Source organism: Equus caballus, chromosome 23, assembly GCF_041296265.1.
Source record: "Equus caballus isolate H_3958 breed thoroughbred chromosome 23, TB-T2T, whole genome shotgun sequence".
Taxonomy (NCBI): Eukaryota; Metazoa; Chordata; class Mammalia; order Perissodactyla; family Equidae; genus Equus; species Equus caballus.
In genome coordinates this window covers 20,070,439-20,192,380 of record NC_091706.1, presented here as the reverse complement: position 1 = coordinate 20,192,380, position 121,942 = coordinate 20,070,439, and the positions used below count along the sequence as shown (strand labels likewise).

The 121,942-nt window shown below is 42.4% G+C and overlaps 1 protein-coding gene and 3 long non-coding RNA genes across 17 annotated transcripts; 2 read left to right on the top strand and 2 right to left on the bottom strand.

Moving 5' to 3' along the window:
- Nucleotides 1–4,477: 4,477 nt before the first annotated feature.
- Nucleotides 4,478–80,996, bottom strand: LOC138920321 (uncharacterized). Of its 11 annotated transcripts, none has more exons than XR_011431304.1 (7): nt 80,747–80,863; nt 78,645–78,700; nt 73,823–73,947; nt 56,609–56,786; nt 55,856–56,049; nt 55,455–55,723; nt 4,478–4,713 (listed from the first exon to the last, which is right to left on the bottom strand). It is a non-coding gene; the product is annotated as an uncharacterized lncRNA (long non-coding RNA). The 11 variants fall into 11 exon arrangements; XR_011431302.1 differs by lacking the exon at nt 4,478–4,713 and adding an exon at nt 41,934–42,090; XR_011431300.1 differs by lacking the exon at nt 4,478–4,713 and adding an exon at nt 47,373–51,547.
- LOC138920319 (spermatogenesis-associated protein 31D4-like) lies at nt 32,820–39,803 on the top strand. The gene is made up of 4 exons (XM_070248374.1): nt 32,820–33,788; nt 34,522–34,567; nt 35,153–35,213; nt 35,496–39,803. Exons 1-4 carry the CDS (start codon nt 33,591–33,593, stop codon nt 39,748–39,750), a joined length of 4,560 nt encoding a protein of 1,519 aa, XP_070104475.1. The 5' UTR covers nt 32,820–33,590; the 3' UTR covers nt 39,751–39,803.
- Nucleotides 80,997–85,646: 4,650 nt separating the features above from the next.
- LOC138920318 (uncharacterized) lies at nt 85,647–87,307 on the bottom strand. Its single transcript, XR_011431297.1, has 2 exons — nt 86,921–87,307; nt 85,647–86,593 (listed from the first exon to the last, which is right to left on the bottom strand). It is a non-coding gene; the product is annotated as an uncharacterized lncRNA (long non-coding RNA).
- Nucleotides 87,308–87,506: 199 nt separating this feature from the next.
- Nucleotides 87,507–101,199, top strand: LOC138920317 (uncharacterized). 4 transcript variants are annotated; one of them, XR_011431294.1, is made up of 5 exons: nt 87,507–87,857; nt 91,632–92,272; nt 92,819–92,845; nt 93,847–94,004; nt 99,972–101,199. It is a non-coding gene; the product is annotated as an uncharacterized lncRNA (long non-coding RNA). The 4 variants fall into 4 exon arrangements; XR_011431296.1 differs by lacking the exon at nt 92,819–92,845 and having other exon boundaries at nt 99,972–100,614; nt 100,855–101,198; XR_011431293.1 differs by lacking the exon at nt 92,819–92,845 and having other exon boundaries at nt 99,972–101,198.
- Nucleotides 101,200–121,942: the final 20,743 nt, after the last annotated feature.

Genomic DNA, 121,942 nt, shown 5'->3' with positions numbered 1-121,942 from the left:
TTCTCAGGTTACCTCAGCGGCCTCAGAAACTCCTGGCCCCGCTCGATAGTGGGCTTGAGGGCTGCTCAGAACTCCTGCGTCCAGCGGAGACTGATGCTCGGGGCCCGGAGCATCCACAGCGCCAGGGACTGGGGAGAGCAGAGCCCGGAAAGTGAGTCTGACCAGTCACAACTGGCATTTTTGGGGGGAGAGGGAGGGAGAATGAGTAAATCTATAATAGTTGTGTCAAATTTATGCTTAATAAAAGCAAAGACTATTATGAGAATTTAGGAGAGAAGGAATAAGATATGCAAATAGATGGTACTTGGGTTTTCAATGTTGTGGTTGGATTTTCTTTCTTTCTAAGCATCCACTCACGTTTCTGGAAACATGTCTACACACCTATGTGGTTATCAGTTGTGGGAGGTGGTCTGCACAGTAAAGTTGAAGCAGTTAGAGTCTGTCAGGATGTCAACCCACCATATCCCCTGTTTCTACTCAGAGCTTGTAATTGATACAGTGGAAGAATCAGGACTTCAATCCAGTGAGGGCCGGTGGTCAGGTATCACTTAGCTCCTTGTCTGCCTTCTCATTCCCAGGGAAGAGCCTTGAGCAAGTTCTAGATTCCAGTGATTTTGTTGGACATGCTGGTAGTTCTTGCAAGCGTGATCTTGTGGAACGTGATAGATCCTCAGCAAATTTCAGCAGTTTGCCATAGTCATGTCGCTGCAGCGAAGCATCTAGCTGGGCATCCAAACCAACTTCAGCCCTCCTTTGGGTTTATCTTCAGTGACCCTTTCACGTAACTCAGTAGTGTCTATTATTGCCTTGCCCTGAAGCATGTGCCTCCCTAGATTGAAAAATGACAATTGTTCTTGTTGGAAACATGAAGGCTAATGAGGGATTTGGCTATGTATATAAAGGCCTGAAAAGGGCAGCAAGGACTGCCTAAAACCTGTGTTGTTCCAGAGAGTGGACTGTTCTCCATTGCCTGCGGAAACACTAGTGGTTTCAGGAATGCTCTGACTCTGAACCAGAAATCCTCTTTCAAAACTGAAGATGAAGGGTAAAGAAGCCCCTGAATCAATAAGCCAAACAACACAGAATGCATATTGTCCATTCAAAGTTCAGATTCCAAGTGACCAGATTTGAACTTGCGCTTGATTATCCTTCTCTGAATTGTTTCGGCCACCATCCTCACTATCTGTTTTCTTGTTTCTACGTTTCATAGTTAAGCTTTGATTCCCTCTGGTAGACTAATGACTTCCCTCATAGCAAAACTGACCTGACTTCTCTCAGCAACTTTGTTTCCAGATCCCAAATCAAAACATGGCCTCTGAAGGGGGCCTACAAACTAGAAATGTTCTGACCTCCCGAGTAGACCTGCACACATCAGTAACACACTGGAACAATGCATTTTGTTAGGCTTTGCATAACCACATAAAAACAACGCATGTTTTGAAAACATAGATCTATCAAGTAAAATTTCACTGAAGTTACAGTGATTCTAACCAGCTGTTTGACTAAACTATCCTCTTAAGGTATAAAATACCAAACTGTTGTCCCATGGTTCTACGATTTCATGTCTTTAGATTACACACTGAAATAATCTGTATTACATAGAAAGGCTCATAAAACTGTTCATCTGAAACTGAAAGCCTTTTGATGTTATTTGGGCACTAAAAGTAGCCACAATATTTGATTCAGTAACCTATGAAGAAAGAATTTGGGAATTATTTTTGATCCTACAATGGTTTGCTGTCTTTGTTTCCAAGGAAGACACTATTGACCCATTTTTAGTAAAGAATGAACTTTGAAGTATTTCTCTAGGAAAGGTGATGGATATATATGAATCCCCTGTAAACGTAAAGGTAGATGGTACAGCAAACTGATGTTTTTTTTCCCTCCATGTTCAGAAGCCTGTGTGTTATGTTTTGTGAATAGATTATTGAAATTTCAATATAAAAGCAAAGCCGTACACTTCACCAGGTCCGGATTGTTTGGGGATGAAGACGCGAGATTGTAGTAATTGATACTGAGTCTAGAAATGTTTAGGGACTTGTAGCAGTGCCAGCAGGTTTAACCATTTGACTTCTTTCGTTATAAAAGATCAATATGGAGCCTCCTGATTGCATCGACTTGTAAAGTAGTCCACCTTGGTGGTTCAGATTGCTTCTAAAGACCTGACAACTCACCCTGCAGTCTGGTCATTTGCACTGCTAGATCTAACCACAGCGAGTTTTCTAGAGCTTTATTTCTATTACTACAGAACTGCTACCATGAACATTTTGTTCATTTTAGCTGAATGCCAGGAGAAGTGTTTAAATATTTAATTGAGCCTGAAAATAAGGCATATAGTTGAAACCCTAATCCAGTCAGAATGTTTCACGAGTATGAGGGGAAAATTGGTAGTTGGGCTTTTCTCGTGGAAGGCCAGAATATTGTGTCTGATTTCAGTTCACGAGTTATTTTCACGCTATCGCACATCGTAGCCCAGCTCCATCAATAATATATGCAGTGAGTCACCACCCCATAGATATTCTCCAGCATGAACTGGAGTATTTGCTGCAGTTTACAGCTGCAAACGGTATTCCTAGCAATCGCCATATTTCGGTAGTTGAGTTGATCTTCCTTTAGGACCAGGATGACATTTCCTTTCAGCAGCCCTCCTACATGGACTAATTAGCTTTTAAGAAAATAGTTCAGGGCCAGCCCATGGCCGAGTGGTTAAGTTCACGCACTCCGCTTAGGCGCCCCAGGATTTTGCTGGTTTGGATCCTGGGCGCAGACACGGCACTGCTAGTCAGGCCACACTGAAGCGGCGTCCCACATGCCACAACTAGAAGGACTGACAACTAAAATATACAGCTATATACTGGGGGGATTTGGGGAGAAAAAGAAAAAAAAAGAAATATTGGCAACAGTTGTTAGCTCAGGTGCCAATCTTTAAAAAAAAGAAAGAAAATAGGTATATTGCAGAATAGAATTTTCCTCTCTGAAGCCCAAACTTATTATCAGGATATTAAATTGGAGCTTATTACTCATTGTTATTCCTCCTCTTTGTTGGTATGTATAATTGTGGCAAGATTCCCTGGGAGGACCAAATTAAAATTCAGAATCTGGTTGACTCTGAAGAACCAGCATCCTCCTCCTGCCAAGTGTCCATCTGTGTGAGTTGATATGTATGGGATGAAGGGGCTTCTTAAGAGGAATTTTGTGCACAGATCCTCAGAGGCAGAATAGGAATGACAGGGAGATGGAGGGGTGGAGAGAAGGGAAAGGAAAATGATCAAAAGATGAAGGAACATCCCTAGATTAAAAATGAAGATTCTTCTTGTTGGAAACTTGAATACTGTAGATATAAAGGCCTACAGAGGGTCGCAAGGGCTCCTTAAACACTATATCTTTTTCCAGAGAATGGACTTATACTTCAATGCTTAAAGAAACGCTAATGGCTCCAGAATTTCTCCTACACTCTGAACCAGAAACTGCCCTCTTAATGCTGAAGATGAAGGGCAGAGAAGCCCATGAACTAAGCTAAATGAAGGGCAATAAGGGCAGACTTTGGGGGAATTTCACACTGGAAGTTGTCCTTACTCCCTTTTCTCATTTGGATGAGGAAAGTGGGGGGAACAGATTCTCCCTTCCCAGAAGTTTTGACCTTTGTTTTCTTTCTACATATTGGTAGATAGCTTGATGAAGATAAGTCCTAGGGGCAACAGTGGGGAGTCATCTAAGAGAAGAAAGTGGGCAAAGCTGGCGCATGAGCCAGAAAAGACTTGGTCAGTAACAGGCTGATGGATGTAGGTCGTCTGTGCTCTACCGAGGAACTGAGGGCTTGGTGTATTTCTCTAGTCCAGATCTGGAAATTTGGAGGATGCCTTAAAAGGGAGCAGGGGGTTGTAAAAAGACAAGATTGACACTTGCTTCACATTTATCACCTTTCTTCCCAACCAGCACATTTCCTGAATTACAGCAATTCCAACAAAGACATAGACTGCTGCTAAAATGTCTGCAGGGGACCCAGATTACTTGACCCTTAACTCAGCATGAAGATTTAGCAAGAAATTACATCTGGAGGATGCACAGATTTTTAGTACCAGGAGATACACTGGGAACAGAGAGGTCATCTGCAGAAAGGACAGAGCTGAAGCAAATGGAAGGGCTGGCCCTGAGCATAGAGGATTCCCAGAAGTCACTGGGGAGACCTGGGGTGGGGGGCTGAAGTCTTGAAGCTTCGGCACTGAGGGTTTAGAACCAGCAAAATGTGGGGCCCAAGCAGTTTGACTTACTTGTATCCACAGGCTTCAGAGGCTTGGGGGCAATGAAGCTATTAATAGAAAACTCATGATCTTTTAAGGTTATGACCATCATGGTGGCTTTGCTAAGGCCTGGCCTCTACTCCCTAGTTGCTTACCTATTCTTGTCTTAAAACTGTCATGTCTGCTATGGCAGCAGCATAATTACTTTATTTCCTCGATTCTGGGACACAATCAAGTTTAAGACATATCTTTGTTTTAATAAGATGTTTCTAGGAGGTAAAACCTCCTATATTAAATTGTACATTGATTAGAAGATGCAATCCCAATTTTAGAAACATTACAATGCCACAAAATGTGCATCTTAGAATTGAAGAAATACAATAGTAATGCAGCTATGAACACTAAAGCCTCTGCCCGATTCTTCTGCTGGAATTCAGAATGGACCTTGATTGTACTGGTTCCTCTTCCCTTTCTGAAAGAAAGGACAGAAGGGAAATTAGCACTTATTAAATATCTGCTATAATAATAAAAATAAGGGAGACCTCTAATATCTATTAACTGCTTATTATGTGCCAGGAATTGTTCTACGTGCTTTCACATATGTTATTTCATTTAATGCTCATAATAATCTTGAGAGGTAGGTGTTAGGAATACAGTTAATCTCTGTGAGACTCAGTTTCTCCATCTTTGCAGATCAGGGAACCAAGGTGCACAGAGAATAACTTGTCTGAGGTAACATAGTTTATTTTGGGATATTAATCTATAAACTTAGGGCTGCTTAGATTTTTTTTTTAACTTTTTCTTCTCTTTCTTAAAAATTCTGAAATATATCATGCATATAAAAGTATGTATACTATATATACCTTTAAAAAATTATAAATAGTGCTGGCCTGGTGGCGCAGTAGTTAAATGCACACGTTCTGCTTCGGAGGCCCGGGGTTCGCTGGTTCGGATCCCGGGTGTGGACATGGCACTGCTTGGCATGCCATCCTGTGGTAGGCGTCCCACGTATAAAGTAGAGGGAGATGGGCACGGATGTTAGCTCAGGACCAGGCTTCCTCAGAGAAATGAGGAGGATTAGCAGCAGTTAGCTCAGGGCTAATCTTCCTCAAAAAAAAAATTATCAATATAAGTAACTATGTACTCACCACTCAACTAAGAAATAGTTTTATGTTCCCAGTATTTTTGAAGCTCACTGCATGTCCTTGTCATTCTCTTTCCTTACCGTCAGTTGGCCTGTACTCCAAACTTTGGGGTGATCATTCCTTTTTTTCCTGATAAGTTTTTACCACCTATGTATGTATCTATAAATAATGTATTATTTAGTTTTGCGTGTTTTTTACCTTTATTTATTTATTTTTACTCAGGTATAATTGACGTATAACATTATATTAATTTCAGGTGTACAACATAATGATTTGATGATCACCATAAGTCTAGTTAACATGGCACCATTTTGGAACTTTATATAAATGGAATCGTACCTTATGTATTCTTCTGTAGCTTGCTCATTGATTTTAGATTCTTCCATGTTGATGGTGTTGCTATAGTTTATTCATTTTCACTGCTGTATAGTAGTCCATGGTATGCATATAGCACAACATATGAATACATTTCATCTATGTAAATTGTTTACTGAGACATTGAGTGACTTGAAGGTCACTTTCTTTGGCGTATCACCCCTGGCTTCAGGCCTGTCTGAAGTCTATTCCTCCATATACAGTTAATGTTTTTTGTGCGTGTGACTTCATATTTGTCCATAATAGACTTTTTCTTCCTGAAATATATCCTGAAACATATTTGAAGGGTTATCTCTCCAGCTGCCTTTCTTCTACCTCCCATCATACACTTTATAGTCAGCATATTTATTACTGCAGTTCTGAAAACTGCAAGTTCACCGTGCTCTCTTGCCTCTAGGCCTTTGTCCATGTTGCTCTTTCTGACTAGAATGCTTATTTCCTGGCTAACTCTTGCCCACCGATCAGGTTTGTCTGGTTACAAAAGCCTTCCTCCCCTACATTCTAGTGTGGGCCTTCTCCTTGAGCTAACACCAGGGCTTCCTGCCATCTCCTCAGGGTTTAGTCAGAGTTGGTTTTCCAAAGGATCCGACATATTATGGAATAAAACCTCATAGTTATACTTGGTGCCTGGAAAGACTGTATAAAAGGTCTGTTTGTATAGTAGTAACTGTGAGAGGAAACATGGAAATACCACTTAGAATTGTCAGTACTCAATTTTAAAATACACTTAGGTTGAGTGTAGGGCACAAATCACATCCTTGTTGGTAAAAAAGAGATGGATAAATACATATTATTTTATTTTGCCTTCAGGACTTTTGGCTAGATTCCCTAGGACTTTCTCTAAGAACAAGATAAGTCAGACAGAGAAAGCCAAATACCGTATGATTTTCACTCATATGTGGAAGATAAAATAACACCAATAACCACAAACAGACACACAGACGTAGAGAATAGATTGGTGGTTACCAGAGGGGAAAGTGGGAGCGGGGAGAGCAAAGGGGTAAAAGGCCCCATTTATTGGGTGATGGAGGGCAATTAGACTTCGGGTGCTGCACACAATGTAGTCTACACATAAATCTAAACATAATGATGTACACCTGAAATTTATATAGTGTAATAAGCCAATGTTACCTCAATCAAAAAATTTAATTGTAAAAGAAGACCTGACCCTCTTTGCCTGGAGTTAGCTCCCTGGCATGGGAAAGAAAACTCTCATTTGGTTCCTTCTTTGTGTTTTTCTGACACCAGCTGCTTATCTATTCAACATCTCACAAAGAAATACCTCAAGGGATGGTTGGAGATGGGAAGTAAACACCAAATTAGTTGCTTATATACTTAAAAAAATAAGCTTTTGATGTTTAAGTAGTTTTAGATTTATGTACAAGTTGCAAAGATTATACAAAGAGTTCCTATATCCCCTCACCCAGTTTCCTGTTTTATTGGCATCTTACATTACGGTGCTAGATTTGTCACATCTAAGGAACCAACGTTGGTATATTACTATTACCTAAATCCCAGGATTTAGATTTTCTAGTTATTCCCTAATGTCCTTTTTCTATTCCAGGATTCCATCCACAATGCCACATTGCATTTAATCCTACTGTCTTCTTAGCCTACTCTGGTCTGTGACAGCGTTTTGGACTTAGCTTGCTTTTGATGAGCTTGACAGTTTTGAGTAGGGTTGGTCAAGTATTCTGTAGAATGCCTATCAATTTGAGGTGGTCTCATGTTTTTCTTACGGTTAGACAGGGGTTATGGATTTGGGGGAGGATGACCACAGAGAAGACTGCCATTCTCATCACATTATATCAAGAATACATGCTATCAACATGACTTATCACTGAGCTTACATACTTTTTAATACCTTTAGTTAAATGGTTGGATGGTGAGAGAGTAGATGTTGAAGTTGGAAGACTGAATTCAGATCATAGCTGTGTCATTCATTAGTGTGTGACTTGGGAAAGTTAGTTAATCTCTCTATTCCTTAGTTTCCTCATCTGTAAAGTAAGGATAATAACAGTATCTACCTCATTAAATTAGTAAATATATGAAAAGTACATAGAGCCGAGCCTGGCACGGGGGAAGTAGGATATAAGTTTTGACTATTATTAATATTATTGAGTAACACAAGAGTTGTTTGTTTCTATTGTATATGTCTTCTGGACTCTCTTTGCCTCAGAAAATTAAACTAATGGTTTTTAGTGATAAAAAAAATCCCATCGACCTGGGTTTTAAATTTTGAACATGGGAAGATGTTTGTCTTATTGTCTCTTGGAGTTTTAAATTATCCCTAAAATATCACACTTTCCCTTAAAATTTGCATTGTCTGCCGATGAGAATCTTTTTCAGGAGACTCCTTTGAGTATTTTCATTATCATTCAAATCTTACAATTAGAATATTCTCTTCAGAGTGCTGGCTCTTTTAGCCATTGATCCACTGATATATTTCTGGTTCCCCAGGCCCAGATGTACAATTCAAATTAATAATCTATGAAAAAGAGTTATTACTGTTTTCTTCCCTTTGGACCAAGCAAAAGATTCCCAAGGTGTGTTTCAGCTTTTATTAATATTACAAATGAACGTCTAATATTCTTCACTGCCTACTTAATGGTTGATCTTAACACCTCCAAATAGGGAAGACAATTGCGTTTATAAATCTGTATGTCAGTTTTCTGATGTGTTTTCCAGTTTTCTATTTGTAATCTAAGCGATAATTTTGAATACTCATTCTGAATATTAAAATACATTCTTTTGCTGTTAGGATTTCTGAAAATTTCATTTGAAACTTCGCAGAATGTTTTATACAAATCCAAATATGCATATTTTGATATATTTTTGTCTAATGCCTTATTCTTTTCCTGAAATGTTATCACCCTGGCTCGTTCGTTTTGCTTTGTTTCATGGCAGTTTTGGGCAGTAGGATAGAAACATTTGTAGAGAATCTGTGTGTATGTGTCTGTGTGTGTGCATGCGTGTGCAAGTGGGAGCCATGCACAGGCATGTCATGTGTTGGATCAACAAAGAGAACTTCTACATTTACCTTTAGCAGCAGAAGAAATTTTTCCTGAATAATTACTGTGACACACATACTCTTTTAAGCACTTCACATACAGTATCTCATTTGATTCTTACAATAATCCTGTGAGGTTGGTACTTTCATTGTTCCCATTTTTACGGATGAGGAAATTGAAACAGGGAGAGGCTAATTAAGTACTTGCCTGAATTCACAGGGCTAATAAGTGGTAGAACTGGAATTCAAACCTAGGTCTATCTGACTCCAAAGTCCATCCTCTTTCTCTACCATTCATTGCATGTTCCCTGGAACATCCCTATTCCGCTATTTTTCTCTTGAGATATGGCATATATAACTCATAATATCTTTGTGTGTATGTGTTCAGGAATATATCCTTCTAGACTTAATTTTTAAAGTGAGATATAACATACATAAAGGGGCCAAATCTTGAGTGTATAACTCATGGTACTTGCACATATGTGCACGCCGGTGTAACCACCCCGCAGATCAAGACATGGGGTATTTCTTATGCTCCAGAAGACTATCGCATACCCCCTCCAGTCATAGCCATTCTCCCCACACAGGTAGTTGCTAATCTGGCCTTGATCAACATAAATTTTGCCTGTTCTTGAAAACCTATAAATAGAATAATATAATAAGCACTCTTTTTTTGTGTGTGGCTTCTTTTATTTAAAATTATGTCTGAGATTTATTTACGTCGTATGAGTTTATGTCTTTATTATTGCTGCATATAATATCCTTTTAAAGCTAACATTTCCTTCTAGCTGCAAAAGTCATACATTTTCAAAGCAGAGAATTTGGGTAAATAGGAAAGAACACAGAAAGGAAAATAAAAATGACTAGTAACTCCACTATCCAGAGATAATTATTGTTAAAGCGTTTGACTATATCCTTCCAGGCTTTTTTTTCTGTGCATATATGATTACTAGATTTGGATTGTATATACATTTCTGTTTTATAATTTGTTACTTTTTCTTAACACTTACCATGAAAATTTTTCATGTCATTAAAAAGATCTTTTTACAATGATTGAAAAATATTTTTAAAACATTTATATTCAAAAAACTTTTTTTGGTGGTGGTAGGGGAATATGTAAAGAATTCACAAGACACAAATTTCAAAAGGTACAAAAACATATGAAAAGACTCTCTCCTATCCTTGCCCTAGCCACCCCTCCAACTCCTCCCCCACCCCAGGATCCAACGTTACCAGTTTCCAGTGTATTCTTCTAGAGCTATTGTGGGCACATATGAACAAATATGTATATATATTATTTTTCCCCTTCTTATGCACAAATGTTAGCGTACTATGCTATTTTGCCCCTTGCTTTCTTTACTTAATAAGGCTTCTTGGAGATATTTCCACATCAGTATCAAGAGCTTCCTGGTTTTTAACACACAATGGAATGCTTATTTCATGCATATTAAGTGAAATACAAATTACAGCTATACTGAGAAACCATTTTTCATCTGAGTGGCAAAAATATAATGGCATTTGATGTTGTCAAGGGTATAAGGAAATAATAATAGTCAAGCACCATTCTAAACAGTTAACTTATTTTTTTGCTGAGGAGGATTCACCCTGAGCTAACGTCTGTTGCCAATCCTCCTCTTTTTGCTTGAGGAATATTTGCCCTCAGCTAACATCTGTGCCATTCTATTTTGTATGTAGGTCACTGCCACAGCACGGCCACTGACGATTGGTGTAGGTCTGCACCTGGGAACTGAATCCAGGCTGCCAAAGCAGAGTGTGCCCAACTTAACCACTAGGCCATGGGGTTGGCCTCCCCTTTCTTAAATTGAGGTAGCATTGGTTTATAACATTATATAAATTTCAGGTGTACATCATTATATTTTAGTTTCTGTGTAGATTACATCATGATCACCACCCAAAGACTAATTACCATCCATCACCATACATATGTTCCCAGTCACCCCTGTTGCCCTCCTCCAACCCCCGCTTTCCCATCTGGTGACCAGCAATCCAATCTCTGTCTCTATGTGTTTGTTTGTTGTTGTTTTTATCTTCTGTTTATGAGTTAGATCATACGCTATTTGACTTTTCCCCTCTGACTTATTTTGCTTAGCATAATACCCTCAAGGTCCATTCATGTTGTCAAAGATGGTGAGAATTCATATTTTTTATGGCTGAGTAGTATTCCATTGTGTATATATACCAAATCTTCTTTATTCTTCCCTTGATGGGCACCTAGGTTGCTTCCAAGTCTTGGCTGTTGTGCATAATGCTGCAGTGAACATAGGGGTGCATATATCTTTATATGTTTGTGTTTTCATAGTCTTTGGCTAAATACCTGGCAGTGGAATAGCTGAACTGTATGGTAGTTCTATTCTTAATTTTCTGAGGCATCTCCATACTGTTTTCCACAGTGGCTGTACCAGTTTTAATTCCCACCAGCAGTGTATGAGAGTTCTCTTTTCTCCACATCCTCTCTAACACTTATTATTTCTTGTCTTGTTAATTATAGCCATTCTGATGGGCATGAGGTGATATCTCATTGTAGTTTTGATTTCCATTTCCCTAATAATGAGTGATGTTGAACATCTTTTCATGTGCCTGTTGGCCATCTGTATATCTTCTCTGGAAAAATGTCCATTCAGATCTTTTGCCCATTTTTTAATTGGGTGGTTAGTTTTTTTATTGTTGAGATGTATTAGTTCTTTATATATTTTGGATATGAACCCCTTATCAGATATATGGTGTGCAAATATCTTCTCCCACTTGTTGTGTTGCTTTCTTGTCCTATTGATGGTTTCCTTTGCCTTGCAGAAGCTTTTTACTTCAATGTAGTTCCATTTGTTTAATTTTTCTATTGTTTCCCTTGCCTCGTCAGACATGGTACTTGAAAATATGCTGCTAAGACTGATGTCCAAGAGTGTACTGCCTATATTTTCTTCTAGAATTTTTATGGTTTCAGGTCTTACATTCAAGTCTTTAATCCATCTTTGAGTTAATTTTTGTGTATGGTATAAGATAATGGTCTACTTTCATTCTTTTGCATGTGGCTATCCTGTTTTCCTAATGCCAGTCATTGAAGAGACTTTCCTTTCTTCATTGTATGTTCCTGGCTCTGTTGTCAAAAATTAGCTTTCCGTAGATTTGTGCGTTTATTTCTGGGCTCTCAATAGTGTTCCACTGACCTGTGTGATCTGTTTTTGTGCCAGTACCATGTTGTTTTAATTACTATAGCTTTGTAGTACATGTTGAAATCAGGGAGTGTGATGCCTCCAGCTTTGTTCTTCTTTTCTGAGGACTCCTTTGGCTATTTGGGACGTTTCGTTCCATATAAATTTTAAAATTATTTGTTCTATCTCTGTGAAAAACGTCATTGGAACTTTGATAGGGATTGCATTGAATCTGTAGATTGCTTTACGAAGTATGGACCTTTTAACTATGTTAATTCTTCCAATCCAAGAGCACAGAATACCATTCCATTTCTTTGTGTCTTTTTCAATTTCTTTCAACAATGTTTTATAGTTTTCAGTGTACAGGTATTTCACTTCTTTGGTTAAATTTATTCCTAGGTATTTTCTTCTTTTTTGCTACAATTGTAAATGAGATTTTATTCTTAATTTCTCTTTCTTCTACTTCATTGTTAATGTATAGAAATGTAACTGATTTTTGCACGTTGATTTTGTATCCTACGACTTTACCATATTCATTTATTATTACTAAAAGCTTTTTGGTGGGTTTGTTAGCATTTTCTACATATAAAATCATGTCATCTTAAATGGTAACAGTTTCACTTCTTCCATTCCGATTTGGATCCCGTCTATTTCTTTTTCTTGCCTGATTGCTGTGACTAGGTCTTCGAATACTATGTTAAATAAGAGTGGTCAAAGTGGGTAAACAGTTAACTTGTAATAACTAATTCAATCCTCACAGCAACCATATTAAGTAGGTTCTATTTTTATGCCCATTTTACGGAGGAGGAAACTATTTCACAGACAGTGTAAATAAGTTACCCAGGGCACTCTTATACAATGCTGGGGGAGAGTAAACTGATACAATTTCTATGAAGACAAATTAGTCAGTAGGTATCAAAATCATGCATTTACTCTTTGACCAGAATTGCACTTCTCGGAATTTATTTTATCATATACTCCCACATGACACATTATACACACATAAGGTTATTTTCTGTAGCGGTCTTTATAGTAGGAAAGTGTCAAGAGCTGAGCTGTAGAGAGCTGAGCTGTCAAAATGAAATTAACAGTCAAGCCTTTCATTATTTACCTCTCTAGTATAAGCAAGAGGCTGACCAAGAGAAAGCGTGGGCTCCCCATGAGTTCCATTCTTCCCCATGGAACAGCACCCAGCAAGGGTCAGTGCAGATGTGAGGATGTGAGGGCGTGAGGATCTTCTCACTGCCAAGGGAGGCCCTAAGGAAAAGGCTTCTGCCATTTTATGGTCCCAGGAGTTGGGGGTAGGGAGAAGGGAAGGGAGTGAGATGGAAAGATAGTACTCATTGAGTACTGAGCCAGAGTGAGGAAAACGTCTTCAAGATTCCTCTCCCCCCCCCCAACATAAGAAGGTCTCAGCAGAGGTGTCTGTGAAAGGCTCCTGATAAAGAGGCCTCCAAATAGAGGTGCCTGGGCTAGGAATGCAGATATATGTAAGAGCATGGTTGGTTAGGGGCCTGAATCCTTGACTATACCTCCCTTCCGAGACTGCAGGGCACTGGCTGTGCACCAAGTCTGGTGTGGGAGGGCAGCCCTTCCCAAGAGACTTGCCAGGTAAAGCCTTTATAATTGCCTGCGGTTAGGCCTGAGAGATCAAACATAGAGTTCTGGCCAGGAGTCAGACTCCTCACTAAGATTAGAAACAGTTTAAAGATTCTTCAGTAGGGTGTTGGTTGAACAAATTGTGGTAAGCCCATACAATGTCTTACCATCTAGAAGTGAAACATTATATTCAGTGGCAGCAAAGTCAGGATCCCATCTGGAAATAGATGCTTTACTTAAAATGGATAATTTAAGAGAGTTTAGGAAGGGTTGAAGTATACTGCAACAGCCAGGGCTAGCAACAGGGAAGCCATTATTCTCCCTAGGCCTGAATGGTTGCAGGAGGGAATGGTTACAGCAGCCCCTTGAGAACCTGTGGTCCTCAGTAGAGGCACATCACCACTGCCAAAATATGGCCCAGCAGGGAGGGAGAAGGAGGAATAAGTACCCTGACCTCTCTCCTTCCATTTTTGATCAGAACATCCATCTTTGGCTGATGCTTTCCATCTGCCAAACCTAACCTGAAACCAGATGGTAAGGGACCTGTTAGATGCAGTCTATAAAGATTAACCTTAGAAGACACTGAGGAAGAGGAAAAGAGTGGAGAAAGTGGAGAAGGGTGGAGATTGAAGCTGTACCCAGCAAGTGTTGGGTGGATCAGTGCAGATGTGAGGCAAACAAAATATCTAGCTCAGTGATTTCATTGTATAAATATATAATTATTTAGTCTACTGTGTGTTGTTGAGCATTTAGATTGCTTCCAGATTTTCTTTTTGCTTATTATAAACATTCTTTTATTTAAATATTTTCATGCCTATTCTTACTTCTGCAAGATACATACTTAGTTGAGTGGCTGGGTCCCACTTTTAAGATTTTTGATATATATAACCTTCAGAAAAATTTTACAATTTACCCTCTTCCAGCAAATTGTGAGAGAGTTTGTTTGCCTACATTCTCATTAACACCAGGTATTATCATTAGTCTTTGCTGATTTACTAGGGGAAAAATTACATCTTGCTGTTTTAATTTATATTTCTTTGGTTACTAGTTGAACTTAAAAATTAAAAAAATCTTCACTGGACATCTTTGTTTTGTTAAATTATCTTCTTGTTTTACTATAAAATCCTCACTTTAATTTGTGGCTAGTGCCCTTCAAACCATAGATCCTCTGTTTTACCCTCTCTAGAGAATAAACCTTCAATATTTTGTGATGGTCTTTGCCATGGTTACTTGACTAGAGTTGGGGCAGAGTTGTAGGATTGTCTAACTCCTGAACTGGATTTTCAACCAAGCTTCATGTTCTTAGTCCCATTTTCATGCCACCACCCTCTTCTTCCTACTTCTAGAGACGCCTCATGCTGCCAATTCCCAAGCCTTTTGGTGGCAATGCAATGTAGTTTGCTTTGATTGTTGACTTTCTCCTCTGCCAGCTCAAATTCAAACTTCTCAGGTCTTCCAAGTAAGTTACCACTCTTCTCTTTGCTTTCCGTCTTCCTCATTTTTGTGGTGGTGATCTCTTCTCCTGATCTCTTTGTCCTTATATGTTATACCTTACAAGTATATAATTCCCTTTCCTGTCATTTTAATGAGTTCATTGGAGGGTGCAGTGTTTTCACAGAAAGTCCCAACCTGAATTTGTATCTTAAATTTGAAAGTGTTTTACTGGACCTTGTTAGGTTGGAAAATCCTAGAGATGTCTCATAGACTCAGAAAGGATAGCTGTTAAGACCAGAGAGCTTTCAAGTTGCCTTGGATCAGTGTGAGGAAGGCTCCTCTATTGATGAAAATTGTTTCCATGACCTCTTAGAATATCTTTGCACTGACATTCATAAAGGTTTTAAACAGTTGGGTTGTTCATGCAACAGTTTGTGAACTTGTTCATTGGCATGCAATCCAATGAATCAGACAGGTACACATTTATTATATTCACAATTTAGGTTAAGCCACCCAGGAACATAGCAAAATGGTTCATAACTGATGTTGCATGAGCACTGACTATCAGAAAAGATGGTGGCTAGAGCAGGGTTCAGGGGACCTGCTGCTGGGTCATTTATATGCTGGATCATGAGGTGGTCTGGGCCACTGAGGAGGTCTAGGAGGGGCTGGGGTGAGGGGAAGGGGACACTTTGAGGGCTCAGTGCAGCTGCTGTTTGCCAACTAGTGTGGAAGCATTTTCATATTTTATAGTAGGTATGGTCATAATGGTACATATAACTAATTATCAGTCCTGAGTCTTTGTCTTTTGCTCCAACCATGTTGTTTTTTTTTTTTTAAAGATTTTATTTTTTCCTTTTTCTCCCCAAAGCCCCCCGGTACATAGTTGCGTATTCTTCGTTGTGGGCTCCTCTAGTTGTGGCATGTGGGACGCTGCCTCAGCATGGTTTGATGAGCAGTGCCATGTCCGCGCCCAGGATTCGAACCGACGAAACACTGGGCCGCCTGCAGCGGAGCGCGTGAACGTAACCACTCGGCCACGGGGCCAGCCCCCCATGTTGTTTTTATGTGAATTATTTACCCTCTCTAGGATGCTCTAGATGTTACTTTAATCTATGTTTTACCTATGTTGTCTGTCACTGCCTTAGTTCCTCTTCTCAATATCTTTCCTAGCTTTCTACAGATAAGGGATCCCCTGTATTAGATTCAGGCCTTCACCAGTTCCTGAGCCAGTCCTGAAGGTGGTGGCCATCTAATCAATAACATCAGCAACCTAGTGCTTGCTTTCCAACAAGCGTCCTGACTGTGTAGGTAATCCCTGAGTTGTAGCTTTCCCTTAAATCCCCAAACTTGGCTTTCTTTGTAGGGTGGACTTGTGTCTCAGTTTCCCTCCCCACTGTGCTTGGTACCTGATACCTTTTGGTACATCCTACATCTTTCGATTCGCCCTCTCCCTGGTCACTTTCTGTAGTCTTGCTGCAAATGGACAGATATAGCCTGGAATCATGATATAGCTACCTATGTGGCTTTGAGCCCATCTGCCATCTCTGCTCTGCTCTGTAACCCTGGATTGTACTCCTTTGGTATTGATGCTTGCCCAACCCACGACCAAGTATTGCTGTGCCCTTTGGATGCTATATTATAGACTGTGCAGGTTCTCCCACAAGACCATGTTTCATACCTTAGATTGGGCAAATTTACCACCCTAAAAAAAAAAAAATCAATGTTCTGTTAGCAAGGATGGAGAGAAGAATGGCTGACAGGTCAGATACCAAACAGCTTTTGGCACACCATATCACATACTGGCGTTGGAAGTTCCCAACTAAACAGGCCCTGCAAAATATCTAATGATGAAGCTTATGGTGGGCAAGTGCCATGCAGGTACTCAGAGCTTGCAGTTAGCTTTTTAATCTCCCTCTCTTAACTGTGAGAAGACAACCAAATATTATCAGACATTTGAGGAAATATGTATACACAAGAAAGATCAACTTAAAAAATAACTTGGAGAAAACAGAGGCAAAGCAAAAAAGGAGGTAGGAGCAAAAAAGTTTTAATATTATCATTAATATTCTCAGGTAGGAGAAGGTCGTGTAATAATGAAACAAGAAGAGAACAGTATAAAAGGAATATTTAAGGAATAAAAGAGAATTCTTGGAAACTAAAAATGTCACAAAAATGATAAACTCAATAGAAAGGTTGGGCCGTGAAATTGAACACACCTTTGAATATAGAACAAAAAATAAAGAAAATGAAAAATGAGAGAAAAGAACGTTAGAATGTCATTCTAATAGTTCTAACAGCTGAAGGTTAGAGTTTCCAAAAAAGAGAACTAAGAAAATGGAGGGGAGAAATTTGTAAATTAAGTCAAGAAAATTCCCCAGAGCTAAAGAAATCAGTTTCAATCCTATTTAATTAGGTATGTCATTGTGAATTTTCAGAACTCAAGAGACAAAGAGAAGATCCTATAAACAGAGAGAGACAGAGAGAGAGAAAGAGAGAGAATAGGAATCAGAATGGCTTCAGATTTTTCAAAAGCAATACTGGAATCTAGAAGGCAATGAAGCAATGCTTTCAAGGTTTAACCTCAAATTCTGTACCCAGACAAATTATCAGTCAATTCTGAAGGTAGAATAAAGACATTTATTACTTGCAAATTTAATACTTACAAGGCGTCATGTTTTATCTACCATGAACCCTTTCCCAGAAGGTTACTGGAAGATATGCTCCACCAAAACAAGGAAGAGGAAGAGATAGGTGATGCAGATGAGACCAAGGGCACCCTCAGGATTGATGATGAAGAAAGGTCCCAGGATGAGAGTTAGGCACCAAGGCATTGAGGGCAACTAGTCCAGATTGGAGCATTTCAGAAAGCTCTGGAAGAGGCTTCTTTCTTTAAGAAGATGTAATTGATAGATTGCCTGATACATGTGAATGTCTCAAGTCAGATTCACACTCCTGGCAAACAGTTGAAGGTTAATTCAAACTAGGGGAACAAAATCAAGCGAAGGAGAGAGCCAAAAGTGGATTCAGACCTGGCAGGTAGTTTGAGCAGGGCAGGAGCTATCAGCATAGGAGAGATACCACCTAATAATAGGAAGGGGATTGTCTTGCTCCCAGAGCCGGATGGAATATATGGTCTGACTGGGCATTTGTTGACATTTGATTCCTATATGGCTCATTTCATCCACACTTCTTAACAAATAAGTGGCCTCTGATATCAAAGATATTCCAATTATGACTTTATTATCACTTTCCATTTGGACCAAAAATATCAAGCCCTTAGTTCTTAAGCCTTAAAATTGTGTCCTTCTGTCTAGGTAGTTCTCCCAAACAGATACAGCTTTTCTAAAATATTGTGACAGCAGCTATCGGGTTTATATAACGTGTGAACATCCAGACAACAATAATACCTGCTTTGATGACTCTAGATAATGGACTCTCTCCTCCAATGGTCATTAGAGAAATGCTGCTATAGTCTTGTTCTAGCATCTTACTGGTTTATGTTGGCCTTGAGCTTTTTCTGTGTCTGATTCTCCTGGAGTTGATTTGCTCGATTCCTTGTACTGGGGACTTCACACTGATAGCAGCCATTTCTCAGTCTCTCCACCTGCAGCTACTTCATTTAGTGCAGAACCTTCAATAATTGCATGATGATTTGTGTTCCTCTCTAAAAATTCTCTCTTACTCTCTGTCCCTCTGCCTCTCCCCTGTGTGTTGCTCTGAGATTTCCTACACAGGCAGGATGAGTCTTAGGCCCTCCACTTTTTGAAAAGAAGAAGAGCTCTCAGGTTAAAAAAGAGTGTTTAGTGCTCGTCTTAGTTAGCTTGAGCTGCCATCACAAAATACCATAGACTAGGTGGCTTCAACGACAGCCATTTATTTCTCACAGTTCTAGAGGCTGCTGGGAAGTCCAAGATCATGGTGCCAGCAGATTCGATTCTTGGCATGAGCTCTCTCCCTGGCTTGCAGATGGCTGCCTTCTCACTGTATCCTCACATGATGGGGAGTGAAAGCTCTGGTGTCTCTTCTTATAAGGCCACTAATCCCATCACGGGGGCCCCACCCTCATGACCTCATCTAAACCTCATTACCTCTCAAAGGCCCCACCTCCAAATACCATCACATTAGGGATCGAGGCTTCCACATACGAGTTTGGAGGGGACACACATTCAGTCCATAGAATGCACAGAAGCTATTCCTTTGTTTTTTCCTGTGAGCTTCATCAGAAATCCTGGCCATAGCCATTTGTGCATTTACTGATTGACTGTTTTCCATCCACTGTTCATTGAACAGTGCTTCTTAAACTGTAGTGTACATACTGGTCACCTGGGGGATTTTTGTTAAAATGCAGATGATTCAGATTCTGATGTAGAGTTTGAGAGTTTATTTCTAACAATCTCCCAGGCAATGCTGATGTTGCTCGTATAATGACCACACTTTGAGTAGTAAGGATAGATACAACCACAAATACTCAGAAGTATTTATTTTGAAATTTGGGAGAGAAAGGATTTGGGTTTTGTTTAAAAGTGTGAAGCATGATCCTATGCAAATGAACCACTGCTGTCTAATATCTGTTCAGTATAGCTTAATATATTGAAAACCCTATTTGGTCTCAGGTTGTATGTTAGATATTACAGATTTTATACCTGGAAATTACTGCTGCTTCCATTATCCTAATTCTCTGTAGATAGTAGAGATCTGTCCTCCAGAGATGGGAATGAGCAGGATCCTTTCCTTTTGGGAGGTGTACATGGAAGAAAGGACAGAGAGAGCACAGATAGAGGATGTTGGGATGGACAGGGACCAACAAAATTACTTGCTAAGAGCTCTCTTCTCAAAAATGTCACTGCAGATTAAACTACGATTTCTCAAACCTGAGGGCGCATAAGAATCACCTGGGGTACTTGAGGACGGTGCAGATTACTCTATGCCCTGAGGTTCTGATTCAGTAGGTCTGGCAGTGAGACAGGGGAGGCAAAAATTTCCATTTTATACACACAGCTCAGGTGAATCAGGCAGTTGGGCCTTGGACCATTAGTGTGAGAAACACCGCATTAGCAAGATTGGTAGTAGTCTCTGGAAAAAGAAAACAAAACACAAACAAAACTGGGCAAATGTTTCTATCTGTTTTGATTGGCGTCTTTTGGAGTTACTGTAAGAGAGAAAGGAAGACGTCCCGCTGCTCAGCAGACAGGGCTTTCAGACATCTGACTATACATTAAGCAGGCTCAAACCGTGTCAGTTCTCTGAAGCAGGACGGATGGCCATAATTCACAGGAATGTGTAGTTTATAGCTGATAGGAATTTTTGAGGCTTTCCAACTTTTTTGGCTGTGACCTATAGCAACAGATACATTTTATATTGTGTTCCAGGAAACACACACATGCACAGACACACTCACACAACACATATGTGTACATTTATTGACTTCATCAAGCAATACTCTTACAACCTGTGATGCTCTGATATACTTTTTGTTATGTTTAAATTTTAAAAAATTCTCGTCATGACCCATGAGGTTGATTGTATGGCTATTGTGTTATAACTTGCCACTTGAGAAACACCAATCTAGTGCAGTCATGTTATTTTAGAAATGAGAAACAAGCTTGGAGAGGTAACGCTTGTCCAAAATCACACAGCTATAAATAGAAGAACTCAGAGCTAGAGCTTTCAAGCCGGTCATCCATCCACCATGGCCTACAGTATACCTAAGTGTTTGTTTTATTGCTCTCAGCCTATTTTCTCTCAGAACAAAATAGTCCATTTTTATTTACTAGATTGCCTATCTAGTTGAAACACTTTGAAGGGTATAAATGTTTTTTCTCTAAATGAACCACTAGATGGTAGTGTCAACTCTTCTGATGGTGAACTATTCGGCTGAGCCAAGGTGGATTCAGATTTGTATGTTTGCACCCTTATCTTACAATGCTTTATAGACTGGTATTTCTCTGTAGGTAAGCTGAGCTTTATGCCCATCCTGAAGAAACTGTTTTACATGATTTTACAAGCAGGATCCATTTTTTTATTTGGCATTTGGGTTTTTAAAATCTGTTTGGAAGAGATATTTAGAAAAACAAACACACATGTGCTGCCAATATCCCCAAAAGGGCCCTCTTGTTTTGTATTCACTATATTTTTATTTTCCATATTCTTATTTTAAAGGACTTTAAATAATCATTTTCTGTTATTTCTATTATTCCAGATTGAAAACTAAATTTCTTTTAGTGTGGAAAGTCCTATGTGGGCCCTTTTGGGTTTGTAATAAGGGAGCAAAACTCCCAAACAACTTTATATTTATCATCTCCTAAGAAGGAAAAGTCATATTCTGCTGTAGAAGACTTTTCTTTCTTAGTTGCAGCAAGGTTGGCAGAGTGATCTGTGCGTGTAAGAGGAGCTTCTGAGGAAGGTGAGTGTGAAGACTATGCTGTTTGTTGGGGTTTCAGCGTTAAACAGGCTGAACAGTTGAGTCCTTCCTCAACCATACCGTCCTCACAGTTTGAGCTGGAGGAAAAAGAGAGAATCAGATGGCTATCCTTGACCCTTATTCTTTCTAGCCCTCTTTCCAGCCTCCTACACAAGTTCTCCTCTTTAAAAAAAAAAAGTGAATTCAAGGATGTAGGAAAGATAGGAAGGATAAGAAGTGTGATGGTTAATTTGATTTGTTAACTTGGCTGAGCCCTTGTGCCCAGATATTTGGTCAAACATTGTTCTGGATGTTTTTGTGAGAGTACTTTTTAGATGAGATTAACATTTAAATTGGTGGACTTTGAGTAAAGCAGATTGCCCTCCATAATGTGGGTGGTGGGCCTTGTCTGATCAGTTGAAAGCCTTAGTGGAGCAAAGACTGACCTTTCTCCCCCACCCTCCCCCAAGTAAGAAGGAATTCTTACAGCAGACTGACTGCCTTTGGACTCAAACTGCGATGCTTCCCTGAGTCTCCAACATGCTGGCCTAGTCATCGTATTTTGGACTTGCCGAGCCTCCACAGTCACATGGGCCTGTTCCTTAAAATAAATATCTCTCTCTCTGTATACATCTGTATGTATACATGCATGTATACAAGTATACACTTATATCTATTCGTCCTCCTATTGGTTCTGTTTCTCTGGAGAACTCTGACTAATACAAGAAGTAAAGGGATAGGGAAGATAGGGGACTTCAGGATGATTAACCCAGCTTACCAATTAAAAGCTCAATTAAAGCATATGGAAAGACAATTAGAACACTGCTGTTCTCTCCTCTATTTCTCTCCTGCAGCTTCCTCTTCTCTGAAGCCTTGAAAAATGCAGGGACTTACTCTGTTTTCTGTATCATGGTATCCTCAGTGCTTACCACAACTTTTGCCACATTCTAGACTCTTGCTAAGTATTTGTTGGTTGAGTGAATGAATGGTTAGGAGTCTTAATTGTACAACATAGGGAAGGACTGAATGCTCAGTGTCACAGGAGCATGAAAATGTACAACAAGTTTGGGGAATGATGAATAGTGCAGAGGTGAAGGTGTTCTGGGACAGAGTGGCTATTTATAAATCTGGAAGTGTATCCTGCTGAGAATTGGGACTTTATCCTTGTGAGCAGCAGAGAGCCATCAGGCAATTTTAAGGAAGGATTATATCTATATTTGCCCCTCAGAAGCTGATTACCAGGATTTTCTGAAGGATTAGCAAAGCTCAAAGGCTTTTATTTTTATTTACTGCACTTTAGAGTGTCTTAAATCCAAATGTATTCCCTTGCCTCTGCCTGTTTCAAGTCTCCCTGGTTAACCTTTTTGTGCACTGACACAATTGAGAAAAGAACATGGGTCTTGGATTGATGTTGAAGCCTGGGTTTATCCCTTAGAGGCCTCATGATCTTGAGCAGCTGCTTTACTTCTCAGCAGCATGGTTTCTTCACTTTAAATATTGGTATAACCCAATGTTGAAAAGTTGAAGGCATTTTCTTAAGATCCGGAACAAAAGGAGAGTCTATTATCTGCTTTCTTTCAACATTGGACTGAAGTTTCTAGCAAGTGTCATATGGCAAGAGAAAAAAGAGTAAAATGTATAACGATTGGAAAATTAGTTAATGGATAAATTATTAGAATTAATAATAAAGTTTTGTAAGCCTATTGGGTGAAATATACTAAAAAGTCACTATATTTCTATACGATAGCAACAGAAAGTGTAATTCAATAAAATTTACAATGGCATTAGGAAATATTAAGTTCTAGGGTGAAATGCAATAAGTGTCCAAGTACTTTACGACAGAAATTACAAAACTTTATCGAAAGATATTACAGAAGACCTACATAGAGAAATATACCATGTTCATGGGTTAGAAGGCTTATTTTGTGAAGATTTTACTTATCTGAAGTGATCTACAGATTTGATGCAATTCCAGTCAAAATCCCAATTTATATTTAAACCCAGTGAGCCAATTCTAAAATCCATGTGGAAATGCAAAGGACTAAGAATAGATAAGCCATTTCTAAAGAAGTATCAGATTGGAGGACTTGCTTTACCAGAATACTAGATATCAATATTTATAAACGTGTTAGTTGAAAGATTGACAAATAGACCAATGGAACAGAATAGAGAGCTAAGAAATAGATCCATGTATATACGGAAACTTAAAGCAAATCAGTCGGGAAAAGAATGAACGTTTGAATAAATCATGCTGGGAAAATTGATTATCCATGTGATAAAAATAAACTCTAGATGCATTAAGATTTAAACATGAAAATCAAAATTATGAAATTATTAGAAGCAATATAGAAAAATATCTTAAGTACTTGGAATAGGGAAAGATTTCTTAAATAAGACACAAAAAGCATAAACCATAAAGGAAAGGATTTATAACTCCCACTATACTAAAATTAAGAATTTCTCTGGGGCCGGCCCAGTGGCGCAGTGGTTAAGTTTGCATGCTCTGCTTCTCGGCGGCCTGGAGTTCGCCAGTTCCGATCCCGGGTGCAGACAGGGCACCCTTTGGCAAGCCATGCTGTGGTAGGCGTCCCACGTATAAAGTAGAGGAAGATGGGCACGATGTTAGCTCAGGGCCAGGCTTCCTCAGCAAAAAAGAGGAGGACTGGCAGTAGTTAGCTCAGGGCTAATCTTCCTCAAAAGAAACCCAAAAGAATTTCTCTTTACCAAAAGACAGCACAAAGAGTGAAAATACAAGGCACAAACCAGGAGAAGACATTTGCAATTGATAAAACTGACAAAAGGTCAGTATCCAGGATATGTGCATAACTTCTACACATCAGTGAGAACAGAAAATCCATAGAAAAATGGGTGAAAACTTGGAACAGACATTTCACAGTAAAAGAAAGCAAAATAGCCAATTTACCTATTAAAAGATGTTCTACCTCATTCGTAGTTAAGGAAATGTAAATGAAAACCATAACATACTACCATGTCCTCCACCCATGAGACTGGCAAAAATGAAAAACTCTAACATATTGTTGGTGAGAAAATGAAGCAAGAGGAACACATACACTGTGGGTGGGAATGTAAATTGGTATAACCACTTCAGAATAAAAAACACCTATAAAAATACCCCATGATTGATCAGTCCCACTTCAGAGAAATTTTTGCACATTTGCACTGGGAGACGTGGGAAGGCAGTAGAGGAATGTTCATAGCAGTGCAGTTTGTGACAGCAAAACACAGAAAACCACTCAGGTGTCCCTTGAGAGCTGTCAGCCTCACTGCTCATGATCAAGGAGGAAGGACGCTATGACTATCCTCGTGCCGTATAGTTCATGAACAGTGTCTGCCATACCATCTAACAGGAAGGCTCAAAGGAACTCAAATTATTTCTTAAACCGGAGAAATGATAACATAGTCCATTTTGTTCTTTCCTTTAACCTGTCACTTTAAAAATAATTCACAGGCCTTTAGGGATAAAGAGTACGATGTCAACAATTGACTATAAGAGAGGAATAGGTTGCTGAATTGAACCTCTGAATTCTGGAAAGTTTAGAGAGGGTGTGGTATATCAGAAAAAGACTTTAAAAAACAATTTAAAGTCCAACCTTGAAATCAATGTGTCAGTGTCTAACTTGTACACCTACTTTGTATTAATTTTGAAGCTGACTTACACCCTAACAAAATCAGACCACGAAGCCCGTGCAGAGGGTGTGGTCAGTTGTTTTTGCAATGGTAACAGGCTGACTACCTGAGCAGACTCCTTTTTCCTCATAGCTAAGCCTACTTGAGCAGTTAATGATGCAGCAGCTGCCGTAGGAGTTGTTCATTCCCCATCCATCAAATCACAATGCTTTTCTAGTGAAGGCAGTAGTGCCAGGGCGAATGTTTCCTTTCTGTAGCTCACAGTTATGCACGTATTTAACAGTGCCTTAAGAAAGCCTAATTTTGTCAGCATCATTGGAATATTTGAGTCTTGCTCATCTTTCCTCATCCATGATTTATGGAGGAGCTACTTTTTTTTTTCTAAGAGAAATAAAGAAAGGAAACCCTGTGGAGCAAAGGGATACGTGGGGTGTGGGAGGGGAGTTGTATTTCCTATTCTAGGAAAGAAAATACTCCTGACATTTTAGGTCATCATGTTAGGCAAAACAATAATCCCAAGAAAGCAGTGAAATTTGAAGGGGTCAGACACACTTGGCTTCCCGTGTGTCACTTCTAACACTTACTTCCGGGCTGTCACTTTACTAACTGAGCTGTGATGCTACATAGCACTGAGAAAGCTGGTTAATCTTGCTAAGCCTTGGTTTCTTCATTTGTAAACTAGATGGAGTAGTAAAGCCACCTTGCAGGATTGCTATGAGAATATGACGATGCATGTAAAGCATGTAGCCCAGCATGTGGTAGGTGCCCAATAAACCTCAGGTTGGGAGCCCAGGGTCCTGAGCTCAGTGATCCATTTCATTTATCAAAGGTTGCTCTGAAAGTGTTTTCATAATGGAGTCTTTAAAAAGAGCCTCCCTACTTCCAAGTTTATGCTAGAATTTAAGCTGCAACTTTGGTTACTGGCTCTGGAAGGTACAGTGATGAAATTGGTCTCTCGCTGAAAATGGGATTAGGTAAGAGCAAACAATTATGGTGCAGATTTTATCTCTGTGAATAATGCCTCTGAGCTCCTGAGCCCTATATGTAGGAAATTGTTTAATATCTGCTTGTAAATGTGTCAGGCATCTCAAACTCAACTTATCCAAAATGGAGCACTTGCTCATCCATCCATGAATCTCTTCCTCTTCAGGCTTCCTCATCTCAGTAAACAGTGCTTTTGTGCATCCAGCTGCTCAAGCCAGAAACCTGAGTCATTCTCAAATCCCTTCATCGCTCACTTCTCAGTCTGATTCATCTCCAAGTGCTGTTTAAAGCTCCTCTAAGTATGTCTTCAATTGGTCTACTCACTCTCATCTCTACTGCCATCACCCTAAATCCAAACAAGCATTTTTAAAACCTGGATTACTGGAATAGCTCTCCAGGTAGTCTCTCTACTTCTACTCTTATTCCCCCTCAATCCACTGGATCTTGTCTTCTTCCTGCTCCAAAGCTTTGGTGGATTCCCTTTGCACATAATATAAATCCAAAACCGTTAACATGACTTATAAAGCCCTGAATGATATGTCCCATGTCCAGCTTTTCTGCCTTATCCATCACTATTCCCTCCATTACTCCGGTAGATTAGTAGGAAACTCAGTTCTCCAGTGTGAGAATTTAGCATCAGTAATGTGCTATGCTTGAAAAGACTTCACCAGGATTTTCTATAGGAGAGCTGAGGTGAGTCTGGGAGTGCCCCTCCTCTGTCCAGATTAGGTCCCATGATTATAGTGGACATTTGTTTTTGCCCCCTCTCATGGCGAGAGGGAAGGAGCTCCCCGAAGTCTCCCTGTGTGCTTCCAGAATGCTGACTTGCCCCCAGGCTTCACAGCGGAGCATGGACATTAGACCACAGTTCCTCAAACTGTCTGTGGTGAAGGCCCAGTTTGCTTTCTCTCCCACATCCCCATCCACTGTGAACTGATACTTGTGAAAAATACAATGCAAATGAAGTACTGGAAAAATGACACACAAAATAAAGATACAATATAAGCCTCAATTTTTTTATAATTAGATTTAATTACTCTTGTCAAATTGCAGTACAAATTTCTAACCATCCTTAATTTTTATACTTAACATGTGGCAGGTGATAACAAAAATGTGGGAACAGGTACTGGTCCATGGACCACACTTTGAGTAGGACTGACTTAGATTAGGCCGATAGTATTCTCTGTCTCCCAGTAATTATTTCAGAGGTGCTCTTATGACCTGAGCTGATCCCATTCACTTGAATGTTGGCACTTTAATTGGGAACACTGAGACAACAATTCTTTGTTTTTCCTGGCTCGATGCCATCATGGGAACCCAACAGAAGTTGTTTGAGAACTAGTTAATGCTAAGAGATCAGAACCAAGGGATGGTGAGACAGAAGCTGAATCTACTCCTGTATTATGGAGAAATATAAGCCAATAAATTAAAAATTTTGAATAAGCCAGAATTCATCTGGTTTTCTGTCATCTGCAAGAGAAAGAGTCCTATGAGATACAGTGACTAATGTGCACATTTCCCTTGAGCTCTCAGCCAGCTTCTCTTTTGCCAGTCATCTTTCCAAAACACAGATCTGAGTATGCCATGCTTCTGGTTATGAAAACCTTAGCTTCCCACTGCCCTCAGCACAAGTTCAAGCTGCTTAAACTGTCATTCAAAGTCTTTCACAATTGAGTCTTCTAGTTTTTCAGTCTAAGTGCTTTCTACTCTCGTTCTCAGGCACGTACCCTGTGCTTTAGCGTGACCAGACATGTACTTTCATATATGTTACAAGTTTGCTCCCGTTCCCTCTGGCTGGATTGCAGTTCCTCTTCCCACACTCTTTTCTGACTTTCTAGAACTCAAGAATAGAACCTTGAGATCATAAGGTGTTCATTATTTTCAAATGTTAAGCATTAGGCATCACCATCATTCCTGCTGATTCAAGGGCTAATTTTGAGAGGGTTGGTAGGAGGGCAAATTGATGCCCCCAGAAATTTGAATAAAAACTGCATTTAGACCCCAAAGATCTCATTTCATAGGGAATCTCACATGGTTATACTACCAACATCTCAGAAAGCAAGAAGCTTAGATGAAGGACACAGAGGAACCTTAAATGCATATCACTAAGTGAAAGGAGCAAATCTGAAAAAGCTACACACTGTCTGATTCCAACTATGTGAGTAACATTCTGGAAAAGGCAAAACTCTGGAGATGGTAAAATAGATCAGTGGTTGCCAGGCGTTAGTGGGGAGGATGGGATGAAGAGGTGGAGCACGGAGTATTTTTAGGGCAGTGAAACTACTCTGTATAATGCTACAATGATGGATACATGGCATTGTACATTTGCCCAAAGCCATAGAATGTATGACACCAAGAGTAAACTCTCATGTAAACTATAGATTTTGAGCAATAATGATGTATCAGTGTAGGTTTATCAATTGTAACAAATGTCCCACTCTGGTGCTGGATGTTGATAATGGGAGATTTTGTGTGTTTGTGTGTGGGGAGCCATAGAGGAACACCGTATCTTCTTCTCAATTTTGCTGTGAACCTTAAACTGCTCTAAAAAATAAAGTCTAAAGAAAGGAAGAGGGGAAGGAAGAGGAAGAAAGGGAAGAGGAGAAGGGGACGAGTGACCTCAAGGCCTATTTCACTTGGCACGAACTCTAAAGTTTTCCTTGACTCCTCTCCTCTCTCCCTCTGGCCAGGAGAATTAATTGCTCCTTTATCAGTGTTTTCACTGTGTTCTTATTCCTACTTCTTTTACAGTTTCTATCACTTTATCATAGTTGTTACAGGTCTCACTTGCTGAACTGTGACCTGCCCGAGGGCAGAGGCACTGCCTTATTTTGTTGATATTTCTACTAGAAATACTACATAGTAGAGTTCAGTAAAAGTTTATTCTGTGAATGAATGAAGGACATGGTACAGCTGTCGTTTTAAATGTAGTTTTAAAGGATATTTCCCCAGAATCTGTTCTTCTTCATGCTTTTCGGTATCCTGAAAACAGCTGCCCCCATGTGGCTCATGCCCGGGACAGTGGTCAGGATGTGAGAGGACTGTCCCTAGAAAATTGAGAATGTATGAGAATCCCAAACTAATGACTTAGCCCTATTGAGTCTCCTCCAATGGCAGCACGTTATTCTACTAGAGCTTGTGGCAAACACAATCCTGGGAGACAGAAGCAAGTGCCATCTGAAATCCAGGACCAGACTTCTGTGGTCACGTCGGTCCACTGGGAAGATGTCATGGGGCTGTGGGGAGAAGATCTCACGCTGCCAAAAGCCATCTCTGCCACCTCTGCATGTCTGCCTGAAATGGTCTGGTGAGAGCTTTGTTACAGGGCTTAGGGTGAGAGAGATGTAAAATGTGTGAGGTGTATTCCTGGAGGGGTGACGTTTCAAATGTTATTATTCATTTACGCCTTACTGAGAGTCAGGTGTAATACAGTTCTTGGAGGCAGGTTTTAAGAGGGGAGTAGAGAAAAGCTATAAAGACATTGCTGCTGAGAGGGCAAAGGAAAATGTACCTAAGAGGGGACAGAATAACAACAATAGCTTTATTTGTTTTTGATGAAGAAGACTGGCCCTGAGCTAACGTCTGTGGTGATCTTCATCTATTTTTTGTATGTGGGACACTGCCACAGCGTGGCTTGATGAGTGGTGTGTAGGTCTGCGCCTGGGATCTGAACCTGTGAACCCTGGGCCGCCAAATCAGAGTATGGGAACCCAACCGCTATGCTGCTTGGAATGGTCCCAAATTTCTCAGCATTTAATGGAGACAATGAACATTCTTAGCCACACAACTGCTTTAATTTTAGGACTCTGGCATTCTTTGTATTTCAAGAAGTCTCCTACTAATATTGTTGAAAATAGACACATTGAGGATGTAGGGGATTTAGTAGTCAGGGTTCTGCTACTCACTTGCTGAATGATCTGGGGAAGTCACTCACCCTCTCTGAACTTCAGTTTTACTCATTGATAAAAGGGGCACAATAATACCTGTCCTGCTTGCGTCCCAGGGTGGTTGTGAAAATCCACTGAGATCGCAGAAAGTAAAGTGCTTTAGAAATTAGACACGTAAGTTTCTTATTACTGTTGATGTTAGTGTGGGAGGGGCAAGTGCTATGGACTTCTCCCATTAAGCATTGATGGGGTTTCTTTCTGGTGGTACAAAAAGAACAAACAAAAAACATTGTACCTTTAGAATCTTGTTCCTTGTTTAGAAAAGGAATCGTACCAGCATTTGGGGAAAAGCCTTTTTATTGAAACTTCTGGTAGGTGTTAACTGAAGGCACTCGGTGTATGTTAAGGATATCTAGCCAACATGTGCCCTTGTAAAGGAGGCAAGCTGCTCTTTGACCATCTTTGTTGATTTGTATCAGAAACTGGAGAGGGGAGAGCTGCAGGGACACCCTCCTGAGGAGCCCGGTGTGTTTGAGCAGTTGTCACCCACAGTGTCTGTCCCTTCTCTGATGTCTTCCTGAGATCGCTTGGCTGTTCCCAGATGTGCCGGGGCCTCTCCTGTGCAGTCACTCTTGACCTGTGCAGGGCTTTTCCCTAAACCCGCAGCTCATGGTTCAAGGACAGAGACATGACTTACAGGTACTTGTGTCTCCTGGTTTCCAGCAGTAAATTTTTATTAAATGAAACTTGGCTCAGGCTGCCTATCAAGGCAAGGAGGAAATGGCGCCTCCTGGCAGGTTTTGTCCTCCAGGAAGGGTACCTGTTCCTGTGTAATTGAAAGGAGACCCCACCAGAGTGAAGGCTGTCTCACCCTTTCACAGAGATCAGGTGACAGTGCTGGGCTGTGGGCGTCAGAGCAAGGGCATCACAGCTTAAGAAAGACGTGAGAAATTAGGAGACCCGTCAGAGGACAGCTGTCATGAAGATAAGGAGTTTGGAAAAGAATATGTAGGAGGAGGGGAGGGAAGTACTGGGATTATTTAAATCTGACAAAAGGAGCCTGAAAAAATGTGACAGGTAGTTGATTTTTGAACATACATGGGGTGATCATACAGAGCAGAGCTTTTCAGCCTTTTTCGTGGCAGGCGCTCTTAGGAAGAGATCATATTTACAGGGCCCACAAGGACACTCGGATGAGGCTGCACAAGACGAGATTTTGTCCTGGGCTTTGACACTCCTGGGTCCCACCTGCCACCTGAGGGCTGAGGGGATCAACAGCTTAGCACAGTACAACCTATCCCAGCCTTTGGGGAGTATATGGACTGAATGTTTGTGTCCCCCCAGTTGACATGTTGGAACCTAATCCCAATGTGATGGCATTAGGAGATGGGGCCTTTGGGAGGTGGTTCGGTGATGAGGGTGGAGCCCTCATGAAGAGGATTAGTGTCCTCATACAAGAGACCTCACAGAGCTCCCTCACCCTCTTTTTCCACCACGTGAGGTTGCAGGGAGAAGGCAAGTGTCTGTGAACCTGGAAGTGAGGCTGGCCAGACACTGAATCTGCTGGTGCCTTGATCTTGGACTTCCAAGCCTCCAGAACTGTGAGAAATCAATGTTTGTGGTTTAAGCCTCCCAGTCTGTGGTGTTTTGTCACAGCAGCCTGCACTGACTAAGGGATGTGTCCACCTGTAGAGGGCGGGGACTGTCTGTATTTTAGGTAGAGTAAGAAAAAGTGGGCTCAAAATAAAAAAGAAAAGATTGAAATAAAGGGAGAAAATGCTTTATTGTTGGATTTGAAAATACTGGATTATGTCGATGCAAAATAACCAATAACTGTTTTATAAATAAGAGAAATAAGGTAAGTTTAACTTGAGCCAGACTGAGGATTATAACCCAGGAAGGCCTTTCCCAGAAAGGAAGAAAGCATTCCACAGAAGCATGATTTTCAGTACAGACTTATATCTTTTTAGAACAAAGAACATACATTAAACATGCCCAGGATATATTTTCATCAAAGTTTCAGAGGTATTCAGTTGCAAACTAGCAGGTCAACATGATCCTGAAGTCAGGAAAGGGAACTTATTTTAGCAGTTCCAACGAGGGCGTTACCAATAGCGCATAAGGCGGGGAAGTGTGCATTCTTATCTTAAGAGCTTGCACTCTTCACTTTAATGGTTAAAGCATATGTACAGTGCATGTTTGAGAGGCCATAAGGTAGGCTTCTTGAGTTCAAGTCAAATCAATTTTGAACACAAATAGTTACCCCATATACCTCAACGTGAAAGTCTCTTGTCATTTGGTTTGTCAAAAGATGTGTGAGTGTGTGTGTGTAGTGTGTCTGAAAGTCTTTATGCAGCTTAAGCTTCACTAACTTCAGAAAAATAAGTGCTGCAGACTTACCCCCAAGATCACTTGAAGGTATAATTATTCACATTTATATTATATTTTATTTATCTAGTTTTGTGAATGTTGAATAATGAATAATGCATTTAATTATTTGAGTCATCCTCTCTGAAGATGCTAAAGGCTGACTGAAAAAACCTCTAAAATTTGCTATTCAGTATTCACAAAACTAAAATGTAGAACTGTAAGTTGTGTTTCTGGGTTCATGTAAGGAAAAAACATTCTATAGAAAGGATAGATTTGGGGATGATTACGATCCTGAGTGTAAATGTCTGGGTACAAGCAAAACTTCTGGGCAGTATCTCAGACTTGCAAGGCATTAGAATTGGTGAGACCCAAGTCCAGTTCTCCAAAGAGTAAAGGTGGACCCAGGTGATATGTGGGGTACAGATGGAACAAGCAGAAAATCCCATTAAGTACATATATTATCTGATGAAAAGGTGGAGTTGGAAAATAGGACTACAGGCAGTGTCACCCCGGGCCCTCCGGGACTAGTTCAACTGACTCCATCTCTTATCAACAGAGTGACTAAGAATTATCCTTCAGACAATCTTCAGAGTCATGTAGCCAGAGCATGCACAAAAGACGTCTTGACCAGAAATGACTGCAGAACCACGGATCCCCCTTCCCATGGAACCCAAGGACTGGGACACGACGGAAACTTAGAAGTCAGACTCTTATCAGAAGCAAGGGGTCCCTCATTCAGGAAGATTTGGTGTTAAAATTCCTTCCCCATCTCATCATGAATGTTTACAACCCTATCATAAAAGTGTAGAACCTCATCATAAACGTTCAGAACCCAATCATAAATGTGTAAAACCTTACCATAAATGCTTGAAGCCCACCAATCAAAACCCGTGACCCCAGTGTTTCAAGTTGCCACACTGTTCTCCCTAACCTCTTAAATTTCCCCAAATTCTGAATCAAGGAGACAGATCTAAGGGCACATGCCGCCTGTTCTCCCTGCAGATGGATCTTTCAGAATAAAGCTGATCTCTTTTCCCAGAGGCTGATGCCATAATTAATTGGCTATTTCGGTGCATTGGGCAGAAGAACCCCAATTTTGTGTGGTAACATTAGCAGGGCAGAGGGACCTAGAGGGCCCAGGAGGAGTGGAGAGATGTGCCAGTCTGGTGGGTGGGGGAGGGGCTGTGGGCACACCTCTTCATGTCCCCTCCCCCACCCTCAGAAACCTTTGTGACTCTTCTGTGCTCTGTGATGCAGGCCTGGGACTATAGGCAAGCGCTGGCACTCTCAGAGCTCAGTTGCTTCAGGCAGCCTCGCGATTCAGACAATGGAGTTCAGCCATTGGAATGTTCTCTCATTTCTGAATAGCCCTATTGAGTTGTGTCTGAGCATCTGCTCAGCATTCTTAGATACTGACCCCAACCTCACCTTCCTGTGTGGGTTGTGGTTGCTCCTTCTGTTCCTGTGCTACCTGGTGGGGATTCCATCTTTATCAACCTTCTGGAAAACCAAAGCTTTCCAAAAGGTAAGGAATGCTGGGGAAGCCTGTAACAGTGATTCTTTACTGTTGTTTCTATCTTTATCCCCATATTTTAAAAGGAGTTTGGTTGGCTCAGAGAGACACCTAAGATGGGAAGTCTGAGTAGAGGATGGAGTAGCATCCTTCTAGGAGCATAGGCCGGGCAGGGCTAGGGGTTCAGCAGGGAATGTTTCCCTTTGAAGCTCACAGACCATCTGGGTGTGGTGGAGGATTCTGGGATAAAATCCCCAACAGTGATTTCATGGCCCCAGATTGGGTTATTTAGAGAGTTTGGGATCTCTGCAGGAGAACAGAGTTCCCAGCGCTGGATCATGAGTCACATTCGCATGTCAGGCGTCATTTGTATCGGGCAGATCAGAAGAGCAGGGCTGAGCCTCTGGGCAGAGGCTGAAGTCTGAGCTCTGTCCAGGACACAGGGTCTATCTGAGGGAGCACAGACGTGTCTGTCGGCCTCAGAGTCTATGCCCTCCTTGAGCAGAGGACTTCTGACTCAGAATACCAAGTGTAGACCTCATAGACAAAAGCTTTCTTCAAGTCTTTCCAAGAAGGAAAAATTGAAATACTTTATCATTTAAAAAAATTAATAACAGGAAGGAACACAAAGTTCTATTAATTAAAATAGTCATATTATTCATGGGATAATGAGTATCTGAGTTTCCTAGAGAGAGAAGGCAGAGAAATGAGTCCCAGCTTCTGATTCTTTTCTTTTTGTTCTCAGCGTAAGGGCACAGCCAAGAGGAGAAGGAAAGGTGGAACATCGGGAGGTAAGGTCCTGCTTATTCCACCTGAGCTCTCCAAGGGTGACTCTCCCTGTCCTTTCCATGAGGTCCCAGGTCCATGACCTCTGAGGATGTCAGGTGCTAGCCACAGTCCCTGTCAGAAAACAGAGCCCTCAGAGGAGAGGCTCATGGGAAGGCAGTCAGAACCTGAAACGCTTCTCAGACTCCTGCTCTGCCCACCTCTGGGCATGAAGCAGTGATGGACCTGAACAATGGGTATTGCCCAATAGGTGGCCATGTTAGATGTCATGAGTCAGAGCTTCTGTCTCCTGACCTTGTGAAAGTACTTTGACTTCGTGGATGATCAGATTCGTCTTTGAGGTAACCATTGACCTGTGCTCCCCACATGGTTGTTTCGAGCATCACATGAGATAATGTATGTGAAAGTACTTTACAAATGAAGCAACATACACATATGAACCTTGTTAATATCATTGACCATTTGACCTTATCTGCTGATTCTTAGGGCTTTCAGAGTTTAATGTCCCAAAGGTCTCCCATAAAGGGACTCCTGTCTAACATCTATGCTTCTACCCACTCCCTCCATAACCCACTCTCCTGGTTGCCCAGGTTGGAGACGTTACAAGAAGGAAACAGAGGACATAAGGAAGCTGATTTCCATTCTGAAAAGGTAACCAGTCTTTCCACTTCTTTCTTGATCCCTCTTTAGCACGTTCTATGCAATTCCAGGGATTCAGTGCGGCCTGCCCTAGTCATCCCAGGGGGTTGCCCTAGGAATGGGTATGTGAATGAAGGCCTTGGGGTGAGGGCTGTTGAGTGTATTGTGAAGTCATAGATGTGGGGCAATGTGAAGGGGCAGCAGGCTTCAGGTGGCCCCACCCCCCACCCCAGGCCAGCAGGTCCTCCTTTCTTCTGGTCCTGGCTGCAGCTTTGTATCTCCTGTCTCCCACAGCCCCTCGGGCCAGCATCACGATACCACCCGCGTTCGTCAACTGTTATGTCCAGACCCCTCCTGTGAGGTGTGTAATAGCATAACTGCGGAGGTCAATCGGCTGCTGTTCCTGGAGGACCTGGAAGATGATACTCTCTCTGTGTCCTCTTTGGCTTCCACAGCTTCTGTGACTGAGTCCTCATTCACTCTGTCCTCTGCCTTCTCAGAAGTCCCTCCAGGAGGCCTAACACCAGCCCCTCCACCTGAGCCTTCCCCACCGCCCCCCTCCATTCTTTCACCTAACCCAATGACACCCTTAGCTGAGTTTCACTCACCCTCACCAATGGGTCACTCTATGTCATCAGAGCCTTTTCCTTCCTCGGATTCCGAATTCCCAGTGGACCATTCCCCACCCCAACCCCTTGCCTTTCCCCCTCTGCCACCACATGGCACTCAGACAGTGGATCCTGTTCTCCAACCAGAGGCCACTTTGTCTGTGCATACCATCTTCTCTCTTGACTCAACCCTTTCCCAAGATGTCAACCTCTTACCAAATGTGTCCCAGACAATGGATCCCACTGATTCATTGACTTGTCATCACACACCACCAACCCTGTCTGTTTCACCACCACGAGACAGTGCTTTAGCTGTGACTCAATCTGATTCACTTTCCACCTTATTGAAGCCCGTGCTGGAGAACTCATCTCCAGATAGCCCTGGTGGGTTGTCTACTTGTGTCCCACCAATCAAAGGCACTGACCCTTCAAGCCTCTCGGTTTCAGAATTCTCCTCGTGGAAAGCTCATGCCAAAGACTTGTTCCCTTCCACTTTGGCACAATGTGATTTCAAACAAGAGTTTCTTGCCCTCCACTCTTCAGAGGGCTTTTTGAGGGGAGACCCTGCCAACAACCTTGTGGAACCTGGTAACCTCCCATTTCTCAGCCCTGATGTCCTGGCACTCTTGGAGAGACAAGTCCAAAAGAGGACTGATTTTCTGATGAGGGGTTCTTTTCCAAAAGAACTTAGGCCAGACTACCAATTAAATTCTTCAGAGAAAATGTTGGAGTCAATTGCTGATAAGCATGACTCAGCATTCTCCCTGCCTTTATGGAACAGCAAAGGGAAACCAAAGGAGCTGCTTGTGCACCAGCAGCCCCCATATCCTAAGGCCTCAGAGGACCATTTACAACAAAAACATGTCCAGCTCTTCTGGGGTCTCCCATCTATGCACAGCGAGTCCTTGGCCCCTGCTGACCATGTCTCAGGTGACTGTTCCTCTATATTCATTTTCACTACAATATTTAATGCCTCCACAGCTGAAGAATCCCCAGTACTTTCCCATCCTCTACCTTTGTCCTTGCCTGAGATGCAGCCTCAAGCCTTGCCTCAAACCCTGCCCCAATCCCAGCCCCTACCTCTCACTCAGGTCCAACCCCAGGCCCACCTTCTGTCCCCACTCCCCATCCTACCATCTGGTCCTCTACCTGAGACCCAGATCTCTGGAGTATGTTTCCATAGACCCCAGAATGAATCAGAGTCTGTCATCTCATCTGAAATTCAACAACTGGAGCGGAATGTGTTGCAGAAGCAACAGGAAAGTTTGTGGGGTTTACCCTCCGTTGTCCAAAGATCTAGGGAAGACTTTCGTCCTTCAGCTCCCAGTTCTCCTTACCTCCAGGCCTCCCAGGCCCATGTTTCAACCTCTATCTTTCCTGGAGAGTTTCCTCTCAGTGATGAGCTTCGGAAGAAACTAGACCACCACCTTCGAAAGAGGCTCATCCAACACCGCTGGGGCCTGCCCCGCAGGATCCATGAGTCTCTGTCACTGATGATGCCTCTAAGAGATTTTTCAGAGATTCCTGAGTCAGAGCACAATCATGGACACTCATGTGTCTCTCTGAACAAAAATCTAAATGGTGGACTGAGCCATCCTGGAAGCTTCTGTGAGAGGGGCTCAGAAATGCTTCAGCTAGAGAAGGATGTGGGGAAGGATCAGGGACATAGCTCAGAGAACGGCCCAAAAGCTCATCTGTTGAGTGACCCAGAGAGCTCTTCAGATAATGATCTGGACTGTGACTCTGAGAAAGACCTAACTAGTCACATGGCGAGTCTGTCAGGGAAAAATTCAAGGGCCTCAAGTGCGAGTCTAGATCAGAAACAATTTAAAAATGTCCTAGAAGTACAGTTGAGCAAGAAGTTTGAGGAAATCAATGAGGGTCAGCTCCCTGGGACTGTGCATAGTTCATGGCATGCTATCAAGCAATCACTGCAGATTCCTGTGAAATCCCACACCCAAATAACACAGAGGATTTTGCCACCATCAGTGGGTGGGGACTACTACCTGAATACCTTCCAGGAACTTCCCTTCATTGATTCCAGTGCACGACAGACGCTGGAAGCTCATATTAGAAGCTTTCGTATGAGGATGCTGTGGGGCCTTCCCCGCAGGGTCCTTGAATCCATAGAGATCTTTACTTTGAAAGGTGCAGCATCCGAGGCCTTGTCCCATTCCTACCTTCCCTCCTCAGCCAACCTGATTTCTGAGGTGGACTCCAAATCTGGGGGCCTTGAGCCCCTTAGAGGAAGCTCTAAACCTGTTCATCAAGACAAATCAAGACCAACAAATTCAGCTCCTGTCCTGGATTGTTCTTACCCTGCCACCTCACCTATGGGCAGGGAAGGACAGGGGACCTTTAGACAATCACCCTCTGGTATGAACAAAGAGCTTGCAGAGGATGTTCAGCGAATTAAGGGTGCCAGACAGACTCTTCTGCCTGTCACACACAGCATCACAGGGAAAGCCAGTCAGAGACTTTCTCCCCTATGGAACAGATACCCCCCAAATCTGCCTGCAAGGCAAGCTGAGGCCAGACATGAGCCAAAGGGGAAGAGTGTGAGTACCAGGGGTGGAGTAGAAACAAGACAGGGCAAAAAGACAGATAAGTCTGAACCTTCAGCTGCATCCAGGGAGATATTCAGGGCCAAGGAGCTCAATGCTCTTCAGTCAAAAACTGGCAACATCTTGACAACCAGCAAGCCAGGAAACTCCCAAATGATGACTAAAGTAGAAACTACCGGGACCACTGAAAGGCCTCCACCAAAAAGACCAGTTCCACAAGATCCCAAATCATCAGGCCTTAAAGAACAGCTGTTTGGTGAATTAAAGTTTAAACTAGAGAAGAGGAATCAGAGCCAGGTCCAAGGCCAACCCACTGATAGGTCCCTTGCCTCAGAGAGCTTGACTTACAAGGCGCCACTGACTCATGCCCAGGGTGTCTCCACTGGGGACATGAGAGCTTCCCAGGTACCGCGTGCCCATTTGGAGGACAGAGTCATCAGCGTGGAGCAGCAGCAGGAGCCTTGGGTCCCTAAGGAAGTTTTAAGGAGGGGCCAGGATAAGGATTTCCCACCAGCTGCAAAGACAGCGAGCCCTCTGGGTCCCAAGGCAGAAGAGCTTGGTGGAGGGGACGCAGGGCTGGGGACATCCCAACATAGAAGGAAGATCTTCTTTACTCAGAACAAGGCATTAGAGGAGATGGTCGGGAACAAGTCTTCCCAGACCCCATCACAGAAGGGACAGCCTCCTCCTGAAAGCCTCTTCAGCAAAAAGATGAACCGCATTTTGCAATGGCTTCATCCTGGGACAAAAGGCAAAAGCCAAGAAAATTCCCAGGAAAAGGGCAGCCCCGTGTCATCGGCACAGAGCAGGGGCCCAGTTAAAAAGAGAGCTGCCCTTACTAGGACGACCACAGCTCAGAAGACCATGATGGTTCCTGGGAAGTTCCCAGAGGAGAAACCGGGGCGTTGGCATGCAACAGATGTCACCTGCCCTCAAGAGCCCCTTCCTTCCCCAAGGAAGTTTGGGAAAACTCAGCGGAAGGCAGAAGTGCTGGCTCGGGCAGATCCCATCCAGGGACATCCTTCCAACTACAGGGCTCCCACCTGTAAAGTCACAAAAAAGCCCTGTCACCAAGAAGCTGTCTTTGCTGGCCAGAGTGATCCTGCAAATAGTAGACGGATCCGAGATGAGGACGGACACCCCCAGAAAGCTGTGGCCTTTAGGAACCAGCTAGCAGATCAGTGGTATCCCTCATCTGTGCCCCGCAGGGAACATGGGCCCCATCCAAGCCCCACCTGCAGGAGCCAAGCCAGCCAGGGCCCTGCAGCCACTCTCACCACTGCTCAAGGCACGGTGTTCAGAGACCTGTCTCTGCTATGTCACCAGAAGATGCTTCTCCAGCATTTCCAGAGAGGAAAACTTCCTGCCCCCAAATAATTCCTTCTCATGGAGAACACTGATTCTCCCAAATAAATGATTCTCTAAGAATAGTGAAGTCTTTTCTGTGTACTGTGTTGGGGGCATGGGTTTCAGGTAACTCAGGGCTTGTGCTTTGGGAAAGGAAGAGTTAGTCCAGCTCTTACTGTTCTCTTCCTTTGGTTTCTAACAGGTGACCAGTCCCCTGGAGCTCTTGTTGACAGAGAGATGACATGCCCCCCAAAGCCCATTTCCTCCCTGATGAGTTTGAGATGGGCTCTGTCTCCTGCCTCTTAGCTTAGCCTTAACGAAAATGTAGAGCAGCCCACACCTTCCCTTCACTGGATGTTTCATATCCTGCAGAGAAGTAGGGAAGACAGGTCTTCTATATCTGAAGAGGGTCAAGGACAGGTACATTTTTCAGACAATAACAGTGAAGAAGAAACAGTGGCTTCATCATGATTTATAAGTCAGTGACCGGAGGACCCCACAGGTGGGTGAATCCTGGAGACAAGTGTTTGGGGGTTACTGCTGCAGTGAATTCTGTGCTGGTGGGGGAGGGGCTAGGAACAGCACAGATGCTACTTAAGAATCTGTCATGTGGGTCATCTTAATGTGTTGGGGAAGCATACCTTAGACTTTACACTGACGTTTCCTTACTGGAAAGACAAGCTGGGGGTATTTCTTCAGATTGCTGATTGATGACATTTTGTTGCAGAGCAAAAGCATCACTTGGCTGTCAGTGGTAGCAATGTTGACCAGGCAGCCACCTACCTCCCAGGGTAAAATAAAGCCAAGAGTAAGGAAAAGATGCCTTAGAGGGAGTGGGAAGGTAAGAAAAACTGAACAGGGGAAGGAATGACCTTGCTGGTGGAACAAAGGTTTATGCCTCATCATCCATATTGTCACCCTGTACTGTTCCCCCTGCCCCTTCCTCAATCTGATCCAGGCACCACTTCCTTGAAGCTTATCAGAGCACTGCACAGCACACTGATGCCTTATTCTGAAAAGGCATGGGGCTGCTCTTTGAGCACTAAAACAATATCTGCAGGGAGGTCATCAGGCATGACATCCCCTTCCTGGGGAAGGTGATCTTGGTGCCTTTCTTCCATCCATGCTTGATGGAAATACATAAGATCTTGCCCTTACTGTATAAAGTTCACGTTCAGGATGGAGGTGCCTCCTTTGATATTCATGGCCTTGGTGGAGCCATGGTTGGTCTCCCCAAGAACACCTGCAGCTCATGAACCAGAGGCGAGTCCCAGACTATGCACCAGGTTACAGATGTTTGGGGGACTCACCATGGACTGCACACATACCCACCCTTACCATAGGGCCTGGAGGGAAGGCAACTCCACTTGTATAGACTGGGACTCAAACATGGCGTGAGTGCCCTAGAGGGCACTTGAGGTAGTTCTTGCAGAAAGACTTGTGAATGCTAGGTCTTAAAAGAAAAAACAAAACAAAACCGATGTCCACCACAGCCCTCGCTCACTCCACACTTGTATTTTCTTGTCCAGAGTTATGCCATTGACCCTCCAATGTCTGAAGCTTAGGGTCAAAAAATAATGCAGATTCTGTGGAGGCCCTAGGAGGGACAAAAGGTGGGACAGGGCCCAGGGCAGAGAACCGAAGAGGTGAGGAGGCCGTGGAGGGCTCGAACATCCATGTGGATGGACCAGCCAATAGCCCGACCCCTCAGATCCTACATCATCTCATCTTAGGGTCCTTTACTTCCATTCCAGGACAGTTACTGCCACACTCCAGGGCTTATCACCAGGAACACTTCTGACATCTGGATTAACACAGTTTGACATTCCACCCTTTGGCCTCATCCCTGATCCTTCTGGTGTACAGGCCCCTTAGTAATTTTTAACTCTAGGCCATTCATCTTCCCACTTACCCTTCATCTATCCACCTAGCTCCTGTCTTCGTTTCCTCCCTCTCCAAGGTAAATTTGATGGTCTGTCAGGTAACCAACATTTAAAAAGGTCCATTAAAAATGGGCCCCAACTAATCCCCTTTAATCCTTCCTGTCTGGCAAAATCTCATCTCTCTGCCTTTTCCAGAAACGCCTTCCTATGAGTAACTGATCGCTATTGGATTAAATCCCACAATGGAATCTGCTGGTGCCACGATAAATTCAGCCCCAGCACTAGCTGGAAAACCTTGGCTCATTCCACAAATAATGACCCCATGCTTACCAACACGTGAGGAAAACAAATGGGGCTCAGGTCACTGTTTCCTTAGTCCATTCTCTCTGCTGCCTCTCTACTTTATTTCAAATCTCCTTCACTTTCCTCAAACTTAGGCCGTCTCCACTTGCTCAGTAGATGTACTGGACCACCATTCACAGAGGAGCTAGAAGCCGTGAGATAGGAACTTTCCGTCAAAACACCTTCACAAAAACCCTTTCCCATTCCTCCTTTCCTTCTTTCCTGGTATATGAAAAGAGGTTTCCTTCCTAACCTCAATGGAATTACACTTCCTGAAATGTCCTTATTGCGAGAGCTAAACCCTCGTCTTCACAGACTGAGCCCCCTTGCCAGGGATCCTCTCGTCCCCTCCATCTCCTTATGAGGCACCCAACTTTCACTGTTTTAAGCTTTCCATTACAGAAATGTTTAAACGTGCATGAGAGCAGTGTATCTTCCCATGTACCCCTCACCCCGCTCTCAGAGTTGTCATCTGGCACGTGTGATACGGCCCGTCTCCTACACTATGGTTAAAGGGCAAAAGCCCATCAGAACATCCTGCCATCCGTCTCTCAGACGTATGCTTTGTGCCTGTGTCACAGTTCTCAAAATTTTTTGACAGTTACTCCTGTGGGGCACACTGACCCACAACAGATGGACACAGCCGTGGGTGGGGACCAAAAGCACTGAGCTTTAGAGGCTTTGGCCATCAGTTCTGCTCAGCCCTGCAGTCAAGCCTGAGGAGTCACCCAAGTGAACTCCTCCCTCAACCCCTCATAGAAAGGAATCTTCCTGAGCAAATGCAGTGCACAGTGTTGCAGTCCCTTAATAACACAGTGACTACAGCATGCAGAGAGTACAGAAGGAGAAAGCTGTACATGTGATAAGGACTTGACATCACTATGTGTTTTCAAATATTCAGAATAAAATTTTTCCTGTCATATATTTACAATGAGCTATTGTGTTTTGAGTTAAACATAGCAGCTCAAACACTTAACTCCTCTCCTTCCCAAAACACTGTTAAAAAGATTAGATGGAAAGATGCTCAACATTAATAGTCATCAGGGGAATGCAAATCAAAACCACTATGAGATAGCACTTCACAAACAGGATGGCTAGGATAAAAAAGTCAGATAATAATGAGTGTTGGTGAGAATGTGGAGAAATGGGAACCCTCATACACTGCTGGTGGGAATGAAAAATGGTGCAGGTGTTTTGGAAAACAATCTGACGGTTCCTCAGAAGTTAAACACACAGTTACCATATGACCTAGCAATTTCACTTCTAGGTACATACTCAAGAGAAATGAAAACGTGGGCACACAAAAACTTGTACACAAATGTTCACAGTACTATTCATAACAGTCAAATAATGGAAACAACCTAAACGTCCATCAACCGATGACTGGGTAAATAAAATGTGGTATATCCAGACAACGTAGTAGTTTTTGGCAATAAAAGTACTGATACATGTTACAACATGGATGAACCATGCGAAGAGGCCAGTCGCAGCCACATACTATTCCATTCGTATGAAATGTCCAGAATATGGAAATCTAGAGAGATGGAAAGTAGATTAGTGGTTGCTTAGGGCTGGGGGGATGAGGGGAGGGAGAGATGGCGGCTAAAGGTCACAAGGTTTGTTTTTGAAGCCATGAAAATGTTTTCAAACTGACTGTAGTGATGGTTACACATGTCTGTGAATATACTAAAAACCATGGAATTATACACTTTAAACAGGTGAATTGTAAGGCATGTGAACTATATTTCAATAAAGCTGTTAAAACAAGGCAAGGACACAAAAAGAATAAGCACTTGAGGATGACAAGGAGAGGACAGGACAAAAGATGTCAACACATTTTTGGAAGGTGGAAATCCAGTGGGGGTGTGGTAACTAGCAGACTAGCGGAGCAGACGAAATGCCAGCAAACCAACTCACATCTCAAAATGCCAGAAGACCGAAGACCTGGTGACACCAAATAGGAAAGAAATTAAGGGTTCCATGCTGTACACGTTGAATTTTTTGTTCTTTTTCTGTTTTTTTGTATTGTGTATAATTTTTAAAAATCTTTTTTTTGGGGGGGGGGGGTGCTCTTTTCCAGTATTTTGTAACCCTGTTGAAATGTTAGCATGCTTGAAATAGGCAAAGAAGATCCTGGGTTTGTTGCCTGGGACAGAACCTAAGTTAACTGTTTTAAAGTCACCATTGTGCACTTCTGGGGTCTAGGTATGCTGGTGCTGGCAGCTGCTGGAATCAAAGCCACAAATCTCAAAGGTTAGGTAAAATTCAGGACAACAGTCAATGGCTCATTTTTAAAACATATTTATTTGGAAATAAACTTGTGGAAAAGTTGCATGGATGGTAAACAACCACACACCCTTTATCCAGATTTACCTGTTAATATTTGACCCATTTTCCATCTCTCTCCTCTGTCTTGGTCTGTTTCTGTCTCCTTCCCTCCCTCCCCTTCTCTCTCTATATGAACACACACACATATGAAAAACATGCATACATTCCTGAATATTTGGGAATACATTTCATGCATCATGCACTTTCTCCTTGAATATTTCATTATTTATTTCTTAAGAAAAAGATATTCTTACATACGGCAGGTTATCCCCTTCAGCAAATTTAACATTGGCATAAAACTTTTAACTAATCTCCCATTCATATTCCACTTTTGACAATTTATTGAGTAATGTCCTTTGTGGCTTTTTTTCTCTTTTTTTGAGCCTCCTTTACAGGATTCAGGCTACAATCACAAACTGCATTACTTGTCATGTGTCTTCGGCCTCCTTTAATCTGGATCAGTTTCTCAGCCTGCCTAACAACAGGGCCACTTTTGAAGACCACGCTCAATGTGCCATTCTTATAATCCCCTCTCACCTGGAAATTTTTTCGGTGGAATTAACTTGCTCAGACTTTAAAGCATGTTTTCACAATTGCAAGTCCTGGGGACCTTAGGGGAAGTTAGGACCAGATGTGCTACTAAAAAACAATGCTAGAGGGGCTGGCCCGGTGGCTTGGTGGTTAAGTTCGGTGTGTTCTGCTTCACTGGCCTGGGTTCAGTTCCTGGGTCTGGACCTACACCACTTGTTGGCCATGCTGTGGTGACGACCCACACACAAAATAGAGGGAAACTGGCTGCTAATGTTAGCTCAGGGTAAATATTCCTCAAGTAAAAAGAAGATGATTGGTCACAGATGTTACCTCAGGGAGAATCTTTCTCAGCAAAAAAAAAAAAGCCAGAGATGCAAAGATATGTGGAGGGATTTTACTGAACAGAGATGCCTCCTGCAGTACAGGTAGGGTATGTGAGAGTGGTGAGCTTGAAGTGTACCTTTCTTTTGGGAGGAGACGATGGTGAAGCTGTGGATGCAGGAGAAGACAAGTCAAAAAACAAGCTGTCGTTACTGGTAAACCCTCTCACATGGGATGGAAAGGACTGTCTACAGCCCAGACTGATTCTTCAGACTCAGCGAGGCAATGCAGGCAGGCAGAGGGAGGACATGACACAGGGCTTCATTTCAGCAGTTTAGCACTAAATAATGAAGCTGTAAAATTTATAACTATTAAATGACTAGCTAGCATGGGGAGATGAAATAAATACATGTACACCATCAATAAAAATGACACTATTGTTTAAAAAGGTATAGAGATACCAATGGGAATTTTGGTGAAAAGACAGAAAGTAGAAGCGAAAAAAACCATAAAATCTTTAATGGAAGAAGTAACCATAGGTGTGATTAAGACACAGGAGCCAGCCCAGTGGACTACTGGTTAAGTTCTGCGTGCTCTGCTTCGGCAGCCTGAGCTCAGTTCTTGGGCGCAGATCTACACCAGTTGTCAGTGGCCATGCTGTGGTAGTGTCCCACATACAAAATAGAAGAAAACTGGCACAGGTGTTAGCTCAGGGAGAACCTTTCTCAGCAAAAACAAACAAACAAAAACCAACAAGTATTGTTAAATATAATGACATTTATGCTCACTAGAATTTATGCTAAAGAGAAGCCCACTCCCTAAATTAAGATGAGTTTGGTCCTGTGGGTCATGGTCCAGCACAACTGCTCTGTAAAATTAAGTAAAAATTAAAAATGTTTCAGGGAAAGAGGGGATTTGGCAGAGAGAAGAGAGAGGGAGCAGCGGGGTGAGACACTGTTTGGGTGGAGGGGGCTAGATTTGAGAACCCTTAGGGGCTGAACAGCCTAAGAGGGATTTGGGGGAAAAAAGTACTACTAAAGATTTTCAAGTTGTTTGCCGTGGGTCCACGGGTGAGCCATGCCCTTGTCTCCCTCTTTGTCATGTTTTCTAATCATTGGTACAGGCTACTCTGCTCTCTCATGCTTCTTGGTGAGAGTGGATTCTTTTGAGGAGATATTGGGGGTGGGGCTGCTGCTGAGTATATTTCTGGTTCCTACAGGTAAAAACACATTAAGTATCAGGGGAAGCTGTAGGTGAGGGCAGAGTAGATCTTGGGGGTGTAAATTCCTGGGCAAAGCAGACTTTCAAAGATGATGTGGGGTCCAAAGGGAGATAATCAAGCAGTAAACGGTCTTAGGTAATAGCTGGGTAACAGGTAGAATAAATAGAAAATTTCACCAAGGTAAATATATGGTATGGTGAACGGGTGGAGTTGAAAGGTAGGTTGCAGGTATCTAAGGGGCCCTGGAGGTATGGACAGATCTGCTGGGCTGGATGGTGGGGAAAGGGTTGTGGGTTCATCTCTCTTGTGTTGTCCCCTCCCCTCCCCTCAAGAACCTTTGGTGTCTGTGCTAAAGCTCTGTGATGTGGGCCTGGAACTCTAGTCTAGAATGTGCACTCTTAATGCCCAGCTGCCTGAGGCAGCAATGCATTTCCCATGACCTGGACCACCTTCCCTGTCTGAGGAGCCTTACTGCACCATGGCTGAGCTCCAGCCCATCTTCCTAGGTATTCCCATCCTTGCCTTCATGGGTGAGATGGTGCTCATTCTTCTGTCATTGTGCTACCTAAAGAGAAATCCATGTTTCCCAATATTTTGGAAACAGAGATGTCAATCAGGAAAGTGAACCAGAGTCCCTCAGAGATATTAAATCTTTCTTTTCAAACAGGTGTGTTCAATGCTATTAATTCCCCCCTAAGTTCTGCTTCTGCTGCATCTCACAAATTTTGATGTCATATTTTAATTTTCATTTAGTTTAAAATATTTTTTTTTCCTCTTGAGACTTCTTCCTTCACCTGCGTGTTATTAGTGTATTTAATCTCCAAACATTTTGGGATTTCCAGCTATCTTTCTGTAATTGATTTCTACTTTAATTCCACTATGGTCTGAAAACATACTTTGTATGATTCCTATTTCATATGTGTTGAAGTGTGTTTTGTGGCCCAGAATGTGCTCTATCTTGGTGAATGTTCCATGTGAGTTTGAGAAGAATGTGTATTCTGTTGCTGGAGGAAGTATTACACAAATGTCAATTAGATCAAGTTTATTGATGCCGCTGTTCAGGTCAACTATATCCACACTGATTTTCTGTCTGCTGAATCTGTCCATTTCTGAAAAAGAGGTGTTGAAGTCTCCAACGGTAACAGTGGAGTCACCTATTTCTCCTTGAAGTTCTACCAGTTCTTACCTCACATATTTTGAGACTCTGTTGTTAGATGTATATATGTTAAAGACTCTGTGTCTTCTTGGAGCACTGACCCTTTTGTTGTTATGTAATGCTCCTCTTTATCCCTGATAATTTTCCTTGTTCAGAAGTCTTTGTTTGAAATTAACACAGTTACTCCTATTTTCTTTTGGTTAGTGTTAGCATGGTACATTTTCCTCTGTCCTTTTACTTTTAATGTATCTGTATTTGTATATGTAAAGTGGGTGTTTTGTAGACAACATATAATTGAACCTTGTTTTTTAATCCAGTCTGATAGTCTCTGTCTTTTAATTGGTGAACGTAGACCATTTACATTTAGTGACGTTTTAAAAAAATAGTTAGATTAATATCTACAATGTCTGTAACCATTTACTATTCATTTTATTCTTTTTCCTTCCCATTTTTTCTACCTTTTCTGGTTTTAAACAAGCATTTTATATGATTCCATTTTGTCTGTTCTCTTAGCATACTGATTATCCTTCTTTAAAAAAAATATTTCAGTGGTTGCCCTAGAGCTTGTAATATACATTTACAACTAATCTAAGTCCCATGAACATTGTTTTCATTCATTTCACTTATCCATACACTATAAACATGTAATACATCATCATCATCATTATTTTTATTAGGTCAATTGAGAATGAGAAAAATAAAGGTCCTATTTTACCTTCATTTATTCCCTTTTTCTCTTTCTTTCCTTTATGTAGATCCGAGTTATCATTTTCCTTCTTGCTGAAGAATTGTTTTTAACATTTATTGCAGGGCAGGTCTGCTACTGACAAATTCCCTCAATTTTTGTTTGTCTAAGAAAGTTTTTATTTCTCTTTCACTTTTGAAGTATAATTTCACTAGATAAAAAATTATAGGTTGATGGGTGTTTTTTCTTTCAGCTCTACATATTTCCCTCCACTCTCTTCTTGCTTGCATGGTTTATGATGAGAAGACCACAATTCTTATCCTTGTTCTTCTAGATCTAGAGTTGTTTATTTTCCTCTGGATTCTTTCACGATTTTATCTTGTGATTTCTTACAGTTTGAATATGATATGTCTAGGTATACAGTTTTTTAGTATTTATCTTGTTTTCTTCTGAGCTTCCACAATCTATGGCTAAACTATCATTAATTTCGGAAAATCCTTGGCCACTATTACTCCAAATATTTCTTCTGCTCTGATCTTTTTTCTCCTTCTGGTATTCCAATTACATGTACGTGAAACATTCTGAAATTGTCTCACAGTTCCTGGATATTCTGGGTTTTAAAATTTTTAACAACTCTTTTCCTCTTTGCATTTCAATTTGCAAAGTTTCTGTTGATATATATTCAAACTCATGTGTTCTTTCCTTGGCTATATGTAACCTACAGATGAGTCAATCAAAGGCATTCTTCATTTCTCTTACAGTGTTTTTGGTTTTTAACATTTCCTTTTGATTCATGCTTAAGAGTTTCCCTCTCTCTGCTTACATTCCTCATCTGTTCTTGTGTGCTGTCTACTTTTCTACTAGAGCCCCTAACATATTAATCATCGTTATTTTAGATTCAATGTATGATAATTGCAAAAGCTGTGTCACATCTAAATGTAGATCTGGTGCTTGCTTTGTCTCTTCAGACCGATTTTTCTTGCATTTTACCATGCCTTGTAATATTTCGTTGAAAGCAGACATGATGTATTGGGTAATGGGAACTGAAGTAAATAGACCTTTAGTGTGAAGTTTTGTTCATCTGCCTAGGTGTTAGGGTGTGTTTAATATTTCCTGTAGCTGTACACGTCAGAGGCTTCGATTTCCTCTAGTGTCCTTGTTTCTGTCTTTCCTGGTGTCTTTAGGTTTCCCTAAATCTCATCCTTAAAGAGAGCCTATGCCTTGTAGCTCCTTCAGCCATGATCCTTTCACTTCACTGGTGTGCTGTGGATGTGGTGATAAGGTGTTGGAGGTGGGGATATGATTAAATCTCAGCCTTTTAGTAGGCCTGTGTCTCTGGGTTGTGATGTTCACAAGGGCTTCTGTTTTATTCTTCTTTCCACTCTTTATATGAGACAGCAAGGCTGGAGGGGGTTGTAGTTAGGTAATTCCTTTCTCCCATGTGGGATAAGGCTTGGTAGTTTTTGCCCTGCTAAGTAGGCTTCTGTTATGGAGAACATTCAAGGGATATTTCAACATGTTTTCGAAATGGTAACTTTCTCTCTCCCAACCCTCCCCCACCAGAAACATCAGAGTTTCTTCATGGCTCTTCACTGTGAGAACATGGTGGAGCTCCCAGTGGTAAAATCTGTGAATAAGCTGGGGGCCCCAATAAGAGAGTGACCCCAGGAGTTTCTCACTCTCATGCTAGCCCACACACATCCTTGAGGATTTGTCAAAGTGTCCCTTTAAGTGTTTCTACCACTTTATGACTCTAGTATTTCTGCTCCACATGAGCTGATCTCGACTGCAATTCACCCCGTCTGAAGATTCTGGGTAGTCGTTTGCCCTGTGACATCAATTCTCTGAAGGCTCCAAGAAAAGTAACTGATTTACAGTTTGTTCAGCTTTTTGCTTCTTCTAAAGACTGGAGAGACGACTCCAAAGCTCTTTAAAATGTCAGAGCTGGAACCGGAAGCCACCTCTCAAAAAATGATTATTTACTTTCCCATTCCTCTTCCCACATTGCTAAATGAGTTTGGTTTGGTCAGAGAGACAACTAAAGAGGGAAGTCTGAGGACAGGATAGAATGTCATTCTTTTAGGGGAAGAGACTGGGCAGAACTAGGGGTTAGGGAGGACTAAGGTTTCCAACTGAAGCTCACAGACCATCTGGGTGTGGTGGAGGATTCCAGAATAAAACTCCATACAGTGATTTCATGGCCATGGATTGGGTTATTTAGAGAGTTTGGGATCTATGCAGGAGGACAGAGTTCCCAGCACTTGATCAGGAGTCACATTCCCATGTCAGGCATCACTCAACCAAGCCTCCCTTCATGTTGAGCAGGTCAGGAGAGCAGGGCTGAGCCTCTGAGTAGAGGCTGGAGTCTGAGCTCTGTCCAGGACACAGGGTCTATCTGAGGGAGCACAGTCGTGACTGTTGGCCTCAGAGTCTATGCCTTCCTTGAGCAGAGGACTTCTGACTCAGAATATCAAGTGTCAACCTCATAGACAAAAATCCTTCTTTGAGTTTTTCAAATAAAGAAAAATTGAAAATATTTTAACACCTTTAAAAATTACTTGAAGGAAGGAACACAAAGTTCTGTTAATTAAGGTAGAGAGTCATGTTTTTCTTGGATAATGGATATCTGAGTTTCCTAGAGAGAGAAGGGAAAGAAATGAGCCCTAGCCCCCAATGCTTTTCTTTTTGTTCTCAGCGTAAGGGCAGAGCCAAGAGAAGGAAAGGTGGAACATCGAGAGGTAAGGTTCTGCTTATTCCACCGGAGCTCTCCAAGGGTGACCCTTCCCATCCTTTCCATGAGGTCTCAGGTCCATGATCTCTGAGGATGTCAGTTGCTAGATACAGTCCCTCTCAGGAAACACAGCCCTCAGAGGAGAGGCTCATAGGAAAGCAGTAAGAACCAGAAACACTTCTCAGATTCCTGCTCAGCCCATCCCCGGGCATGAAGCAGTGATGGACCTGGGCAATGGGTGTTGACCAACAGGTGGCCTTGTGAGATGTCGAGAGTCAGAACTTCTGTCTCCTGACCTTGTGAAAGTACTTTGACTTCTTGGATGACCAGATTCCTCTGTGAGGTAACCACTGACCTATGTTCCTCACAGGGTGGTTTTGAGCACCTCTTGGCATTATATATACACACACACATATATACACATACATGAAAACCCTTTGTGAATGATAAAGCAACATACATATGTGAGCCTTGTTATTAACATTAACCATGTGATCTTGAATCCTAATTCTTGGGGATCTCCAAGTCCAATCTACCAAGGGTACCATAAAGGACATTCTACTCTGCCTCCTGAAAGAGCCCTTTTCTTCTATCTTCATCCTTCTCCTGGTTTCCCAGGTTGGAGAGACTGCCAGAGCAAAGCAGAGGAGGCAAGTAAGGTGCTTTCTCTTCTGCAAAGGTGACTAAACATAACCCTTCTTTCCTGCATCCCTCTTTCTAGCAGAGTCTGTGAATTTCTAGGACCTCAGTGAAGCCTGGGATTGTCACGGGAGGGAAAATCCTGAGTCAGAATGTGAAAGCCTTTGGGAGAAGGAAGCAAGTTACATTGTGAGATCAAGCAAGTGAGGAAATGTGAAAGGACAGTATACACTGGGCGCCCTGACGTCTGCCAGACCTGCCAGGTCCCATACATTTGTTCTGGTTCTGGCTGCAGCTTTGTACCTCCTGTCTCCTGCAGTCCCCTGGGCCAGCATCATGATATCTTCTGCCTTCATCAACTGTTATGTCTAGACTCATTCCGTGAGTTGTGTAATACTGCAACTGCTGAGTCAATTGGCTGAAGTGCCTGGAGGCCCTGGAAGATACTCCTCCCTCTATGTCCCCTTTGGCTTCCACAGTTTCTGTGACTGAGTCATTTTCACTCTGTCCTCTGCCTTCTCAGCAGTCCCTCTAGGAGACCTAACACTAGCCCCTCTACCTGAGCCTTCCTCACCCACCCGCATTCTCTAACCTAACCTAATGACACCCTTAGCTGACTTTCTTTCACCCTCACCATCAGGTCTCTCTATGCCACCAGAGCCTTTTCCTCCCTTGGATTCCAAATTCCCAGACTATTCCCCACCCCAGCCCCTGCCTTTCCTCCTCTCCTACCACATGACACTCAGACAGTGGATCCTGTTCTCCAATTAAAGCCACTTTATCTCTGCATACCATCTTCTCTCTTGATCACACCCTTCCCCGAGATATCAACCCTTTACCAGATTTGTCCCAGACAAGGAATCCCACTGACTGATTGGCCTGTCATCACACACCACCAATCCTGTTTCACGACCACCACACTGCCCATTAACTGTAACTCAATCTAAATTGACTTCCATCCTATTGAGGCCTGTTCCAGAGAAGTCATCTCCAGATAGCCCTGGTAGGTTGTCCACTTGTCCCAACTATCAGAGGTCCTGACCACTCAAGCCTGTCAATTTCAGAATCCAGTTGCTGGCAGGCTCACGTTAAGAATATGTTGTTTCCCACATTATCACACTGAATGTCCCTCACCGAAAATATCAGTTCCCCAAGATTCTAAACCATCATACCTTAAAAAACAGCTCCTAAGTGAGATAAAGTTTCAACTGGAGAGTGAGGAGCATAGCCAGGCTCAAGACATGTCCTTTATTTCAGATAGCTTGCCTTCTCAGTCCTCCCTGACTCAGTCCCAGAGCATTTCCAGTGGGGACACGGGAGTTTCCCAGGTGCTGCACGTCCACCTGGAGAACACCGGGATCAGCATGGAGCAGCAGCAGGAGCCCTGGGTTTCTAAGTGTGTGTCACGGAAGTTCCCGAATAAGAACTTCTCATCAGCTGCAAAGAGAGTGAGGCCTCTGAAAGCTCCAAAGCAGGAGAATGTGGAAGTGAGGACTCAGGAGTAGGGACATCTAAAGCCAGAAAGAAGAGCCACTCTATCGAGGACAGAGAATTAGAGGGCACTTCCCCATCTCTGTCACAGAATGAACAGTTTCCTCCTGAAGGTTACCTCAGAAAAAAGAGGAGGCAATTTCTTTTCAATGGATCAATTCCAAGAGAAAAATCATAGGGCAGCAAAGTCCCCAGCAAAAACCCAAGTTCATGTCAACCTTTGTGCAACATGAACACCCAGCTGAAAGCACAGCTCTCTCTGTGAGCTGTGGGCCTCCTGAAGCTCATGAACTCATGGCAACCAAGGGGAAGATCCTAGAAGAGAAACTGGCATGTGGGTACAAACCTGAGGCCATGGGGTTAAGTCAGCAGAAGGAGGAACTGCAGACCCAGTAGAGCCTGACAAGGGACATCCCGCCAACTACGGGGCTCTCTCTGACTCCCAGCCAGGGGAATGGGCAAGGACCACATCCTACAGCCAAGACCCCGCCTCTGCTGACCAGAGTAGTTTATAAGTGTTAGCCAGAACAGAGACAGGATCGGACATCCCTGGAAAGTTGGAGCCTTCAAGGATCAGTATTTATGCCACAGTCAACCTCCTTCCCCGCCTTCCAGGGAGTCTATGCCCCATCCAAGCCCCAGCTGCATGCATCAGGTATGCCAGGTCCCTCCGGTCACCGCCACCCCTGAGGAAGGCACTGGGTTCAGGGATTTGACTCTTCTATTCAAACAGAAAACGCTTCTCCAACACTTTCAGGGAGGAAAAATGTCCCCAAAGAAATCATTCAGTCCTTGTTGAGAAAGCCTCACAGTTTTCATGAGAACACATCCTCTGATGAGAACAATGGTTAGCCACAATCAAGAAAACTGATCCTCAATTTTTTCTGCTAACAGAGAGTGGTGTTCTCTGCATCATGCACTGGGCATGTAGGTTTGGGGTACTCTGGGGCTTGTGCTCAGGGAAAGGAACGAGGAGGTCAGCTCTAACTGATTGCCTCTTTTGGTTTCTAAAAGATGACCAGTCCCTTGTAGGGGACCTGACAGTGGCCGTCTCACTTTTATCCTGGGTCCTTTATTTGACCCAGCTCAGATGTCCTCTATTTAAAACACTTTATTCTTTCATAAAAAGTACAAAAAGTTTACTCTAAAAACTTTAGTCCTTTTCAAAGTGGGCAAAACCCTTCAAAGTCCAGAACTTGGCACTTGGCTCAACCTGTCTTTCCATCTGCTCCCTCACTATCCTGAACTATACACAGCGGCAGGGTGGGATGCTTTCCTCTGGAATAATACAGCCAGAATTCCCCCTTGTGGCTTCAGAAAGTTTTGGAATTGGAAGTGTGAGGTGGTTGGGCCCTGAGGTGAGTGGTAGGGGGAAATGTTGCTCTTGGATCTCTTGGTGAGGAATAAATGTCACCTGTTCCTAAGAGTCCTTCTCTCCCTCAGGAAATCTGGGGTGTGGGCCATGTCTCTACTCCTCACCTGACCCTGATGAAAATGCGGAGCAGTTCACCTTTCTCCTTCCTCTACCATTCCCAGAACAGTAGGGAGAATGGAACTTGTAGCTCTGAAAAGGATCAGAGATACGAATATTTTCCTGAAAACAGCGGCTTATTTTCATTTAGAAAAAGTTGCTGACTCCAGAGACTCTCACAGGTGGGCAGTCAATGGGGGGCTGTGTATGGATGGGTTTTGCGATTGTGGACACTGGAGTGGCCAGGGCAGAGTCTAGGAACTGGGTGAGTCCTGCTGAAGAGTCTGTTATACGTAGGGTGTTAATCTGTCTAGAAGGTATATTTTGAGATCTACAAAGAGGTCTCCTAGCTTGTGAGGGACGCTGAAGATCAGGAAGAGCCGCCCCTCAGGTAAACCTCTTCAGGAGGCCTAGCTTGATAGCAGTATTGCAAGACCAAGAGGGCAGCTGGCCATCTCTGAAGGAATGGTCATCGGGCAGCCACCCAGGATATGGGGGGAAAAGAAACAGAGAGTAAAGAAAATGCAACGGTGGAGTGAATGTGAAAGGAAGAAAAAAAAGGAGAAGGGGAAGAATGAGCTCATCATCACTCTTCATGACCCCATCCTGGCCATGCACTCCACCCAACACTACCTAGGCCTCGCCTCCTGGAGACTGATCTGGGCTTAGTGGAGCAGAATGCTACCACTGCAGCATAAGAGGATGTGGGATAGTCTTTGAGCATGAAGACAGTTTCTCCAGGGAGACTGTCAGAGAGGGTGTCCTCCTATTTGCTGCCCGCCTTCCCAGCCATGCTATATCTTACACCAAGGTTACAGTAACTTAGGGGTGTATCTATTTCTATGTAATGGATACCCCAAAATTTTGTGTCTTAAAAAAACACATATTTATTAACTCATAGTTTTTCTGGGTCAGGAGTCCAGGCAAGGCTTACCTGGGTTCCCTGCTCCAGGGTCTCTCACAAGGCTGCAATTAAGGTATCAGCTGGGGCTGGGGTCTCATCTGAAGGCTCAACTGGAGAAGGACATAGTTCTGAGCTTGCTTATATAGCTGTTGGCAGGATGCAGCTCCTCAAGGCCTGTTGGACTGAGATCCTCAATTCCTGGTGGCTGTGGGCTGGAGTTGGCTGGAGGCAACCCTCAGTTCCTTGTCCTGTGGGCCTCTCCAACACGGAAGCTTGCTTCACCAAAGCCAGGAGAGAGTCTGACAGCAAGACAGAAGTCACAATCTTTTGTAAACTAATAATGGAAATGACATCCCATCACCTTTCCCTTATTCTATTAGTCAGAAGCAAATCACTAAGTCCAGCCTACTCTCAAGGGGAGGGGTAATTACCCAAAGGTGTGAATATCAGGAGGCGGGGATCATTGGAACATTCTCAGACGTCTTCCTAACACCAGGGTTTCTTCTCAGACACCCCACTCAGTTCACTGAAGCAAAAGTGGCCAAAGGTGCCAAGTGGATCCTTGTTCTCATCCATATCCATGTCTTCAAGGTCAAAGCTGCTTAAGAGCTGAGTGGAGTGGTGGCTGAAAAACGTCAAAGAGGTTGGAGCATCCAAAGAAGGAGAAAAAGGTGGCATGGAGGTAGAGGTGGTGTGGGGTCATCATGAATGCTAAAGTGAAAGGAGCCCTTAGAACCACCTGACTCATCACTGCCAGTATTCAGACTTAGAGCGGAGGAAAAGCTAGGTGCAATATGGCTCACCCTGGCTCCATCTCAGTCTCTCCACTCTGCTCTAGCTCCCAGACAACAAGCCTAAAGAAGCAACCTTCAGCTCCTGCAGAGACAGCCAGGCTTATAGAGGAAGCAAACCCTACAGGTTGCATTTAAACCCAACAGGTTTAATTTCTGCTCTTATTAATATATTTAATATAACATATCCATCATTTCAAATTTGATCCTCACAGTTTGAACATCAGAATGACTCACACAATCGATGGCAAAGCCAGTACTAGGGAACTCAGAGCATGTCACTCCCATTCTGGGATGCTTTCCATCTACCCACAGCCCAAGGACTTCTAACCAAGGGGAGGTGGTGGCCCAAAGGGGCTGATGTACTGGCTAGGATCACATAACAAGTCACACCTGGTGCCCAGATACTTGCTTCCATTCAGAGAAACACTGGATGAGACGAGACAGAATTTGCACACTCAGCACATCTAGGAAGTGACCTGTCCAAATGAGATGGTAGCACTCTCCATGAGTGATCCCATACTCTTGTTCTGCTTCCAGGACTGTTTTCCTTGTTCCCAGACTCCTGTTCCTGTGGAAAAGCAGGACTGTAATCAAAAGAAGGAAAGTTTATCAGCTGAACAGTAATTGGAGAGATGAGGATCAATTTCTCTAGAAAAAGGTTTCATGTGCTTGGTTCCCACATCCAGGGATCACAGCATTGTGCAATTTCAGGGGGGTCTCATTTACATATTTCGTGGTGCCTGAAGAATTATCACTGACATAGAATGCAATGGTAATAGGCTACCTGAATTTTTACAGCCTCAAGCCCACACTCCAAATCTAACGTCAGGACAAACAAAATGCATGAATTGACTGGTAACTTAACATGGGTTGGGCAGGAACCCCAGATCCCAGGTTCAGGCATTGTGAATTTCTCCTGTGCCAGGTGTTGCCTAAGGGAATCAGCTTCCTTGAGGCAGCTTTAGTGGGGATTAACACTGAGAACTGTGCCCCCATTTGCAGTCACAATGAAGGGGCCCAGACTATGAGAAGGGGCTCTTCTCTTGAGCGCTTTCTTCTAGAACTTCCATTAGCTCTGGATCAGAGCCTTAAATTAGGCTATTTTCCTGGGGTTACAAGGACATATTCAGTTTTCATTAAGGAGGCCAAGTAGCAGCTCAGAGACTTCTGGAGGCTGCCTTCTTATCTCCCATGAGAGTGAGGGTCTCTTCCTTCCTTCTAGGGGCAGCAGGGGGCAGGGAAGGAACTGACTATTATGCAAGTTTAACAATGCTTCACTGTGGGAGGGCGTTGGGCTGACAATGACAAGAGGGGGCAATATTCCTCTAGTGATTCTTGCCCAGCTTGAGGCAACTTTCATTTGAAACAGGATAATTTACCAAGCTATTGATTGCTGTTTCTACTCCCTGCCAGAGTGGCTCCAGAAGGAATAAATGTTATCTTTCCCCTTTTGTCTTACAGGAAGTTCTGGGCTTCTGGTCTCAGGGGTTATTAATGGCTTTCATGTTTCCTGACCCCGAAAAGAAGTTGTGATGCACCTGTTCTACAGTCCTGTCCAGGCCGTCATGTGGGAGGAGGAGTTAGCTGGGTGTCCCCAGGAAAGAGGAGATAGGGGTTGACACAAGTGTTGGGTGAAAGGAGAGTAGCCTAAAGGTAACAGCGGCTCCAATGCCTTGAGAGTAAAAATGCAGAGATGAGTCCCTTAAGTGGGTGGGTTCTGTGTGGAAGCCCTCTAGGAGACAGCACAGGTTTAACAGGATCAAGTGATGTTGCTGAGATGACTAATCATCAAGCACCATCACCCCGAGAGTTGCAACAGACACTGCATCGCTCACACTTGGCACAGAGGCTGTGCAGCCACTGGCCTGTTAATTGGCCAGATGGGCTTAGACAATGAACATCCCAGGGGCAACCCAGATGGACCCAATATCACAGGCTCTTTCCTACATATTTGTTTCACAGTGAATATTAAACTAAATAGGCAAAAGGCTCCCAGTAAGGACCAATAATGGCTATCTTCTTACTCCTTAGAATGGGGCTTTGAGCCAGATTTAATTTAATTTAGATTAAGTACTGCTTGTTGCACTTCAATGTTGCGGAACAATGTTATGCTGTTTTTTGTGAGGAAGATTGCCCCTGAGCTAACATCTGTGCCAATCTTCCTCTATTTGATGTGGGATGCCACCACAGCATGGCTTGATGAGTGGTGCTAGGTCCACACCTGGGATCCGAACCTGTGAATCCTGGGCTGCTGAAGGAGAGCACTCGAATTTAACCACTAAGCCCCTGGGCCGGCCCAAAGTTATGCTTTTATGTATATTATGCCGTCTAATCTTTACAACCCTTTGAAACAGGTTTCTTTATCATTTTTTACAGAAGGGCATGACCTGAACGACAGGCAAGGTAATATATATTTAATGTGCTAGCACACGAGAGGGAGACAGGGATGGAGAGCCCCCTTATACTGTGAGGGATTCTTTGGATATAAATGACAGCAAATACAAAGAGGATCTGTTGATTCAGGCACCTGAAAAAGTCTGGAAGTAAGGCTGCCCTCAGGCAGGAGGATTCATGCTGGGGCTCAGTTGACGCCATCAAGATTCAGTTTCTATCCATTTCTTGGCTCTATATTCTGGACTGGCTTCACTGCAAGACTTGCTGTCTGGCAAGTTAGTAGCTACATCTTCCAAGTTAAAGTGCAGCTTAAAATGGGTTGTCTCTCTCACTACTCCCTTCAAAAATCCCACTGTGTCTTATTGTCTCTGGTTAGGACACATGCCCATCCCTGACCAATCACTGTTGCCAAAAGCATGGACCAATCTTTTTGGCCAAGCCTGAGTTAAATACCCACCCTTAAAGTAAGAGTGTCACGACAGACAACTCCATGTGCACTTGAACTGAGACTTAGAACTGAGTTAGTTCCCCAAAGGGCAATAGAAGGACTATTTCCAGAAGATGAGTGAATGCTGGGTGTCCAACAACAACAACAAAAAAAACAAAACAGATGTCTACTACAGCCCTCTTTCTCACTGCCCCACTTCTGCCTTCTTGTCCAGAGTCATGCCATGGACTGAAGCTTACAGCTGCAGGAAATGCCAATTCTGTGGAGATCTCGGGACAGGAAAGGGGCCCAGGATAGGAACTCAAAGTGGGAGGAAGCAGTTAGAGGCCCCAACATCCATGTGGATAGACCATCCAAAATCTGGTCTCTCACTGAATACCCCTCCTCATCTCAGAGCCCTTTATCTTCATTCCAGGTCAGTTGCGGCCATATCCTAGAACTTATCACCAGGAATGCTTCCACATTATGAAAGAAGATAGTCTGACATTCCACCCTTTATCCTCTCAGCTTATGCCCTCGGTATACCAATTCCTCAACCTATTCAGGAACTACAAGCCACTTTATACTTTCCCCTGTCCATCTGACAACTGCTGTCTCCATTTCCTCCCTCTTCAAGGAAAATTTTATGGTCCACCACTTAACCCCAGGCCTTAACAGCGCTACTCTAAACTGCCTACCCCTTTCTCCTTTCAGCTGTCCTGCCTGGCAAAATCCACGTCTGCCTTTTTTAGACCTGCCTTTGAATAAGCAGCTGATTCCTCTTGGATGAAATCACACGAGTGAGTTTTGGGTCCCCATAAATGTCTGTTCTACAGCTACTGGTCAGCTCCACCACTGCATGAGAATCTGCAGTCACTCCTCCTGTGTTACCATGTGCACTCTTCTAACCACGTGGAACACCCAGTGGAGGCAACAAACAGAGTCCCTGCCTCGGTGGAGCTTCTGTGCCTGTTTTCTCAGCCAATTCTCTTGCCTAAGTTCTCACAACGATTTCACTTTCCTACAATGTGTCCACACTTCTCACTCCAGCACACATGCTGGACCACCACAGGGGAATGAGAAGTCATCACATGGGAAATTTTCATCATAAAAACTTGAAAATAATAACAAAACAAAAATACAATCCCCATCCCCTCTTCCCTTCCCATTATACAGACAGTTTTCCCTCAATGCTTTCCTTGATCATCCCTAGCTGGGATCTGCCCTTGCTTTCCAATTCACAACACTTTTACCACGTGTGGAGTATGTGGCTTAATTATCTACCTTCTCAGAGGAGCAAGACCATGTTTCCCTGATCACAGCCAGGGACACCTAGCAGACATCAGAATCCTCTGGAGGAACATATAGGCAAAGGGAGGGATTCCTAAGGGGAGGCCCGGCCCAGAGTGCTCTGGGGGTAGGGCTACATCCGGTGGCAGGGCCTGAAAGGCTGTTTGAGAGGTCTGTTCGGCTTAATGATGGCAGCACAGGCCAGCTGGATCCTGTTTCCATTGCTTCTCGAAGACAAAAGTTGAGATTTAACTCAAAGACAGGTTCTCACAAAGGTTTCTGGATGCCCAAGTGACCTTACCCCCTGCCCTGCCCAAAGGGTCCTTCCCTCCCTCTGCCATTTCCATCCAGGCCAGCCAGGCCTCGTGCCTTCTCAGCCTGAACCCAGACTCAGGGCCCGGCCTCAAAAGATGCTTGGAGGTCTGGAGGCGGGGCTGCATCTGCCAGACACTGCTCCTTTCCGGAGGGAACTTGAGGGAACTCCACCGAGGTGATCACAGTAATAAATAGAGTAACAATATTGATGACTGTTAAGTCTTCACCTTGTACTGGCTACCTGGCCTTGCACAAGTAACCTAAGTCTCAGATCTCATCTATTAAGTATGGAGATACTAATACGTGCTAACAGGGTTGGCCCCGAGAACTGGAATGAGCAAGTAAAGAGCTCTGAACAGTTAGAACAGTTAAATTTCTAACCTCAGAAGTTTAACAGGTGTCACCTATGATTACCATTCCCTTAAAATGCTAGACCTCCTCTTTATCATTTTAGAACTATCAATTTTCCACTACGTCCTTCCTTCCTTCCTAACAAATACATTTATTTAGTACCCACTATGTGCCAGACACTGTGCTAGACTCTGGAATACAAGGAAAAGCAAAAAGAGGTAGAGTTCCTGCCTTCCTGGATCTTACAGTCTAGTGAGCAGACCAAGCAGAAATTAGATAATCACACAAGTTCATGTAAATGTCCTGTATTACATTCTATGAGGGGTTCATGAGCTGGTTGATGGTGCCAAGGGAGTTTAAAACATGGGGATCTGGCTTAACCAGGGAGGAGAGGGTCTTCCTCAAGCGTCTCTCAGGAGCTGATAAAGGTTAAGAGGTAAAAGGGGAGTAGGAGACAACTAGGCAAAGCAGGGAGGGAGGAGTGCTCCGGGCAGGGGACTCTGGGTGATGGGAGCAGACAGTGTGGAGGGAGGAATGTGATGCAACAAGAGGGAAAAGCACAGAGGGCACAGATTATGCCGATCTCTCTGGGGCAAATCAACTAGTTAAGTCTTTGGAGCAATGGGAAGGCCAGGGGAAAATTTTAAGTTAGGATTTATGTGTGTGTGTAGGGTATTCCAATTTTAGTAGTATTATTTGAGTTTCCAAAAGATTACCGTGAGTGAATTACCATGAATAAATACCGTGAATTAATGAGTTACTGTGATTTAAGGTGAAGAATGGTTTGGAGGGGGATAAACAGGATGGGAGAGGCCAGTGAGAAGGCTACTGCAGTGATCTACGAGAGATGACGTCAGCATAGAATATGCTGGTCGGGGCCAAGGTGGAGTGATGAGGATGGATGGGAGTGGTATTTAACAAAATTCCTAAGATTTGGAGATGGATGAGGTTGAGGTTGGGGCAGGGAGAGCTGGGTGCATTGGATGATTTCATTAATTCTGAGATGGAAAATTTTTTCTTTTGTTTCCCTCCAGTGCCCAGGAGGTCTAGGTTCATACAACATATGGGGTCTTTTATAGAGTTGCAAGAGTCAGCAGACCCGAAACATTTGAGAAAGGCCACTTGGGCTGCTGATTAGCCAAAATTAAAGAGGAAGTTGATCTTTAACCCTTGTCTTTGTTTTTTCCAGCTGCAGAAGTCAATTTTGGTTGCTCTCTGACTCAAGTAAACACCACTCCCTGTCACCTTATCCCTTTGAGGGTCAGTTCCACTTCTATAGTTTCAGTGGGACATGATTCTCACTGACAGTAGAAAGTTTGGCACCCAGAGCTGCAGCTGTGAAAATACTTTCTCCTCTCCAGAATTATTAGTACTTCTAGGAAACACGTCCTAGTGCCAACCACTCACTGGTCCTGAAGTGACCCTGTTATTGGAGGAGGTAGTAAAGGAAATGGTATTTCCAAAACCCCAGGTTGCACCCTCTGGCATCAAAAGGTGTAAGCGATAAAATGCTCACTAGACTTAAAGACCGGGGAGTAAACAGGGGCTGGATGCTCCCCAGACTGTCTGTGTGTGTCAGCTCAGTGAAATAATCCAGGAGCAAGTGTTCTCCTCAGTGGAATAATTAGACGACAGAGGTGGTCAATTTAGAAAAGCTAACTATCTTCTTCTGGCCTGCTTTGGAATTTCTGTTATGAACAAAATCCAAGGCAGATTTAAGAGAACAGGACAAAGACTGCTAGATGTTGAACTGGAATGGACCCATGTTTTATTCATCTTTGTATCCAAGCACATCCACGGTGCTCTTCAGGTGATAGATGCTCAGTGAATGTTGGTTGGTTCAAGGATTCCTCTATGTTTTCATGGAGTATTTCTATGGTATAGAGAGTTAATCATTTTTTGCCCCACTTGGTAGAGATGGATGCTTCCTGTACTCTGTATTTATTTTAAACAGTATTTAGCTATGAGGATGTAATAAAATGAAATAATAAGGAAATCAGTTTTAGCATGATTTTACATATACAGATAGATATACTTTCTGACAAGGTGCACATATGGATGCTCTCCCTGGAAGATGCCTTTGCCACCTAAATTGCACCAGACTGAGGTTAGTGATGTGAGAGGAAGGGAAAGTAAGATAAAACTCACAGCTTAATTTCTAGACAGGATTGTGATTTAAAAAATGAATTTTGGGTGCTTCTCGTGTACCTGGCACAGACACTGGGGATTTAGTGGTGGTTTCTGATTTGACATGACCCAGAACAATGGTTCTACGGTCCCCTGTCCTTTAAGCAGTTGGTCTGTTCTCTTGATCACTATTCTGTACTTTCCCACCAGCTCCCCATCAGGGCCCCATTCCTTCTGCTCTGTCCTGGTGGAACAGTCCCTTGACCTCCATTCTTGCACTATTCTAGTCTCAACTTCTCCTTGTTGCTAGATTACTCTGTTACCAGTTGTCAAGTTGTGGTTCCCAGACCAACAGCATTAGTATTGCCTGGAACTCATCAGAAATGGAAATCCTTGGCCCTCACCCTGGACCTACTCAGGAAGGAACTCTGGCTGTGGGGTGGGGCCCAGTAATTTTGTTTCAACAAGCAGGTAACCTCCAAGGCGAGAACCACTGCTGTACATAGAGCTCAGTGCTGAACATATCACCCCTTCGCCCAGCACCCTTGACCGCCTTCCTGCCAACAACCACGTGAGTGTGTGTGCATGTCCTTCTATCCAAGCCCCTCTGCAGTCGAGCACCAGCTCATGTGTCCCTATCCCTGGAGGTGTGTTCCACACTGTCATCCTCATGGGTTACCTGCTCCTCCCTCTGCTCTCCTGCTTCTTCTGTGTTAACGTTGGGTCCTCTGCTAGGAATGCCCCCTCTCCTCCCTCTCCTTGTAGAAACCTTACTCATTCTTTAAAGCCCACTTAATAATGTAGGTGAGGAAGACATTTCCTCTACCCGCTCTGGGTTCTTCTGGCTGGAGAAAGAATTAAATTCACATGAGACAGAATAACAGGAGAAAATTAAACAAAGCTTTATAACATGTATACACGGGAGAGGCTCAGGCAACCTGAGCAACTCGCCAAAATGGCTGAAGCCACCACCTTAAATATCATCTTCAGCTAAAGACAAAGGAGGATGTTGGGGGTGGGGGGAGTTGATCATGGGAGATTACCACACAAGTACAGTAAACAAGAGTCAGGTTATTATGCAGACTTGAGTCCTTGCCTTCCACATTGCTAAGTTTCTAGAGATAAGATCGTCCCTCCTTACTGGTACAGAGAAGGAGACACCTTTACAGATGGAGATTTCCTTTACAATGTAAATGTCTCTTAACAAAAGGTAAGTAAATTCTACTTTTCAGAGTTTCTTTCCTGTCTCCAGTTTTTAAAAGTAACCAGGCCAAAATAATCCTCACGCCAAGAGAAATATCTTGGGGTGGCCAATTCCAGTCCGCCATAATAATATTTATCTAAGTAATTCATACCTGTGCCTTTAAAATCAAATAGTACTGAAGGGTTTACAAAGAGCCACAACAGGCCCTCTCCTACCTCACAACCCCAATCCTTCCTATCCCCCCAGTTCCTTTCCCCACTGAAACCACATTAGCCATTTCTAGTGTAGTTCTTCTTGCATTTACTTCTACTTATATAACTAACAGGTGAATACTTCTACTTAAAAGTAATTTTAAAACATTATCTACTAACTGCTTGCCACGGTAGATAAAATTTGAACACTAAAATTGTAGGTGGATAAAATTTGATTGACACTCCATTCCCCTCGACTCTTCTCAGTCTCACCTCAGTTAAATCTTATTCATGCCAAGTCCATCTTGTATCTCTCAATGCATGTCCGACCTCCCTACCCTTGTGTTACAGCCACATTTGTATGTGTGTGTCTCCCACACCCACTGGGTGGTAAGAGCCAGGGAAGTCTAAGTCTTTTACTTTCTCTGAATTCTCCCAGGGCAAAGCACAGGGCCCAGAATGTAGGTACACATGGAGTAAATGTGACCAATTTAACCATAAAGTAAAATATCTGCCTGACTTCTGAAGCTTGGTGGTGTGACAACAGTACTAGGAATGAGTCTTTCCTTCCCAAAGCGGTTCTCCAACATTATTGTGGGGAATAGTAAACTGGAGTCAGGAGACTTGAGCCAGACCATCTTCTTGCTGACTTCTTCTAAGACCTTGGGAAAGGCACTTAACAGCTTTGCTTCCATTCTTCCATCTATAAATTGGCAACAATAATAGCCATGGGCAGAGTTGTAGGGAGGACCAAAGGCAACAGCACATGTTATCAAATATAAGTCATTGATTCCTTATGTTTAAAACAAAAAGGCAACCCCATTATCTGGTTGCACACAGGGCTCTAAGGAACATTAAAAACAACTTTTAAATAGAAAACTTCATTTTTAGATTATCCAGAGGGTCTTTCTTCCAAAATAAGTCTAAGATTTTGCAGGGGAAATTGTATTTTAATCATCCAAAATTTGAAGCAAGAAAATTCAAATGCTTAGGGCCACTTGACTATTCTTACTTTAACTTCTGTGTATTCTTACTTCAACCATTTTTTAATATGATTATTTTATTGACACCATGTTGCTTTATAACATTGTGTAATTTCAGGTGTACATTAGGATTTGAAGGGCCTTCAAGCCTAATCTTGGTTTGATGGTTGAAAAAGAAAATCAACCAAAGGCACATTTTCTAAGCCCTTATCTGGCCCTATCCATTACAGCAACGTGAGCTACTGTTCTATGAAAACTAATTAAACCTTAAATGTATAACCAGCTCTCAATCACCAAGCTTAATGGGACTACATGCACACATAATTATATCTTACATTTATACAGTGATTTTAACTTCTTCAATGCACTTTTCACTGTATTGTGTATAAAAAACATGAATTTTTTGAAATCCACAAAGTTAAAAAGAAATCTTAGAAATCAATTAATTTCAACTTTGTACCTTTCTAAAGTTATTAGAAATAGTAAAACTGTCTAATAGTACTTTCATCTCCCTACTCTTTTCTTGACCCCACTCAACTAAAGGCAGAAATGACTGAAAGATCTGGAGAAATCTCCAGAGACGAAGCCAAGGAGGGAAGGAAGCCAAGGACCCGGGCCATCCACAAATTAAATCATTAGCTCCAGGATAACTGAGAATAACTGACTGTGTGACTATGGCCAGAAAGTCCAGAAAGAGATGAAAAGACAAAGGAAATGACATGTGAGTAACAGTATTTATAGGGCCTGTCACTGTCATTCTCTCAACAAACATCATTGAGCACCTACTGTATGCCAGGTACTTTCAACAAAGAGGATGGCTACAGCAATGAACAACCCAGGCAAGACTGCTACTCTCATGTAGATGACCTTCCTGAACAGTGCAGACAAACAACAAACAAGAACACAAACACATAAACAAGATAACTTCAGGTAGCACTAAGCTCTGTGAAGTCCATAAACACAGGAATGTGATAGAGCCCTGGGGAGAGGATGCTGCTGTAGATAAGGTCGCCCAGAAAGGCATCTCAGAGTATCTGAGCTGCAACCTGCAAGAGGAGCCCACCCTGTGGAGGTCTGCTAACCAGAGAATGGAATGAGTGAACTCACCAAGTATGCTAGAGGGAGGGGGCTCCAGGCCAGCCACAGGGGGGTCCAGGCCAGGCACAGTTCTGTGGCTACTCACGTTGTGTTCTTTAGAGATATTGCTAAAACCTCTCTAGGACCACTGAATTACTGCCTCTACAATGGGGGTTGCTCATACTGATCACTGTGACAGGTACTGTGAGGAATAATGGGTTGTCATGAGGAGCTACATAAATGCTGACTAATGATCACAATAAGAACCTTTCATTCAAGTCAGCACCGTGATAGGCAGATCACACTTAGATGCCTCAGCAAGTGTGGAAATTAACATGACTGCTCACTGTGCACACCAGCACCATCCTTTGAAACAGAAAAAATAAATGAGCCGATGGTCCTGATATTCAAAGTGGTTAGTGATCAACTAACTGGAGAGAAAGCTGGTGTGTGAAGTGTAAAATGGGAGCAGGAAGATAATGGCACATCACAGCCCAGCACAGGCAGAGGGTAACTAGTGAATCAACTGGATGCTTGCTGCTGCACGTGTCCTCTGCTACAGAGTGGTAATTCTAACCTCATCAGGAAGAGGTGCTGTCAAGAAAAGCCTGGCAGAGGGGAAGCGGGGTGAGAAGGAGCCGGATCAGCAGCATCTCTGGCAGCAGCCCCTTCTGGCCCACTTGGCCTTGGTAAGCCTCCCTGGGGGAAGGACTGAGCAGCCCCACCTCAGAAGGGCACCAAGGAAGTGGGGAGGGAGAAAGGGGGGATGAGCATTGCATTGTCTCCTTTCTGGAATGAAACATCCCAATGCCGTCAGAGACTTCAGTTGTCTTCACAGCTGAGCCTCCCAACACAGAGATATGAATCCAACCCATAATTTCAGAGGAGTGTTTTTCAAACTGCAGGTCCTGACCCATGACTGGATTGTGACAAGCACTTAATAAACAATGAAATAAAATGGAATAAATAATATTAGAGTACATCACATGTAATAAAGGGAAGTAAAGTTTCATAAAACTTTTGTGTTAGCTTCGTGCAGGTGTGTGTGTATACTGCTTTATATAAAAATTACTTCATATTTTTTTTGTGAGTTGCTGTCAAAAGAGTTTGAAAGCCCCTGCCTTGGATTTAAAGCTATCTGAAACAGTTTTACAGTATACCAGTTTGAAATGAAGCCCCAACAGTATATTTAAAACATAAAAGTGTAGATAGCTTTTAGTTACATATTTTAAGGGGAATGGCAAGTTACTTTTCCTTCGAAGTCTAGCCCTGGGATGACTGGGCATTTTCCAAAGGGCCAGGCACCAGTTAGCCCAAGAAATGGTAGGAGCCCAAACGCTCTCTCCTTGGGAGGCCCTGAGGTACAGGATCCTCATCTGATCTGTGATGCTGCTGTTGCCCTGCTGCAGTGGCTTGGAAGTACTGTCTCTTCCCTAACCAGATCAGAAGGACCCAGTTTGCCCAAGGTCTCAGGCTGCCAGCAAGATGGTGGGGCCTGCCCGGTGGCACAGCCGTTAAGTGCACACCTTCTGCTTCGGCAGCCTAGGGTTCTCCGGTTCACATCCCAGGTGCGGACATGGCACTGCTCAGCAAACCATGCTGTGGCAGGCGTCCCACATATAAAGTAGAGGAAGATGGGCAGATGTTAGCTCAGAGCCAGTCTTCCTCAGCAAAAAGAGGAGGATTGGCGGCAGATGTTAGCTCAGGGTTAATGTTCCTCAAAAAAAACAAAAAACAAAAAAAAGATGGCATTGCACTTCTCCCCTATTCGTGGGACCTGCACCCAGCTTGGAGAGCTGGAAAACTCCACCCTTACCTCCACTCTTGGCTAGAGAACCTCCCTTTTCCTTCCCACTGGGTCCTGGGAAGATGGGAGGCAGCAGTAATGGGTACCTGTGTTTTATCCACACCAGGTGAGTCTGTGTTTTTGTGTGAAAGCCGAATCAAGTAGAGGAGAGTTCTATCCCTGGAATCAGAAAATGAATTCTTAATTAGAGTAATGACCAATCTGCTAATGAGCTTTGGGGACAGACGGCACATCTTCCTGCAGCTGATGGATGCCCCTTTTAGAGCATCTATTATATCCTCCCCAGGTCTTCACTCAGCTGGGCTCACACACTTCAGAACCAAAAGAATTCTCAGGGCAGGAAGGGACCCCCTCACTTTTCTGGCTCTTGCCTCCTTGACATTTTCCAACTTCTCACTTTGCATTCTACTCTCTCTGCCATTAAAATGGCCGTCTATTAAACTGATTAGTGGAATCTGCCATATTGTATTGCAACTTTTTCCATCTGCTTATGGTTTTTAATTTTTTTCATAGAAAGCTCTGACCTAAATCTTTTACTCTTCTTTTATTATGCTTTTATTTTGACCTTACTACTGCTGAAAAACAACCAAACTCCATCATCACTGCCCCTCATCCTAATCTCCATCAACACTCTCCTGTTATGCAGGCTTTTTTATATACTCTCAAGAGGGAGTGAACAAAGATGGACTAAATTTTTACACAGGACTTTTTTGTTCCACATGTGACATTTATTTTCAACAGGAGCTTTCAGACAAATTAACAAAGCAAGGTAAAGCTGTTACCAACATTAGAATCTGATTTCAAAATATTTTCTAGAGTCCAAAACGTGGCATAAAGCAGATTCCTATTTAAGAAAAAGAGCCTCATTATAAGTTGTCATGAAGACCCTGAGACTCTCCTATAAAGCAGTGCTATGGGAGGATATGAGGCACAGTCTCGGTCACCCCAAGAGTTAATTTAAATGGAGAAAGTGTGGGGCTGGCCCAACAGCTGAGTAGTTAAGTTTGTATGCTCTGAGACAGAGGGAGGGATTAAGGAAGCAAGGAAGAAAGGATACAAAAATTAATGAATAAATAAATGGAGAAAGTGAGATCGTCTCCCAAAGCACTGGAATTGGTTTTGCCCTGAGCCTCTCCTTAGCTTTAAATTCTTATAATCACAGAATATAGAGAAGGAAGAAACTTGGTGTTCATTCTAACTGCCCCATTTTAGGAAGCTGGATATCGAGGCTCAGAAGCCTGAGGTCATTAAGATAATTCAGTTATTTGGCTGGTTACTAGGACGAGGGTGGTTTCAGAAAGGATGCAGAAAAGTGAAACTACTTGAGAGCTGTTTAGAGACTGTAATAATCAGCACTGACTGGTTGGTGGTGGGATGAGAGATTGGATACTAAGGGAGAGGGAAGATTCAAAGATGTTGCTTGAGTCTTTAGCTTTAGCATCCATGCAAATTGGAGGCATTCATTTTGAAGGAGGACATAGGAGAAAAAGTATCTGCAGAGAAAGACTGCGAGTTTAGTTGAGGAGTGCTGAGTTTTGGGCACCTTTGTAAAATCCAAGACAATGTACTACAACTGAACATACACAGGAGAAAAACCAGGAGACTACTGAGTTCTCAAAGTTTAGTAGAGTGTCTCTAAGAGGATGTTATCATCATCCACAGCTGCTGTGAGGTCAAGTGAGACAAAGATGGAAAGGTGTCTATCAGGTTTAGCTGTAAGGAAGTCATTGTTGACTTTGGCAACTCCTAGAAGAAAACAGAGGGAAAAACCTCCTTGATATCAGTCTTGGGAATGGTTTTTGGATATGACACTAAAAGTACAGGCAATAAAAGCCAAAATAAACAAGTGAGATTGCATCAAAGTAAAACGTTTCTGTACAGCCAAGGAAATAATCAACGGAGTGAAAAGGCAACTTAGACACCGGGAGAAAATATGTGCAAATTATAATAATAATTATAAGGGTTAATATCCAAAATACATAAGGAAATCATACAACTCAATAGCTAAAAAGCAAATAACCAGATTAAAAAAGGAGGCAAAGGATCTAGGTTGACATTTCTCAAAAGCTATACAAATGGCCAACAAGTTTATGAAAATATGCTCAACATCACTAATCCTCAGAGAAATGCAAATCAAAACCAGAGTGAGATATCACCTCACACCTTAGACAATGGTGATTACCAAAAGACAAAAGACAACAAGTATTGCTGAGGATGTGGAGAAAACAGAATCCTTGGACACTGTTGATGGGAATCTCCATTGGTAGAGCCATCTGGAAGACAGTATGAAGGTTCTTCAAAAAACTAAAAGTAAGGGGCTGGCCCCGTGGCCGAGAGGTTAAGTTCACGCACTCCGCTGCAGGAGGCCCAGTGTTTCGTTGGTTCCAATCCTGGGCGCGGACAAGGCACTGCTCATCAAACCACGCTGAGGCAGCGTCCCACATGCCACAACTAGAAGGACCCACAATGAAGAATATACAACTATGTACTGGGGGGCTTTGGGGAGAAAAAGGAAAAAATAAAATAAAAACAAAAAACACCTAAAAATAAAACTACCCTATGATCCACCAATTCCACTTGTGGGTATATATCCAAAGGGAAAAAAAAATCAAGATCTCAAAGAGATATCTGCACTCCCACGTTCATTGTAGCATTAATCACAACAGCCAAGATACGGTAATAATCTAAATGTCTGCTGATGGATGAATGAGTAAAGAAGATGTGGTATATATATCCACAATGGAATATTATTCAGCCAAAAAGAAAAGACAGAAATCCTGACATTTGCACCAACATGGATAAACTTTGAGGCCATTACACTAAGGGAAATAAGCCAGTCACAGAAAGATAAATACTGTGGGATCTCAGTGCAATCTAAAACAGTCAAACTCACAGAAACAGAAAGTAGAACGCTGGTTTCCAGGGGCTGCAGACATGGGAAATGGGACACAAAGTTCAGTTATGCAAGATGAGTAAGCTATGAAGATCTCATGTACAGCAATGTGACTATAGCTAACAGTACTGTACTATATTCCTGACATTTACCAAGAGGATAGATCTTAAGTATTCTCACCACAAAGAAATAAAGGTAACTATGTCAGGTGATGGATATGTTAATTAGCTTGATGGTGGCAATTAATTCATAATGTATACCTATATCAAAAGATCAAGTTGTACACTTGAAATATATACAATTTTTATTTGTCATTATGTGTCAATAAAGATGGAAAAAAAGCACAAAAGCCATGAACAGACATCTTACTGTCTAAGGATATATAGATGGCATATGAACACATGAAAAGATATTTAACACCAGTAGCCATTAAGGAAATGCAAATTAAGACCATGAGGAGATATCACTATACACCTATTACAACCACAAATACAAAAAATAGTGGCAGTACCAAGTACTAGGAAGGACAGGAAATAACTGGATTTCTCATACAATGCTGGTGGAAATGCAAAATGGTACTGCCACTCTGAAAAATAGTTTGGCAGTTTCTTAAAGAACAAAATATATACTTGCCATACAACACCAATCACACTCCTGGGCATTTATCCCAGAGAAACAATAATTTATGTTCACCTAAAAACCTGAACATGAACGTTCACAGCAGCTTTATTCACTAAAGCCCAAGACAAGAAAGAACCAAGAAGTTCAACAGATGAATGGCTAAACAAACTACAACACATTCACACAGTGAAACACTATGTAGTAATAAAAGAAATAAACAAGTGATACACACTACAACTTGGATTGATCTCAATCTCACATCAAATACTCTATGATTCCATTTATATAACGTCCTTGAAAGGGAAAAATTATAGAGATGAAGACCTAATAAGTAGTGGGCAGGATCAGCGAAGGTGTGGGAAAAGGACAGGTATGATTATAAGGAGGCAGCACGAGAGAACCCTTTGTGGTGATAGAAGAATTCTGTATCTTGATTGTGGTGGTGGTTACACCCATCTCCACATGTGATAAAATGGCACTAAGCTATTCACACACATTGTACCAGTGTCTGTTTACTGCTGTTGAGACTATATTATGGTTATCTAAGACATCAGTGGGGGAAACTTGTGAAGGATACAACTGTGCTAATTCCTGTGAATCAATTATGTCACATAAAAAGTTATTTAAAGAGTATATGTAAAAGCCAAAAGCAACCTGAAAACTTTTTCTTCTTAAAGGCAAGCTAGAGATGGAGAAAAAGGTTTGCAAAAATATATTTGATAAAGGCCTGAACTTCTTCAACTCAACAGTAAGACCAAAACAAAGTAAACACAGTAAAAAATGGGCTAAATATTTGATCAAACACTTAATTAAAGGAGATTATAAATGGTTAAAAAGCAAATGAAAAGAAGTTCAACACATTCACCAAGGAAACACAAATTAAAACTCAGTAAGATACAACCAGACACTAACCAGAATGGTTAAAAATATTAAGACTTACCAAAGCATCTGTTGGTAATGAGAGAGCAATGAGAACTCTCAGACATTACTTATAGGCATGAAAAACAGTAGAGCCAGCTTGGACACATTCGTAGAGTCTCACACAGTTACATATAAACTTACCAGAAGACCCAGCAAGCCCACTCCTAGGTGCTTATACAAGCAATGAAAACGTGTCAACACAAAAAACTGTATGTAAATATTCATTGAAGTTTTATTCATAATCGCCCCAAATGGAAAAAATCCCATGTGTCCATCAACTGAAAGGAAAACAAACTGTGGTTCATGCACACAAGGGAACACTACTCAGAACAGAAAGAAGAAACTAGTGATTCACACACATACATGAGTCTCAAAAGCATTCTGCTGAATAAAAGAAGCCAGACAAAAGACAGTCTATACTCGGTGCTGGCCCAGTGGCATAGTGGTTAAGTTTGCTCTGCTTTGGTGGCCTGGGGTTCATGGGTTCGGATACCAGGCATGGACCTAGCACCACTCATCAAGCCACGCTGTGGTGGCATCCCACATAAAATAGAGGAAGATTGGCACAGATGTTAGCTCAACTAAAATCTTCCTCAAGTAAAAAGAGGAGGATTGGCAACAGATGTTAGCTCAGAGCCAATCTTTCTCATGTACAAAAAGAGTCTGTGATTCCACTGATATGAAAGTGGAGAAAAGGCAAAACTACCGCAATAGAAAACAGACCAGTGATTGCTCTCAGGCATCTGAGAGGTAGGGGTGGAGGGAGGGGACTTACCGCAAAGTAGTACAAGAATGTTTTTGGCATGATGGAAATATTCCAAATCATGATTTTGATGATGGTCATCTACTATATCATTTTTGAAAACGCACTCACTTGTACACTGAAAAGTGCTGAGTTTTATTTTTTCTTATACACACCTCGACAAAATTGGTTAATAGTTAAAAAAGAAAACACAAAATCTGCAGACTAAAGGGAGTCACATGGTAAGGTCTGCTCACCCACCGAGACAAGGCCACTGTAGTTCTCCAGCATCACCACGTCTCTGTACAGGGTCCTCTGTGCAGACTCCACCTGCGGCCACTCCTCCTGGGGAACTCCATAGGCACGTCCTTGAATGACACTGACACCTGCAACAGCACATTTCTAATCAATGTGAGGGTCCAGAAGCAGTGACATAGAGAAGACTTTTAGAAACTAAGTCTTACTATGTTTACTGTTCACAATTTAAAACAAAATGCTATAAAGGATGACAATCACGGGGCCCTAATTCTGTCTTATACTTTGAGGAGATGTACATCATCAGTAAAAAAAAATTATTCTCATGCCGATTTATTTACATTTATTTTTATTTTATACACATATATTGTCGCTTAATAGAATAATGAGAAACCTTAATGCCTTACTTTTTTAGGTAAAGTTATTATAAATAGGATTCTTGTATATATTTCCCATACACCAATGGATTATGCTGAGCACTCTGCAGAGTATACACACTCCAGACCGGAGATCTCTGCTGGGGAAATAGGAAACCAATAAGAGACCCATGTAAGCCCAGGGAGACATTACACATCACCAGATTTTTATTTCAGGAGTAATGCTCTAGAACAGGATTTCTTCAACATGGCATTACCAACACTGTGGACCAGACGATGCTATTTTTGTGGAAGACTGTGCTGTATATTTTACGATCTTTTTCAGTATCCTTGTCTTCTACTGATTGGTTGCCAGCAGCATCCCCAGTTGTAACAATTAAAACTATCTCCAAACATTGCCAAATGTCTCCTGGGGAGCAAAACTGACTGCAGCTAGCAACCACTGCTCTACATGAATAGTGGACAAGGTCTTAAGCAGCAAAACAAAAGATCTAATTTAAGAAATTACGATATTAAGGCAAAGCAACAAAGATAAAGAATGGGAAACTAATTCTTGGAGAAAACAAAACCTGGTCATTATTTTCTTGTGCAACTACACAGAGATGCTCCACAAGCAAATGGGTGGATGCTGATGCCATACACAGAGACCAGAAGAATAAATAAGAGTCAGCGGTTGGGTCACTAGAATTTAGGAGACTTTAGTCATTTAGATGGTAACTGAAGTCATCAGAGAAAAAGGGCTGGGTCAGAAAGGACATAGAAACTGAGGAGAGAAAAGGCACCAAATACAGAATTCAGGGAAATAGTAAAATTGAAGACGCAAGCAGAAATTGAATAAGCCTTGAAGGCTGAGAAAAAAATTCTAAATGGTGGAATGAGAAAGTAGAAAGATTAAAGTACTGGACATTAAGAGAAGAGAGAATTAGAAGGATAAATGACGCTTCTAGTTCAAGGGAATAGCCTGAGCACACACATTTACAAGCCCTGCCTCCAAAAACGCACTCAGATAAAATACAAAACCTACTATAAAAGTACAACAAAAGAGGATTGCAGAGAAACATCCCAGAAGAAGGCCCAAAAATATGAACAAATTTTGGAAGACAGAGGGTAAGGTCGTATTAGATGAGAAAGACAGGACAATGTAGCCCACAATCTAATGTAAACAGAGAAGTGGGCAGAAAGAGCAAGGCACTGAAGAGAGCCCAGAAAGACGTCCAAGCTTCAAGCAAGCAAGACCTGAACAACGTGTGTGGTGGGAAGAATGATTAACAGAGTAAACTTCCTCTTTGAATACAGGTGACATCATTCAAATAAGTGAGGAAAGGCTGGACAATAATGTCACAGGGATAGCTGGAGGCCACCTGGGAAAAGATAGTTAGATCTCTCTCTCATACCACAGAGCAGGATAAAATAAAATGCATTCAAGATCAAAATGCAAGAAACAAAATCACATTCTAGAAGACTACACAGAACAATGATTTTACAACTTTAGAATGGGAAATGCCCAGCTATGACTGAAAATCCAGGAATCAGAAAAGAAAAAGATGCTAAATTTGACAACATAAAAATCAAATGCCAGGGCAGGCCCAGCTGTGTAATGGTTAAGTTCGTGCGCTCCACTTCAGTGGCCTGGGGTTCACGGTTTCAGATCCCAGGCACAGACCTACACACCGCTCATCAAGCCACACTGTGGTGGCATCCCATATAAAATAGAGGAAGATTGGCACCGGTGTTAGTTTAGGGACAATCTTTGTCAAGCAAAAGGAGGAAGAACGGCAACAGATGTTAGCTCAGGGCCAATTTTCCTCACCGAAAAAATAATAATAAAAAAAAATTTTGTTAAATCGTGAGCAAGGCAAAAATACAAGAAACTAGGAAAACTGTGCAATTTATTTCACAGAAAAAGGGCTATAAGGGTATACTGGATACAGTCATTAAAATCGGCACGTAAATACGAGAACAGATAAGGGATAAAGAGTTCAAAAACAAAGAACTATAGTGAACTATTAACAAAATACGATGCCCTACCTATTCATGAGAAAAGCAAAGCTTACAGAACTAAACTGAGATCAGTTGTAAGTCACACTGGTAAAAATCCAAAGTTTGATGCACACTCTATTTGCAAGGTTGTGGAGAGGAAACACACTCTCCCAGACTCGTGGCTCTACCCTCAATCACACCTACAACCTGACTACTTCAAAGTAACTAACAGCCTTATGATCATCATTTCTTGCCAGGATTACAGAAATGGCCTCCTACATTGTACCTGCTTGCACCACTGCCCCACTAGAGTCTATTTTCAAACAGCAGACAGAGTTATTCTTTTAAACTGTAAGTCTAAACTCTCGTTTTGACGCAGAAAGATAAAAATCTAAACCCTCCGTATTACCGAACTAAATGGAGAGACATACCGTGTTCACGAACTGGAAGACTCATGATCAAGATGTAATTTCTCCCCAAATTGATCTACACTACAAATTCTCCAAGTCTGTGCAATGAAAACCAAAATCTCAGCCGACTTTTGAGATAAGAAAGCTGATTTTTAAAACATTCTGTAAAGAAGCAAAGGACCTAGAATATCCAAAACAATTTTTAAAAAGAACAAAGTTGGAAGACTTGTATTACCTGATTTCAAGACTTACTGAAGAGACACTCATCAAGACAGTGTGGTATTACAAAAAGGATTGCCACACGCCATCAGAAGTGAACAGGGGCCAGCCCTGTGGCTGAGTGGTTAAGTTCGTGCACTCAGCTTTGGCAGCCCAGGGTTTTGCTGGTTTGGATGCTGGGCGTTCATCAGGCCATGCTGAGGCAGGGTCCCACATAGCAAACCCAGAGGGACCTACAACTGGAATATACAACTATGTACTGGGGGGATTTAGGGAGAAGAAGAAGAAAAAAAAAAAGAAGAAGAAGATTGGCAACAGTTGTTAGCTCAGATGCCAATTTAAAAAAAAAAAAGACCAGTCTACCAGCCTAGGATGCCCTCTACAACAGAAGTACCAAAGGTACCATCAGGGATGGCAAAATTAAAAAAAAAAAGAAGTGAACAGAGTCTGAAACAGACCATACATACATTGCTGGCTGACTTCCCACAGAGGTGCCAAGGTAATTCAATGGAGAAAGGATAGTCTTGTCAGCAAATGGTGCTGACTGGGGGCTGTGCAGAGCCAGAGAACACAAACATGGCAAGGGCACATTCCTCTACTCCCGATGTTTAGAGTTTGCTGCCAGCATAAAATATGAAGACCCTCTGAAGCTGAAATTCTAGGTTTCAGATTGGGCCAACTAGAACACATTTTGTCCTTTTCTGATTAGCAGCTTTATACTAAAACACAATTTAAAAGCTGATCAAAAAAGAAAATTATGGATAAAAGACTGAAATCTTTTTTTTTTTTTTTTAAAGATTGGCACCTGAGCTAACAACTGTTGCCAATCTTTTTTTTTTTTTCTGCTGCTTTATCTCCCCAAATCCCCCCGGTATGTAGTTGTATATCTTAGTTGCAGGTCCTTCTAGTTGTGGCATGTGGGATACCACCTCAATGTGGCCTGACGAGCGGTGCAATGCCCGCACCCAGGATCCAAACCACCAAAACCCTAAGCTACCGCAGCAGAGCGTGTGACCTTAACCACTTGGGCATGGGACTGGTCCCAAAAGACTGAAATCTTAAGAGAATTCTATCAATCAATTCATGAAAATACACTGAAAAACACACATAAAAATGAACAGTTTTCTATGAAAATGTAATGACCAAAGTCATACCAAGAAAAGAATACAAATCTAGTATAGACTTATGATGAATAAATTGATAATCAAACTCTTCAAGCAAAAAGTCTTCATAAGGCTCAAACTCACAGACGAGTTTCACAAAAGCTACACATAACAATTTTCTTATCTAAATTATTAGAAAAGAAAAGGAGCATGACCATTTTCTTTTATGAGACTATGACCTTGATACCATAATTGGACAGAGAAACTAGAAAGTACAGTCTAATCTGACCTGTGGATACAGAAACAAAAATTCTAAATATAGTATTAGCAAAAAGCCGTAGGAAAATATGTAAGAAGCAACTTAGCAACTACCGTCTACACAGGAATTCAAGTTCATATTAGAAAACCCATTGTACCATTTACAGTATTTATAGATGGAAGGAAATAAAACTATAGGTTTATTCCAATAGCTGCACAAAGGGAATCAATATAATGCATTGCACAGTCATGACTAATATGAAATCTCAGCAAACTGGTATCTGGAGGAAACCTACTTACCCTGACAAGGTCACCTACAAAAGCTGACAACAAATATCACAGTTAACAGTCAAACAGGGTATATTTTCCCTCAAGATTGACTTGATCTATTTCTATTTGTCCTTTTTCCATATCATGCATGGATCCTTCTAAACCTATAAATCCCTTACAATACAAAGTGGGGAACGGAGAAAGCGCTCACCTGAGGGATGTTCACTTTCTGTGGCTCCTGGGCGAGTGTAGACAACTGTGGCTCAGCTGAGGGGACAGAAAGAAGACAGGGGTCCTGAGATTTGACCTGCCACAGCTCCTTGAGTCACCTCCTCACATCAGCACCCCAGCTGGGGATCATCCTCCCCCAGACATAGGGCCCTCTGGGCCTTGAAAAGGCACGAAGTGGATCACAGACAGGCGGCACCACCTGTCTTTGTGTGACTCTGCAATGATCATCTGCAGTTTTTTACTGAGTGAACATAAACTTTTCTTGATTGATTTAATAATAACACGTGTCCTTCTAACAGAAAGGAAGAAAAACAACAGATGAGTTGAATTAAACTACACCAAAGGAAAAGACACTATTCTTTCATTAAAATTAACGTGGAAGAAAAATAGTATACATCATATATCTATTTTTCTCAGTAATATTATTTACGTTTTGGTACAGAAAATACACAGAAAACAGACGGGATGCTTGAAGGCAGGAATTTTTAATTGTTCATTTCAGCTGGGATGTATTCCTCAGAAGGTCCCTTTGATAAGATGCTTTTGGTGACTATCTGAGAGAGAACTGCAGTTTTCCTTCTGACTCTGTCACAAACCGGGTTTCCCTGGACAAGTCACTGAAACTTTCAGGCCAATGTCTTTAAAGTTTTCAACAGAGTTGCAAGTAGATGACTTTGGAAAATCCTTCAAGCATCATTATTCTGGGATCCTGCTAGATCAGGATGATGTCATTAATGTCACATGTGGTGATGGACACGTCTGACAGCAGCGCAGCCTCTGTAAAGAGCAGGGGCCATTTAAGGGGACCAGAGCCAGAACCTCCTCCCTCTGCCTGGTTGTCCCTGTCCCCCGGACCTTGCCCTCAGAAGCTCCCCAACAAAGCAGCCTTTCCTGAGCAGCCTGCCCCTGGGCCACCCCAGCTCACCTGCTCTACTCAGGGACAAACAAACCCCCCACTGTCACATGGTGTGGTGGCTCCTGAAGGTGGCATCATCACCAAGTCTGGCTCATTCTGGGCAAGGGGATCAGAACGGCTTCTGACCTTGCAAATCTAGGACCTGCTCTTTCTGGGCTCTTCTGTCTCTGCTCTGAAGCTCTGGAGAGAGGTCTAAGGTCAGAGGGGTGCTCTCCTCCAGGTAAGACTCCTGCACAGAGGCCCCTCCTTCCTGCCTCACAAGGGTTGATTTGTTCAAGGAAACTGGGACGTGGATCTGGGAAATAAATTCACTTTAGGGGACAAAATCTGACTCTTGAAATTCACTACAATATCAGACTTGAAGGACATCCCGTCAGTGCAGAAGGGGCCAGGCCCCTCTGTCTGATCCAAGGGACCTGAAGAGACACTAGAAACCCCAGGGTACATGTGACACACGGTGGGATTCCATCCACATCCCTTCCCTTACATCCTTGGGGATGTGGGGACAGGCCACGGTCCTAAGAGCTGGGAAGGCCGCAGTGCCAGTCTTGGGCAGGTGTGACATCAGACAAAGCCTGAGACTGAAGGGAAGCCACCTGCCCTTGAACCCAAATCCTGCGCTGCGACCTCCTGACCCAGCACATCGGGCCACCGACCTGAGCCTCAGCTGCTGGGGAAGCGGTCGTGAGGGCACATCAGGCCATCCAGCGACACCAACAAACTGACTTCCAACTACGGCAGCAGCTGTCCCTTACCCAGGGCTTCCTACCCGGCCCTCGCCTAAATACTGTACAACGATGACTCGGACCTCAAAACCCCGCCGTGAGACGGCGCTATCAATCTCACGTCCACATGAGCACGCTGACCCAGGCCCTTCTGTCGCCCCTGCTTGGAGGTGACAGAGCCGGGACTGACTGGGCCTTTCGGGCTCCAGAGCTCGGCTGCCCCGCAGACCCGGGCCCCGTCCGCGTTTCAACCGGCCTCCCGCCGCCGACGTGGGCTTTTCCTGGGTCGGGCTGCTGACGGGCTGCGCCGCACCTGCGCCCCGGGAGCCCGAGGTCCCCCACCGGCCGCCCCCCGCCGAGGTCCCGCCCGGGCGCACACACGACGCTGGGGACGGCGGGGACCCGAGAACTCCCGCCCCCAGCGCTCCCCGTCACTCTCACCCCGGGCGCGCCCTCTACTTTCTCAGGAGACTCTGGGCACCTAACGGCTCCCGCGGAGTCCGGAGAAGACGAGAGAAGAGGCGGGGCTACGGCTGCACATGCGCAGTGAGGGCCGGGAATCCCCTTCCCAGAGCGCCGCGCGGTGAACCAGAAGGAGTCAAGACTACGTTTCCCGTAGGCCTCGGCGGCCACTGCTGAGGTCCCTGTTTCAGCGCCCCCGCTTGTCAGGAACCTGGGGAGTGATGTTCTCTCCGAGCCCGAGCCCGAGCCCGAGCCCGAGCCGGAAAAGGTTAAGGGTTAAACCTGAGCTCTGCCGCCAAATGCGAGGGGTGGTCCTCTATTGGCTCACTATTGAAATAGCATTTTTTTTGGTAAGTCAGTTGTAGACAAATTGAGGAAACTTGAATATGGATGGGATATTGAAAATATTAAAATTACCGTTACTTAGATGAAGTGTGAAAAAATTTTGGAGTTACGTAGTAAATTTTATTTTGGAAAAAAAAGCCATGACGACTGAAGTATTTAGGATTGAAATTATATAGCTGTAAAATTAGAACTTCTCCCCTTTACAGCCCCGGTTTCACCAACACCTGAGCCAGGTCTCAGCGCCCCTGGAGCCCAGGGTGGAGGTTCTACTGGGGGTGGAGAGAGAGGATCTAGGCATACCTTTATAGGAAAGCTGTTTTTGTTTTTTATTTTTAATGAGGAAGATTAGCCCTGAGCTAACTACTGCCAGTCCTCCTCTTTTTGCTGAGGAAGCCTGGCCCTGAGCTAACATTGTGCCCATCTTTCTCTACTGTATACGTGGGATGCCTACCACAGCATGATGTGCCAAGCGGTGCCATATCTGCACCCAGGATCTGAAACAGCAAACCCCGGCCTGAGAACTGAAACGTGCGAACTTAACCGCTGGGCCACTGGCCGGCCCCAAGCTGTTGGTTTTTAAATGTTGACACTGTTTCTTGCTGAATTCTCTGATTGTTTCAACAAATTTTTATGTTAATCATCTTGGATTTCCGTGCCCATAACAAGTTTGCTTGCTTTGTCCTGACATTTATTATTCTTTGTCATTCTTTAATGAGTTACAGATAAAAGCACAAAAATTCTGGTCAAACTGTATTGAATCAATCATAATAGACTTTAACATAAAGGTCACTAATGGCGAGAAAGTGGTTACGATGTATGTCAATTTAACAAACATTTCTGGAAAACCTGCGGTGCAATAGACATCATTCTAGATCCTGGGATAGCACCATCAAATAAGAGAGATTAAATTCCCTACCCCCATGGAGTTTATGATCAGGGTTGTTGTGGGGACCTATTAGGGTCCCCTCAAGAAACAGATGTCAATTGTCAAGAAACAGTAGGACACTTGAGGAGAGTCTACTAACAAGACTATAAAAACATGGGTAGGGTGAGTGAGGCATCCTGTAACCAGTGATGGTAGGGAATCACTATCAGTCCAGGCCTATAATGAGGGTAGGTGATATTACCAGAGCCTGGCAGAAAAGGCCACCCTGATGAGACCTGTGGCCTTAGGAAGAGAAACGCTGTAATGGCCGTTACGTGGCTCAGCACAGACAGGCAAAGGAATAAATACCCAAATCTCACTTGTCATCTCTCTAATGTCCTGTCCTCCGTTGAGCATTTGTAAACTCCATTCACTACCTATTCCTACAATTCCATCCCCCTGCATCTCCTCCAGACCTTTTTGTCACCAATTTTCCAGTCTTATTCTTTTCTAGCTCCCTACTACTGGTCAATTCATTGAGCTACTGGACATGAATCAAGACAAATCTAAACTCAGGACGTGTCTCTTCTTCACAAAGTCAACACCTAAATATACCTCCTTAGACTCTGCCCACTGGGGAGATTTCTTTTCACCACATCTTTCGGAACCACCCCTAAGTGAGACTGTAGTTGCAGCAGCCTTATCTTCCGATGATGCCACCACACACGGTGGACTCAGTTTGAAGGAGATTCGACTGGTTTGTGGCCACAGATCTCCCTTGGGGACTTCTGGGGAATGATTAATTGTATATACTTGTGACTAAGTTGTGAGGAATTTTGTCAAAGAGACTCAGCCTCCGCTTCAGTGGAAGCCTCCTGTCTATAAAGTAGGATATATCAAGGACTGGGAAAGAGGATCTGAATCCCTGTTATGATGACTTGTGTTAGTTTTCTGCCCGAGAGACCCAGAATTTCATATATATATAGATAAATATCTTAAGAAGTATCTTAGTAGGGTGCCCATCTATTTCATTTCAATAGACTTCATGATCAAAGAGCCACCACCACAGATTCCTTCAGGTCACCACAAAAGATGAGTGCACAACAGAAATATGGAGAGTTTTAAAACATATTTGTCAGGATTCCATTAAAGAAATATTCATTGGTATGAAATGCTACTTGGGGTGCTCCTGAGTCCACAGGGAGCATACTCATATTGATAAATTTGGCCCTATCCAGCTCCTTTTGTGTGTTGTGTTTTTATTTCTGGGTTAGACCTTGCAATATTTGCCCCGGGAATAGCTGGGTTTTCATTCCCATGCTGGGCCTGGTGTCAGTAAAGGTAGTGGGACAGGCAGGCCCTGAGGAGAGTGTGCATCCCCTCTCAGGGGTGAGTTATACTAGGATCACCCCTTAGGATTTGGAGAGAGAGAGAAGAGAGAGAGCCACTGTCAGAAGTCAGTTAATCTTCACTTCTTTTTCTCAGCTTCTCACAAGCAGTGGCTTTTAGTAAACATTAAAGGCCTTAAAAATCACACACACAACATTTTTTTATCTGTTCATCCATAGATGGACACTTAGGTTGTTTCCATCTTTTGGCTTTTGTGAAAAATGCTGCAATGAACATGGGAGTGCAGATACATCTCAAGATACTGATTTCATCTCCTTTGGATATTTACCCAGAGGTAGGAGTATTGGATTATATGTTAGTTCTATTTTTAATTTTTTGAGGAACCTCCATACTGTTCTCTATAGTGGCTGCACCAATTTACACCCCCACAAACAGTGCTCCAGAGTTCCCTCTTCTCCACGTCCTTGCCAGCATTTGTTAGCGCTTCTTTTTTTGATAATGGCCATTCTAACAGATCTGAGGGTACGTCTCATTGTGGGTTTGATTTGCATTTCCCTGATGATAAATGATTCTGAGCACCTTTCCATGTACTTGTTGGCTATTTGTAGCTCTTATTTGGACAAATGTTTATTCAGTTACTATGCCTATTTCTTAATCAGATTGGTTTTTTTTGCTATTGAGTTGCATGAGTTCTTTATATATTTTGGATATTAACCCCTTATCAGATATATGCTTTGCAAATATTTTCTCTCATTCCATAGGTTGCCTTTTCTCTCTGTTCATAGTTTCTTTTTTTGTGCAGAGCTTTTCAGTTTGATGTAGTCCCACTTGTTGATTTTTGCTTTTGTTGCTTGTCCTTTTGGTGTCATATCCAAAAAATCATTGCCAAGACTGCTGTCAAGGAGCTTCCCACTATGTTTTAAATAGAAGTTTTATGGTTTTAGGTCTTACGTTTTTAATCAATTTCAAGTTAATTTCCGTTATATATATATCATATATTTATGTATAAAATAGAATATTATTCAGCCATAAAAAAGCAGGAAATCCTACCATTTGTGACAATATGGTTGGGCCTTGAGGGCTTTATGCCAAGTGAAATGTCATACAGAGAAAGACAAATACTGTATGATGTCAGTTATATGTGAAAGCTAAAGACATTGAACTCATAGAAACGGAGCGTAGATGGTGGTTGTCAGGCCCTGAGAGGTGGGGGAAATGGGAAAACGCTGGTCAAAGGGTACAAACTTTCAGTTATAAGATGAATAAATTCTGGAGATCTATCGTACACATGGTAGCTGTAGTTAACAATGCTGTGTTGTATGCTTGAAAGCTGCTATGAGAGTAGAGCTTTAATGGTCTCACCATAATAACAACAACAAAATGGAAATTATGTCAGGTGAAGGAGTGTTCGCATCCATGCACATGGGAGGCATTCGTTTTGAAGGAGGACAGCAGGAAGAAAAGCATCTGCAGAGAAAGACTGCAAGTTCAGTCTGGGGCTACTGAGTTTGGGTGCCTTTGTGAAATCTAAGACAATGTCTTACAATTGAATACACACAGGAGGAAAACCATGAGACTACTGACTTATGAAAGTTTAGTAACAAGAGTATTTCTATGAGGAAGTCATCATCATCCATAGCCACTGTGAGGCCAAGTGAGACAAAGACGGAAAAGTATGCATTAGGTTTAGCTGTAAGGAAGTCACTGGTGACCCTGGCAAGCGATGTTTCAGTGGAGGGGTGCAGTGAGTAGCCAGACTGCAGTGGACTGAGAAGTGAGCGGGAGGTGAGGAAGTAGAAAAAGTGAATATAAACCAGTATGAAGAACAGTCAAGAGGAGGGAGGAGTAGGGCGGCACCTGCAGGAGAAGATGGGGAGGGAGCGTTTTGTGTGGTGTGGGAGAGAGCTGGGCAAGTTTCAGTGCTGATGGCAGGAGGGCTATTTTCCTACTGAAGAAATTTTTCTCTTCTCTGGCTCCTGCCTTCTGTCTAAAGGTCTGTGTAGTTCCTGCAAATCTCAGAGCAGATCTCTTAGAGGCATCAGAATTCTCTCTCACTACTCCATTATCAACTAACTCTCAACAGCCAGCTTTTGCTATCAACTCACAAGCCCACATTCCCCTCTGATGACTTTCTGGATACTCACACTCACAGTAGATCAAAATGTCTCTCAAATTTGATAATGGGGGTAAAAAGAGCAAAACTAATCTTCCCACATCTCAAAATGGCCTGTATATGAGCTCAAACTGAGAAATTAATGTTTTAGACCAATTTTTAAAGATTTGAAGAAATCATTATTTATGACTAATATTCATCACACATTTAGGTACTGACTATATTTACTTCACTATTATTTATTGAGTACTTACTATATGGCAAGTGTTTGGCATGAAATACCTAAAGATGACCTAAAAGTTTTGATTTTTAAGTATTTTACATTTTGAAGAGAAATTTCTGGGGTCTATGATGATTTTCTACATTTTTGATACAATGTTCCTTGTTATATCAAAACAGTGTTCTTTAAGGCATAGCTGAACCTTTTTTTGGATACATCCAAATCCCTCTCTACTTCTAAAATAGGCCCTGCTGTGTGAATCTTACTAGGAAAAAGGGCCCCGCTTCTTACTCAGGAAGTTGAAGAGGCCAAATACCTTCTCCCTATGACCACTGAAAGCTGAGATCTGGACGACTGACCTGAATCAGCCAGTGGGTCCTCTCACCCAGGGTATTCCATCCTGAGGGCATGGTAGAAAATCCAAAGACACTGAGAGTCACTCCTGGTGTTGGCAGCGGTGCTGAGTGTCCAGTGGTGTCCACGGCTTTGACCTGACCAGACTGCTCCTGGGAGCTGGCCCTGGCATGTCCTCAGCTGCCCGGCCTCTCTTGGTTCCCATCTCTACTCTGAGCCGGCTCCCTGTGGAGTCGCTGAGCTCTGTGAGTCCCTTCTATGAACCTTCTCTTCTGCTTAGGTTAGCCAGGCGGTTTCTGTTGTTTGCCATCAAGAACCCTGACTGATCCAGAGGGTCACATGGAGTATAACGCACCAACAAAACCATTTAGACTCAGCTAACGTTTATAGACTGCAGGCATTGTGCTAAGTGCTTTAGATAAATGACATCACCAAGTCCTCCAAAGACAGGGTGAGGCAGGCGTGTGAGTCTGTTCTTTCAAGTATCATCTTAAGGGCCTCCTCTTCTGTGAGGGCTTTTCTGACCTCTGCTGCCTCTTGCAAGTAGACTTAATTCCTCCTTTGTGCCCATTCTATGTCCTAGAAAGAGGAAAGAATGTACATATATATATATATATATATACACACACACATGCATTCTCTCAGCTTTATATATATATATAATATTACATATATAAAGTATGTGATATCACGTAATATAATGTATTCTATATAATAGGTAATATATATATTTATTTCCCTACCACTTACTATCTTCTTACTATGTGTTGTCAAATACTGGGCTTCACAGTTCACTCACATTATCTCATGCCATTCCCACCAGAACTTTATGAGTTAGATTTATTTTCTATTTTACAGGAGAGAAAATGGGAACAGGAAAGGTTAAGTAACTTTTCAAGGTGTTACCTGTGTGCCACAGAGTAGAGATGTGCACTTGGTCCATTTGTTCTGTTCTGAATCCCGACCTTCTGCTCTTATGAATGGCCCACACAGCCTCAGGGCATCTGAGGGGTGGTGCTCCCTCCTGCTGTGGACTGAGGCACAGTCTGCATGTCACTCATCTTTTTTTCTCACTGGTCTGGGAGGGAAGGCAGATCTCTGTTCCTTATTGCTCCCGAGACCAGCTAGGCAGCCAGCTGAAGGGGGGGATGGAATTAATACACAGAACACGTCTATATAATAGACTCAACATACTCTATATTATTTAATGGGACAGGGGACCATCAGCCTCTAGGACTGAGGTGACATCCCTCTGATCGCAACGTATTTATTTGCAGGCCAAAAAGTACAAGCATGGTAGGAACTCATGCCAGCAGGAATATGCAAGTCAAAGCTCAGCAGTTCTACTCTTCCCCGCTTCAATGTACCCCTGCCCTACACAAGGCCATTCTCTGAGGGAGTATCCTGGGAACAAACAATCTGGCAAGTTATGCAGACGGCGTTCTGTTCCTGCAAGGGCCCAGCGTTCTTAAGCCCCTCGCCTTCATGTTTGATAAGATACTACCTTCTGGCCTTTGATTCCAAAGCACAAACAATCTAACACAGTAATTTATGAGCATCAGCAAGTTGCATATTTCTCAGTCACCCATTTTGTAATTTGTTCTTGCTAAGCTTAAAGCCTTGCAATGATGTTGCTATGCTCTCTTGCAGCACCTTATGGCATGTCACCAATTCCTCTGTTTATGACAGACACCATGAGCCCAGGACTATACTCAGTCCCAGTGAGCCATCTCAGGAACCTCTCTACCCTTTCTACAAGAAGTCACTCCCAGGTGGTTAGAGATGAATGCTGCTTGCTAGTCCTGGCCTAGAACAATGCCTCTCACACAGAGCTTAACTTCTGGTAAGTGCCCTTTTCTTTGTTGTGCCTTCCTCCTTTTCAAGGATGAATCTAAATTCATTTCTTCATCGGGAACCTTCTCAGACAGCCGTATGAATCCACATTTGCTGCTCAAGGCTACTCTATGTGGCAAATCATGGCATTCAGCCCAAAGAGAATCAGTACCTTAAGCCTGAGGGTGATGAAGAACGAATTAATCCATTCCTTCCTAAACCTCTCTCTAATACATAAATTTTATATGGGCACGGGTCAATCACTTAAGTCATTAGGACGGTCGCCAATCTCCAAGACTCCTGTGGCAGGTTTCTTTTCCTGAGGCTGGATTGGCATCCCTGCCTATGGCTCCTGACCACACTCTGAACCATGGGAAAGTCCCAACTGGGACTGTGGTTCAAGGAAAGTACCAAACCATAACCTTTGGTTGAGTATGGAAACCCCTTCTTGGGAGAATGGCTCCAGGATGAAAATGGGTAGAATATCCCCCAGACCCGCGGAAAATTTTTCACTGTTTTTCTCTATTCTTGTATCTCTGGGACCATTCAACAGGCACCTATTACTGCCAGGCATAATAGGGAAGGTACACAAGATATGCAATGCAGGGAGATGCCCCATCACCCCTTGCTATAGAAACCCCACAGGAGGAACAACGGGTAGGATGCTGCCCTAGGTTCATGGGGGATTTCAAGATAATGGACCCTTTTCTTTCATGTCTCTTAAAGTTACAGTGGCCATTTTGGCCTCCTTTTAAGCTTTGCAAATAAGAAACAAACAAATATTTAAAAGAGTCAAAGGCTCCATCCCTGGGAGCCCCTCCTCTGGTTTCCTGGCCTGATCACCCGGGAGACCCTAAGTAGGGTGCCCTCTCTTTGCAGCTGACTCTGAGTATTTTAGTCACCTACTGCATAGGTTATACAGGTAGGAAATCTGTGATTCATTCTGTGAACTGTCCTGCTGGGGTTTTGTGCCCCGGCATGAAACTGTTGTGTGACTGTTATCTTGATAACCCTTGAGAAGAGGCTATGAGGGAGAGACCTGATCTCTTCTTTCCCTTTCTTTGCCTGTTTCATTCGTCACTTCCTCTGTTGTCACCAAGTCGAGGTTAAGTTCAGGCTGGACCTGAGCAGAACCTGGACCTTCTGTAAGATCAAAAACTTGAAAATCTTTTGCCAGGGAGTTAACTCTCTACCCAGGTGCTGGGATCCCCAGCCCCCAGCCAGCTCCAGGCCTTTTCCTCTTGCTTCCCTGGCTGGCCTTGTGCTGGCTTAGGGACTAAGTGCCCTGGTTGAGCAGGACTTGACTAAATCTTATAACCGTATTGACACCTGCAGTCGGGCTCTGCACCCTTCTCCAGGCACTGTTGGTTGGACACCGGCTTTACTACCATAGGGAATGCCCCAAACATCCCCAGAGACTTACCCCTCGGGTGCATTTTAACTATTTGGAAACACTTTCAACTGAATGGAGTATGCCCCAGAAACTCCATCTTGGAGAAAACTTGAGGGGTGAGGGGTTTCTCTGTGCCTTTATGATGTAGTTGGACAGGTAGATCAACCTATAATGTCATCCGAATTACAACCCAATTTCTGAGAAATCCAGAGCAACTGTCCTTGGAAAATCCTTGTAAGGCTGGAAAAGCAGCTCTAGAGCTGGTTCAGGTTCCACTCCTTTCCCTTATCTCAAAGAGCTTGCAAATCCTCTGGGGACTATCTAGCCCATCACTAATTCCTAAGACTGAGAGAAGAAAACAGGAAAAAGGAACAAATAGCCATAAGTGTGCCCTTGCCAAAAATATGGCATCTTGAGGATCGTCACAAATATTGGTAAAAAGGCTTAAAACAAAATTTGGATTCATAACTGCTGAGCTTTGTATTACTGTATCTGATTCTTGTCAGTAATTTTTAAGCAACGGCTGTCGAGACTCTGTGTATGTGTGTCTATATGTATGTTATATATGTGTGATATTTTACCTCTGGATGGTATGGCCAAAATTAAGAGCTCTGTTTAATTGCCTTAAAGTAAGCACTTACATAAATTCAAAATGTGATAGAAATTAACCCAATGTCTTTCAGGTTAACATGATATAAATTAATCTTTGGTAAACAAAAGCTTGTTTAAGTTTGTTGATTTGATTGAAATAGGCTTGTCCTCAGAGACGTGGGTGTTTGGATATGATGCAGACATGTAGCCTGGGTTTATGAGCCAAATAAGCTCATGTTGTCTGTTAGAAATTCATCAGAAAAATAACAGCTTTAAATGATAGCTAATTTTGTCTAATGTCTCATGAAATTTTCATGGGTAATCTGAGCATAATTGTTGGAAAGAAATGATTTGGATAGATGAAAATACGTAAGAGTTTTTGGGTGCAATAATTATGTTTTATGGTCTGTATACCTGGGGAAAAAAACAGCTTCCAAATTCTTTTTGGTAACTTAAAATTTTAGAGTTTTGCCAAGTTAAGTGAAATGATAAAAATCTGTTGAGTAGTTGGGTCAGTTTTGGATGGGATAGAACACTGAAACATTATTACTAAATCTATCTAAGTTATCTATTTTTGGCTTCTTATTCTAGAGAGGCTAAAGGATGTTTGGGTCTACCAGCAAATATACCTGTGTTTTACTACTGTGAAGTGGCGTGTTTCCAGAAATTATGAAAAGTGCTTAGAATGCTGATATAAAAGACAGTTTGTAATTGCTTGCCCTTTTAGTTTTTAATAGAGTCTAAAATTGTAATTAATATATGTAATTAAAGCTACTGGAAATTACTAAGGAAAACAGCTCTGTATTGAAGGAAAGTAAAATGTATGTTTTCAGTAAAGAAGCTATAAAGAATGGAAAGATTTTTGTTTGTTGGGTTAAGAAAGATAAATTTGTCTTAAAGTACCAGAAGGGAAGAAAGAAAGCATGGGATAAATTCTGAATGTAAAAAGAAAGTTGTGAAAGAGAAATTCAGAAGGGAGTTTTATGCCTGGTCAAGTTGGCTAAGATTAAAGTAAATCCAATTAAGTAATTGAGTTTTAATAAGCTGGTACAGAAATTAAAATTTGGTTCTATCTCTCAAAAGGATAATTTACTTGAACTTTTGGTCTGCTCTTGATAAAGAGGTGATAAAAGGTTTTCCTTTACCTCTAAGTCTACCTAAAAGACAGAAAAACTATGTTTTGTTAAAATAATTTCCTATGTTCAGAAGGACTCATTTCTCTCTAAGATTTTTTGACTGTTTCTGTTGTCATTTTGAATATATACTGAGCATGTTTCACAGTGAGCATTTTTTCCTATTTGAACAAATGTTTTAAAAACTTTTGATATTTTTGACAAACTTCTCCCTCAAAAAAAAAAAAAATTCAAATCCTGAATGAAGGCTTTCTTTTCACCTGGTACAAGGAAGAAAATTTCTCTCAGGATTTTCAGAGGGCCCCTGAGACTTCTCAAAGAAGTTTGTTCTCTCTTCCTATAAGGAGGAAAATACTAAACTAATTGGGCTTATTTGGTCTATTAAATTACGTGGGAAGCATTGTTAAATAAGTGATGATAACTTTTCTTAGGTGGCATTATGTGGGTGAATGCTGTTGATATAGGTGGTTTAAAATTATATAACGTTCCTAAAATTCTGATCTGTCCCGGTTAGCAGTCATAATTCCAGTTATTGTCTTGAAGTGTTGTATGTCACAGAAGTAGCCAAGTTTCTTTGTCAATTGCCCTTTTGAGTCTTTTGTCATTTGCAGATAGTTGCTGTTTTACTCTGATGCTTTTTGCTTTTTCATATATGTTTCATCTCCAGAGAAATTCATGGAAAGAATTCTGACACAGGATTCTAGAATACAAGTTTCTGATCAACTTTCAGATCATAAAACTGAACTGGGTAAGAAATTACAGAATTCTAACAGAGAAACTGATGGCCTCATAAAACTGCTAACAGAAGATGAAGATCAAGAATCGATTATACAGGACTGTATGAACTGATGAGGATGATTATAATTTTTTATGACTTTTGTTTGAAATGTTGATTTTTTTGATGTTTTGTTTTCTCGGATTTAAGGAAATCTTTTTCTCTTTTCTCTTATGCTAACTATGACTTACAGCAATTTGGTGAAATTATACCTTTATGAGCAGAACTGAAACATTTATCTTTTTCTCCCTACCTGTTCCCTCCAGAATTTGGAAACTCTTTGTGAGTGAGGATGGTTATTTTGTGGCAATATAGTTATTTGCAGAACTTCAATAAGAATCTGTTCTTCTTGTAACAGGACACATTGGTTATATTACCAAGGCTTTGACTGGAATGTCGTATTTGAGAGAAACATACAGGCTCAGATATGACAAGACAGCTTCTCAGGAACACAGATTGGACTTTCTGGAATAAAGCCACTTGTAAATATTGGCCTGGCACCTTGTTTACAGAGATTCCAGCAATCTTACCTGGTAAGTAAGGAAGCTCACTTATCTGGCAGGTGCAAGGAACCTCGAAACATTTTAGGGGACCTCGAAAAGAGAAACTCACACAAATCTGTAGGTACTTCAGGCAAAATCTGATGGCAAGTCCTTGGCTGGGCTTTTCTGGCCTTGAGAGGCCTTTAAAGTTCAATCTGAGGTTACATAAAAAGTTCCAGCAAAGCAGATTTTAAAAAGCTTGTATGATCAATTGCTATTCTTGTTGCACTTACGTAAATAATTGGACTAAGTTTTATTGAAGCTACACTTCTTTTGCAAACCAGTTAATCTTAATTTAACTATCTTTTGTAAAAATGAGGGTGATTTTAGAGAGAAAGATTATGTTTCAGTAGAAGCTATAGTACACATTCATGGGTATTAGATTCTAGCTCTTCTCTTCTACAAGATTCATCTTTTACTAATCATAACGTCTCCCTGTGGCTGTCAGTCTCTGGTACCTGGAAGGTCCCTGGCCACAATCACACCTTTTCCTTCAACTCTACTGCCCAAATACTAACTAAATTCTCATTGTCACAGGTGGATCACAAACAGTGAGTTCCAAAGGTAAAGTCCCCAACCTACCAATACACGCAGGATAGATTATATCAAATTTGGGATGAATATATTTGGCTCACTCCTACTAGTGGTCAACTGAGTCAAAAGGCCACTCTGTTTTGGGAACAAACCAGTCACACTTGTGATACGTGGCCTAATAGCACCCAACGTATGGGACAAATTCCCAGCTATATATCTTCTTATATCATAGCCTTAAAAAAAAATACTATGGTTTGGGACTCACTGGGATAGATGGTCCAGCGTACATTGGTTAGCCCCTAATGGCACTCAGTGGCTTCGTGGCTCCAACGTATGGCCTTGGCTGCCACCTGGATGGATTGGACGATGCACCCTAGGCTTCGTCTGGATGCAAGGTAGAACTACACTCATTATATCTCTTCCTGCTAACTGAGCCAACCTACGACAATGCTAGACCCGTTCCATCTTCCACTGGTATGATCATCTTGCCTCAATTTTGCTTCCCCAATTAGGAATCAAAAGTATCATCTGGCACATGGAAGCCCTAAACAAATTTGCCATGAAGGTGTTAAATTTACACAGGATAGCCTTTCACTGCTTGATTTAGAAGTATCCCAAATGTGCAAGGTGGTCCTCCAAACCTGAATGGCACTGGATGTCTTGACAGCAGCACAGGGGGGTACTTGTGCCATTATAAAAACCAAATGTTGTGTCTGTATTCCTGACTACTTCGCATTTTAACTTGACCTATAGAACTTGGCTAAGAGTTAAGTGGGAAAAGGAGGTTTTAATTTATTACACATTGCTCTTATATTTATCTTAAAGGGATTCTGGGCCTTGACCTGATTTCTGGGTCAAGCGGGAAGCCAGTTTCGAAGCGGGCAGCCCAGATGTCCACCATCTGTCTCCTTGTGGCTTGGCCCCGATATAACAGTGGAGCAGAGGGGAGGGCGTGGGGGTTATTTCTATTGCTTACAAAACCTTTAAGACACCTTGAAAACCTTTTCAGATATTTTTTCCCCTTCTTTCAGCATAAATTATGAACCTTCTTCCTCTGCTGCTGGAGATACAGAGATAAATGGCACTGTTTCTTCCTCCAAGATCGAACAATCTAACGGGAAGATGTTCACCAGAACAGCTAACTGTAAGGGGATGAGGACCATTCTGCAGTTTGGAGACTGAGTGCTAGGTGAGCAGGGGAGAGAGGATGTTCAATTGTATTGGCCAGACTGGGGGTGGGGAGTGGGGTACAGGGCGAGATTAGCGAGGGTTTGAGAGAAGATATTAACATTTAAACTAGACCTTGAAGGATTTCCTTGGACAGTGATAGGAGTGGGAGTGTGTTGCAAGTGTGTGTGCATGTGTGTGTGTGTGTGTGTGTGTGTGTTGTGGGGACAGGGAAGAAACTTTTCCAGAGCAATAGCGGAACACAAAATTCTGTGCTGAGTTGAATTTAGAAAGAGACAGAGACTGAGATGATTGGAATGTGGGAACTAACTAGGGGGCAGGTTGGGGACAGAGTTGAACAAATCGCACTTCCCTATCTCATCAGTGAGAAGAACAAAGACCTGGAAAGTTTAAGTGGCCCATTTTAAATTCACAAAATAAGAATGCAAACAGTGATTCTTTGAGATATTAATAAGGACTAAGATTTCTGTTTTCCTAGGAGTATAGACAATTTTGTCATGATTTTAGACTTCAGATGTCAACAAATACAGCATTGAGGGTCTGTCTTAACAAAGATGTGAAAAGAGCCAGTACTTTAATGGTCCGTGCAGATGTGTCCATGTGGGTGAGGTGGGCTGAGGCTGTGGCCTCCATTTCTGAGCTCACATGGGGTTGCTGTTTCTTCAGCTTTCGTTTTCAGCATTTTTATTTGCAGATTTGTTTGGGTGATTAATTTTTATCATATGATTCTCTGTATTCATTTTCGGTGAATACTATTTCTGTGTAAATCCATTATTTATACTCTTAAGGCTAATTTCATTGGCCTGAGGTTAATTTTTTCTCCTTGAGGAATATAATTCCATTTTTGCCAGGAGACTCAATGGGGAAATTCTACTTTATCATCAGTCTTATGTAATTTGAGTCATCTACATATCAATTACAATTATATTTGTCAGAATTTAGAAATTGAAATATATTATATGTGCTGAACATCTGCCACTTGCCAACCCCAATGGGCTTTTCACCCGTCTCCATCCTGCTCTGTGTTCAGCACCTTCCTTGCCGCCTGATGTCTGAGGTGCCAACAGATCAGAGAGAAGCTCAGCTCCATCCCTCTCTGGGCTAGGGCAGCCACTCCCTCGCCTGTCTCCCTGCAGGCAAAGGGGTGCTAAGGTCTCCCAGTTGTTGCTAGCTCAGGGATTCACCATCTTTGCTTGGTTCCTTACCCCTTAGCCCCGCCCACATCTGTGTAAACTCCTCAGTCACTCTCTTTGAACATTCCCTGTTTCCTGCAGGACATGACTGATGCATTATTTAGGTGTGTTCACAGAAAGTATGTTGAAGATACATACATGATGCTTTGTATTCATATAGTAAGTTTATTACATAAACTGAATTCAGTAGGGTACAGTTAGGAAATAGCTTTTTTCTTTACATTAAAATGTGGTATAACTTTAAAAAAATGTTCCCACAACTAACTTTTCTTTAGGGCTTTGTCTTCCTCACCTCCCTTTTTTTTTTTTTTTTGAAGGAGATTCACCCTGACCTAAAATCTGTGAGAGTCTTCCTCTATTTTGTATGTGGGACCCCACCACATCATGGCTGCCGACGAGTGGTGTAGGTCTGTGCCCAGGAATTGAACCCGGATCACCAAAACAGAGTGTTCTGAATTTAACCACTAGGCAACGGGACTGGGCGTGTTTGGCCCCTTTTAATAATTCCTGGGAGGCTGTGTCTAGTGTCTCCCTAGGAGGATACTGTCACCTGTTTCAAAGGCTTTGAGTCTTTAGCTAAAATTGTGAGATGTGAGGAAATGTCTAATCTCACATCCTGTTGTGTTTGCATATATTAAAAGGCATATTAAGAAAAGAAAAAGAGGACTGTAGATGGAAGGAAAGAAGTGAGAAAAAGGAAAAGCTAGCCAGAAAATAGAGGGAGAGAAAAATAAGGGAAAGTGGAGAGAGAGAAAGAATAAGAAATAAGACCACCACTGACCTGGATGTCCTGAAATTCTTGCTAACGTCTTGTCTTGTGTTAGATGACTCTCAGCCAATCATTGCCCTTGGGTGCTAAAGTATGTTGCATTTGGAAAGAGTTCAATGTAGTGAAATAAACAATAATTTCCAAAAGAAAAATAGGCATTTAGGAACACTGTACTAAATTGAAATTGCTAAAAATATTGTTTAATTGAAGCAGACACTGAAATTGTTCCTCTAACATCCATTTCAGCTTCCTTGAGTGACAACCGTGAACTTTAGGAGGGGTGAAACTTATCTTCAGATCCAGAGTAGGGCCCCTGCTTGGTCTAAGCCACTCAGAATAATCCCATTTTCTTGTCATAGTGATTGACACAGTGTAAGCCAATCAGAGCATAACATGCCCGTAGCTACAGAGGGTGTATCCGAGTGGTCCAATCAGAGCGAGGCTTGGGACTTTTGTATCATGGTTCTACAAGCTGGCCTTGGCCTTTGCTTTGCCCTTGGATACGAATACAAAGCCACCATGAATGCTAAAGGCAGTCATTTTATGAGGCCAGCCCAAGAACAAAGCCAACATCTGAAGGCACACAGAACTGAGAGAACTGCAGAAAAATTGAGCCAGTGCCTGGACCAAACCATGCCTGGACCAAGCCATGAAAATTCTATGGACTTCTCAGTTACAGGAGCCAGTAAATTCCTTTAATTGTTTAAGCCAGTTGAATAGCTTTTCTGTTACTTGCCACAGAAATAATCTCAACTGATAACACTTTTGTTGCATTTGAGTAATTTAAACTGAATTAAAGCAAACAGTCATTAAAAGACAACACATTCATAGCTTCTGAATATGAATACATTTATAGTTTCTGTTATGCGCACATAGTAAAGGATCAAAACTAAAATGCCCACAGCTGAACCTCACTGTCTCATTCACACAGAATAAGGGCTTTGGAATTTAAAGGGAAACAAACCTTTAATATTAAACTTGCTTGAAGATAAAGGAAAAATTACAGGTGAACCAGAGCTGAAATAGTCTCAAAGAACGATGGCTAATCTGACATAAACTTCTGCCAAGCTGGCAGAATAGAAATGAAGGAAAACTGACGCCAGGTTCAGTCTACTACGCCTTTGCCAGTTCCTTTCACGTGCTCTATCACACTGGCTTCTCGAGTCTTTCGTTGCTCAAGGACTTTAGTTGCTCAAGAGGGGGTGAGACAAACTCAGAATGGCTGTGTGATGTGTATACATCCTTTCTGCATTCTCTGTCAGTGAAAAGCCCAACAACTAAATGCTGAAAGAATTTCATTTGTTCTGTAGTCGGCAACACATCTCTTGGGACCTCAACTGGTGATTTAATTGATAGTTAGTCACTTGGGGAGAAGCAAATGGATGTAGAGACCTAACAAATCACCCACAGCCTCTGCACACATGGAGGAAGTTCATGGGCATTCTTCCTTCTGCACAGCATCCAGTTTCCCTACCTTTTGAGCATAAATGGCTGAAATTTTCCTCCGGTAGTATGTGCAGTTATCAGAAGATATGCTGTCTACCCCTTATTTTCCCTGTGGTGGCACAGTTGTGTTTGATCATTATATTAGGGGAAAAGGTCATTATGTAAGTTGTTAATGGAAGTTAATGTTTTCTTGGACAGCCGCATCCCTGACAGGTGAACAGACAGAGCTGGGAAAGGATGCTGAGCTCACCTGAGGGAGGAATGGGAGTTCCCTTTGGAAATGTTTCTCCAGCTTCCCTGATACTAAGAGTTACCTGGGGTCTTGGTTAAACATTAGATTTCCAGGCTTCTCCTTTGGGGATGCTGATTCAGGGGGGTTGGGATATGTCCCTGGAATATGCATTTTAACAGTCATGTGACTGTTGTCCTTAGGGAAGTGTGGGACACACTGTACTATGAAGTATGATTTTGAAAAGGAGACCAGAGATGGGAGTCCCTAATTCCCACACATCGCCCATCATTCCCGTGAAGGCTTTTCTCTCTTTCTGATCATCTTGCCCAACCTTTATTCTGTACGTCCCACTAACTGCCTTTCAGTCCCACTTGGGTGTGTTGTTCTAACCTCAGATTTATCGTGTCCTCCTCTCTTCACCTCAGCCCACAGTTTCCACCCCATCTCAAGTCATTCCCTTCCCACACACTCTCGGGCACATTGGTGCCTCACTATCCGCTCTTCCAGGATGTAGCAAACTCTTCAAAACGGTTGACTTTTTTCACATTCCATCTTCTGCATGGAACGGCTTCTCTCACTATTTTGCCTATTGCACTTCTACTTCTTCTTCAAGAGCTTAAATGCCACCTCCTTAGAAGTCTGTCTTCTGCCGCTTCCCGAGGCAGAGTTAATTCTTGCCTCTGTGCTCTCATCGCACTCTGGATATCTCTTACCTACAATGTGTGTCGTGTTGTAATTATTTGTTTACTCATCTGTCTCTCTCAGGGGGCAGCAAGGACAGGGACTGTGTCTTTATCTCTACGTTAAGCGCCAGCAGAGTGCCGGGTACATGGTAGGGATGTTATAAATATTTGCTGAGTGAACTTGAAACTTTTAATAACTATATATTAAATGATTATTATCAAATAAAAAAGATATGGATTAACTTATTTATATAAGTCCACATATTCATTCATTCACCTGTTTATTCAGACAAATATGTATTGTGGCCCTATTATATGCTAAGCATTAGTGATTCAGTGACAAGCAAACAATAGACATGATCCTTGCCTCATGGAGCTTTGAGTAGAGAGAAATATATTATTTAAATAATTATGTAATGAGTAGAGGATTTGCTACAGTGAAAAATACCAAGAAGGATAGGCATATGAGGGCAATGAAAGCATATAATGAGGGTGGGAGGTGACAACTTATCTGAGTTTTGATTATGAAAAGGAATTCTCTAGAGAGAAAGGGCAATGAAGAGCCTTCTAGGCTCAGGAAAAGGCCTGTTCAAAGGCCCTGGGGTGGGAGGGCATATGGTAAGAAGAAGGGACTGAGACATGGGTAGTATATCTGGAGCAGAGAGAGAAAGTGGACTTATGGCAGAGAAAGGCTGTCACATAGGGCATATGGGTTTTCAGAGGGCCTGTGAAGAAGTCTTGTCTTTATTCTAAATGCAGTGGGAAACCAGTAATTCTGGTGAGTGCGTTACTGCATTGTTGTGGAGATTTATACTGGCCACATGATGATTTGCTTTACTACTTATTTTTGTTTTGACCATGCAAACTCCTTCAGGACAGGAACCATGTCTTCTTGTCTTATATTTCTTAGTGTTCCCAGCATCTAGCACCATACAATAACTAGAGTGGGTGACCAAGAGATGTGCGTTTCTTGTTTTATTTGAGATTCTCAAGAGTGAGGCTTTGTGTAAACTCACTTAGAAGAAACTTAGTTAACTTCCACTGGATAAGCTTATAATGACAGAACAATTTGTGTTAAAATGGTGAGAAACGTTTTTGATATGGTGACTGGACAGCAGGTAAGCCACTACTATCTTAATAGGCAAAGACTGTTTCTTAAGTGTTTGGGAAGGTAATAGTCAGGGTTAGTTTCAGAAGAAACTGCTTCCCTTGTCCAGTAAAGTTGTTGGATTACTCATGATGCTTCAAGTTTTACTGTTACAGAATCATTACTTGGGCATTAAAGACTGTTTGGTCTTTAAGAGCCCTCTTTGGTGGATTGTAATTAATCCTTGAGTGGTAAACGTGATGTAATCTACACAAAATTTGAAATATGTTCTGATGTACACCTGAAAATTATATAATGTTATAATCCAATGTTACTGCAATAAATAAATAATTAATTAATTAAAAAAGAGCCATCTTTGAAAATGTAAATACCTAATTGAGGGTAAGAGATATATTACTATTTATCGACTGACATCTTTGGGGTATTTGGATGGAGATTCAAATATACAGGAAAGATATGTATAGTACTGTACGTATGGGCCATCCTCATGGCAATGCGCTGCCTCCGGCTTTTCCATTAAACAGCTTTTTCTTACAGGTGGAAACATCCAGAAGCCCACCCTGGGTCATAGGCGGTTGCTGTTTCCCACTGCCCCACCCTCTGGGGCTCGTTGAACCCTGAAAATAAGCCTCACGAAATCTTCACATGGCAGTGAAGGAGGTAGGATCGCTCCATTTAATATATGAAGAATCTGAAACTTAGGAGCTTAAGTAATTTGTCTGCTGTGAAATCACCAGGAAATGAGAAGTAAGCTTCAAACCGAGATACAGCAGACTGTGACCCGGTGCTCTCCTCTCCAAGCCGGGTGGCTAGAAAAGCTGAAGAATGAAACACAGTGTCCATGTACACATATGTACACATACTACACCTATGAAGATATATATAAATGCTTTGACACTTCATTTCAAATGTCTGAAATGACACCTGTTTGACACCTATCTCCCTGGACATACTTTCCCTCATCAATATACCCATTAGGCCCACAGCTGACGGCTGGAGCTCAGAGCACAAAACACCCCATGTCCCTTCAGAGCTTCTTATAAAGTCACACATTCCATCCCATTTGAAAGAGAGACTCTGAGCTCCACCACGGGGCCTTGAGGCACCCTTGCTCTTGCAGAGGCCCCTGTGACCATCCCAGCTCAGCCTTCCCCAGGACCCCACTGGCTTCAGAGGGAAGGTGAGTAGGGCTCTGCTGCTAAGTCCCCAGCCCTGCCTGGCCTCAAATGATGGACACGGGCAGGATGGGCACAGGTCGGGCAGGAGGGAGGCTGAACAGCCAGAGCTCTACAGTCCAGTGCAATGGTGGGGGTGGGCAGCCACGGCCACACTCACCTTGAAGGATACAGGCACCCAGGGAGGCAGCACCTGAAAAGGAGCAGAGCAGTTGGCTGTGGACAATGTCTGTTTTAATTTGCAGGAAGAGGTGGTACCTGCAATACAAAAGGGGAAAGAGTTGCCCTCGGTTTTGGCTGAGGACTGGAAGAAGAGGAAGGTTTGTTCGTGCCTATCCACCTGGGTCTCCAGAGCCCTACCCAGCTCCGAGGAGTGGCCGAGACATGCCAAGCCTCTCGGAGGGCAAGCAGAGGAACCTGAGAGGGGCCCTCGGAATACAGAAAATCTGAAGTGTCTGTGGCAGCTTCCAAAGCTAGTGGCTAGCCCTTTCCAAAGAGACACGAGAAGGACCAAGGAAAGCCACAGGGCCCAGCAGCCACTGTCCCTGGCAGGAACACCCACATGATGACAACCACAGCCACTGCCACCACCACCCGCACCTCAGGTACATGCTGCCCAGGCTCTGTGTGAAATGGAGAGTCAGGAAAGGGACTCAGTCAGATGGGGAGCAGTCTTAGGGGCAGACAGACTCACACTAGTCAATGTCAGAAAGACTTGGTTATGTGGCCAGAAGCCAGTGTCTTCACAGCTAGAGCTGTCATCTGTTTAACGTCCTCTCCCCTCTCCAGGGACACAAACTCAGATGCCCACAGAGCCAGGCAGACCTGATAATGAGTGAAATGGGCGGGCTGAGGGGGTCAGGAGGCAGGATGGAGAGCACTGGCCCCTGTGAAGGGGTCGTCCCACCCAGCTGCAGCCCAGGATCGCTGTAGAAAGGCAGGCCAAAGGCGTCTAGCTTTTCCAGAAAAACAAAGAAACAGGATTTAGAAGTGAAATCCTTTGACTTTTAAATGTTGCAACAAATTTTGTTTTTGAAAACACTGTAGCACCAAACAAAAAATACGTGATTCAGCCAGGGGAGGGACAGGCCAGTCAGCACCCCCTGGCTCCTCCGTCACTGCCCCTTCTGTCTTCCACACTGCTTGAGCTCTCCTCAGATTTCCTCGTCTTTCTCTGCCAGGTTGATCCTCTCAGTCAAGGCTCAGGCCCGGGCCTCCTGTTTCTGACTAAAGTAACTTTGCAGATGTCTACAGATTCTTCTGTGTTTATTTGAGAGTTTAACTCTCAGAGACCAATACCTATTTTTCTTTCCAGGTTCTTGGGTTGGGGAGCGGACACGACTCAACTGGTCCCAGTTACCACCCCCAGTGCTGACATAATCTGATCTTCACTCAGCCTGTGAGGAGCCACGTGCACAACCCCATCCAGAGAGTGTGTTTAACGTGCTAAGAGCACGTAGGCGCTGCCATCCCGGGGCGCTGGAGCTCATCCTCTTTGGGCGCTGGTTCACTTAAAGCACACTGGATGTCCTGCAGGGTTCAGGTGCTCACTGGAGTTTCCATTTGATGAATCTTTATCTCACCTGCTTTACATGTGCACTGTGCTGGGCACTGGGGACACGGTGGAGGCTCAGATGTCACTCTCTGTCCCCAACTTTGTATGGAATTGTGTGCAGGGGATAAAGGCTGTCCCTAATAAATTTCATATCTGGAGTTCGGTGTGAATTTTGTCAGAGGAACAACATCACGCTTGGTAGATAAGGACCAGAGCAGCTCTCTAAACCAGTGCCTCTCATAGTTCACTGAGCACGTGAAGAGATCTTGTTAGAATGTGGGTTCTGGTTCAGTGGGTCTGGGTGGGCATGAGAGTCCACATTTACAGCTCCCTGGAGATGCTGTGCTGCAGGCCCATGGGCCACATGTTGAGTAATAAGCTTCTAAACCAGTGGTTCTCAGCCCTCACTGCACGTGAGAACCACCTGGGGGAGTTTCTGAAAGATACCAAGACTGTGGACCCTAGCCCAGACCCAAATAAATCAGAATCTGGGTCCTCACAAGAGCTTGTGCACAAATGTCCACAGCAGAATTACTCAAAATAGCTAAAGGGTGGAAACAGCCCACATGTCCAACTGATGAATGGATAACAGAAAGTGGTATATCCATACAATGGGATATTATTCCACCATAAAGAGGAATGAAGTTCTGATAGATGCTAGAACATGCATGACACTTGAAAATGTTAAGTGAAAGGAAGCCAGTCACAACATACCACATAGTATATGATTCCATTTATTTGAAATGTCCAGAATAAGCAAATCTATAGAGACAGAAAGTAGATTAGTGGCTGCCAGGGGCTGGGGGAGGGGAGAATAGGGAATGACCACTTGGGCACTGGGTTTCCTACTGGGGTGATAAAAATGTTGTGGAATTAGATTGTGGTGATGGTGGCACAACTGTGGGAACATACTAAACCCACTGAAGTGTACACTGTAATATCTGTTGAAAAAACTAGTGCTTTTGAGAATCCAAATTGCCTTAGAGTTCTCAAATTTCAACATGCTTTAAAATTCCCTGGAGGGCATATGAAAATACAAATTGCTGGGCCGCATGCCAGAACTGGGGCAGGGGCAAGTTCCCAGGGGATGCTGATGGCTGTGGGTCTGGGGATCTTGCTTTGAGGACCAAGGTGCTAGACCATTCAGAGTATCAGTGTGACACAAACACTTGAAGTGATCAAATCTTTCCTTTTTTGAAGATCGTAAACTATTCAGGCCAAAGGCCAGAGGGTTTCTTTTCTGCTTGCTGAATGTATGCGTTGAACATAAAAGCATTCCTTTCCACTCTTTGATGAGTCTAGTAGGGAAAAATAGATTCAAATAACCATTGACTGATGAACGAGAAGTTTGAGCTCTAATCACATAACTCAGAAATCAAGTTTGAAGACAGCTTCCTGAGAAAACAAAATCAGCTTTCACAACATCCCAGCTCGGGTCCCTGCTCATATCAGTGGTCTCTAGAGATGACCATGGGTTATTGTGGATTCAGCATAATCCACTGAGCCTTACGAATGGCTTCATGTTCAGATGCTCATTTTTAATGTAATAGCCACCCCACCCAAAATAATAATAATTCTGCATCTTGCTTTAGTATCACTCTTGCGTGAAAGGATTAAGGAACAAAATCACAAGAGGATCTGGGGCCTACATCTTTGTGTCACTGTTAATGATTTTGCTTTTCTCCTAATTTGAATTCAAAGATGGTTCTTACTAAAAAAGGAAAACCAGCATACTTTGATTACATTCAGATTTATATAGCATTTACAAACCCCCCACAAATCTAAAGGATTGTAAAGATGACTGTGTAAATGGAGAGATAAATGTATTTTTATTGTTTTCTTCTTTCAAACCAACCTTTTCTCAATGTGTCTTTGCCCCTAAGCATGGTCATGAATGTGGTTTTAATTTCTCATATATTAAATTCTTCTTAGATTTTAGATTAATCTTACAATAAAATTACAATTTACGAAACAGAAAAACTAAACACTTTCAAGATGGGGTTTAAACCGTAAGTATGAGGTCTGTTCCACAGGTTCTAGATTCGTTTTGAATTCTAAGGACTGTGTTGAATAAGAAAAGTCCATTTCTACCTGTGCAAGGACACGGCATTGTCTTAATTGCCTTAGGAAACAAAAATGTTTGCAATTTTCTACTATTCATACCTTAGCTATTTAGTCAAATGAAGGAAAATGCTAGTAAATTTAGTTGAGAGGGGTTTAGCCAGGGTGATTAAATAAAACTTTGTACTCTTACTTTCAAATGAGACTCTTCTCAACAATAAAAGATCCATCCTTAATTTATATTGTGACATATATTCAACTTTTATCCTCCAGATAAGATTTTAGAGAAAACAAATGAGAAAAGTGAGCCATTTGGGGACCTGACAAAATAATGCCTGGGATTAGTCTGGATTTGATTTGATCTTCCTAATCACACTGTCAGCACCCGGAGGGCAGGATGAATCTCTCTCTTTTTTTTTTTGTCACTCATACAGCCCCCGCCCCCTGGGCTGTGTAGATAGTAGGAAGTGACGAGGAACTTATGAAATAAACGAATAAATTTTTCAAGGCAATAGCAGGCCAAAGCCACACACTGTATGACTCCATTTCTATGAAATGTCCAGAACCAGAGTCTCTTTGGGGTGTCTTTTTTGGGTGACGAGAAAATGTTCTGGAAGTAGATAGTGGGGACGGTTGCCTAACACTGTGCATGATCTTAATGTCACTGAATTGGACACTTTGAATTGGTGAAATTAATTTATGTTATGTGAATTTTACCTCAATTAAATAAAAAGAAAGCTGGCCAGATTGCAAAATACCAACACCACTCCTGATGTCCACCATCTACGTGTCCCTCCTTCCACATGCACAGCCTGCCCCCGCCCCCAAGCACCAGCCTCACTCAGTGTCCGTGTGCAAATTAATAGTAGAGAAGGGAACCATCTGCTCCCTTCAACGTCACCTCAGTGGCACTACAGTCAAGCTTTACCAGATGCTCATGGATAACGAGAAAGCAAAATATCCCAGAACCCAACACATCCCTCTGCAAGTGACGATCAGAGCAAACTGCATTTGCTTCTCTGTGGCATTCAGACCCACGCAGAGTATTCTGAGAGAGGACTATGCACAGTGATCTTTGCCGTCACCTGATGGGAGCCTCGTCAAGAACTAAGCACACATGGAAGCTTCTCCAGCCAAGAAAGTCAAATACCATATGATCTCAATCATAAGTAGAAGATAAAAACAGTGACCAAAAAAAACACAGAGCATTGGATATTGGACTGGTGGTTACCATAGGGGAAGTGGGAAGGGGGAGGGCAAAAGGGGTGATTAGGCTCACACGTGAGGGGATGGACCGTAATTAGTGTTTGGGTGGTGAACATGATGTAATGTACACAGAATTCGAAATATGATGTACATTTGGGGGAAAAAAAAATGGTAGAGTAAAAGTTTCTCCAGCCATTGTGGTGGCCCTCCCAGGACCCTGCTCAGCTGCATTGGCTGAGGCTGTTCATGGAAACAAAACCCCCAGAAAGTGGACTGAACGTGGCCCCAGCAGAGGGAGAGGAGAAGGGAGGAGGCCCGAGGACTGGAAAGTGCTGAGAGTTGAGTCTACAGGTAGAGGGAAGCCGGCCCTCCTACAATGGCTCACTTAGCAAGTGGAATGCGGATGACAAACAGTCCATTCCACCAGGGGATGTTTTCCCTCCCAGAGAAGCTTAGACCCAAAAGACAGGCCATAGTCCTACACTAGCTAGGAATTTGCCCAAATCCTAGGGAGTCACTTTCTGTTTATTTTTACAATCCCACTGTCAGACATTTTCAGAGAGGACCTCCTCCTTACAACCACTGCTTTCCTGTGCAGTTATTTACACTCCCGATGAGAACTGTTTGAAAAATCCCAAAACAATTAAGTGCAAGAGAAACCCTGCAAGCCCGAATGCTGAGTGGACGCCTGCTTCACTGTGGTGCTCAGCTCTAGGCAGGAGCTCGTCTGGCCTGTGAAACTCAGAAGTCCTAGCTGGGCAGAGGGGCACGTTAAACTCACAAACAAATGGGAAATACCTGGTGAGCTCTTCTTTAATCTTCAAGGGTTTGCGTGGGTAGAATTTCACTCTAAAGCACATGGTGTATGGCGGATGAGCTGAAACATCATAAAGAAAGGCATGAGAAAAGCAGCAAAAGACCATGGAGTCACACACACACAGGAAAGTCAGCATGAAGCCCACACACTGCCTGGGCTGGGGCAGGGGAGAGGGTGACCTGCCAGGAGAAGCAGATGTCATGCCCAAGAAAACAAAGCAACAGCGAGGACAAAACTCAAAGAAAACGGCCGACAGGACACCCAGAGCCAATGAGGGACACAGGCTCTCTAGTCAGTGAGCACAGCTTCCCACCTCACAGCTCCCTTCCTTTCTTCACTCTCTCTGGGTCACAAATGACACTTTTCCTTCTGATTCTCCCCAAGCCCGTGTGAGAAATAAATTGCCCATAGGCACCATTCAGGCTTTTGGCCTAGTGAAATATTTTTAGCCTGTGAGGTGGAATAATGTCAGTGCACATGACTTGTTTTCCCAAAGTGATGGTGCCTTTGAACTCAAATCAAGATTTTAAAAATGGAGTTAGCCATACACAGATCTTACTTTGTATATTTTTAGTAGTATTTTAGTTTATCTATATATGAGGCAGTTGCTTGTATGAAAATAAACAGTTTTATAACTTCCTGATTTGTCTGAATCAAGATAGCACCATGCAGACTGAAATTGTGATTGAGGTTCATGAATCTGGAATGTTCTAATTGCATCGAATATCCAGAACTCGAAGACCAGCTAAGGAGATTCTCCAGGATTTTTGACACCTTGAATAATAAGACCACTGTTAACTTGCAATATTAACCTAACAAGTGCATGCAAGTGTAGTAAAATGCATTCATAATTCAGGCAGCATATAAAATGAGCACCTTAAAATCAAAGAAATATGATCGTTACTATTACTGTTTCTACAGATCTGATACACCCACTTGTTGTTTGCCTTTGCATCAGTATGGCCACTCGGGATCAGCTCTGAGTCTGCACCCAAATGTGAACAGGAAACAGCATCCTCTCCTCCCCCAGATCCTCCTCCACAACAAGCAGAGGTGAAGCACCACCCGCTCTACAGTGTCAGGGGCTGTTCTGCAGGTGGACAAATTCTTTACGTAGAAAGGACTATCAGCATCAAATGTGAATGCATGATAAGGATAATTTAACATGGAAAACAATTCTTAGAAACAATTTGAAAGGAAGCACTCAAATCACAGGAAAACATAGCAGCATCTTGCTGGCTATATCGGCAGAGAAAAGCTGATTAAAAACACACACATGCACACACACACATACACACACCCAGATGTCAGAACTCTCCACTCAAGGCCCTACTTCCACACCAGGAGTTAGCAAGTTTCCTAACTGAGTTGGCTGCTTCTCTCCAGACCCTGTGTTCCCTAGATTTAAGAAAAGAAACACTTTTCTGGAGCAGCAGGAGAAAATGGATCCCTCCTGTACAGCAAAGAAATGGCAAAGAAAAATACAGATGATCTCAAATCTTTCATCTTTCAGGATATCTAGGAATTCAGTTTTGACTCAAAGTATTTTCTCTTGGGGCTGGCCCAGTGGCGTAGTGGTGAAGTTCAGGTGCTTCACTTTGGTGGCCCAGGGTTCACAGGTTTGGATCTCAGGTGCAGACCTAGCACTGCTCGTCAAGACATGCTGTGGGGGCATCCCACATAAAACAGAGCAAGACTGGCACAGATATTAGCTCAGCGACAATCCTCCTCAAGCAAAAGTGGTAGATTGGCAACAAATGTTAGCTCAGGGCCAATCTTCCTCACACACACACAAAATTTCTCTTTACACATTCCCCATATTTCTAATTTAAGTCATCATCCTTAAAGGATTAAAACTAGTGGCTTTTAACTTTAAAACCTCTGGGTTGTCCTTAACAGAAAGGTTGAGACAGTGTTTGTAGGAGCAGCACAGCAAAAAATGGAAATCATACAAAAGAGAAAAAGAATTTTCCTTCTTTCTTTCCTTTTTCTATCTCTTTTTAAAGTCCTCACAAGTAATACAGTTTAAGCTCAACCAATGAAGATGATAGAGAGATGATAGACAGACAGACAGATGCATGAGCCATCTCCTTCCACTGTCCTTCACTTTGTCTCCATTCCTGCCCCTTCTGTCCCTCAGGTCCTCGCCCCGCCCTGAACTCTCCACCAGAGTTACACCACCATCTGTATTCTTCCACCCGCTCACCATCCTCACACAAATGCACGCCAGCACGCTTGCATGGGTGAGGGATTCTTTCTTACAGTTTATTCTCACAAAATGAGATCATACCACATAAGTTTCTCTTGCTTTACTCACTTAACTCTACATTCTGTCCATCCCTCTAGGACGGTAGATGGAGAGCTAACTCATGTCCACAATAACTGCATAATAGTTCATGTTATAGATACACCATATTCCCTTTTAATCATCATTCAGGTTGTTTACACATTTTTGCAATTCAAAAATTCTATTATATGTAAGTATAACATAAAATTATGTAATTCTGTTCTATGTATTTAATGATATATGTGCAAGGAGATATATATCATTAAACACTTAGATTTTTATTTCTGTAACACAGACTTCCCAAATTTTAATTGTTGGGTCAATAGGTATGGGAAGATGTTTTAAAAGGAGCAGAAAAATAAAAGCCAACTGAAGGCAAATTGGGGAAAGGAGGATCACAGAAGATGGCCCCAAATGAGAGCTGTCATTTTGTCTTTGACCTGGTCGGCATATCTGCTTACCGTGCCCTAGGCTGGCTTCAGTAGGAATCTGAGTTCATTGGATCCAGATCAGGACTCACACTCTTCCTAGGGGATCAGGTAGTGAGTGAGTATAGCTCAGAGGCAGCTCCCCAGGCAGCCATCTTTGACTACACCTGCTTGTAGGAAGTCTTTCCACCCAGTCATCCGTGTGCCAAGACCTGAGGCTCCAGAATGGTCTGATGTTTCTCCCACACGGAAAGCCGTTCCATCGTTTGAAGACAGCCTTGCGGTCCTTCTGAGTCTTAAATAAAACAAACGTCCCCAGGTCTTTTAACTGCTCCTCATATGGGACAGTTTTGAGTGTACTCACCCTGGGTATATTCTTGTCTACTCTGTGTTTCCTCCAGCACGGGGCCCCAGGGGCTGCCACATCCACTCAGGTGAGGGGACCACCACCGACCTCATTTTGGACATAATTGTTGTTGTCCCTCAGGAGCTTCATCTCAGTGTTGATTCACTCCGAGTTCACAATAGACCAACACTCTGGATTCTTTTCATATGTGCTGTCACTAAGTCATACAGAAAAAGTCACTAAGCTCCTGACATCTTCCTCCATCTTCTGAGATGTGACCATGGAAGAAATTAATATGTGGTACCAGTGATGTGCTCTCCACTATACTGCTTACCGGAGAAAGGAGGAGAGCTGGCAGCAAGTAAAACAGGAGGAGGCACTTTTCAAGTCTGAAATTGTCTGTTTTCTTCTATCATCATATATATCCCTAGAGTGTCTTTCTCTCACATTGATCCAGCATCATTCCATGTCGCCAATAAAAGAAAAACATTTTCCCTGTAATTTAAAAGGACCACATGATTCTGACATAGTGAACCACGTATATCACCAGGGACATGCACTGACAAGAAGCTCGACCCCATCGCCTGGGCCTGAAGAGTCCACTGTGGCAGCGCGCTTCTGCTTGAAGAACTCACGTAAGGCTCTGCATGTACAATTTCATTATAAAGCAAGTAGTAAAGCTGAGGAATGCTTCATTGCAGGATTGGAATAAGCTGAAAAGATAAATAAGTTCCCCCAAAAATGCTGATCTAGTTCTGGATGGCAAGATTTATGAGCGTATGGACCTCTATGTCTTGTTCAGCATTGTATTTTCAAAGCTAATTATTGAGATAAGATTGACTCTCTGCCTGTCTGGTTGAATGAACAAATGAATGAATGAATGATGATCTCAACCTTTGAGGCAGATGTCAAGGAGAACAGCCAGGCCCTACCATCACATTCATCCCATCAAATACTGCTCTAGAAGGTCCACAGTCTGAATCACGACAGCAATTTCTAGGATTTATATTCTGAAAACCTCTGGTCCTATAGAGAACAAATTCAGGGACTCTTGGATTGGCTAGAACAGCTACTTCTAGTGAAAGGTTCAATTAATTCAATCAACAAATACTTATTGTGCACCTATTAGGTACCAGGCACAGATTTAGATGTACAAATAATAGCAGCTATAAATGCACAAAAATTCGATCTTTGTGGAGGACACATTCTCATGGGTAAACAGGCATAAAATCAAAATAAACAAGTGAACTATGTAGGACATTAGGAGATCCTAAAAGTGTGTAGAAGAATAAAGCAGAAAGGATTTAAGGGGTAAAAGAAGACCACCCAGCTCTGTTCCTTGTCTTATCCCCACTACAACCAAGTCCATGAAGGTAAGCACAATCCTCTTTCCTACCTTCTGGAAAACCAAACCAGTGGAGAAAGACAATCATTTAAGATTTTAAGTCATTAAATAAGAGGATGAGGAAAAGTCACCCCTAAATGTGCTGGTACTTGGTTTGGGGTCAAAAGCACTGCTTTGGAGCATTAGCATGTATCCACACCAGCTGAAAAAGGAGCCTTCCCACGTTCCATCAGGCAGCTGGCATTTACTCCATGGGTCATGTCCAGGGTTGAAAACCCCCTTTTGGGGATGAGCCACTTCTCTAAGTGGCTAAGTGTCTCTGCCATTCCAACTTCCATGCCTTCTTGTTCTTAAGCTACAGGGAAAAGGGAGGAAGTAAAGGATGACTCTTTTTATGGGCCAAAAATTTGGCCCGTCATGAAACAAAGTGGGCGCTCCTGAAGGAGGAAGTAAGCCCTGAGAAGTACCTCCTCAATGATGTAAGGGCTTCTGCTCTTTTGCCTTCTGCTTTCTCCACTACTCCTGCCACATACTCTCCTTCCCACAAGGAGGAGTGTCGGGTCCTCCCTGAAGCACAAATACCCACTATCGTACCTGATCAAAATGACATCAATATCACCACCAACCATACCATAAGGATAAGGTTAAAAATTATAAATCCATGTCTTATCAAATGCATATGTCATTTAGAATTACACACTATAAAATTAAAGGTGTTTTCTTACCATTATTTGTTTCCACAGCCAAAACTAAACTACAGCAGGTGGGGACTTAGGGTTATTTGATTTATGAAATGGGGTTTGTTCAGTTGTGTGTCTTGATTTGTTTTTAAAGAACATGGCAGTTGCTCCCTAACAGGAGTGTTTCGATTCTAGTCAACAAGCATTTATTATGAACTGATTACACACATAGTCTAGTCATAGGCCATGGACCAGGTGAAGAAATCTTCCAAATTAAATACTGGGGACTGACTAGACAAGTATATGAATGAGGACAATGGGGTAGGCTGCCCCAATAGGTCAGAGATGGGATTACTGCCACCATGGGTGTGTGGAGAAGTAAAAAGTGTGAAGCTCTGCTGTCGGAAGCAGGTGCTCAAATTCGGCAAAAAGCACACACACACAAAGGAGGGAAAATGAGCCATGAAGCAAAAGCATGAAGGTCACAGAGGAGCAAACATAAATACTAAAGAGTGGGAAATCTAAGTGGGGGCCACTCATGCAGTGGGCAGAGTGGTGTTCCCCAGAAATTCCTGCCCACCCGAAACATCAGATTGTGACCCTATGTGGAAATAGGATCTTTGCATATGTAACTAATTAAGTTGGAAAGTGGTCCTACTGGGTTAGGGTGGTCGCTGAATCCAGTGACTGATGTCTTTATAAGAGAAAGGAGAGGGAGATTTGGACACAGAGACACACAGGGAGAAGGCGATGTGAAGATGGAGGCAGACACTGGAGTGACGCAAAGACAAACCAAGGAAGGAATGCCGAGGGTGGCTGGACACCACCAAGGGCTAGCAGAGGCGAGGAAGGCGTCTTCCCTAGAGCCTTCAGAGGGAGCAAGGCCCTGCTGACACCTTGGCTTCAGGCTTCTAGCCTCCAGAACTGTGAGAAAATAAATTTCCATTGTTTTAAGCCACCCAGTGTGGGTAGTTGGTTATGGCAGCCTCAGGAAACTAATATACTCAGCAAGGGGAGTAATTGAAAGAGCAGAGCTGGGAGGCAGGCACTAAACTGGCCTGATGAATGGGACCTGTGGATTTTCTCCTCCTGTTCCTTACACGAGAACAAAATCTACACTCCTAGTACTCTCTCTGTGCTACAGAAGAAGATATGTTCCCCACTGAAAAAATCATGCTGCAGCAAGGGGACTGTCCATTCGATTAGCCCCAAGGGGTGCCAGAAAGCTACGGAATGACACATAAACATGGAGTTTCACAAATATCACCATCGGAGACAGAAATTACATGCCATCTCAGGCTTCCAGGAAGAGCCATCATAACCTCAGGGAGGGAGCACTGCAGACATCAGCCAGCAACCTGACTCAACGTTGCTCTTATGGATGAGTCAGCCATGTTTCATGCAGATGCTGGGGTTTCTCCCATCCTGACTTGCATGCAGAAGCCATGTACAAGCACCCCGTCTCTTCAGGGCGCTTGGCAGAGCACAGTGCCTGGTAAACAGAGCAAGAAGAAGATCTTAACTACCCTGCTGGGCTAATCAGGCAGCAGGCAGGATGAAGTAGAGAGCCTCTGCGGAAGACTTGCAAGCGGGCTTCCTTTCACCCAGGGCTCTGTCTCTACAGTACACGCTCAGAGCATAATGCACTTTGATTCCTTCCTTCCTTCTTGCCTAAAGCTTTCTCTCCTTTCATTTACTCATTTGTATTACCAAGTGATATATGAAATAGTCTCATTGTAAAAGATCTGAGTACAATGTAAGTAGATATAAGTAAATGGGATGTCTTCACTTCCCTCCACCCCACTCTCTTCCACAGAGGTAACCACATTAGTACACATCTTTGCAGTCTTCCTTCTGTGCACTTAGATAGTCATATTAAATAATCTGTTTATTTTCATCTAAATGGATCATTCTATATGTGGTATTTTTACTTGCTTTTTTAACTCTACAATATATCCAATAAATCTTCCAGGGTCAATAATATGCCTGCCTCGTTCCTTTTAATGACTGCATGTATTCCACATAGTTTATTTATCCTTGCCAAAATTACTTGGCATTTTATTGCTTCCACTTCTCAATGTTATGCTGCAATGCTGCAATGGACATCCTTGCATAATACCTACCTGTGCTGGAATAAAGTTTGCTTTAGATAGATTCACAGAAATGATCCAACAAGATCATTTCTATGAATCTAGGCATTTTAATCTTGACAGATATAGCCAAATTACCCTCTCAAATGGCTGTAGCAGCTTATACATTCCCCCCAGAAGTGTGGCCCTCATCCTCATCAACTGGACATCATCAATACTTATAATTTTCTCAGTATAATAAACAAAAATATCTTGTTTTAATTTGCATTTTCTTTGTTACTGATGATTTTGAGCATCTGTTTATAAGTTTATTAACTACTTATTTTTATTCCTTCAATGTGTCTTTTCATTGAGTTGTTGCAACATCTTTGGGTTTGCAGCATCCCACTTTCCATACTCTGCATCTTACTACTTGTTATGTTTTGGCAAATGTTCTTCTCACTATTTTTCGTGTATTTTAATTTGTTTATAATTCATGTTAGAGTGATTCATTCAACAAATATTTACTGAGAATCTACACTGTGAAGTGAACAAACCAAATATTCTGGTAAAAAATACTCCTAAAGTTTTACCTAAAATTTCTATAGATTGTTAAATACATTGGGCTTTTGAATTTATCTGGAATTTAGAAGTACTTTCATACAAGAGATGTGTCTTTAGCTTTTTTTTCCAAGTGGAAAAGTAATCCAAAACTTACCCCTCGAATAATCTATCTTTCCTTTTCTGATATACAATCTTTATCATAACCCATATTCCCATACATAATGGGTCACTTCGGGAGGGTTTTTTCTGTTGAACTGACTCTTCTCCTCTTCCTGAGTCCACATTAATCACCATGTGTGTCCATCATGAGGCCTTGATTTGCTATCTAATAGAACAAGGACCTATAGTTGTTTTTTTACATATTTACTGAGTAGTCTTGAGGACTTTCTTCTGCAGATTAGCCTTAGAATCAGTTTATTAAATGTCACAAAGAGTCTCATTGAAATTTTGATTTGAATGTATATATTAATTTGTGAAGAATTGACTTTATTAACAATGTTAGCCAGAAACATGGAAAGTCTCACTTTATTGAGCACTTTGTAAAATCTACTCTACAGTGCCTCCACAGTACAATTTCACAGTTTTATTTTTATAGATCTTACACATTTATTGTATGTTTATTTATAAGCAATTTATGTTATTGATATTGTAAATGATAGCACTTTTCCCCATTAAATTTGAGAAATAGCTACTGCTTAAGTATAAAAAGCTATTGTTTTAGGATATTAATCCTGTATCCAAGGACAAAAGCCATTATTAGTTGTTGGGAGGGGTTTGGAGGGGGTCAGGTGGAGAGCTTGGAGAGATCCAGAGAGGACAACACCAAGTTTAAGACAGGATCTGGAGCTCTGAGAAGGAATCCCGTACCCCTCAGCACCCCGGGCTTGGCTGAATGGAGTGAGGTGTAGGGGCAAGACAAAGAAGTCTCAGAGCAGTTTAGGGGAAGTGTTCTGTTCGGAGCGGAGAACACTGAAGAAATGGTGGCACGGTGTGTTCAAGCAGAGATGAAGCCTTAGCGAGTATATGCAACTTTCCCCGAGGCTGAAGCATGGCACAGAAGAGGCTGAGCAGTTTCTGCCTGTCCCAGTGGTGAATACAGAAGTTCTGAGAACCAATGAGTGAAAGAGACCTGGAGTGCTGACCACAAAGGGCAGAGTCTACAAACGTGCAGGACAGACCATGCTGGCAACCACAGGTTGTGACAGCATGCGCCAGTGCACACTCAATGTCCAGGTGGGACCAGTTACACTCAGAGAGGGTGCAGTGGAGAAAGAGGCCAGCAATCAAAGGCCAAACCACATAAGACAAGCCAGGGTAGGACTGTGCACAAGAGAGATGCCCCACTCACTGCTATGATGGTATGTAAGCTTCCCCTGCCTCAGGATGCCATTCTGGGGATGGGGAAGCTCTTAATGTGGGAAAAATACCCCCAATACAGTTTATGCACATTCAAGTGACTATGTTTAAATTATGATTTTGCTGAAAGGGATCAAATTCTAAACTGGCAGATCCTGAGTTACCCTGAAGTGGCAAGACTAAACTTTTTGCCCTCAGAGGAAATAGAAGCTCATAGCAAGTTGAATTCAGTCATGGGGAAACAATATTACATTTCTGCACATCTGAGTCATAGTGTGTAAGTTTTTAAATCTTTTTCATGCTAATTTGATTTGTGTGGTTATGTGGATCCTGTCAGACACGTAATCTTTGTCCTCTTGATGTGTGCCACCACGTGTACACACACTGGGCTATGTTGCACAGTTTTGGGGATAAGGTTAAAAGCTATAGATTTTAAGTGAGAAGAATCACTGTGTCTTACAGAGTAACATTCCTACACAGAAAGCAAGAACTCTGAAAACTAAACTTCCAAATACGCCACTTCATTTAACACTGTTTACATGCAACCTATTACGTGAGTATTCTTGAAAGAAAAAGAAAAAACAAAGATCAACAGTTCAGTCCACTTTTGTACCTATGGACATGCAATGATGGAATAGGGAAATGTGAAAGACATTCCCTCAAAGCTGCCCAGGCAAATTATGCTGCATATCTGCATTTTTACCTAGGAGACAAAGAATGATTAAAAGTTTGATTTTAAGGTTCCAGTTCTAGGTAGGATGGACTCATTGTACCCCATCCTGTCTCTCTCACTGAATGCAGCTACAAAATCTGGACAGAATATGTGTGGCAGCTATTTAGAACTCTGGAAAGTAAACAGTGGCAGGTAGATTGAAAAAGAAAACAAGAATTCAAAGGACCACTGAACCAGTGTTGAGTTCACCATGCTTTTCCCTTTGGTATCTCCGGACAGAACTTGGAGCCACCTGAAAGGGCATCAAACTGGACAGAGAAGGCTCCTGGAGACTCTCCTAGTTAAGGCTTGAGGAGCAGAAAAGGGAGTTCTGGCAGTAATATCAGCAGCATCCAGGGGGCCAGAGATTTCTTTCCTGGAAGGTTTGTAACCAAATTTCTTTAACAGGTAAAAACTACTCATTATGTATATCATATTGGGTGAGTTTTGGTAATTCATGGTTTTTTGAGGAATTCGTCCATTTCATCTAAGCTGGCAAACTGATGTACCTAGAGTTGTTCTGTGGGGTCTTAGTGATATCCTCTCTTTCCTTCCTGATATTGGTAATCTGTGTCTTCTGTTGTTTTTCTCCATCAGCCTTGCTAGAGTTTTGTCAATTTTCTTGATCTTTTCAAAGACCAACTTGTATTTTCATTGAGTTTCTGCATCATGTATTGATAAAAGTAGTAACTTCGGTGAATCTCAGAGTTATCAATGCTGAGTTCCAGAAGCCAGTCTCAAAAGATGACATACTATTTGATTCCATTTATATGACATTCTCAAAACACAAAACTATATCGATTATGGAAACAGATCAGTGGTCCCTACTGGTTAGGGGAAGAAGCTCTGACTACAAAAGGGAGATTTTTGGGGTGATGGATCTGGTCTGTATCCTGACTGTGGTGGTAGTTACACAAATCTGTCTATGTGTTAAAATTCATAGAACTATACACCAAAATAAAGTCAATTTTACCATATGTCCATGAAAAAATTAAATTTAAAGTGACTCCTAAGTTTAGAGGAGCAATAAGACTTTGGTTGAAGAAGTTTCCCAACTTGAAAATGTATATCCAATTACATAACTGTCCAATTAATTAGTTTCTCAATGAAATATTTCTCTTCTTTAATAAATTTTAGGTCAACATAAAAATATGGTCGATTGTACCTCCTTTCAACAAGGTTTTGGGGAAACGAGCACTCTCATCTAACATTAGTGGGGTAAATTACTATAAGCTGTTTGGATGGATATCTATTACTAAGGAAATGTAACATGTGTATACCTTTTGATCCAACAATTGCACACCTAGGAATTTCTAGTACAGATATACTTGCACAAGATGCAATAATGTACATATAAGCATGCTTAATGAGCATAATTTATAATAGCAAAATAATAGAAACAAAATCGATGTCCATTAATAAGTAAATTATATACATGCATACAATTAACTACCAGAAACCATTTTCAAAATGAGACCAATCATCAATCATTGATATTGAAAAGTCTTTAAAATTGTTAAGAAAAAATAACCAGGTAAAGAATAATATATAGAGGATAGTCTCATTTTTGTTTATAAAAGGCCTTATTTATGGTGGGGGAGTTTGAATATATCTAAAAATTCCCAGAAGAATATATAAAATATTGCTGACAATAGTTATTTCTTTGGGGTGGGCTTGGAGATACAAGGTAGAGGAGAAAGTAAATAGTTTTACTTTTCATTCATCACTTTTCTAAACTTTTGGGAACTCTACAAACATGATATTACACTCATGCATTGCTAAATGACGGGGACACATTCTGAGAAATGTGTCGTTAGGCGATTTCGTCCTTGTGCGAACGTCATAGAGTGTACTTACACAAACCTAGGTAGTATAGCCTACCACACAGCTAGGCTATATGGTACTAATCTCATGGGACCTTCGTTTCATATGCGGTCCATCATTTACCGAAATGTTGTTACGCGGCACATAACTGTACTAAAAAACTATTTAAAAAATACTAGTAAGACATAATAGTGCCCTTGTTTGGAGTTTGTTAATCAGGACAGCTGACCTTCAGCCAACCCTGGAAAACACCATTCCTGGAACACTCATAGTCAGAGAGATCTTAATAAACTCAGGGCAAAGTACCTGAAAGTTGGTCCTCACCAGTGAGTGAGATGCGAATACAAGAAAATGTTACTCTGAAGAATGACACCCTCCCTGCCTACTCAAAGGCAGTCAGACTTTAAAAGACATCCCCATACCAAGGGGGAAGCTTTCTGGATTCTGCAACCAGATTTTTTGGTAAATTCACAGATGAGTCCCAGGGGTTGGATCGAGTTTCTCTGTGTCAGCAATATATAAACCCTAGTTTAAAATTTTTTTGTGGTTTACATTAAAGTTAACATTTCCAGGACATGCATAAAAGAACACAGAAATTCTTGATACTAGAAAACATCATCACCACCAATAACAAAACTAGGTCTGTGATCTTGAGAAAATTACATAATTTTTGTTCATGCATGTTCATGTCCTTAACAACAGGGGTCTAGGTGACAGGTAAGACCCTTGCCAGTTCACACAGTTGGTGAGTCACCATGTCTGGTTTAGAGACTGAATCTAACACAATTCTTTTTTCCCCAATTCAGATTCCAGTTGTCATTAGGTTGAAATTGGCCAGGAGTCACAGGTCAATCTTTAAACCACTTTTACGAAACATTGTAAGTTTTGCATTGGTTGTTCAGATTTACTAATTGTAGCAGCAAAGCTCTTAAGCAACAAAGTCTTCACAAATTTAATTTTTTAAAATCTATTAATTGTTGAAATACATCTTACTTTAGAGATAAATTTATATTTCAAAATTGTGTGTGGCCTTAAAAAATAGTTCATGACATTTAATCACCAAAGGACCGTTTATTATAAATGTTTACCGTAAAATTGTCCAAATATTTTAAAATATATAAACACAAATATCAAAACTTGGTAGTTAAGGGGTAAAAGCTGGGCACAGCTGTTTTTCTCAGGCATGTGCATTCATTCTCATTATCCAGCACATTGCTGTACACAGAGCCTCCTGATTACCTCTGTACTGTTACTTCTTCTCGGATGCTTGTCCCAACTCTATTCCAGCCTCTCCCCAACAGTTTGACCTCGCTGGACCTCCCACGTGCAATGCTGCCCCTGTTTTCAATCTCACACCTTTCCTACCCTTTCTCTGCAGCATCCATCGTCCACAGCAGCCGTGGGTACCCTACACCAGAACAAGCCGCTGACTTCCCTGCACTGGCCAGACAGAGTCTGCTCTTGAGGGGTGGGTGAGGGAAGGGGGAGGAATAGGGGAGACACAGAAGGAGGGAGGGGGGAAAGAGGAGAATGGAGGGGGGAAGAAGGGAAAAGAAGATAGTTAAAGGAGAGATATGTTGGTCGCTAGTTTGCCATACATGTTCAGTTTCTTCCTTCTCCCACTTAAAAACTCTGCCTGGAAATAATTTCCTCGTATTTGGAAAAGAAAGATCCCTTGAATGAAAGCAAGTGACATAATATATGCTAATCTGATCTCTGATGAGAAACTCATTTGTTGCCTACATTTCAGAGCCCTGGGAAAGCTGACATGAAGGATAGAAGGATTTCAGGGCAGGCCATGAATTTTGAGGTGCGTTTCAGGAGCTCTCCTCCAAACAGACATAAAAGCAGGCTGACAACAGCCTGGCACAGTGACCAGGACAAAACATCACGCCACCCAAGACCACCAGTCAACACCCTCCTCCCAACGCCCCCAGGGGATGACCAGATATTTTAGGGAGATGTTTCCCAGGCTGACTTCTCCATGAGCTCATCAGGAAAACAAAAAAAAAACAAAAAAATGCAGTTCAGAACACCAGAGCTTGAAAACAATTACCCAGAAAACATATTTATTTTAGAGAGCTTGATGGGTGGAAAAGAATCATGCAATCTTCAGTAAAGTGACTAGCAAGATTTCAGTTTTGAAACATATCTGCTTCACTCATGTCCCCAAGACTGAACCTCCCATCCTGAACCATTTACTAGAACAACCTCACCATCAAAAGAAACCAGGCACCTGGCGATTACGTTTCCAGATACTTAACCATCCAATTCTAATACCCCTCTTCGAATCTAAAATAAATGAGTAAGATGATGGGGAGGGGAAGACACAGGAGGCTATAGGAATAATGACTTTAAGGAGGACCCAGGCCAGCAAATAAGAGAGGAGATGTTACATAGCTCTCACGGGAGAGAGAACCCCCAGCCACCCACAGATCTTCAACTCCATCCATTTCTTCCCTGGCAGGTGAAACTGAAGAAACAATATCTATCCTTGGACATTTCACAGCAAAAGTAAACCCACGGATCAACACTTGTATTTCATTTGCTTGAAGATGGACTTGTTAGGGTCAAGCCAATGCTAGGGAGAAAAAAAAAAAAAAAAGCAAAGATTGTGGATCAAATAGCTGGACCGTATGATGCACACCTAGTAACTGAAAGGAATTTAAGAAAGATTTTCTTTTTTCAAAGTACAGCCTTGATTACCATAGATATTCCTCAGGGTTCCACCCTCTGAAGATCAACATGAGCAATTTGGCAATAACAACACCACAGGCAAGGGTGTAAATTACAGCAAACTAACACTGTCAGAGGAGTATTTGAGTCATACAGTTGCTGGGAGAGAAGGATGGGGGGAGATGACACAATGAAATGGGAGGTTCTAGTGGCTTCAGTTGACTCCTAGGTGATTCTTTTTATTTCTAATTGAGGTAACATTGGTTTACAACATTATATAAATTTCAGGTGTACATCATTATATTTTGATTTCTGTGTAGATTACATTATGTTAACCATCCGAAGACTGATTACCGTCCATCAGCATACACATGTGCCAGTCACCCCTTGCAGCCTCCTCCCTCCAAGCTTCCCTTCTGGTAACCACCAACCTAATCTCTCTATTTATGTGTTTGTTTGTTGTTGTTATTGTTGTTTTTATCTTCTTTTTATGAGCAAAATCATACAGTATTTGACTTTCTCCCTCTGACTTATGTCGTTTGACATAATACCCTCAAGGTCCACCATGTTGTCGCAAATGACAAGATTTCATCTTTTTGTTGGTGAGTAGTATTCCATTGTGTATATATACCACATCTTCTTTATCCATACATCGCTTGATGGGTATACAGTTTGTTTCCACGTCTTGGCTATTGTGAATAATGCTGCAATGAACAAAGGGGTTCAACGTATCTTTACAAATTTGTGTTTTCACGTTCTTTGGATAAACACCCAGCAGTAGAACAGCTGGATCATACGGTAGTTCTATTTTTAATCTTTTGAGGAATCTCCATACTGTTTCCCATAGTGGGTGTCTCGGTTTGCACTCCCACCAGCTGTCTATGACTGTTCCCTTTCTCCATATCATCTCCAACACTTGTTATTTCTTGTCACGTTAATTATAGCCATTTTGACAGGCATAAGGTGATATTGTAGTTTTGATTTGCATTTCCCTCATAAGTAGTGATGTTGAACATCTTTTCATGTGGCTGTTGGCCATTTGTATATCTTCTTTGAGAAATGTTCAGATTTTTTTGGGTCTGCCTGGTGGCACAGTGGTTAAGTTTGCATGTTGCACTTTGGTGGTCTGGGGTTCACTGGTTCAGATCCCAAGTGTGGGCCTACACACTGCTTAGCAAGCCATGCTGTGGCAAAAATCCCAAATATAAAGTAGAGGAAGATGGGCATGGATGTTAGCTCAGGGCCAATCTTCCTGAGCAAAAAGAGGAGGATTGGCGGCAGATGTTAGCTCAAGGATAATCTTCCTCAAAAAAAAAAGTTCAGATTTTTTACTCATTTTTAAGTTGGGTTGTTTTTTTGTTGTTGTTGAGATGTATGAGTTGTTTACGTATTTTGGATACTAACCCC

Coding starts and splice junctions, on each gene's coding strand:
- LOC138920319 (XM_070248374.1), top strand. CDS start 33,591: ATGGAGTTCAGCCATTGGAATGTTCTCTCATTTCTGAATAGCCCTATT. Junction 33,789..34,521: donor AAACCAAAGCTTTCCAAAAG/GTAAGGAATGCT, acceptor TTTTGTTCTCAG/CGTAAGGGCACAGCCAAGAG. Junction 34,568..35,152: donor GAAAGGTGGAACATCGGGAG/GTAAGGTCCTGC, acceptor CTGGTTGCCCAG/GTTGGAGACGTTACAAGAAG.